This window comes from Eublepharis macularius, chromosome 1 (assembly GCF_028583425.1).
Source record: "Eublepharis macularius isolate TG4126 chromosome 1, MPM_Emac_v1.0, whole genome shotgun sequence".
NCBI classification, from domain to species: domain Eukaryota; kingdom Metazoa; phylum Chordata; class Lepidosauria; order Squamata; family Eublepharidae; genus Eublepharis; species Eublepharis macularius.
The window spans coordinates 231,596,489-231,740,126 of NC_072790.1; the positions used below are offsets into that span (position 1 = coordinate 231,596,489).

The window sequence follows — 143,638 nt, forward strand, 5'->3', positions numbered from 1 at the left end:
ATATAGCAAAAAAACCCACCACCCCAATCTTCTAATAAAATCACAAAACATACAGAACATCCACAACAGATAAACAGCACCCTCAACCAGAGTCAGTGAAAATCTCTGCATGTCTTCAACTAAACCTCAAGGCAGCAACCACAAAAAGCCTGCTTAAAAAGAATTTCCCCAGGTCAGTTTGGCTAGGGATCCTGACAGTGTTTTGTTATCTCCTGGGCATGGAGTGGGGGTCACCGGGTGTGTGTGTGGAGGGGGATAGTTGTGAATTTTGTGCACTGTGCAAGGGGTTGGACTAGATGACCTTGGAGATACCATCGAACCCTATGATTCTATGATTCCTTGCACACCTTCCTAAAAATGGCCAGTGTCAGTAGTAGAGATGGGCATGAACCGCATTACAAACTTCAAAAACCCACGAAATTGGCGATCGCGCGATTGCGATCCAATGGTTCGTGATTGTCCCCGGCAAATGAACCAGCGTTCGGGAGACGCCTGGTTTGGTGCATTCGGCTGCGGTTCGGGAAGCCAGACAGGTGCCAGCAATCAATTCCCCTGGCATCGGAGCCGGGGGAATGCCTGAACTCTGTCTGCGCTCCTTCTGTCGCCCTGGAAACCCAAATGGAAGCCCAGCTTACCTTGATTGACAGGTCTTCCTTCCAACCACGGAGCTGCAAAGTGGTTACAAGTTGGGAGAAGACACCCAGAGGAGGGAGGGGGAAGAGGGTGTTCTGTAGCCATGGGCACTCCAATCTCATCCCTGCAAACCCTGATAGGCAGCTCTGTCGTCCAAACACAGACCTCCTGCGTTGCTCAATGGGACCTGTGCTTATAAATAGCCGTGGGCTCCCAGGCTGGGTTTCACTTTCAGCAAGCAGTGAAGTGGGACAGAGCTCTTGCTTGCCACTTGCTAGCCTTTGGGGAGAGAAACTGAGAGTATAATTGAACTTGGATTTTTGTGGGAGTTTCCTGGGGGCCTTGGATTGGAGAGGGTATAACTCCAAGATCCCTTTTGCAATCTTGTCCAAACTTGGGTGATGGCTGTAGGAGAACCAGCAAAAGACTCCCTAGGAATATGGGCTCTCTAAGTGCCACGGGGGCCATTCTGCACCCCACGAACTGCGAACCGCGAACCGGTTCGGCAACGGAAAATGTTCGTTGCAGTTCGCGATCTTGGGATTGTCATCGGCACCGAACCATGAACTGCTGGTTCATTAAATTTTTTTGGTTCGTGCCCTTGTCTAGTCAGTAGTCTCCAAATGGCTCTTGGAAGACCATTCCCAAAAATTGGTCCCCAAATCAAAAATGACCTCACCCAAGCTGAGACAAGCAAACAATCCTCCGAGAGAGAACTTTGTAGCAGGAACTGACCAGATGACCATAATTCACACACAGGTTCATTTGTTTGATTGAATGTTGTCTTTTTGTTATGCTGTGTTTTGTGTGTGTACATCAATCACTTGAAGTACTTTGTTTTAAAAACGTGCCAGAAAAACGGTAAGTAAATAAGAATATTTGATCCCCCTGCCCAAGGAAAGCAAGTGAGGGCATTAGGACCCCCCCAATATTTCATTTATGGAACTAAAGACATTCTTATTACACTCCTGTTCTTGTTCCAAGCATTATTACTCTAAGATCTCCCCCCCCCGCCCAACTTATTATTGCCTGGCTTCCATTGATCTGAAGGCAAGAGGGCAATTGTTCTTTGGGTTGAAGATATATTTGAACAAACAATGTTCTTAATACCAGCTATTGAAAATACTTTCTCAGCAGTTGCAGTGTTTTGAAATAGCAGGCTGTGCCCTGCATGGTGCCTTAGTGTTCATGTGAGCTCACTGAAACGGATGCGCATTACAGACAGAATGAATCTGTCTGTGGGTCCTAAGGGAGGGTTGGGACGTGTTCAGCCTTTGCTGTTCAACAGCAGGAAGGGGCCATGGATCAGCAGAAGAGCCTCTGTTTTGCATGCAGAAGGCCCCTGGCATCTCCAGTTTAAAAAAGGTCTAGGCAGTAGGTGATCTGAAAGACCTCCACTTGAGGCACTGCCAGTCTGCGTAGATAATACTGACCTCAACGGACCTATGGCCTGATTCAGTATAAGGCAGCTTCATGTGTGTTCAGTTGGGAAAGAGGACAACACTCACTAAAAACATCCTCCAAAGGCAAAAATCAGGTCCCCACTTTGACAAGGACCAGGAGATAAGAGTTCAATAGAAACAACAGCACCGTTTACAGTCAATCCTGCCTATTTCCTCATAAGCAGCCCTCAGCAGCCAGTTGATTGGCAGCCTGTCCGGGCCCACCTTCGTCTGACCTTACCACAAGCCCAGGTGGAGTGGGCGAGGAGCTGAGCTGCTCATGTGACACTCCCAGGTGAGCTGCAGGGGAGGGGTTGGGTTCAGCCCTTACCTGTTCAACCAGTGCGACAGCAGAAAGTAACACCCCACTGACTCAGGCACAGCTGCACCTTTAACCTGCCCTACTGGTGCTTAGTTTTTCTCTACCTTTCCTGCCACCTTGTTCCTAGAGCCTCCCCCACCCATCCATCCACCCTCATTCCAAACAATTGCTTTCCTTTGAGGAGATAAACTTTGCTCTCAGTCCAGGTTTTCAAGCTGTCTACGCACTGGTTTTAGCATTTCACATCTCTGCAAGGGGGGAAAAATACAGCCTGCTGTTTCCCTTTTTTCCTCTTCCTTCCTGGTTTGTTGGCTTGACGCTTGGTAGCTGAGGAAGAAGACTGAGGAAGGAGACCAACCAGTGGCAGCTGGCCCACCAAGGCAGGGAGCCATGGGCACCTCGGAGGAGGATTATAATTTTGTTTTTAAGGGTGAGTGTCAATTTTGGTCCTCTTACTGCAGAGGTATCCTCTGTGCTCTTTGAAAAGCTGTGCATCATAGACCTATCTGAAAGTGAAAATAATACCTAGCATGCATGCTCATGAACATCCCAAAAGATCCTTCTAGCTGTGAGAGTTGTAGTTGTTTAAGGCAGACATTTGCATAAGAATGACTGGTTCCATTGAAGGAAAAAGGCTTTCTATCTTTAGAGGATGCATGCATATGGCCACGATCTCAGAAGAGGCATTCCCATCAGTGTGAGGAGGAATGCCTCTTCTAAGATGGTGCCAGACACCTGTGATTTTCATAAATCCTTATATGAAAATAACTTAGATGTTTTTAAAAGTTCTACCCATCAGTGAGATGGCATGTTTTAGCTGTTTAAAAGGATTTTGATGGATCAATTAATTGTATGCAAGCTGCTTTCTTAATTATAAACCCACTACTGATGTCAGAACAGAAGTAAGACAACGTTTCTGTGACGGATCAGCTAGATTAATAAATATTGACTAAAAATAATCAGAGATCTTTTATCTAAAACTTAAGAGTGACAAACACTATCTTAGAAAACATACTTCCTTTTCTGTCTTACATGGGATTGAATGCCTCTTCTGCTATAACGCATTGGCATTCTCTAAGAAGAGCAATTCCCTCTCCTTTCTCATACCTCTTCTGAGATGATACCTGCCGTGCTACATATGGGCATTACCTAAGAATAGGCATTTCTCCATTTCTCCTTCACTTGGGAATACCTCTTCTATGGAAGTGCTGCTTTGACATGATTTTGGATCATCAAAATACAAAGAAAGAAGGCTCTTTTCCTCAATAGCCTTTATTTTAATTCATATGGACATGCAGATTTAATTGATTTTTTTATTATACTGATACAAATTATATAAATCATACTGATTACTTCCTTAAATCTGGTCCTGAGGGCCATCACCTGTCTTCCTCCCTGTTTTTCAAGTATTTTTTTCCCTTGCCTGCTTCATCTTGGTTGCCTTAATGCATATATTAAAAAGTTAAATGTTGCTAGAACCGAGTGGCTGAACTGGAGCAGAGCTTCTTGCAACAACCTGGCACCTCTGCAGCTTCAGGTAGAATCCTCGCCACAACCCATCTGCTAAATGAGACCAGATCAACTTCACAGAGCTCTTCTGCACATTTAATATAAACAAGCTGAACACTGCAAGAGATCATCTGCTCAGCATTTTAAAATCATTTTAAAATGGTGACTGAGGATGCCATCATGGTTAGTTGATTTCACTAAGCTTGCTTTTTGCACACACATATTCCTGATGTTGATCTTCCTAATGTATATGAACAGGAATTCCAGAATGGCTGACATCCAGTTTGGTGATGTCTAGCATGCCAAACTGGTGTGTCAGTCTCTTACCAAAATGCTGGAAAAAAGAATACATCTGGAAGCTAAACAGCTACCGAGGACCAATCAGCTAGAGGTGTTCAGGTGAAAAGGACATCCATCTTCTTCCCCCTGGGGAAGTTCCCTATACTGTTACTCACCATGTTCCTTAGCAGGGTATGCTTAAAAGGGTTAGGAAAGGCCTTATGTGGTTCTTGGCAAGCAAGAACTTGAGGTGAGGCTGTACAAAGAGATGGAACAGATGAGGAAAGGGCAAAGTGTTAGTTTGGCTGGGAGGGAGAAATGTAGGTAAGTAAACAAGCTGTTAACTGGCAGATGGTTAAGCCAGGCCTCCTCCTACTTGTTTCTAGCAACATGCAACATTTCTGCATCAGTTGTGTTTGGATTAGAGGCAGAATGATTCAACTGCCATAGAAAGCTGTCTAGTGTGTCTCTGTGTGACTCCTTGTTCTGGTATTACCTCTTTCCAAATCTGGCTGCATGTCAGGAGTAATTATTCTTAGAGAGACGATAGGGCTGGGTATATACCTCCAAGGACAGCTAATTCTTATGGAGTCTGAAAAGGGTGGCCACAGAGGGTGCCTGTGTTTCTTCATGTGGAGAACGATTTTTCTGAACCCTGCAGGAGACCAAATATCCCTTGAAATCCTGCTCTTGGGGGGGGGGGCAGTGTCCAGGCCAACCCTTTTTTTGCTCAGTGGTGCTGGTGATTCTGTACTTGCTGTACGCTGCATTCATTTAATCAGCAACGGACTCTTAAGCATTGACTTCGAAACGAGGGGCGTGTTACGTACACTCACTGTAATTATTTTTAATATATTTATCCTCAGCATGTTTACTCAGAAGTATTCATTTATTTATTAAAATCTTTATATCCCGCCTTCCCTCTTGGCTCAAAGAAGTTTATGAGTCATAGTTAAAACACTACCATTTCTGAACAATAGCATAAAACTCCAGATACCCTCTTGCCTCTCAAATTTCTGCCGTTTATACCCCATGAAAAGCCTTGAAATAAAATGGCCTTGCAGCACCTCCTGAAATTTTCTAAAGACATCACCTCCCTCACTTCCTGAAGAAGCCCGTTCCCCAAAGTGTGAGCGACAGTGGGAAAAACATGGGCAGGCCACCTTAAATGGGGGAACAGCCAGTATGAAAAGAAGGATGGCGCAGTAGCCAGGAGCACCGTCCATCCATTGCATCTGTTTCACCAATTTTCTTAGACTAGGGCAATTTGGCCACACTGATTCATGCTTTTGTAATCCCATGGCTGGATTACTGTAATTCAGTCTACGTTAGGCTGCTCGAGGACAACCCAGAAACTGCTTCTGGTTCAGAATGTGGCAACCCATTTACAGTCGTGTGTAGGGTTGCCAGCCTCCAGGTGGTGGCTGGAGATCTCCCGGAATTACAACTGGTCTCCAGGCCACAGAGATCATTTCACCTGGAGAAAATGGCTACTTTGGGGGTGGACTCTATGCAATTATGCCATGCCCAGGTCCTTTCCCTCCCCAAACACCACTTTCTCCAGGTTTTTCCAGGTTTCACCCCCCAGATCCCCAGGAATTTCCCAACTTGGAGCTGGCAACCCTAGTCGTGTGGCTAGCCAATGGGAACCTAGAAGTTAAACTTACCAACAGGGGTGCTAAATTGGAGCAGAGCTGCTTGCACAACTTAGCACCTCTGCATTTTCAGGTGAAGTCTTGCCACAGCCCATCTGCTAATGAGACCAGAGCGACTTGAAAAGGTTCTTCCGTGCATTCAATATAAGCAAGCTAAACTCCGCAAGAGATCATCTGCTCATTTGTTAGAATTAGAATTTGCAAACACAACAGAACAATAAGGTCATGTCCACGTGACAGCCATTTCCTCCAAATTCCTCCTCCTATCACTGGGGATGCTTTTACAAATCAGCAACAGAATATCATTATATTGATGTAGCTTAATAACAAAACATGTAACAGATTTCCTGAAATCCAAGCTTCATTTTTTAAAAGTAAATCTCTAGCCCCTTTTATTGTGTAGATATAAGGGGAAAGGTATATCTCCACAACAAAAGCAGCTAGAGACTTTTTTTTTTAAAGACAGCTGGAAATTCAGAGATTCATTATGGGGATGTTCATTACATTGATATAATGATATTAAATTGCCAGTTTTTAAAAAATCTTGGGGTAGTGCCACAGGGGTAGTGGTGGAATGGCCACTCCTGGGGAACTAGAGCAGGGAAACTATTGGGAAACTGCCATGTGAAACCTCCATTGCCTCTGAGCTGTATTGGCAGCTTCAATGGAGAAACTACACATGCCAAGGGGTGTGGCAAATGCTAATGAGTTATGCTAATGAGTTCCTCCAGCTCTTTTTCTATGAAATGACCCCTGCCCCTAACCATGTGGAAAACACTGTGAAATGGCTCCATGGAGCCAGTATTATCCCTAGTGGGGAAGCTTTCACGTAAAATAAAAGAGAGTTGGCCCTCGGTCCCACTGAACTGGGTGGACTTGTTTCTTCTTGAAAGGCAAATTACAGAGAGTGTTTTCTCAGGACCAGGGACATAAAACTGGAAACAGAAACCGTTGGAGTGCATGATGCCCCTTATCTGCAATATATGGGTGATGATAATACTATTCTCCCTTGCAGGACAGATATAAGGGTTACCAAGAGAATGTGTTTACTTATTCATGATACAATTACTGCAAAACTCGTCCCCAAAGAAGCGCATAGGAATAAAGTACCCAACAAAAATGACATTAACGTTCAGTACAAATGATCCTTGGAGAGAAGATCTGTAGCCAAGCAGAATTCGGGTGTAACAGAAGCTGCTTCCAGCCCTCTCCTTAAAACATATAATAATAACATTCGATTTATATACTGCCCTTCAGGACAACTTAATGCCCACTCAGAGCAGTTTACAAAGTGTTATTATTACCCCACAACAATCACCCTGTGAGGTGGGTGGGGCTAAGAGAGCTCCAGAGAACTGTGACTCGCCCAAGGTCACCCAGCTGGCTTCAAGTGGAGGAGTGGGGAATCAAACCCGGCTCTCCAGATTAGAGTCCCGTGCTCTTAACCACTACACCAAACTGGCTCTCTCTATGTGAAATGCTCTGTACATAGGGCTTTTTTTCAGTGGGAACACGGTGGAACGGAGTTCCGGCACCTCTTGGAAATGGTCACATGGCCGGTGGCCCCGCCCCCTGATCTCCAGACATAGGGGAGTTTAGATTGCCCTCCGCGCCGCATCTAAACTCCACTCTGTCTGGAGATCAGGGGGCGGGGCCACTGGCCATGTGACCATTTCCCCCAAGGGCGATTTAAACTTTAAAAAACTCCCCCCTTGTTCCAGCTGACCCAAAGTGATGTCATTGTGCAGTCCCAAGTTCCACCACTGAGTTCCACCACCTCTTTTCCCAGAAAAAAAGCCGTCTGTACATAAATGCTGTTTACAGCTAGTAGCATAGTGCATTCGTTGAAGCTTATCTTGACAGTCTTCAAGGGCAGCCCAACATACCCAGTCAGGATTTTCTTTTAACCTGCTTGCCAGAGGATTTCCTTTTTGTGAATGATGGCTTGTTGTGTTTTTCCTTCCCATAGCAATAAAAAAAGCGTGCCGTGTTAATTGTTGTGAAGTCTTTGGGGCGTGAAATCACTGTTATAAATAAATGGATTAGGAGAACTTGGCAGTTGGCATAGGAAAGAAAGAGCTGGCACTCAGATGTGAGGAAAATGCAAGGCCAAGAAGGCAGGAGAAGAGTACAAGGAACTAAGAGAGGGTTAACTATTAATTTTTATTTATTTTTTATTTTGTTATTTATAGCCTGCCTTTCTCACTGAGACTTGAGGCTGCTTAGTTTAGTTTTGGCATAGTGGTTAAGAACAGCAGGACTCTAATCTGGAGAACCGGGTTTGATTCCCTGCTCCTCTACTTGAAGCCAGCTGGGTGACCTTGGGTCAGTCACAGCTCTCTTAGAGCTCTCTCAGTCCCATCCACAGGGTGATTGTTGAGGGGGATAATAATGACATACTTTGTAAACCTCTCTGAGTGAGCATTAAGTTGTCCTGAAAGGCGCTATGTAAATCAAATGTTGTTATTATTATAGTTTAAGTCAAAATGATCACTGGCTGGGACATTCAATAAACAATACAATAGGGTATGGATTGCAGAAATTTGAAAACAGGCAGAAATCCTATCGTTGCCCTCCTCCTCCATCATCCATCTTTTCCACAGTCCCCCAGATGTTTGGGCTGGAAGTTTTGGTCCCTCACTGACTCGGAATTTTGGTGTCAGTGAGATATCGCCTTAGTATCTGGCATGTTCCAAGTTGCGTAGCTATGTGCAACTGGCCAGTTGTTCTTAATGTCTGTTCTTGTCCAGCTAATGTAAGTCTTTCTGTCCCTTTTTTCAATATCCCCTACGTTCGCCATTGCGACTCTCATCAACTTTACCATTAGTATTCCTCGTATAGTATATTGGCCATGCAGTGGTTTACTTTGTGTTGTTGTTGTTAACTGCCTGTACTCTGCTTTAGGAGAGCAAGATTCAAGCCCAGTAGCGCCTGAAAGACCGACAAGATTTCCAGATATAAGCTTTTTGAGAGTTAAAGCTTCCTTTGTCAAATGCCCTGGAAACAGGGGCGGCACCAGGGTTTCTGGCGCCCGCAACTGTTCCTACATGCACGCGCGTGCTCCCAGACTGCGTGATGACGTCACTGCGTGTGATGTCATCACGCAGCAAGCCGGCCCCATTGGCTGGCGGGTTGCTGGGACGGTGCGCAGAGGCTGGGGAGGTTCTGCACGCCACCCCGGACGCCTGCCATTCCTGGCCCACGGCTGCTGTGCCCAGCCAGGGGTGTGTGTTGGCAGCGGCAGCGGCACGGGGCTGGCCCGCTGCAGCAGCTGCGGGCCAGGCATGCCAGCTCCATGGTACGTGCCCCCGCCCCCAGCGCCCCCTTCAGTACCCCAACGCTCAAGGCAGGGGCCGTACCTGCCTCAATGGGCACACCAGCTCTGCGTGGAAATCTTGTTTATCTGCTGGACTCGAATCTTACACTTCTACTGCAGACCAATATGACTACACACCTAAAACTATCCACTTTAGAAGTATCTTTTTATAAAACAATGGGGTTAAAAATTAATAAGTAAAAATAACTTACATAAACTTGCAGCAAAGATAATCTAATAACTATACCAGAGAGAGAGAGAAAGAGGGCCGTTTTCACACTTCTTACCAGTTGCGGAACATTACACAAAGCTCTCGGAACAACAGTGTTTTCCTGGCACGATTTCACGCAAGAACCAGAGTTATGATGGGAAATCGCGCCAGGAAGATGCTGTCGTTCCAGGAGCTTTGCGTGATGCTCCGTGGCTGGTAAGAAGTGTGAAAACTGCCAGAGAGAGAAGGCTGATAGAGTTTGTATATAGATGTATATGCATGGACTGCTTGTAGATTCTGCCCCTGTGGGTTTTTTTTACGTCTTAATATTTAATTCTGTCCATTCTCTTTATGATTGTTTTACTGATGTGGGCTGTTAGTTTGTTGTTCACTCTTTTAAATGTGTGTGTGTATGTGCCATCAAGTCACACTTGCCATTGACTTACGTGACCCTAGCAAGGGGCTTTCAAGGTAAGCGGGAAGCAGAGGTGGTTTGTCATTGCCTTCCTCTGCCAAGCGTTCCCTGGTGGTCCCCCCATCCAAGTACTGACCCTGTTTAGCTTCCGAGATCTGACAAGATCAGGCTATACCATGCTGCCTTCCCTCCCACTCTTTTAAATAAATGTTTTAAAAAGCAATGTTTTGTTGATTATTCACCATGGTTGAAATTAATATGGAAAACCTGTCTCTGTGGAAAGTCTTACAATGAACAGGTTGAATAGAACAGCCTTGTTTTTTTCCTTTTCCTTAGTGGTCTTGATTGGAGAGTCTGGAGTAGGGAAGACAAACCTCCTTTCCCGTTTCACCCGCAATGAATTCAACCATGACAGTCGCACCACCATCGGGGTTGAGTTTTCCACCCGCACTATTATGGTGGGAGATGCCCTAGTGAAAGCGCAGATCTGGGACACAGCCGGGCTGGAGCGTTACCGTGCCATCACCTCTGCGTAAGCATAAACACGGTCTAATGGAATGGGGACTGCAGGCAGACATGCAGCTGTAATCCAAGGAAGGTGCCGTGTTCAAATGTTGCCTTTGCCACAGAGTTACTAGGTGACCTTAGGCAAGTCACTGTTTCTCATCCTCATGCTGGAATACAGGGAGAAATCTATTGACTTAATTACCGGGGCTGTTAATGAGAACATGTAAAGCACTTTGTTCTCTCTATATGTGTGTTTGTTTAATGCTAAAGTGTGTTGGTCTGCATGTTTGTGAGTGAATAAAAATCAGGGATTCTCCCCACATCAGGTTAGAGAACTAGGGTCTTGGTTTCGCAGCGCGACTGAGGCTATGCTTATTTATTTATTTTTTATTTATATTTAATTTATATTCCACCCTCCCCACATCAGCAGGCTCAGGGCAGATCACAACCAAGCTTAAAAACATATTTCATCATATAGACAATTTAAAATCATAAAACATCCTAATACATAGATTAAAATACATGTAAACATATTCACACACATACATACACACATATATATGTGTGTGTATGTATATAAACACAGCAGCACATAATCCAGACGACCCCCTATTTAGCCATCTCCAGAATATTTTGCCAGGGATGTATGAGAGATGGAGATGTCACTAGTAGGGAGGGCATATACTGTGCTCCCCCGGCTAGGGGGCACCACCCGGCATCAACCATATGTCTGGCGGAACAGCTCTGTCTTACAGGCCCAGCGAAATGCTAATAAATCTCACCAGGCCCTGGTCTCATTGGACAAAGCGTTCCACCAGGCTGGGGCCAGGACTGAAAAGGCCCTGGCCCTGGTCGATGCCAGGCGGGCCTCCCTAGGGTCAGGAATCTTTAATAGATGCTTATCACTAGAGCAAAAAGTCCTTTGGGGTTCATATGGGGAGAGGCAGTCCCGCAGATATGCCGGTCCCAGTCCGTATAGGGCTTTATAGGTTAGTACCAAAACCTTGAACCTCATTTGGTACTCCACCGGCAACCAGTGCAGCTGACGCAATTCTGGCATTATATGCGCACACATTTGCGTTCCGGGGATTACATGCGCTGCTGCATTCTGCACCAGCTGTAACCGCCAAATCAGGTTCAGGGGAAGCCCAGTGTAGAGTGCGTTACAGTAGTCCAGCCTAGAGGTGACCATTGTTTGGACCGCTGTAGTCAAGTCGCGGGACGAGAGATAAGGGGCCAGCTGCCTGGTCTGTCGAAGATAACAGAAGCAAGACCTGGCAGTTGCTGTGACCTGATCCTCCATTGTCTAGGCCCCATGATCTCACAGTTGACTAAAGAGGTGTACTTTCCTTTCCAAATAGTTAGGGCCGGTGCCAGGGTTTCTGGCGCCTGAGGCGAGATACCTATTTGTGCCCCTCGCCCTGTGCGCACAAAGCGCGTGCACGCTCTGGCCCTGCACGATGACGTGACATGAAGTGGGCAGCAGCAGTGAAGGGGCAGGGAGGTGGCCTGCTTCCCCGCTTGCTGCTGCACCGCCTGGGCACCCGGCGAGCTGGGAGCCAAGCCGAGGCAGGCGGCAGCAGCGAAGCGGCAGAGAGGCGAGCGGGGACGCAGGTCGGGGGCGGGGGTCGTTGGGGGCCGTCACAGCGCCTCCTTAAGAGTCCAGCGCTCAAGGTCGCTGCCGGCACCGCCTCCATGGACGCATCGGGCCTGCAAATAGTAATCGATGGCTGAAACTTAATCTGGGAAGAACAGATCTAAAGATGTTCGCAGGCCAAACTAGATGTGGCAGCCACAAGGATGTCATCACATCTAGTTTGGGCCTGAGGTAGTTCCATGAAAGATAGGAGTTGTACGTTCGACCAGTGTTTGGTGGGAGACTATCCAGGAGTCTCATAGAAGCCACTCTATGATTTTTAGAGGAATGGAACAACAGAGATTTAATCACAACCCAGAAGTCAAAACATTTCAATGGAGGAGTCACAGATGAAACTCACGGCATGCTGTGTTCATTATATGGGGGCAGTGAGTCGCTACCTAATAATAATTTTCAGAGTCTTTTATTTATATAATTTTCCCCACCTACCTTAATGTAATGCTTACTGGCATGCTTTACAGAAAGATACATTAAAGTCTTTCATTATGCCCAGTGGCTGGAACAAGAAAAATACTGAATGAAATATTAAAATCTATTTTGTACTCTTAATAAAAGAGGTAGGAAAAGAAAATGTTATACTTTGTCAATTATATGTTTGTCTAATCCTTTTGCTATGGAGGCCTGGGCAATATGCCAACTCCTGCCCCTGTTTTATCTTTAGCCCTAAGGTTGCCAACCGTGGATTTGGGGCAATACCTGGCGGGAGAGATGGAGTGCAGGGGAGCTCACAGTGGATGTGATGCTATGAAGCCCACCCTCCAAAGCTGCCATTTCCTTGAGGGGAACTGATCTCCATAGTTTGGAGATCAGAAGTAATCCAGTATCCAGCTGGAGGTTGGCAACCCTACTCACAACAACCCTGAGAGGTAGGTTTGGCTGAGACTCAAGAATTAGACCAAGGCCATCCAGAGAGGGTGAAATGAGGACTGTCCTGTCCTGCTCTATTTGTTAACACCCTGGCTCTCTAAATATGCTTCAGATGGGCAGCTGTGTTAGTCTGTAGCAGCAAAACAAAGCAGGAGCAAATTTTGTTAGTCTCTAAGGTGCCACTGGTCTCTGTGTGTGTGTTATATATGCCATCAAGTCACTCCTGGCTTATGGCAACAGTATGAATTATTGATCTCTAAACATTCTATCATTAACTGTTACTAATTTTAATAGATTTCAGATCAGAGATGATTTTCAAACTTTCGATGAGCAATGCTTAGCAGGCACCATTTATTTGCTGCTCTTGGAAGACACAAATCTTGAAAGGGGTAGGACCCAGAGGTGTCAAGGGATGAAGCTGATGGGGAAAAGGATGGAGGCAACAGAACGTTCATTTAAGGTGCACAGCTATTCCATGTGCTTACAAGTCGTCTCAAACAAGATACCCATGCATGATAAAAGGCCAACACAGATAAACCAGATTTTTATTCTGCCATGAGCATGAAGCAAGAACTACAGGGACATATATAACTCAAGCAGATAACAGCACTGTAGTTTACCTCTTTTGTCACCCTGCTATATAAAAGACGAGCTGTACTGGCGACGACTCACTTTTTATCCTTGCGCAGGCGCATTGTCGACGACTCTGGTCTTGAGGCTGCTGCAAAGCGCCCACGCCACCGGGAGGGGGCCTGCTGAATAGAGTGTGTGCGCACACATGGGGCATGTTCTTAAGAAATTAAGCACTGAGAACACATTCTGGAAAACAATGTATCCATTTTACGGATGGAGAATACTGAGGGCAAATTCAGGTTAGAAAGTCCTTGTTTTCTCTCATTTGACTGCCACCTGTCCTGTCATCTAGATGGGCTCTGAGAATTCCATAGTTGGAACTTGATTCCCAGGTGTGCAGTGATCCCATTCAGATTGGGATTCCAGAGTTCAGGAGAAGTGGTTTAAGCCTCCCTCTGACATACACTCTATTCTTCCAACCTGAAATCACCCTGGGGAACTATTTGCCCTACTGGGAAAACCGTGAGGGCAATTTAGGAAGGAGGCAGCCGAACCTCATTCCCATCATGCCCTCGAAAAGGAACCAGGCTAGAAAAGGTTTATAGCTAAAAACTTCATAATTATAAAAATTCCCCTAACAGAAACATGCATTGCTGGGACCAATTAGGGTGCCCAACGACTTTGTAATGTAACCTTAATCACAACAACCCTGTAAGGTAGGTTTGGCTGAAAGTCTCTAGTTCAAAAGAGAATTCGTGAATCCATAGCAAAGCTAACTCAACCCCCCCCCCCCCAATGCGCACACAGCTCCTGAATGTAAGACGCTAACAGCCTGGCAAAAAAACGTTCTGCCCCTTTAACAGACGGCTTAATCAGTGTTATTTAATAGGTGATGTTATTGACCTTCCTGCCATGAAAAGTTCCAGCTGCCCTATTTCCATACATTAAACTTCTATTAAAAGGACGGGACATTTTTAAAACTCCAGACGGTTGGCAGCTCCAGCTGATAGACTTGCTCTGCTGGCTACTTTTGGTGGGTGTCTGCTTCTTCCCACCTTGCAGACATCTGGCCAGTCAGAGCCAAGCTACAAGTGACAAATGACACTTGCCTGGCAAGTGAACAGACTTACGTGTATTCCTCCCTGTTCACTTGCCATTCACTTGCGCTCCAAGTGGAGAGCAAGTGAATGGCAAGTGAACAGGGAGGAATACACGTGAGTCTGTTCACTTGCCAGGCAAGTGTCATTCATCACTTGTAGCTTGGCTCTCAGGCAGAAGCCTCTTCAGTCTGCTACCCCCCTCAGGCAGAAGCCTCTTCAGTCTGCCACCCCATCCAAGAATGGGAGGGACAAATACAAGACAAATACAAGACAAAGGCAGGGGGGGAGGGAAGCTAACAAGTAGGAGAAAAAGGTTGGGGAAAGAGAAAACAAGGACCAAAAGTGTGCATACCAGGAAATGTGGACAGAGAAGAAAAGAAGGTTGGAAGGATGCTCCAAGGGGGTATATAGATGAGGCCTCTTCTCTTCTACCTCCTTTCCACTGCTGCCACCTCCACCTCCTCTGCTGCCAATCCTCCTTGCTTCCCCAGGCCTCTGGAGATCAGGGGGCGGGGCCACCAGCCATGTGACCATTTTCACCTAGGGTGATTTAAACTTTTAAAAACTCCCCCCTTGTTCCAGCTGACCCAAAGTGACATCATTGGTCCTGGGAGCGTGCGCACACTTTGTGTATGTGGTATCAGGGTCACCACCTCCTGCCAAGAGTTGCCCCCTGTGCTGGCAACCCCCTGAGTTCCACCACCTCTTTTCCCAGAAAAAAAACTCTGATTAAAAGGTGGTCCTAAATCATATGTCCTGTAATGTCTAGTGTTGGCAGAGGAAATTAGGGCTGCCGTTTCCAGGCTGGAAATTCCTGGAGATTTTGTAAGGGAGGGGAGAGTCAGCATGGGAAGGGCAGGGTTTGGAGAGGGGCAGGACCTCAGTAGGGTATAATGTCATCCAGTCCACCCTACAAAGCAGCCATTTTCTCCAGGGGAACCAATCTCTGTAGTCTGGAGATCAGTTGGAATTCTGGGAGATCTCCAGCCCCCACCTGGAAGTTGGCAAGCCTAAAGGGAATTACTGCTGAGCAGGGATACATGTCTACCATGTATTTTCATTGCCTCCAAGGAAATTCAGGGCTCTCTGGGCCACGGCCTGGCCTGCTCTTAAGGAAACAGTATGTCCTTTGGGAGAAGCTTTCAGGTTTAATTTGCTTTTAAAATTTAAAAAAGGACAGAGAGATGGAAGATCTGGAGGGAAGGAAGTGCAGATTGGGAGAAGCCAACCAAAACAAAGACCTTCTGAGATGTGAGGAGGGAGCCTCCAAAGGGGCTGGAGCATGCAAAGAACATCATCTCTGTTCTCCCCTGATGACTTCTAGTTCTCCTCATACTGTTCTATTAATCCTCCCGTTCCTTCTCTTCTCTATGTCTGTTATCTCAGTTATTACAGGGGAGCAGTGGGGGCCCTCTTGGTTTTTGACATCACCAAGCACCAGACGTACGATGTGGTGGAGCGCTGGCTGAAGGAGCTATACGACCATGCCGAGGCCACCATAGTCGTGATGCTGGTTGGCAACAAGACAGACCTGGCCCAAGCCCGGGAGGTTCCTGCCGAAGAGGCCAAAATGTATGCAGGTAGGGGCAGGCCTTCAGGGAGTTCTGTGGCTCTACTAAGGATCTGTTCCCCAATGTGAGCTGGGATATGAATTTCTGGCTGCTTTTACAAGCAAGCTGTCAACATTTCCTTGGTTTCCCCACTTCTCTCAGCCTCTGAAGTCCTTTTTCCTTAAGCAAAACAAACAAAACCCTGGAACTCAGGTAACCTATTAAGTTACCTCAGCGACCAAATTGCCATGGCTGCAGTGCTCACCAACAGGAGGAACAGGTGGAAGCAGAGCCCTCCCCTGCCGATCCAGGGGGAAGGAAGCAGGAGCCTAGGAGCAGGGGAATGCCATTTCCCTCATTCCTGAGCCTTATGGGTCTTCTATATATCCAGGGCTTTTTTTCAGGGGGAACGCAGGGGAACGGAGTTCCAGAACCTCTTGAAAATGGTCACATGGCTGGTGGCCCTGCCCCCTGATCTCCAGACAGAGGGGAGTTTAGAGGGCCCTCCGTGCCTGAAGGCACTCTAAACTCCCCTCTGTCTGGAAATCAGGGGGTGGGGCCACCAGCCATGTGACCATTTTCTCTGAGGGCAACCCACTGAGTTCCACCACCTCTTTTCCCAGAAAAAAAGCCCTGTATATATCTAATAGTCAAACGCTCTTCTCCACTTGGATAGGCAAATCTGCAACATGGGGCCATCCATGGCTACAATATAGGGTTCTCCAAACCTGGGGGGACCCTTTTCACACTTGGGAGAAAGAAGCCACAGTGTCATGGTGTGCAGGGGTAGAATACAATCTGAAGTGTGAAAGTGAGGGAGGAGCTAACGATGAGGCCTGCAGAAGTGGGGGGGGGGGATGAGGGGAGAAATGGGATTTTCGCTTTTATGCCAGTCCTCACAGGTCCCCTCTTGTATATATAGGTGTTTTCCACAGAGGGGTGGGCTTGTGTGGTTCCCCCATTCTAGGGTTCAGGTTGGCAAATTTCTGGAGATTTGGGGGGTGGAGCTTGGAGAGGGTGGGGTGTGAGGAGGGTAAGGCCTCAGCAGGGTATAATGCCATAGAGTCCACCCTCCAAAGCAGCCATTTTCTCCAGGGGAACTGCTCCGTGATTTTGGGAGATCTGCAGGCCCCACCTGGAAGTTGGCCACCATACCTCATTCCCTTTGTGGCTAACAGTACATCACAGTAGCACTGTGGCTTTCATGTGGTGGGTTTCTCCTCATTTTCCCTGCCCCACTTTCCCATGGTGGCTGTGCTACCACAGCACATTTTTTTAAAGCATTAGCAATTGATGTATAGCGTTATAACAACCTATCTGCAAGCCGAAATGGATGACCAGGTTTTGTAGTTAAAAATCATCCTCTCTGCTGCAGAGATATAAGAGGAAATGCAGCCCTCTGTAATGAAAAAGGCTAGAAACTTACTCTTTTTAGAAATCAAAAGCTAGAGAGGAACTAATGTAGATTGTTATAACATTTTACCAAATGTCAATTGTTTTTTTTTTAAATCCATGTAGTGGCAAGGCGGTGGTGTGGGTAGCTGCCACAGGGTGACAGTCTGAAGCAGGGGAAAATGGCACTAGTATGGGCAGGACGGTATGGGCAGATCCAGACTTTCCTTTTCATGTGGCTGCCACCCTGGCTTTGATGCAATTTTCCAAAAACTTCATAGCATAACAGGTTTGAGAAAGATTACAGGAAAGATGGAGAAAACCCAGAAGGGACAGGAAGCAAGGAAAAAACCTGCTTCCCAGTAGTATTCAAGCCTAGGCAAATGACCCATAAAATGAAGCGGACATTTTATAATTCCCTTGAAAGCTCCTTCAAACAGTTGTTTTGTCCCTAACGCATTTTCATGATCTCCTCCTTTCCTTAAAGTGTTTGTTTTCTCTTAAAAACTGGGTACAGATCTCCTATTGTTTCACTGTTGCTCTTGTCACAGACAACAATGGCCTGCTCTTTGTGGAAACTTCAGCACTGGACTCGACAAACGTCGAATTGGCTTTTGAAACTGTTTTGAGAGGTACGTTGGCTGTTGGTGGTACTGAACTGAGATGGTTGGGCTCGTGTTCTTGTTCTGAGGAGAATGCACAAAGCTTCTCCCTCAGGGAATGCCTCTGTTGATGAGGTGGCTTTTCTCGGTCCCCGTTATTCCTTGATTTTTGTTTGTCTGGGAGATTTCATTTCTGAGGGATGTGAATTCAGAACCATGTCTGTTACATAACACCTTCTGAGGGTCACAGAATTTCCTCAGGAAATTCCCACAGGAATGTGTGGGAAGAAGAGAAGGCCTAATAAGAGACAGTGTGGTGTAGTGGTTAGAGTGTCCTACTAGGATCTGGGAGGCCCAGGTTCAAAACCCTACTCTGCCATGGAAGCTTGCTGGGTAACCTTGGGTCAGTCACACACTCTCAATCTAATCTACTTCATAAGATTGTTGTGGGAATAAAATGGAGGAGGATAGAATATGTAAGCCACTTTGGGACCATATGGAGAAGTGGAGTACAAATGAAATAAACAGGACACATACACTGTTTCCTCTACAACTGCACACAACAGAGGAAAATCAGTAGCAATAGGCAAGCTTGTTTTCCATTTCTGACCCTTACGCTGAGGAAGTCCTGGAAAAAAGCTTCAGAGGAACAGCAGGCTTGCCAACTATGTTTGCCAGCCTCCAGGTGGAGTCTGGGGATCTCCTAGAATTACAACCAATCTCCAGAGATCAGTTCTCCTGGAGAAAATGGCTGCTTTGGAGGGTGAGCCCTATGACATTATATCCTACTGAGGTCCCCACTTTCAGGCTTCACCCCCAAATTTCTAGCAGTCTCCCCACCCTGAATTAGCAAGCCTACTTCCAACTAAGAGCCAAGCTACAAGTGACGAATGACACTTGAATGGCAAGTGAACAGACTCACATGTATTCCTCCCTGTTCACTTGCGCTCCATTTGATCAGTACGTGATCACTATGTGATCAAGTGGAGAGCAAGTGAAGCCCAAGTGAACAGGGAGGAATACACGTGAGTCTGTTCACTTGCTGTTCAAGTGTCATTCGTCACTTGTAGCTTGGCCCTGAGGCTGCCTTATTTCCAGTGCCCCCTAAACTGGGCTGCATACTAAAATTAAGCACATTAATTGCTGTATCTACTTGCTTTAGAAGAGCAAGATTCAAATCCAGTAACACCTTAAAAACTAGATTTCCAGGGTATGAGCTTTTGAGAGTCAAAGCTCCCTTCCTCAGACAGGTATATCCGAAGAAGGAAACTTTTGACTCTCAAAAGCTCATACCCTGGAAATCTAGTTGGTTTTTATTAGGTACTACCGGTCTTGAATCTTGCTCTTCTGCTGCAGAACAATATGGCTAACCACCTGAAACTACCATTTGCTTTGTGTCTCCTACTAGCAGTTGTCACCAGAAGTTGGGGAAGGATCAAAGGAAGTAGTCTCCAACCCCCAACCCCCCCCCCTTCATTTGCTTATGCCATGATTTGCTCATTCTATACATCAAAGCTTATTGGAGAGAAATATCAGAGCTGCGTGACTTCCCTCATTGGCTGGAACAAAGGGAGGCGGGAGCATCTTTGTTTTTCACTAAATGAGCAGGATGCTGCCTGCAAATTTTGCCTCCTATCTCTGGATCTACGGGGATTAGAGGCTTAGCTTTTTAAATAAATTTGGGAAGGCAGTATGGTTGCTAACAATCTGGATAAAAAATGCCTGTCCCCTTTACTAGAGGCTTAATTTATGGAAATATGCAGTTGAAGCTTTTCGTGGCATGGAGGTAAATAACATCACCTGGTAAATAACATTTGATTAAGCCTCAATTAAAGGGGCAGGGCATTTGGGGTTGGATCCAGACAGCTTTTTTGGTGCAATCTCACCCAATTCCCTTCCTTATTACAGCTTCTGCCCACATTGATTTTGTCCGTGATTCCCAACATAGCCTTTTTGAGGGGTCAAAAGGGATTTATCTTTCCTTTTTCATCAGCAAAAAAGCTGAGTTGATCCAATCCTTTTTCTCCGGGCTATTCGCAACCCTAGAAGCCAGGCTAGCTAATATCTCCCCGCCCCCTTTTTTATTGTACTGATGTATGCATTAATATTGCCTCCACATACAATCTATACTTCATGTACATATACATATAGAATAAATTTAGCTATCCATACATCCAATACAAGCTTGTTTTCCCCCTTCCCCCCCCCCCAAGAGAAACGACCATAAGAATCATCTGCTTTATATCTTTAACCATGAGCACACTCTTTGGAGTTTCGTTAATATAATTTGGTTGGTCTCGCCTCCTCTTACCCATCTTATATATCTTATAAGATATATAAGGCTAGCTAATGTCTTAGAAGGACACGGGTGACATGTCTACAATCTAAACAAGAACCAGATAATTTGCTCATATGGCAAGTTTACCTGGAAAAGAATTTTAAAACTGCTGGTCTACGGAATTGGGGTTTATAACAATGCAACTGATTCTAATCTCTTGGGTGGACTTTGGAGTGAAAAAAATAATAATAATTTTTTCCATTCTTCCTAGACATTTTCAACAAAGTGCAGAAGCAGAAGCAGAAGAGCCCACTAGACAACACAGTCGTGCTCTCTGCTGAAAACCCCAATGCTGAGTCCACTTCTCAGCACGTGGAAGGGAAACGTGCATGCTGCCTGAACCTCTGAATGGGGAGGGGGCATGCAGAGAGCATCAGTCAGGTTGTGGAGGCTATGGGAAGCGCGTGTGTGTTCCCCACTCAAATGCTGTTGTTGAGAGATGCTGTCCAGTCTCTGCAGTTGGTAGTGTATGAAATTTGGCTCTGGCCACCCCTACCAAAATAGAGAGACTGCATGGTGTCTTGGAGGAACAAAGCAATTTACGCCACCAAGGTCCATGGAAAAATTCTCTCTGTAGCGCTATACACTTTGATCTCTTCATCTCTCAGGCTAGTCTTCCATCCTATCAAGCCATAGCTTTCTATGGGAGGTGCAATTTGGCAAAAATTAGTTTGCAACTAAGTTCCATCAGGACAGGACCTGGCAATGACCAGCGAAAGCCCCAGCAATTAATCCTAACCAGGCTGACTTGAAGTAAGATGCACTATGTTCAGTGGATCTTTTCTGTTAGTAACTTAAACATAAAATGAAACCCTGACATCTGTTATTTTATAGCAAGGTCAGATTTGGGAAGGGAAGAGGCCTTTTTAAATTTTCTACCTGCATGATCCCTAACTTGGATTGCTCAAGTAAGCCTGATTTTGCCACATCTTTGTTGTTTGTTGTTGACATCTTAGAAGCTAAGCAGGGTCAGCCTTGGATACGAATTGGATGGGAGTCCACCTCTATACAGATAGGCAATGGCAAATCACTTTCGTTAGTGTCTTGCTTTGAAAACCCCAGCAGGGGTTGCCATAAGTTAGCTATGACTTGAGGGCACTCTCCACCATATATCTGTAGGGATTTTCTTTTACTGGAACAGTCATTCAGAGTTGAAATTTGGCACCTGCGGTTGTAAGTGGTGTGGTTCATCCTTCCCCATCAGGGTTTTTGCCTCCTCATTCTCCTGTATGTGTGAATTGGGCTTCCATTCTCAAATCTCTGTAACCAAAACTTTGTGTAATAAAAACACTTCCTCTGAATACCACGCCATCCAAAAGACACAGACACAACCTTGTGGAAATGGAAATCCGCCAGTATGTGTACATTTATATATTTATAAATATACATAGAACGTATTTTGTAAATAAATTGTGCCGGAGTCTATTCTTTTTTTATGTATGGTTTTTAAAAATTAATATGATCTCATTTGAAATGACAGCGCTGGAGGGGGAGGTGATTGGTTAGGGGGCTCTCCCCCAAATAAGGGCTTATTTTGAGGATATTTATGGTTCCTATCACACATTTCAAGAGTTCATAGCATTGCACATTCATTTTTTCAGGAAACACAACAGCTCAACAACACAGACTGCTATTATTAGCTGGAGGGGAGTTTAAGAATGAGAGAAGAGCAGTTTGCCTGATAGACTATTGCCAGAATCCATGGCTCGTATAACAAAGCAAATAGGTAACAAAATAGTAAAGAGTCCAGTAGCACCTTTAAGACTAACCAACTTTATTGTAGCCAGGGCTTTTTTCCAGCAGGAACGGAGTTCCGGAACCTCTTGAAAACGGTCACATGGCTGGTGGCCCCGCCCCCTGTTCTCCAGACAGAGGGGAGTTTAGATTGCCTTCTGCGCCGCTGAGCAGCACGGAGGGCAATCTAAACTCCCCTCTGTCTGGAGATCAGGGGGCGGGGCCACCAGCCATGTGACCGTTTTCTCCAAGGGCAACCCACTGAGTTCCACCACCTCTTTTCCCAGAAAAAAAAGCCCTGATTGTAGCAAAAGCTTTCAAGAACCACAGTTCTCTTTGTCAGATGAGATGACAAAGAGAACTGTGGTTCTCAAAAGCTTATGCTACAATAAAGTTGGTTAGTCTTAAAGGTGCTACTGAACTTTACTATTTTGCAACTACAGGCCTAACACAGCTAATTTCTCTGAGTCTATGACAAACAGGTAATGATTCTCCATGGTGGTAGACAGTGTCTTCTCCCACCCAGGAACCACCTATATGCAAATTTAATTTTCTGGCTCAGTATTGTTTGCATTGGTTGGCTGCAAGTTCTTGGGCAGAGAAAGGTCTTTTTCCACACCTGCTGCGTAAGATCCTTAAGCAGAGATGATGGGCACCTTCTGCCTGCAAAACAGCTGCTCTACCATTGAGTCATGGCCCCTCCATTCAGCATCATCTAGGCTTCTTCACAGAGCGACGGAGGGAAAAAATGAACTTCCTTGAGGTCAGCGTGAGTGCCGACACCAGCCACCCCAGGTTAAAAATTAAATGTCACTCCTGCCAGATGCTGGCACTCATTAAAGCTTGAATGAATGGGAAGATCTCATGCAATTTCTTTGCACTTAAATTGGCTTTGCAAACTGTCGTCTTTATTTTATCATCATTTGATTTTTTTTATACCACTCTTAATTATGGCTGGATACTTGGATATGCGCATACAAATTTGCAGTGATGTGAAATCAAACAGAATGTGCTGGAGTGACTGCAGAATGGAAGTAATAGGCATGGTCCACCTAGCTCCTGATAATCACAGCTGTGGCTTTCTGCACCAACTGAAGTCTCTTAGTTGACTTCAAGGGGGAGACCTATGTAGAGAGTGCATTACAGTAGTCTAGTCTTTATGTTACTGTTGCATGGACCCAGATGGCCAGACTAGCTGTATCATGGTAGAGGGCTAACCTCTGGGCTAGACTGAGTTGGCAGAAGGTTTGCCAACTTTGGAGATTTAGGGGCGGAGCCTGGCAAAGGTGGAGTTTTAGGAGGGGAGGGAGTTGAATAGGGTTATGATGCAATACAGCCCACCCTCCAAAGCTGCCGTTTTCTCCAAGGGAACTGCTCTGAATCACCTGGAGATTAGTTTTTATTCTAGAAGAAAATTCTCCCCCACCTGGAGATTGGCAACCCTAGCAACATGGGAGGGGCCTATCCAACCAAGGGTGGAAACATACGTTACGAAGTACCTAGGGATGCTCAAGTGAACCTCATTTCACATGTCTCCCTTCCAACTTCCCATCTACTTGCTTGCACAATTACACTTCAATTTGCTCTGCGTAAGTACATTCACATGTTCAGTATCATTTCCTCCCCAACTGCTAAAAGAATTCCAGTTTCCCCCACCTCACACATCCATTCATTGAAATGCAGAACTTGACGCTTTCTCACACATTAAAGAAATGCAGGTTGTTAGACAAAGGAGTCTACAGTACTTGTTCTTGCAGCGAAAATAGAGCTGAATTGGCACTCTGCCCTCCAGACTCACTTGAAGATGGAAATCACACAAAGGGAGCTCCCGTGAAAGCGGCATGCACGTGCGCTTAGCAAGAACAGTCTGCAGGGGAATTGATGGTAGGGATCCCAGACCCCTGGTGGGGGTGGGGGATCTCCTGCCCCCGCTCCCCACACCCCACCTCCACTTACCTGAGCAGCGGGGGGGGGTGCGCACCTTCCTTGTGCGCTCCCCCGCCGCGCGGCGCGCTCCTGTGCACCACAGCCACCGGGATCGGGCCCGTTTTGGCCTGGCTTGGGGCCGCTGCGGAGTGCAGGAGCGCTCCTGTGCTCTGCAGTGCTCAAAACGGGCCTGCTCTGTGGCAAATCGGGTCCGTTTTCAGCAGCTGTGGAGCGCAGGAGTGCTCCTGCGCTCCGCAGCGCTCAAAACAGGCCCAATCTGCGGCAGAACAGGCCCATTTCAGGCCCCTTCTGCAGCATCCGGCCGTGCAATGACGTCACCCCCCGAAGTGATGTCATCGCACCTATGAGGGCATGCGTGCTCCGCATGCGCGCACCCTCCTCTCCCAAAAGGTAAGTGCCAGGCCCGTCTCCCCGCCAGGAGATTGAGGGGCCTGGCAACCCTAATTGAGGACCACACATAAAACCCTGCACTTGAGCATCCCTACGCAATTTGCAATGTGTATTTCCACTCTTTTAGGTTGTATATGAAGCATATACTCTAAACAACCTCTCAGGGTATCCTGGAAACTACCCCAAATCCAGAAAAACCAGCAAGCTCAGCTCGTGTCTCTGTGGATGGAAACTTGCCCAACAACTTTTAAGTAACCCAGCTATTGAATGTAAGGTAGACCTAAGGTCAGGATGTTGTTGCTATGTTGATCAGCTATAATGAGAGGCTGTGTACACTAACAGGATAAGATCTTCAAAACAGACCAATTTTGTGGGCCTTGCAAAAGGGCTGAAGAAGCACTTAATTTATGGGAGGTTCTTTGTGAGACACACACACACACACACACACACACACACACGTATCCCAATCCCTTCTTCGCTTCCCAGATTATTAGGTTGGTGTTAATAATATCCAGTGCTATCTGCAACATTTTAAATCAGAGATTAGGCGGCACGAATGCTGCATTAGTATTGAGCATGGAATGCACATATACATACACGTCAAATTGCTTAATACTGAATCAGATTTATTTAGGTCAGCCTGGTCTCCTCTGACCAGCAGCAGATCTCCAGGGTCTCAGGCAGTTCACATTACCTGCTGCCTGATCCTTAAATAGAGATGCTGGGATTGAACCTGGGACCTTCTACGTGCAAAGCAGATGCTCATCCACTGAGCCACAGCCTCACTCTTTGGTGATGGATCGGCAGCTAGCTTAGGCCCAAATTAAACGTGATGCTAGTGAACATGAAGAACTGACCCTGTGTGGCATTCTATGTGCCAGACCTCTAATTTAAACCAGGCCTTTGGTTTCCATGTGTGCACTGTTAGCTTGCTACAGATCCACAGTCCGGGCGGCAGGTACGGTTGCCATTCTCGCTGGAGGTCTCCTGGAATTACAATGGCTATCTAGACAACAGAGATCAGTTTCCCTGAAGAAAATGTTTGCTATGGAGGGTGGATTCTATGGCACTGTGCCCCACTGAGGTCACTTCCTTCCCCAAACTCTGCCCCTCTACTCCAAAATGTCTAGGAATTTCCAGCCCACAGCTGTCAAACTACTAGCTGCCATCAAGAGTTGTTCATCTAATTGTATATTTTTATTTATTTATGGTTTTAAATGTGATTTTATTCAAGGTTATCTGCTCTGAGCCCACGTAAGTGGGGAGAGCGGAATATAATAATAATAATAATAATAATAATAATAATAATAATAATAATAATAATATGGAAAACTGCAGCTTTCTGACATAACACCTACAGAACTGCAAAAGACAGCGCTACTTGGAACAGCGTCCATATTACGCCAATATCTGGTTGATACTTGAATCAGCTTAGCAAGGCCAATCAATAATGACGTGATCTCTGCTTATTGTTGATTGTTGAAAAGAGTCCAGTAGCACCTTTAAGACTAACCAACTTTACTATAGCATAAGCTTTCGAGACTCACAGTTCTCTTCGTCAGATGCATCCTGAACTGTAGATCCAGAGGAGTTAGCCATGTTAGTCTGTAGTAGCAAAACCAGAAAAGAGTCCAGTAGCACCTTTAAAACTAACCAACTTTACTGTAGCATAAGCTTTCAAGAAACACAGTTTTCTTCTTCTGATGCATCTGAAGAAGAGAACTGTGATTCTCGAAAGCTTATGCTACAGTAAAGTTGGCTAGTCTTAAAGGTGCTACTGGACTCTTCGATTTTGCTATTACAGACTAACACGGCTAACACCTCTGGATCTATTGTTGATTGTGTTTTTAATAATAATAATAATAATAATAATAATAATAATAATAATAATAATAATAATATAGGGCATTAGTCAGCATTTCATGCTAGAGGGGTTTCTGGGCCCCCAAGTGGAACTCTGAAGAAATCTGCGCTTTCCTAACTGACAGAAATCTCTTTAATCTTTCTGCCTTGCCTTAGTATCTTTGTGCGGATTTCAGCTATCTCTGAATAGTTACTATCGGAAATGTATGAATTGACTGGATTTAAAAAACAAATTCTTAAAAGTTCAAAAGCGTTTATCTACTTACAAAAATACCTTCTGAGATAAAGAGGACCTTTCATAAGCTAACCCCAACACCATGCCATACTCATAATCTAAGGTTGCCAGCTCCAGGTTGGGAATTTCCTGGAGATTTGGGGAGTGGAGAATAGAGAGGGTGGAGTCTGGGGGAAGGAGGGACTATAATAGGGTATATTTCGATAGAGTCCACCCTACAAAACAGCCATTTTCTCCAGGGGAACTGATCTCTGTGGCCTGGAGATCAGTTGTAAGTCCAGGAGATTTCCTGCAACCACCTGGAGGTTGGAAACCCTATCATAACCATTATGATTTGAGTCCAGTGGTACCTTAGAGATCAATAAGATACCAAAGTATCATAACCATAGTAACTCAGGGCACATTATTTCAGATGGGTAGCTGTTAGGGTCGCCAGCCTCCAGGTAGTGGCTGGAGATCGCCCAGAATTACAACTGGTCTCCATTCCACAGAGATCAGTTCACCTAGAGAAAATAGCTACTTTAGAGGGTGGACTCTATGGAATTATGCCATGCCAAAGTCCTTTCCCTACCCAAGCCCCACTTTCTCCAGGTTTCACCCCCCAGATCTCCAGGAATTTCGCAACTTGGAGCTAGCAACCCTAGTAGCCATGTTGGTCTACAGTAGTACAGCAAGATTTGAGTCTGGTATCACCTTAGAGACCAACAACATTTCCAGAGTATAAGCTTCAAGAGACAAAGCTCTCTTCACTGGTATGTGTGTGATTGTGTTTTCATGATAATGAAAATTTAGCATGGTAATGGGCTGGATCCATGGGTTGATTCCACAAGTGGGGATTCCTTCTCCAGCAAAAGGATCTTCCCAAAAGATAGCTGATGACAGCATTCTTTAAAAATCCAGTTTGAGCCAGGGAGATTCTTGGGCAGAACCGGGAAGATCAAGAGAGCAGAGTTTGGAGCACAACCACTTTTTTAAAAAGCCAGTACTTTTCCTCTTCTAAACACAAGCTCTCATTCTGCCACGAACTAAATATACCCCCCCAAAATGTAGGCGGGGCAAGCCGGTGCTTCAAGTGAGGAACATTGGCTTGCCCCACCTTGTGGCCTCACCCTGGCTATAGCCTTGCTGGGCAGGCCCTGTTCTGGCAAGCTGACACAACACTCCATGTGTAGTGACTGAGGAGGACCCAGGTTAATTTCAATGGCGGGCATCTGCAAGGCTGCACTTCTTGCCAGGTGGCATCTCGTGTAAATCAGTCTTAGAGATTTATGAGTTTGTTTTTTTTCTTTTATTAAGCAAATGCATGGTGGATTGAACTATCCATAACTATTAGATGTGCTAGTTGTGTAGAACCTCCATGTCCAGGGAAGTCTATCTTTGTTTACCAAATGGGTTTTAATTTATAAATTTCAATGTTTGTGTTTCATTATGTTATTTTTCTATGCTGCCTGGAGTTGGTTCCCCAGGAGAGGAGATGTCAAAATCCCCCAAATTAGTAATTAAATGAATACTGGGGTTAAACAACAGAAGAAAGTTAGTGCCATTAAGGCTTGCTTGTGAGCTTCCCAGGAACATTTGGTAGGCCCATACTGTGGGCAAAAAGAATGCTAGGATAGGAGGATCTTTGGTATAATACAGCAATGCAGTTCCATAAAGTTTCTGCTCCTTGAGGCTGCAGAGTTCAGCTTGACAGTAACTACTAGGACTGCCAACCCCAGCTTTGAAGATTTTTTGAGATTTCGGGACAGTGCTTTGGGAGGACCGAGTTTTGGGAAGGAAGGTAGCTCAGCAGAAATGTGATGTCCTCTGAAAGTTAAATTTTCTGCAGAGGAATTGATCTTTGTAGTCAAGAGCCGGGCTTTTTTTCTGGTGAAAGAGGTGGTGGAACCCAGTGGGTTGCCCTCGGAGAAAATGGTCACATGGCTGGTGGAGGGCTATCTAAGCTCCCCTCTGTTTGGAGATCAGGGGGCGGGGCCACTGGCCATGTGACCATTTTCAAGAGGTTCCGGAACTCCATTCCCCCGCGTTCCCCCTGAAAAAAAGCCCTGGTCAGGAGATAGGTTATAATTCTGGGAGAACTCCAGGCACCACCTGGAGGTTGGCAATCATAGTAGTAACACTGAAATCTAAGAAGGGGGCAGAGCAGAACTTTAATATTCAGGGGTGCTTTAGTGTTCTGAAGGTGTCCTCCATGCTGTCCCCCCAGCTAATATTAACATATACAATATTCATACTTTGCCTATTCCAGACAGGAAATTTGGCTTTTGTGGCTGTATGATGTAGATTTTTAAAAAAATAATATTTTTGCCATGCCAGTGAAATACCTTCAAAGGGATCTGAAATTTCTTTTATATTAAAAACAACCACACACCTGATTTGAGTAGACACCAACCAGGATCTGCCTGTATCCAAACTGGCAGAAAGGAACAATTTCCTCTTCACCCTGTTCGGCGTTCTCCCCACCCTTCTTTTCAGAAACAAAATTCTGGCCCTTTAAGAACAGGAAAAAGATGCATGTCCCACCTCCCTACCTGAGCCAGGTGAGCTCCTTGCCACAGAGCCTGTAAAATTCCAGACCCAAAACAAGAGCCAATCAGAGCCGAAGGAGAGGGCAGCAACCTAACCCATTGGCTGAGAGAGGAAGGCTTCCCAAGGCCTCTGTCTGTTCCACCTGAAGCTGGTCTAAACCCAGGAAATCCCAGAGTAGTGAGGTCATCCTCTTTTATTTTTTGGGACTTGGGATACAGGCACAGGTGTGCTTTCATACATTTTATAGGGAAGGCCGTAGCAGTCCCCAGGAATCAGCTGACGTCACCATGCGGGGCAAGGACGATGAATATGATTACCTGTTCAAAAGTAAGTTTTTTAAAAAAGACTCCCATTCTCTGCTTTTTCTGAGACTTGCAAATTACTGTTTTCTTCCTGGTGTTATCAGGCAGCTTTCTACTTATCACGACTTCCTTCTAGTCAATAATTACTTGTAACTTTAAATAATAAAGAGTCCAGTAGCACCTTTAAGACTAACCAACTTTTTTGTAGTATAAGTTTTCGAGAACCACAGCTCTCTTTGTCAGATACAAAAAACTTGGTTAGTCTTAAAGGTGCTACTGGGCTCTTTACTGTTTTGCAACTACAGACTAACATGGCTAACTCCTCTGGATTTGTAACTATAAAATTGCAACCCCTTCCCTCCCATCTGTCTCTAGAAACTTAGAGCTGTTGTCCATAGCTCATCATGTAACTTCCCTAGGAAACACCCCCTAAATTGCCCGTCCTGCTCATATTGTTGCCATCTTCCCGTTGTGGACAACTCCATATTCTTATAGCTTCTCTCCCAGCCATCTTTTGAAATAACCCACCCTATAGAACCATTCTTATACACAGCTCCATAGAACATGGGTCCTTTTCTCTCAACACTGTTCTTTAACTAGCCTGTGGAGTCTTCCTTGCCACCCACCTCCATTTTCGACCTTCACACAACCACAGGCCGTTCTTTTTTCCCCTCCACCCCATCATAGTTCTCCATTCTGCTTCCTGATTTTAAAGCTATTTTTTAGAGTAGCTAGAAACCTAGCAATTCAGAATGTTGTGGCTGGGTGTTGTTGTAGTAGCCCAGCAGGATGGAAAACCCTCATATTGGGCAGGTTTTGTCTGAAAAATGCTGACCTCTGCTTTAAACTTGTTCCTCTTATGGAGCCGGCTTCGGTGAACTCTTGATGGCAGGAAGGGGGCTGTTCGAATCGAGACTGGCTTCCCCCACTCTTGCTGTCCTTTCTGCCTCTTCTAATCCATTTAAATCTTGGCATATGGCTTTTTAAAAAAGGGTGGCCCCTGTGGAAACAAGTGGTAAGAAAAATATGGCAGGATATTGTGAAATTACATAGGTGGCGGCAAGGATTCAAATCATGAGAGACACATTCAATAAAAAATCATGAGATCTCTATTCCCTAGATTTAAAAAGAAATCTTGAATTTGCTCTTGTAAAGAGAGGCCTGCTTACTAAAAAAATGTTTAAAGCATTTCTTTATTTGGCAAGTCTCATTATGTTCAAAACCAGCAGCTGCCTGGTTTTCTGAATAGCAATTTTGCTAAAGACTCGAGCTTTGAAAACTAGCCTATCCTATTTTCTTGGCTGTAATCCTCTCTTCTCCTTCAGTGACACAGAAATAACAATTGTGCCCTCCCTTAAAGGGCTGTTGTGAGGACTGCAGCATCCATGGTGAAGTCTCACAGATGGAAATGAGTTTGTAATAAACCCCATTTTTCTACCAAAAGCCTTTTAATTCCCCACATCCAGGGCTTTTTTTCTGGGAAAAGAGGTGGTGGAACTCAGTGGGTCACCCTCGGAGAAAATGGTCACATGGCTGGTGGCCCCGTCCCCTGATCTCCAGACAGAGGAGAGTTTAGATTGTCCTCCGTGCAATGGCGCGGAGGGCAATCTAAACTCCCCTCTGTCTGGAGATCAGGGGACGGGGCCACCGACCATGTGACCATTGTCAAGAGGTTCCGGAACTCCGTTCCACCGCTTTCCTGCTGAAAAAAAGCCCTGCCCACATCTATACATTACTGAAGGCTATTCTTTCCGCTGTATTTTGAATACGCTCTTCTCTGCTGAGCCAGCAAAGTCTAGAGGCTGGATAACAGGAGATCCAGGTTCAAATCCCCACTTTGCCACGGAACCTTACAGGGTGTCCTTGGATTAGGGGGCTGCCAGCCTCGAGGTGGTGGCTGGAGATCTCCTGGAATTACAACTGATCTCCAGGCCAAAGAGATCAGTTCCCCTGGAAAAAATGGCTGCTTTGGAGGGTATACTCTATGGTATTATTCCATTCTGAGGCCCCTCCCCTCTCCAAACCCCACCCTCTCCAGGCTCCACTCCCAAAATCTCCAGGAATTTCCCATCCTGGACCTGGCAACCCTATCTTGGACCAGGCATACATTATCAACCTATCCTACCTCACAGGGAGGTTCTTGTGAGGAGAAATTGGAAGAGTGTGAAAAGATATTATAAGAAACTTTCAGCCCCGATTGGGGAGAAACGCAAGGTATACACAGTTACATTAATTAATTTATTGAAAGCCAAGAAGGTATTTGCTCAAGACTGGCACACCGTAACAGTCCTGAGACAATATTATCGACAACTGAAAATACAGTGTTGGTATTATGGGCAGTTTTGCTAACACCAGTTTTAAAACTGCAAGTCATATTTTTTTAAGCTACTGTCAAATGTTCTCATAGCAAGAAGTATGGCAACATTGGCAAGCACCCATTGTAGCCTGTGGTTTCCTTGCTGGGAAGGGTGCAGGCCTTCTTAGAAATGAATAAAAATCATCAAATTTTCTCAGTCAGGCAATACTGTGTGATAGTTTCACTTTGGAAACATGCAAGCTGAATAAGAACAATATTTTTTAAATGCACTTACAACATACATAAGCACTTAATAAATTCCTTTAATTAATTTTTGTCCTCATTAAATATCCTGCAGTGTTTTATATAGATTAAGGAGGTGATTTTTTGCAAGAACTCTTAAGATAAGAGTGATGGGGATCGAGGAGACTCTTCTTTGAGCCCTTGGGTGGGTAGAGCTTGGAATAGGAGGACCCTAGGGTGGAGTTGGTGTGATCTGCCATGATCCTTTTAGAAATCTTCTAATGCTAAAATTGTTCTGATTTTGTTTAAGGGTGAGAGCTGTTGTATCACAACTTAAAGCTTTTTTAAAAAAAAAATTCTTAGGTGGGCAGAATCAGTGCAACAGGTGCGTGTGTGTCTGTGTTACGTGCCGTCAAGTCGCCTCCAACCTATGGCGACCCTATGAATGAAAGACCTCCAAAACGCCCTATCATTAACAGACTTGCTCAGATCTTGCAAACTGGAGGATGTGGCTTTCTTTATTGAGTCAAGCCATCTCATTTTAGGTCTTCCTCTTTTCCTACTGCCTTCCGCTTTTCCTAGCATTATTGCCTTTCCCAGGGAATCTTGTCTTCTCATGATGTAACCAAAGTACGACAGCCTCAGTTTTGTCATTTTAACTTCTATGGACAATTCAGGCTTAATTTGATCTAGAATCCACTTACTTGTCTTTGTGGCCATCCATGCTATTAGCAAAACTCTCCTCCAGCACCACATTTCAAATGAATCAATTTTCTTCCTGTTGGCTTTCTTCATTGTCCATCCATACATAGTAATGGGGAATGGATCTTCTTGATCTTGGTCCCCAGAGAGACATCTTTATATTTAAGGATGGGGTGGTGCATTTAGAGTTGCCAGCTTTGGGATGAGAAATTCCTGTAGATTTTGGGGGTGGAGCCTGGGGAGGGTGGGGTTTGGGTGGCGAGGGACCTCAGTGGGTATAATACCATAGAATCCACCTTCCAAAACAGCCATTTTCTCCAGGGGAAGTGACCTCTATCACCTGGAGATCAGTTGTAATTCTGGGAGATCTCCAGCCGCCATCTGGAAGTTGGCAATCGTGGGTGCATTCCCCTGTTCCTGTGCTGATTTATGTATGGCTCTGTGTGGGTGTCTTTGTTCTGGTCTGAGAACTCATATTGGTACAGTGGTTACTGTGTCAGATGAGGAACTTGGAGACCTGGGTTCAAATCCCTACTTGGCCACGGAGCTCATCTCAGGCCAGTTAGTCTCTCGGGGCCTAAATTAACCACAAGGTTGTGTTGCAAAGATAAAATGATGTATTTCCCCCCCAAGCTCTTTCAGGGGAGAGGTAGTAAAAATGTGACGGTTGTGTTTTTAGAAGCTACTTTTCTTATGCAATATATTTTTTGCAATGCTGGGAGTTTAAAAGTATTATTTTAAAAGATTCATGGAGCTCCGCAAAGCTTTAGGGGCAGGTGGGGATTGCTGACTAGACTTTAATTGCCCCCAAACTTTCTATGGAAACCTTTCAGCATTGTAAACCTTACCTTTGGAGATTCATCTCTGTTGGACTTTAGACTTAACCAGAAGGGCTTGATGTCCTGCTTGCATGGAAAGAGAAAATGGATTATTCTGGAAAACGTTTGCATAGCTTCTGATTTTGTAAAAAAAAAAAATTTTTTTAAAGGATAATGTCGAAGGGAAAGGGAAGCCTTATACTGTCCATTTAGGAACTGTCATACTTTGTAAACCGCTCTGATTGGGAGTTAAGTTGTCCTGAAGGGCAATATATAAATCAAATGTTTTTATTATTGTTATTGTGCTGTCATTCACTGCTGCATGGGGAGAAACATGCCACCCTAGATGGAACATGCACCCTGCCTGATGCTTGCATGCAGTGTGTTTCTTTGCAGTGCCAGTTCACACATCCTAGCCCCAGATTCATGGAGTGTAACTTTGGCCTCCTCCTGCCCCGAGATCCAAGGCAGGCAAAATGGCTGAGTCGTTGTTGGTTTAAAAACTGCCAATTGCCTTGAGACGTCCTTGGTTTCTCCATGACGCGGGGAGTGCGGAACGGGCCTGCATTGGAATGAAGTCATCACAGCTTTCGGTTCCCGATGACTCGCCTCTGCTTTCTTTGCTGAGACTGGAATGGCAACTTTGGTGGCTGCACCTTGGAGAAGGAGGTGTTTTTTTTTCCACGTTCATCACCCACGCCCAGATCTTGGTGCAGGCCCTCTTTGTTTTAAGTCGATCAGACATGCACTGAATGGGACAGTATGATGGGAGGGGTTTCCCGATTCATGTCTGTGAAAGAAGGTATTGAGCGTGCGAGTTCTCTTTTGGCTGACTCAATTTGTAGTGGGGGAAAATAACCAGCTGTTCAAGCTCGGTAACTTTTTGCCTTCTGATGAAGTTGCAAGTTGGTAGGTATAAGGTGAAGAAGGACAGCAATTTGGGTGTAAGCAGGTCTACACCCCATTTGGCTAGGGTTGGTCTACCACCTCGATCACCTTTTTATCCTTCACTTCCTCTGAGAAGTGCAGATGAGAATACATAGGTCCCCCTTCCTTTTATACCCCTAACAACCCTGTGAGGTAGGCTCAGCAGAGAGTGCCATCCAATTAATTCAGGGTGGAATGAGGAACTTGAGGCATCCTAACCAGGGCTTTTTTTCTGGGAAAAGAGGTGGTGGAACTCAGTGGTGGAACTCAAGACCGCCCAATGACGTCACTTTGGGTCAGCTGGAACAAGAGGGGAGTTTTTTAAAGTTTAAATTGCCCTCTGGGGGAGGGGAATGGTCACATGGTCAGTGGCCCCACCCCCTGATCTCTAGACAGAGGGGAGTTTAAATTGCCCTCCACGCTGCTTGGCGCGGAGGGCAATCTAATCTCCCCTCTGTCTGGAGATCAGGGGGCGGGGTCACCAACTAGGTGACCATTTTTAAGAGGTGCCGGAACTCCGTTCCATCGTGTTCCTGCTGAAGAAAAGCCCTGATCCTAACACTCTGGCCCAGAGGTCTTCACTCAAGTTGACCCTTGGACACTTTTGAAATTTTTGGTACCATCACAAAATGGCTGCCATGAGAAGCAGAACTAGTCACGTATGATGGGGGGAGGGGCGGCAATTACAAAAAGATGTCCCAACCCAAGCCTCTCTTATAATGGGCTAGTTCCAAACAAGCAATACTGTCAAACCCAAAGGTTATGCATGCTGGGGTCTTTTGAAGCACCTCCTTTTCCAGTAAGGTCAAGATTGGCTCTTTGCTTTGCATAGTAGGCACTAGAAAATGCGTTGGTGGGCACCATGGTGCTCATACAATAGCACATAACTTTTAAAATAACATTTGATTTATATACCACCCTTCAGGACAACTTAACTTTCACTCAGAGTGTTGTAATTAGCCTCACAACAATCACCCTGTGAGGTGGGTGGGGCTGAGAGAGCTCCGAGAGAGCTGTGCCTGACCCAAGGTCAACCAGCTGGCTTCAAGCAGAGGCATGGGGAATGAAACCTGGCTCTCCGAATTAGAGTCCTGCTGCTCTTAACCAGTACACTAAACTGGCTCATGGGCACACTAGTGGGAATCAGTGCTCTACCTACCACAATGGTTCTCAATGCAGAAAATTCCTAACCCTCTATACCAAAGACAATCCTTATTTTCTGCTTTCTGTCCTCGGTGAATCCCTATGTTACAGCCGCGTGTTACTGAGCAACAGGGGCTATTACTTGCAATGCCGCAGATACATACAATCACCATATTATGAGAACAGGGCCTGTGTGTGCATGCTTTGGATGTATGTACAGTTTTGGTCCACACATATTCCAAAACCCTGAAAAATCCAGTGGACAGTTCACATGTACTGAAGCTGTATATGTATTTAAAATATGTGCATTGCCTCTGTTCAGACCTGACTGGTTGTATTTCTGGAAGATCACCAGGTTCCGTGGGAAGGCTGGTAACGCTATCACTGGTAACATGCACACCCAATGGGAGTGGCTGCCGGTGATCTGGTATGCAAGGGTAAAACATCTGAAAAGGACTACGGTCTGTTTTTTTGCCTCTGGTGATGCCCTGTTAAAATGTCAGGAGTGTCTAGAAGTCATTCTTCAAGGTTCAGCTCTCTCCAGGGCAGGGGGAGGTCTGAAGAAGTTAAATCTCCGAGTGGCTGCCTGCTCCTCTTCTCAAGTGCACATCCACGGAAAAGCACAAGCAATAAGGTACCACACCGTGAACAGCTTGCTGCTTCACATACCACAGCTGCTGAGGTATATTTGGAACCAAGGAGAACATATTGTAGGGCGATTATATTTTCCTAATATCGCTTTAACCAAAAGAACAATCACTCTCTTGGCTTTTTAAATCAATGGAGAATAGGGTACTTTGGAGTAAATGAATATGTGTAGAGCTAGGGTTGCCAGCCTCCTCAGTTCACCTGGAGAAAATGGCTACTTTGGGGGGCGGACTGTATGGAATTATGCCATGCCAAGGTCCTTTTCCTCCCCAAACCCCACGTTCTCCAGGTTTCTCCAGGTTTCCCCCTCCAGATCTCCAGGAATTTCCCAACTTGGAGCTGGCAACCCTATGTAGAGCCCAGGAGTAGAGAAGAGCCTTCGATAATGTATGACAGGGGAGGGGGCAGGGCTCGCAAAGAGATCCCTGGTATGAGGCAATACAAACATGTCCTTGTTTTTGTCTTAGAACTGTTGGGAGAGTTTGCTGCTGTTCCTGTATCCAGACTTGGATATGTGTCCTTCCTTCTGCCCCTCCCCTTCTGCCATGGCTTTTTTTTGGCGGGCTTTTTGTCCGCTTAAAACTGTTGCCTTACTGCAATTTTCAGCAGTTTGCTTGATGACTGCGTATGCTTGGCAGCAATTTCTGCAGGACTGTGGTTCTGCGCTCTGCAAGTTGTTTTCCGGCTGTAGCCAGTTGCTGTTTGTGTCTGAAGGACGCAGGAGGTGCCAAGTCCAAAAGACAAGCTGAAATGGAAATGTGTTGAATTTCACGCACATGCGCGTGCGCGTGCACACACACACAATTTGTAAACAAATCATTCCTGAAACAAAGAAATCGAGTCCTTTGGCATCTGAAGGTCTAAGAAGCCCCTGGCAGGCTTCTTAGGATTAAGCACCCCTTTCCCCTGTGCTGCTCCATCAGTCACATTTCAAGCCCGCTGGGATTGCATTAAGTGGAATAAAAAACTGTTGAGAGATGCTTTGCAGGTCTCCCATGTTATGTTGTGTCTTGCCCGGCTCCCAGTACTTATGCCATATCGAGTCGGTCCAGAGGCTTTGTCCTTCTTTGCCAAGCACACGCAGGTTGCCAGTGCAGTTTAAAGACCATGTTTGTTTTAAGGAGGATTTTAAGAGTATTTGTTATGGGACATAAAAACATAAGTGCTGTTATTATCAATATTGTTGGCGCAAGTCAGTTTCCCCCTCTTTTTATAGTATTCTCTTAGAGAAAGGATGTGTGCCTTTGATATGCGTACCTAGGAAATACACTGATTTCTTTGTTGAACAATGGTCTGAATAACAGATCGTAGCCCTGTCCACATGTTACAGTGAAAGCACTTACATCCTGCCTGTACATGCATACATCTGTTTGTCAGGAAGAGCCCACATTCTTTACTAACAAAACTGAGGAGCAGTACAGCTGTCTATGTGTTGACTGTAACATGAGAATTACTCAAGGCACGTACAAAGAACAATCAAGTATACACTGTACATGGATTGTACATGCATTTACTATAATTTGTGATCAGGGCCCGTGTTACTGATGATCCAAGGCATGGATCTTGTTCACAAGTTACATCAAACACACATACAGTCCACACACAGTGTGTGCTTTATTATTCTTTAGATGTGAGTTGAATTATTCTTAGGTTTTCTTCAATGCACGAACAGATCAGCATATGATTTCAGCCTCCTGTTTATGCAGGTACTGGTCCCTGGCTTCATTGGTGAAGTGAACACGTTGGTGTTGCATTCAACACACGTACAGCTGAACATGTGATTGGCTGATTCCACACACGTTGGATAATGCACTTCCAATCCTCTTTAGAGATCATTTGGAACTGAATTTTTCGAGTGCGAAACAAAAAATCTACTTCCAAACGATAAAGTGCATTATCCAACATGTGCAGAATCAGCCATTGAAAACCTACATTTATCCAAGTACTGGCCCCTTGGTTTCATTTGTAAAGTGAAGGTGTGTTGGCTTTCTGACAAACAGGTGTATACGAGTACACTGGCAGGTTGCATGTACGTGAACAGAGCTTGTGAGTTTCTGGCAGGTATAGATGTTCCTGAGAAATAATCGTAGTTGCAGTTGTCCTCTTAACTCCGCCTTCCATAATTGGTAACCCTGATGGTGACCTTGCTCCGACTCAGGTTGGACTTTGAGTCTACTGCATGCCATCTTCCCCAATTCTTCAAGAAAGGGCTATTTCATAGGTGGGTGTGCAACACTGGATTACTGGCTGTTTTCACACATGCGCGTAACCTTCTGGAAATTCGTGCAAAACTCACGGCATGAAGCATCTTCCTAGCGTGATTTCCCAGTACGATCCCCTTTAACGGCATGATGACATCAGAAAGCGCGCCATTAAATGGGATCTTCATGACGTGAGTTTTGCTCGATTTTCTGGAGGGTTAGGGCATGTGAAAACAGCCACTGTGCTCTTGTGTCTGAATGTATGAACTGATTCAAAGTGTAGCGTCACAAGTGATGTATGGCAATGTGAAAACACTGTCTGTGTGGGATCCATACAAAACAAACAAACCTGCCTATAGAAAGATAGTGTATCAAGGTGAAGGCTTCTAAGATAGCTACCTCCCTGACATACTAGTTTTCTGTGTAAAGGGATTTTTTTTTTAGTGGAAGAACATTCAACCATGCAAACCTTCTGTTTTCCAAAGTGGTTCAGCCCAGACATAAGCTGACTACTTCAGTGAGGGTAAGCAGAACTCCAGTGACAAATTCTGGATAAGTTTTTATTCTAGCATAAGGTTTAGAGAACTAAATCATACCCAAGTCCCAAAACCTTATGCTAGAATAGACTGTTCATTTTTAAGGTGCCTCTTCTTTTTTTGCTGCAATGGACTAACACAGCTCCTCATCTCAAATTCTTTCCAGTATGTTTTAATGGTTAGAGTGTCAGGCTAGGGTCTAAGAGACCCAGATTCAAATCCTCCCTGCAATGGAAGCAAGGTGCCAACCTTCAGGTGGGACCTGGAGATCTCCCAGAATTCCAACTGATCTCCGGATGACAGCGATCAGTTCCCCTGGAGGAAATGGCTCCACTGGAGGGTGGAATCGATGACATCCTACCCCTGCTAAAGACCCCCCTTTCACAAACCCTGCTGTCCCCAGGCTTCACTCCCAAATCTCCAGGAATTTCCCAACATGGAAAGGGCAACCTTAAGATCGTGCCTGGAGTCTTCCTAGAATTGTAACCAATCTATAGACTGGAGAGATTTCCCTGAAAATTTCCCTGGAAATGGCTGACCTCCCTCCCATATGGTCTTCAAATCTCCAAGAATTTCTCAAGCAGGAGCTAGCAACCCTAAGAAGCTGACGTTGGCTGATCTTGGGCAACTAAACCTACCTCACAGGGTGGTTCCTAGGGGGATAAAGTAGAGAAGGGCTGTAAGCTGCTTTGGGCCCCCGTTTAGGATGGCCAGCTCCAAGTTGGGAAAGTCCTGGAGATCTGGGGGGTGAAACCTGGAGAAAGTGGGGCTTGGGGAGGGAAAGGATCTTGGCATGGCATAATTCCTTAGAGTCCACCCTCCAAAGTAGCCATTTTCTCCAGGTGAACTGATCTCTGTGGCCTGGAGACCAGTTGTAATTCTGGGAGATCTCCAGCCACTACCTGGAGGCTGGCAACCCTACCCCCATTAGGGAGAAAAACAGGATGTAAATGTCTGACCTGGATAGCCCAGGTGGGCTTGATCTTGTCAGATATCAAAAGTAAAGCAGGGTTCCTTGGCCATTTCCACACTATTCACCTTCATCCGGAACGCTGCGGAACGTCACGAAAAAAACGCGGAAGATAGCGTCTTCTTGCGCGAGTTTTGCGCAATGTTGCGCCAAACTCGCGCGAGAAGACACTATCTTCCACGTTTTTTCACGACGTTCCACAGCGTTCCGAATGAAGGTGAGTAGTGTGGAAACGGCCCTTGTTAAGTAATTGGATGGGAGACCTCCAACGAAGACCAGCATTGCAGAGGCAGGCAATGGCAAACCATCTCTGTTAGGCTTTTGCCTTGCAAACCCCTCTAGGGGTCGCCATAAGTCAGCTATGACTTGAGGGCAGTCCCCACCACCAAATGTCTAAATAAACAAGTTTCAGTAAGGAGAGGGCCTTTGAATTGATGGAGCTGTAGATGGCTTCCACTTGATGCAATGCAGCCCACCTTGCAGGTGGCATTTTATCACAGTTAACCTGTAGGTGACGAAAGCAATCCAAGGTTTTAAACTGATACCTTTAACACGGACAGTCAAAAGCCACACTGATGCTTTGTGCCCGTTTTGCTCAACCAACCCGTTAAGCTGGTGAGAACTGGTGATTAGGGGGAAGAATTGTGGTTGGCTGAGGTTGAGTATAACCATTTCCTGTTTGCCAGAAATAATTCCTAGAGAGCCGTACAAATTGCTTGGGGATGGATGGAGGGCTCATTACTTCATAATGGATGGTATGATGTACATACTAATAAGGTGCTGTAGAATGGTATAAACAAAGAGGGCTGGGCTCCTGCCCTGAAGTGCTTAGTAGGGAGAAACTCAGTTAACAAGAGACAACCGAGAGGAAAATCTTCATTTCAGTGGGAAGGAGGATTAAGGGATCCAGCAGAAGGTTTGACAGGAAAGGGAGGTTTTTAACAGGTGGGAGACCCAGGTTCGAATTCTGACTCTGCCATGAAATCTTGCTTTGTTATCTTGGGCCAGGCCCACATTCTTGGCCTAACCTACCTGGCTGGCTGTGGTGTGAAACACTATGCGCTGGACCACTGGTCCGATCCAGCAGGCTCCATTTAACGTACCCAGGGCTCATTTCGAGGGGGAACGCGCAGGAACGCAGTCCTGGCAGTTCCCCAAAGAGGTCACATGTCAGGAGGCCCCGCTTACCTGACTCTCAGCCATTTTGGGCTCGTTTCAGCTTGGATTGGGGCCGAAACGGCCCGGATCGGGCCTCTGATGGGTGGTAGATCACTCTCACACTCAGCAGCAGCCCGATCCTGACCATTTTGGGCCCCTTTTCGGCCATTTTCAGCTCCTTTTTGCCCTTTTGGGCCCAATTTCGGCCCTGAATGGCCAGGATTGGGTCCAAAACAGCCAGGATAGGTGATGTCAGGGGGTGTGGCATATGCAGATCAATTATGCTAATAAATCACTTCTGGCGATGTAAATGGGGGTGTCATATGCTAATGAGTTGTGCTAATGAATTATGCTAATGAGTTCCTCCAGCTCTTTTTCTACGAAATGACCCCTGAACGTACCTAACAGGGTAGTTGTGAGGATAAAATGGAGGAGCGGAGAATGAAGTAGGCGGCTTTGGATGTAAATGAAGTATCTTGGCAGGGAGGAAGCTCCAATCCTATGGGGCACCAAGGGGGAGAGAGGCTAGAGCAGCTATCGGACTGCAGGGGCTACAGCGCATGAAGGATTCTGAAGGTGCAGCTAGCGCACTGGCCACTGCTCTTTCCTACCACGAAGAGTTCCTGCCACCTCTGTTTTCAGAGCGTAAAATTACTATTGGCTCTGAACTTCTCTGTCACACTTGAGGTGAAAACTGGGATATGCTTGTAACCAGGGCTTTTTTTCTGGGAAAAGAGGTGGTGGAACTCAGTGGATTGCCCTCGGAGAAAATGGTCACATGGCTGGTGGCCCCACTCCCTGATCTCCAGACAATCTAAACTCCCCTCTGTCTGGAGATCAGGGGGCGGGGCCACCAGCCACGTGACCATTTTCAAGAGGTTCCAGAACTCCGTTCCACCATGTTCCAGCTGAAAAAAAGCCCTGCTTGTAACACCCCAGTCCTATTTCACTTTGCCAAAGGCTCCCGGTTTACTATGCAATGGCTGGTTGATTTAAATCCAAGAGAATGGCTTTGGTAAAAATGTAACTGTGATGTTCCCTTTCGCTTGTCTGACTCTGGTTCCTGCTCTCAGGCTCACATAGCAGAGATGGGTGTGTTCTAAACATCATCCATTTATTAGCAAGAAAATATGGGGATGGGAAGAACTGGTTCAGGACAAGGGAGCTCTCGCTGTCTATGGTTCGGACCAATAAACAGAATTAAGGAGCAGGGACTCCACCCTGCTCTGCCATGAGACTAAACCAACACACACAAATATCAAAGTGAGGAACAGACTGTTCCATTATAATATATACCATAAATACACCATGATAATAGAACAGTAAGGTGGTGCCTGTAGCTGCCGTGGCACCTGCCAGTTGGTTTCCTGGTGCCTACTTCCTTTTTCACCAGAGCAGAGCCAGTCTTGGTTCTCCACCTCCTCAATGGGACAGGAAAGTCTTCAGGGAAAACCCAGGAGGTGTCATTTTTACATCTTCAGGAAACACCTGGGCTGGATCCATCATAAGAGGACACTTGGCTGGGAACTTCATGAAATTTTGTGACTGGACAACCATTTTGCAGTGTTTTGCAGTGCCATGCAAAATGGTTTTCTTGGCAACCATTTTGCAGTGTTCTTAATTTTTCAAAAGGGCCCCACAGGTTCAAGAAGGCTGGGGGCCTCATAGCAGAAACACATCATTGCCATGCAAAATCAGTATGTGCTCAAAACAGCCGCAGTGTGACAAATAAATGATGCCTTTGTGTTCCTGGGCTGGAGGTTACATGTGTATGCGCTTGAGACAAAACATTGGCCATGCTGAGATTTAACCTAGATACCCCGGGGAGTGAGCTGACCCCTAAGGATGGTAATGCTTGCAATTAGCACTAGAAAAATTTTAACAAGACATTCCTGAAAAGGTGAAACTGGGAATATAATGAGCGAAGTGAACTGTTAGCGATGGGTAATAAAAAAGAGTATTATGCCCTCTTCCCCCATACCATTCTAAGGTTTAACTGTTCTTGATTTTTTTTTCTTGTGGCTTTGCAGTTGTCCTTATCGGGGACTCTGGAGTAGGGAAGAGCAACCTGCTCTCACGGTTCACCCGGAACGAGTTCAACCTGGAGAGTAAAAGCACCATCGGGGTTGAGTTTGCCACACGCAGCATCCAGGTGGATAACAAGACCGTGAAAGCCCAGATCTGGGACACAGCCGGACAAGAACGCTACCGTGCCATTACTTCTGCGTGAGTTCTGCTGAATCCCCCTTGATTTTTTTAGATCGCCGAGGTTTTTTGAATACTCATTTGTGCCCATATGTCCAACAAGGTATGTGCTTTAGGGGTTCCCCTCATGTCTCACTGACCAGACCCTGTCCCGTGGGCACAGAACACCCAAAACGTTCCTGCTGCATCGTAGCTCAAAAGCAAACCAAAACTGAAAGTCTGGGGAAGTCTCAGTGCTGACTGGTTTGACGATCACCAAATGAGAGGTAGCTTCGATATTCCTGGCAGGTTTTAACTTTGGAAATCCATCACTCTCCGCCTGCTTGAGTTTTCCCTGTTTCCAGCAGTGCAAAGAGAAAAAAAAAGGCATATGAGAGTTTGCTTGGAGTGGAAATAAGCATTGCAAATTACCTGGGAATGCTCAAGTGCAGGATTTTATGTGTGGTCCTCAATTCACATGCAGGCTGTTCTTGCTCAGCGCACTTGCACGGGAGCTCCCTTTGTTTAATTGTATCTCAGCTCTGTTTTTGCTGCTAGAACAAGTACTGTAGGCTCCTTTGACGTGCCAATTTGTATTTCTTTAAGGTGCGAGAAACTGTTAAGATCTGCATTTCAATGAATGGATGTGGGAGGTGGGGGAAACTGGGATAGTTTTAGAAGTTGAAGTAGAACTGATATAGAATATGTGAATATATTCGAGCAGCGCAAATTGAAATGGGACTGTGTGAGCGAGTGCATGGAATTGGAGGGGGAACACGTGAAATGAAGTTCACTCGAGTGTCTGTAGGTACTTTGCAATGTGTATTTCCACCTTCAGGCTAATGGTCCATCCATTCCAGTATCCCATTTCCAACAGCATCCAGTAAGGTGCTACAGGGAAACCACAAGCAGGAGCCACTGGCGATTGCTCTCACCTGCTGTGTAGGACCATCAGGGCCGCAGTGCCTCTGAACCTGGAGGCCTTGTTTGGATTTCATGACTAATAGGCAGTAGCAGGTCTCTCTCCCGTAAATCTGTCCTGTCCCCTTTTAAAATCCATTGAAGCTAGTGGCCATCCTCACATCTTGTAGCACCAAGTTGCACAAGCTCGTGATCTCTTGTGTGAAGCGGTGCTTCCTTTTGTCCATCTTGAAACAGCAGGAAAGGCAATGGCTCACTGGTAGAGCATCTGCTTGGCATGCAGAAGTTCCCAGCTTCAATTCCTGGCCTCTTTAGTTGAAAGGATCAGGTAGGAGGAGATGTGTGGGTACCTTGGTCTGAGACCCTGGAGTGTGGACAGGTATAAGGCAGTGTTTCCCAACCTGTGGGTCAGGAGGACCCGTAAGGGGATAGCTGGCCAGCCATCTCTAATGGTGCTCCTGTCCTTTGCACCCTTTTCTTTCTCTCCTCTCCTTCCTTTCTAGCTTCTTGCATTCTCTCCTTGCCCTCCTCCTTTGCGACAATAATGCAATGGGGTGGGGGGGGGGGCTGAGTGGCAACTAGTAACTTTACAATAGTACCTGGAAGTGGAGGAAAGGCTGGAGAGTGGACAGGAGAGAAGGTAGTGTGTGTGAGTCTCGGCACTGCTCCTTAGCAGACCAGCCCCTGCAGTGCCTCATTCCCCTCTAGCTTCTGTGGAAGATGAGCCACTGAGCCACTTGCCACCCACCTCTGCCATCTTCCTGTATCTCTTCAGCTCCCCCCACCCCCAGCGCCTTCTTAGAGCCAAGCTACAAGTGACGAATTCGTCACTTGTAGCTTGGCTCTTAGTCTCTTAGACCCGCCTTGGATGGGTCATTGTATGAAGCAAATTTGGACTTTTGGGTCACCGTATCAAAAAGGTTGGGAACCACTGGTATAAGGCATATGTGTAAGGCATATGTTCGGTCTACTGCCTGTTGGTTTCTTAGGTTGCTCCTGAATTCTAGTATAATGGCAGAGGGAGAAAAATGTCTCTCTCCGCTTCCTCCCCCACATGGAAGGGGGACCGGCTATGCCTGGCGGTGCACGCTTCTTTTTCAGAATTGTCAGGTGAAGTGGTAGTTCCTGGAGGTAGCAGTGGGCTGGATAAGGGCTAATAAACTGAAGCTTAACCCAGACAAGACGGATGTCTGTTCATCGATTCATACCGAACCAGGGATTTGCTACCGGGAAGTAGTTCTTAACATAATCATAATCATTATGCAACAGCTTCTAATAATTATGTTGATTAGGTTCTTTGACAAGAATTGTATATTAGTTGTGCCTTAACGGCACTCTGACTTTGCTGCATCAGTGGACCTCAAGGGGAAAAATGCAAAACTGACATTCATCTACTTCTGCCTTAAAGGGCTTCTTTAAAAAGCTAGTAAACGTCCTAGAGGAAGATGGATCCATCCGTAAACATTAGCTCTGTCATTCCTAATGAAACCACCAAGCTCAGGAGCAGTATATCACTGAATTCAGGAATGTTCAGAGCAAATGGTAAGGCTATTGCCTCCGCCCTTTTTTCTGACCTTCCTAAAGGAGGTCGGGTGACAACACTTGGGACAGAAGGAGCTTTGGCCTCATCTAGAAAGGTGATTGTGTTTTTTAATTCTGTAAGGAGTAGAAATGTTTTTTGTTTTTTTTTAAGAGCCAAAGAATAGTACACGTGCGCATCACAGGTGCAATTTGTGTATGCGCGTGTGAAATAATGCCACCTGTAATAAAATCAATTGCCGATTATGCATTTATGTGGGTTAAAAAAATTGCGTATTAAAATATTAACTATTTTAAGGGGGTATGTTATAGAGTAAGTCCGGCTGTAACTGATCTGCTTTCTCTCCCCGCCCTGGCAGTTACTACCGAGGGGCAGTTGGGGCACTTCTTGTTTACGACATTGCCAAGTACCTCACCTATGAGAATGCAGAGCGTTGGCTGAAAGAACTGCAAGACCACGCGGATACCAATATCGTCATTATGTTGGTGGGGAACAAGAGTGATCTGAGACATCTACGGGCCGTGCCCACCGACGAGGCCAAAAGCTTTGCAGGTATGATCCTTCGCCTATCTTCACTCCTAGGAGCTCAGAGCGGTGTACAGAAGGGTTCTGCGACCCATTTTGTCTTCTCAACCACCCTGTGAGATTGCTTAGGATGAGAGATAATTACCAGCCCAATAATCTTCACGGCTGAGGAGATATTTAAACCCAGATATCCAACATCTTTAGCTGCCACATACCACATCGCACTCATTCTTTGCTCTGATGAGGGAGAAATTTCAGGGTTACCTTGTAGATGCCACACAAAGCTATATACACTTTTTATTCATCACGAGAAGCCAAATTTCTGTGGCCTGTACAATTTAATGCCAATTGTAGTAAATGAGTATATTTTTACTTTGCCACTTGGGGGGGGTGCAGGGCAATTGAGGGCATTTCTGGCTTGCGTTCACACCCCGTTTAGTTACCTGCACCTCTCAGGCCCAGCTGTATTGTGGAGATGATAATAACACTGATTTTGTTAACGGGCACTACTCTGTCCAGAAGAGTGGTATATAAGTACACAGTTATTATTAATATTTTATTATAACTGCAAAATGAGGACTAAAAACTAATTTTCTTAAATAAAATTTAGATTCTCCAGATGCAACAGCAGGAATGTTCAATAAACTGTGAACTAGGGTATGCAAATGCAAATTTGCAAAGATTTGAGAACAAGCCGAAATCCAATACAGAGCTGAAGCAATGCTGAAACAGAGCATAAGCAATTCTAAGCCTGACATATTAAACTACCCAGTAGGATCGTACTTAACACTAGCAGACAGTACGTGGTAGTAGTGTCCGCAGTCCCTATCCCTTTACCAATGCATCTCTTTAAAACCATTTCCTTACAGTACAGCCTTCCTGAATAATTCAGTTTTGAATAGTACTAGCGGAGTGCATCACAGACAGATAAATGTGGGGTGTAAGAGCTTGTGTTGCTAGTGTGCGAGGGAAAGAGAAACAAACTTACACTCAGAGCCTTTGTTTGTTTGTTTGTTTGTTTGTTTGTTTATATATTTGATTTTTAGTCTGCCCTCCCCACAAGGTGGGCTCAGGGCGGAGTACAACATTTCCATAAACAATAAAATATTACATGGATTTCCGGTTTGGGCTTCATGGAGGTCTGACGCAGCTCCATTTGCGGAGCTGACCGGACTGCCGTTTTAAGTGGCCGGCGGGGGAAAAATAGCCCGCGGCCGACTGCTCTCAGGCGGAGAGCAGGCAAAGAACACTCAAGACCCTAGGGTGTGCTAGATCTCGGACGAGGGGGGGCTCTACACAACGGGTCCCCTCCCGATCCTTGAGGTCCCACCCTGCGACGGGTCGGCTACAATCTCTGCGGCAGTTCTGGGGCCAATTCGGCTGGCATAAGACCTACATACCCAAGCTTCGATTGAGGGAAGAAACGGAGAGGAGAAGTTAAAATCAAAACAGCGATTACAACCTGAGAAAAGTGAATGAGAAGGTAAAGATCACTATCTTCTGTTACGGGACAGATTGATTAAAGCAGAGAGGAATAAAAGTAGATTTTCAAACTGCAACAGGCTAACGATAAAGAGGGGAAGACTCGGCAAGAGTTGTATTTGAAAAGAGACTCAGTTTAAAGAAGTTATTAAAGGAATTGGACTATTGTTTTGAATACTTGCGGTTATGGAGCTGTGAGAAAAAGACACCATCGCGAGACCTACTGTGGGAAGTCGGGAGACAGGAAGTGCGTAACAACAATAGAGTTGCTGGAGAGAAGCGGCCCTTGCTGGAGGGCAGGAAGAAGGGAATCGCCATCTTTGAAAGGGGAAGGGTCGCGGCCTCAGCGGAAAAGGAAGTAGGCCATCTTGGATTGCAAAATCATAGAGAAACCATAGAGAAAAGACGCCCAACATTTTGGACTCTTTAAAATTTAATTTTTGTAAGAAGACCGGGACATTTGAAATAAAAGGACATTAAATTTTACGCCACGGAGTTAAGGAAGAGAGCGGACTCGTGGGAGCGAGCCAAAGCAAGCCCCACGATGTCAAAAAAAGAGTGGCAATCGGCAATAGAAAACCTGGATAAAAAACTTTTAGATGTGATTAAAGAACTTAAGGACACGAAATTGGAGTTGATTAAAGAGGTTAAAGAGGTTACACAGACAGTAAAATCGGAGCTGTCAGAAGTGAAAAAAGGTATGGAAACAATACAAAGTGAACTACAAGGAACGCAGCAGAGAGTTAAAACAGTAGAAGACGCGATGGAGAACTTAGCAGACACGCAACAAACAGAGATGAGACTGATGAGGGGGAGAATGTCAGTTGCAGAAACTAAACACATGGAGAAGCAGTTACGTTTTCGTGGCTTGCCAGAAGTGGAAGGAAAATCAGCGCAAGAACAGATGACTGAGGTGTTAGCTGAATACCTGGGGAAGGAGGAGGAGGAAGTTGTGGCTATCCTAGATGTGGCATATCGTGTGAACTCGAGAATTGCAACCCAGAGGAAATTACCAAGAGACGTGATTGTGCAGTTTACGACACGAAATATGAAAGAGAAGATTGTGACAAAACAGTTTCAAGATCCATTGGAGATTGATGGCAAGACGATTATCATAATGAAGGAATTACCCAGGTCAGTGTTATCAGATCGGAAAAAATACAAAGTGCTAATTCAGATCTTGAAGGACATGAAAATCAGGTACAGATGGGAGTTACCAGAAGGTGTGTCCTTTGAGTTTGGAGGGGCCAAAAAGCGCATCAGATCTGAGCGAGAGATGGAGCGATTTATAAGGGACAATGAAAAAGACTTACCAACAAGACTATGAGTATGGAGTGTAAAGTTTTATCTTGGAATGTAAATGGACTAAACTCACCGAATAAGAGAAAAAATATTTTCCACTGGCTATTAAAACAAAAATGTGACATTGTTTGTTTGCAAGAGACCCATATCAGAAAGCAGGATGTAAAATATTTAAAATCAGGAAAATTGGGCAAAGAATTTGTAGCGGCCTCCAATAAAAAAAAAGGGGGAGTGGTGTTGTACATAAAAGAGGAGCTACAGCCAAAATTTGTAATGAAAGATGTGGAAGCCAGATTTATTGCAGTGGAATGTACTTGGGACTTAAAGAGAGTGTTGGTAGTCGGAGTTTATGCACCTAACGGTGCAAAGGAAAGCTTCTTTGAGGATTTGAGGAAGCAACTAGATGATCTTTCATACGACCAGATAATTCTTGCCGGAGACTTCAATGGAGTGACGAACTTGGAATTAGATAAAAAGACAACAACTGCACAAAAGAAAAGAGGACTATTACCAAAGCTTTTTTTTGACTTGATACAACAGGAGACTTTAGAAGATGTATGGAGAAGAGAATATCCTAAAAGTAGACAATTTACTTTTTATTCTGCAAGGCACTGTACACTATCAAGAATTGATATGATCTGGGCCTCAAAAGACTTAGCGTTATGGACTAAGGAGGTAGAAATAATGCCGATGGTAGGCTCAGATCATAATCCAATCATGTGGAAATTAGGGAAAAGGAGAAAAAGGAAAGCATGGAGAATAAATGAGGACTTGCTACAGGAAGGAGAGAGTATGGAGATGTTGAGAAGAGAGACAAAGTTCTTCATACAATACAATGTAAATAAAGAAGTACCAACTGACAAAGTTTGGGACGCTTATAAGGCGGTTATAAGGGGCATACTAATGGACTTAAATGGTAGAGCAAGAAAAAAGAAAGAGGAGAAAAGACAAGAGATTGAGGAGAAAATAAAAGCCAAAGAAATACAGTTAAAAAAGAGACCAGGGAAAAAGAAATTATATCAGGAAATTAAAATACTTCAAGAACAGTTAACAGCAATGAATAATAAGGAATTGGAGTGGAATCTTAAAAGATTGAATCAGAAAGCGTTTGAAGGTGCAAATAAACCTGGGAAGTATTTGGCATGGCAACTGAAGAAGAGAAGGGAAAAGAAAATAATAAATAGAATTTGCGAAGATAATAAAACGTATTTGGAACAGACTACCATTAGTAGAGCCTTTTACAAATTCTACGCTAAGTTGTATAATAAGAAAGAGGTAAATAAAGAGTCAATAGCGTTATATTTGGAGAAAATGAAACTTCCAGTAATTTCAGAAGCTTGGAGAAATAAACTGAACAGTGAAGTAACAGATGAGGAACTAAACAAGGCAATACAATCTGCAAATCTAGGAAAGGCGCCAGGGCCAGATGGACTTACAGCGAAATTTTATAAGGTAATGGCCAATGAACTGGCACCATTCCTAAAAGAGGTGATCAATGGAGTTTTAAAGGACCAGCGGATTCCAGATACCTGGAATGAAGCGAATATATCATTGATCCCCAAAGAAGGCCAAGACTTGACTAATGTGAAAAACTACAGACCTATATCGCTACTTAACAATGATTATAAAATCTTTGCGAAGATACTGGCGGAGAGACTGAAGGGGTGGCTTATGGAAGTCATTGAGGAGGAACAAGCAGGCTTTTTGCCAGACAGACAAATCAGAGACAATTTAAGGACAGTGATTAATGCTATTGAATATTATGACAAGCGTTGTGACAAAGAGGTTGGTTTCTTCTTTGTTGATGCTGAAAAGGCGTTTGATAATTTAAACTGGGACTTTATGTTTGCCACTATGGAAAAGCTACAATTGGGAGAAAGATTCATTAGAGCAATTAAGGAAATTTACAGAGACCAGACTGCAGCAATTGTGGTGAATGATGAAGCGACTAAGAAATTGATTATAAGTAAAGGAACAAGACAAGGTTGCCCGTTGTCTCCACTGCTGTTCATTTTGGTATTGGAGATCCTGATGATACAAATACGACAAGATGAAAAAATTCGAGGAATTAAAATAAAGGACTATTCATATAAGGTCAGAGCATTTGCGGATGACATAATGTTAATTGTAGAAGACCCATTGGAGAACATGCCAAAAGTGATAGATAAGATTAAGGAGTTCGGAGATTTGGCAGGTTTCTATATTAATAAAAAGAAGTCAAAGATACTATGCAAAAATATGACTAAGCAGAAACAACAATTGTTAATGGAAATAACGGATTGTGAAGTAACAAGTAAGGTGAAATATTTGGGAATCGAACTGACTGCTAAGAATATAGACTTATTTAAAAACAACTATGAAAAACTATGGACTCAGATAGAGAGAGATTTGATTAAATGGAACAGACTAAATTTGTCATGGTTGGGAAGGATTGCAGCAGTTAAGATGAATGTGCTACCAAGAGTAATGTTTTTGCTACAGACAATACCAATCATCAGTGACTCTAAGCAATTTGAGAAATGGCAGAGGAAAATATCAGACTTTGTATGGGCAGGCAAGAAGCCTCGAGTGAAAATGAAAGTTTTACAAGATGCAAAGGAAAGAGGCGGAATGCAACTGCCCAATCTAAGACTTTACCATGACGCAATTTGCTTGGTGTGGTTGAAGGAGTGGATGACACTAAAGAATAAGAAATTACTAGCCCTAGAGGGATATAAAAAAATATTTGGATGGCACGCATACTTATGGCATGATAAAGTAAAGGCGAACTCGATGTTCCTGCATCACTATATACGGAGAAGTTTATATATAATCTGGAAGAAGTATAGAATCTATCTGGAAGAAGGAACCCCTTTGTGGGTAGTTCCATATGAGGTGATAGATCCGAGAGCTGTTGATAATGAGCAACAATGTCTAACTTATAAAGAAATAACTAGAACTGAAGAATCTAAACTCAGAATAAAGACTCAGGAGGAACTATCACCTTATTATGATTGGTTCCAGTATAGACAGATTAGAGATTTATATAACTCGGACTCTGTAAAGGGAGGTATACGAACAGAAAACTCGGAACTAGAGCAGACCCTTCTTAAAGAGGACAAGAAAAGAATATCTAAGGTATACCAAGCACTGCTGAAATGGTATACTGAGGATGAAATAGTTAAAGGACAAATGGTGAAATGGGCCATAAATTTCAACAAAGAAATAACAATGGAGGCATGGGAATACTTGTGGAAGACTACAATGAAGACAACGACATGCACTAGTATTAAAGAGAACATTTACAAAATGATTTACCGTTGGTACATGACACCAAAGAAGATTGCGCTAGGGAATTTGAACACTTCTAATAAATGCTGGAAATGCAGGCAGCATGAGGGCTCCCTCTACCACATGTGGTGGACGTGTGAGGTAGCTAGGCAGTACTGGGGGGAAATAATAAGAGAAATGAGTGAGATATTACAATTTCAAATTAATAAGAACCCAGAACTCCTGCTACTAAACTTGGGAATGGAGGGAATTCCAGCCCATCATAGGACGTTGATATTTTACATGACGGCAGCAGCTAGACTTTTGTATGCGCAAAAATGGAAAATACAAGAAGTGCCAACTATTGAAGATTGGATCCACAAATTGCTGTATATGGCAGAAATGGACAAAATGACAAGAAAATTGAGAAACCTGGACTCAGGACAGTTTAACACAGACTGGGAGAAGCTGAAACAATATTTGGAGAAGAAATGGGAGGTGGGAGGAGAACTGTGGCAGTTTGAGAACTACTGAAGTACAATAAAATGTAGAGGGGGTGACTTTACCGGGGAGGAGAAGAGGTAAAAGAGAATTTCTAAGCAGTTATGATATTAGATTGATATATATAGAATAATAAATAGAATATTGATAGAAAATAATTAATCATAAGGGTTAACTATAAGGATTGATTAACTAATAATATTTTCTTTTTGATTCCGTACAGTGTACCAAACTGAATATGTTTATTTGAAGTTGTATATGAGTCAAATTGATTGATATCATATATAGACTTATGACTGAAGGGGAATAGAAATACTAATGTAAACAAATATAACTAAAATAGAAAGAAGAAGATAGAATGAATAACATATAGAGTATAAGTTAAACTGGTTGATTTATATGAATGTATGGTTTACATAGTTTATGATATATAGAAATATTTGAAAGTGAAATAATGAAAAATGGGATAAATTGTTTATCCATTATGGAAAATGGGACTCATAGTCAGGGTACAGAGTATTAAAAATAGTTAAAGAAGTATTGCTTAGAATAAAGGGAGAATATATATTTGTTAGATAGAGGAGATTAAAAGGAGTAAGGGAAAAGGGACAAAGGGTTGGAAAACTGTTGGAAGTCAACAAAAAGGGGGAGGAAAGGGAGGGGGTTAGAAATTGGGAAATGGGAATATTGACTGTAATGTGTAAACATTTGATCCTAACCCAATAAAAAATTTTTCAAAAAAAAAAACAATAAAATATTACATTTAAACATTATATAAATAGGCATCAAAACATATCATACAATAAAACATCCTCCTCAGATGGCGACAATAGTATAATATCCATAAAGTTCTGCGTTTCAGTCTGGCCTGTAGGCTCACATACAGGGTGGTGGGCTGGTGTTTTATATTTTGTTTTATTTTATATTTTATGTTTTATGTGGCCAGCGGGGTCCAGCCTAGCCTTCACCATATGCCTGGCAGAACATCTCTGTCTCACAGGCCCGGCGGAAAGATAACAAATCCTGCCGGGCCCTAGTGTCATCAGACAGAGAGTTACACCAGGTCGGTGCCAGGAACAAAAAGGCCCTGGCTCTAGTCACGGCCAGGCAGGCCTCCCTTGAGCCAAGGACCACTAAAAGTTGCTTATTTGTTGAACGAAGCATCCTCTGGGACACATACAGGGAGAGGTGGTCCCGTAGATATGCTGGGCCCAGCATATCTATGGACTCCGCACTCAACTGGTAACTAATGCAGCTGGCGAAGTATAGATGTTATGTGTTCCCCAATCAGGACCCTTGCAATTACTCGCACAGCCGTATTTTGGACCAACTGTAGTTTCCGGATCAGGTCCAGGGGAAGCCCTGCGTAGAGCGAGTTACAGTAGTCTAATCTGGAGGTGACTGTTGCTTGGATCACTGCAGTTAGGTTGTGGGTCGACAGGTAGGGGACAAGCTGCCAGGCCTGTCTTAGATAGAAAAATGAGGTCTGGGCAACCACTGTGACCTGTGCCTCCATAGACAGGGAGGCATCCAGGATCACCCCCAGGCTCCTCACTCTCGAAACTGGCGCAAGTGGCGCCCCATCAAGAGCAAGGAGTCGGAGTCCCGTACCCATGGGCCCACATGCAGGACTTCGGCTTCGTAGGATTTAATGTCAATCGATTCTGCTTCAACCACCCAGTCACAGCCTCAAAGGCACGCTCCAAGACATCTGGGGTCAAGTCGGGCCAGCCGTCCATCATCAGATACAGTTGGGTGTCATCAGCATATTGATGACACCCAAGACCGAAACTCCGCAGCAGCTGGGTGAGAGGGCGCATATAGAAGTTAAACAGTAGTGGGGAGAGTGTTGCCCCCTGGGGGACGCCGCACACCAACAGGTGGTGGGATGACAATTTCTCCCCAAGCGCCACCCTCTGTCCCTGACCGTGGAGAAAAGAGACAAGCCACTGTCAAGCAGTCCCTCGTATCCCCACATTGGCGAAGTTTAAGCTTTAGAAGAGGAAATAAGAGTTCCTTATTGTGTGAACTCCATCCATGATAGGAGAGATGAGAGAGAGATCCCTAGCTAGCTAGCTAGTCTAACGGCCAAGCTACAAGCGATGAATGACACTTGAACAGCAAGTGAACAGACTCACGTGTATTCCTCCCTGTTCACTTGTGCTCCACTTGTGATCGAGTGGAGTGCAAGTGGAGTGCAAGTGAACAGGGAGGAATACATGTGAGTCTGTTCACTTGCCGTTCAAGTGTCATTTGTCACTTGTAGCTTGGCCCTAAGTTTGCCAGTGGATGGTGGGATGGGAGATCCTGCATCCATGGTGCAAGATGGAAAGTTGAGTGTGTTAGACGTTACTGATCTTGATAGTCCAGTAGTTTAACTTACTAGAAGGCAGGTTCATGTGTATGTGTCTGAGCATGTACAGAGTGCCTTTTTTCTCGCCATTCAGTAAAACCCGGTAGGTCCTTGTGGGTCACCTGATATAGGAGAGCTTACAGAGGATAGTGTCGTTTTAGTACAGCTTTGATGTAATTGCTTCTTGAGACTTAAGTGCGGAAGTGTCAGGAAATAAGTCATGCCCAAGTAGAGACGTGCGGATAAGCTCTGACCGAATTTCTCTCTGCTCCTGGCACAGAAAAGAATGGCTTGTCCTTCATAGAAACATCGGCTCTAGATTCCACCAATGTGGAGACTGCCTTTCATAACATCCTCACAGGTAAGTTCCCCCACATGCGCATGTCCTTTTCTGCATTACTGGGTAAACTCTAGTTATGCTCAAAAAAGGGGGTGGGAGGTTAGGGCATGGCCTGCCTGTGATGGGCCACCTACTACTTACTTGGGTTCTTAAACATAACCAGGGCTTTTTTTCATCTGGAACGTGGTGGAGCAGAGTTCCGGAACCTCTTGAAAATGGTCACATGGCTGGTGGCCACGCCCCCTGATCTCCAGACCGAGGGGAGTTGAGATTGCCCTCCGTGCCGCGGAGCAGCGCAGAGGGCAATCTCAACTCCCCTCTGTCTGGAGATCAGGGGGCGGGGCCACCAGCCATGTGACCATTTTCTCCGAGGGCAACCCACTGAGTTCCACCGCCTCTTTTCGCAGAAAAAAAGCCCTGAACATAACTGTAGATGTTACTTAACACTAGTTATGGGCATAGCCCTTTATAGTAACACAATCGAGGCTAGGCCGCTGCCCTGAGAATTTACAATCTAAAATTCAATATGGGGGAGGTGACAGAGGGAAAAGAAGATGGGGAGGAGACATATGCCTTCAACTTTAGTTATACGTACTGAAGCTTAATTTCTGTGGAATTTGAGAAGAGTCCTCAGGTGGCAACTTTCTGGCCTATTTTAGCTTGATGACTGGGCTTTTCTGCCGGCTCAGCTTATTCCTGGTTTCCTTAGCAGTATTATTCCTTAGCAGATACCCAAGTACTGAAATCGGTTTGGGTATCATTCTTCATGCCTGCCCTCCCTTTGCATTTTGACAGTTGCTTTCTTCCTCACGTGCCTTTAAATAATCAGGCGTTTCAAGAGAGCGTGCTGTCATCGTTAGTGACATCACAGCTCACCCACATCCTTTTAATTGTTCGTGTATGCTTATGTTGCTATGTTGATATAAGGGCTGTTTGTTTTTTAAAAAGCTAGAAAATGAACATACTGCCCATCTTTACATGGGGAAGTTTAAAAGGGAAGCCGCTCCACTACTCATACCTAATCCCCCTGCCTTGGTCCAAACCGGACAGCCACACCTGGTCTGGCCCAGAGCCAGGAGGCAGAGGCTGACACTGGCAGGGCAAACCAAACTCTGTTAGAATGGAGTCCAGAACAGCAGAAGCTATGTGCTTTTCAAACTGCACTGCTTTTTCTGGCACCAGAAGTGGTCTTCCTAGGGTTGCCAGCTCCAAGTTGGGAAATTCCTGGAGATCTGGAGGATGAAACCTGGAGAAACCTTGAGAAAGTGTGGTTTGGGGAGGGAAAAGACCTCAGCATGGCATAATTCCATAGAGTCCACCCCCAAAGTAGCCATTTTCTCCAGGTGAACGGATCTCTGTGGCCTGGAGACAAGTTGTAATTCCGGGAGATCTCCAGCCACAACCGGGAGGCTAAAACCAAAATTAGGGCACACCGGATAAAGATAGAAACCACAAACAGACCAATTACCGGTGTAAAAGAACTACAAGGTTCTACACTAGGGCTGCCAGACCCCCGGTGGGGGCGGGGGATCCCCTGCCCCCGCCATCCCACCCCGCCCCCACTTACCTGGCCAGCAGGGGGGCGCGCACCTTCCATACGCGCCCCCCTGCGGTGCTGCATGCCCCCGCGCACAGCAGCCCCAGGATCAGGCCTGTTTTGGCCTGGATCGGGGCCCCTGTGGAGCGCAGGAGCGTTCCTGCGCTCCGCAGGGGCCCCTAACGGGCCCAATCCGCGCCAAAACAGGCCCAATCCGCGCCCGTTTTGGCACGGATCTGGTCTGTTTTGGTGCTGATTGGGCCCATTGTGGGCCCCTGTGGAGCGCAGGAATGCTCCCACGCTCCACAGGGGTCCAAAATGGGCCCGATCCATGCCAAAATGGGCGCGGATTGGGCCCGTTTTGGCACGGATTGGGCCCGTTGTGGGCCCCTGTGGGGTGTGGGAGCATTCCTGTGATCCGCAGGGGCCCACAACGGGCCCGATCAGCGCCCAAACGGGGGCTGCGTGATGATGTCACTCCCAGAAGTGACATCATCACACTTGCAGGAGTGCGCGCGCGCTCTGCACGTGCGCACACGAGCTCCTCCAAGGTAAGAGTCAGGCCCCAGTCTCCCGCTGGGAGATCGAGGGGGCCTGGCAACCCTATTCTATACTCTACTTATGGAAATTATCTATTTGTACTCTTATAAAGTGCAAAGTGCTCTTAGTGTACAACCAATAAATAACAATCAATTTCACAAATATAGTACAAACATATATAACTGAGTCCAACTTGTAAGGTACAGCAGTTCATGAGTATAGGGAAGAATTGCAGTATATGTAGCACAATTGCCAATTGGCCTAGGAGGTTACCAGATCCCCTTACCTTCTCAGCGGGAGAGGGGGGGCAGCACTCACATTGTCTTCACTTCTTGTGTGCACGCTCCCACGCCTGTGCAATGACGGCACTTCGAGATGTGACATCATCATGCAGGCGCAGGAGCACCTGCACGATGCAGGCTTTGCAGCAGGCGGATTTGGGCCCTAAACGGCCCTGACTCAGCCCTTTTGGGGCCCAAATCAGCCTGCTGCGAAGTGCAGGAGTTCTCTTGGGGCAGTGCAATGATGGGTGGTGGGGGTGGAGATTCCTCACCCCCACCAGGTGGACCTAGGATCCCTAATTCACAGCAGAGCTGGCCTGACCTAGGCAGCCGGAGGCAGAGATAGGCTGACCAGATCTCACACTATAGCAGGAGACCTCCAGCTTTTACAGAGTTCATACTCAGCTCTTCTAATGGGAGCAAAATGGGATTAAATCATACAGTGTGGGTGAATCCTAGAGCAGTGCCCCTGACATCATGGCATCACTGGCTGGCATGACACCAGTGCACTTGCTCCCATCCCCCAATTCCTGCTGGGGGTTGCCGGAGATGCAGCTGGCAACCCTAGGCATACAGCTGCCCGTGCCCCAGTGCGCAATCCCCTGTCCCAACCTCTTGTTTCCCACCACTGCTTGGAGTGGTGGCAAGAGAAACATCTTTTAAAACAGCCAATGGGCCCTAAGGTGTGATGCAGCTTCTAGAAAAACCCTGGAAGTGATGTCATACCTCTTGAGGAATAATCAGAAACTCTATGGTTTTACTATTGAGCTTCTGGAGGCTCCTAGAGAGGTGTGATGTCACTTCTGGCTTTTCCCAGGTACTGACATCATGCCATTGTTCACGGCCATCTCCCCATGCCATCGTTCCTAGACCTGGCAACCCTACCTTGGCAGGAGGGTGCCAAATATCCCCTGTTGCTGTTTTGTCCAACTACAGTACTCCTGGGCCCAGTGTATCTTGCATGTAGCCTGCTCCTTCCCTAGAGTTGCCAGCTCCAAGTTGAGAAATTCCTGGAGATCTAGGGGGTGAAACCTGGAGAAAGTGGGGTTTGGGGAGGGAAAGGACCTTGGCATGGCATAGTTCCATAGAGTCCACCCCCAAAAGTAGCCATTTTCTCCAGGTGATCTCTATGGCCTGGAGACCAGTTTGCAATTCCAGGAGATCTCCAGCCACTACCTGGAGGCTGGCAACCTGACCCTTCCCCTTTCCTTTATCATGAGGGCGAGCCCTCTTCCTTGTTCTCCTTCTCTCTCCTGCCTCTCCATGGTGCAGTGGTGGATGAAGAGAGCAGGTGGTGGCCTGCAGCACTGGGTGAGACAGGTGGGTGGTGGCCTTGATTCATAGGGTCCCCTCCCAATATCTCACACTAGGCTTTCTCTAATGAGTCCTTGCAAGTCCAGCCGGAATGACTCAGAGCTACAGCAGAAGGCCGGGCATCCCTAATTAATCCCAATGTAAAATTAAGCAGAAACAGCCCAGCATGCAACTTCCAAAGGAGCAGCATGGTGGCCAATGTGGTTTGGCCTCCTGGCTTTTGCTTCATGCCAGTATCTTAATTACAACCACATCTGGGCTTGGGTCCACCAGAATACTTCTGCGCATGGAACAATTTCTGCCTCTGTCTCCCCTCCCCCTCCCAGCTGTAGCCCCAAATACTCCCCAGATGCTGTTCCTGGGAGTTCTCAGATTTTGGACAGGCATTTTTAGCTGCAACAGGAGCAGGAAGGCAAGAATGTCCACACTCCACAGGTGGAAATTGTTCCATGCATGGGAACACTCCAGTGGGAAGTCCCTGTCTCCACAATGGGCTGACTCTTCCCCCATCAGTAGCTTTATATATGTTAGGTGCCATCCAGTTGCTTTTGACCTAGAGCTATCCTCAGAATTAATAACCTCCAAAATGTCCTGTCATTAACAGCTTTGCTCAGGTCTTGCAAACTGAAGGCCGTGGCTTCCTTTGAGTTTGTTCATCTCATGTTGGTTCTTCCTCTTTTCCTACGGCTTTCAGCTTTCCCTAGCGTTATCATCTTTTCCAGTGACAGTTACCTAAAGAAGTGAACTGACCCTACCACAAATTTTGTTACTCTTATAGGTGCTACTAGACTACTGTCTTTTCAAGTGAGTCCTGTCTTCTCATGATGTGATCAAAGTACAATAACCTCAATTTAGTCATTTTAGCTTCTGGGGCTTAATTTGATCTAGAATTCACTTACGTGTCATTTGGCGGTTCATGGTCTCCATAAAACTCTCCTCCAACACTGCATTACAATAGAGAGGGTGGGATCCCCCGCTCTAGGGTTGCCAGCTCTAAGTTGGGAAATTCCTGGAGATCTGGGGGTGAAACCTGGAGAAAGTGGGGTTTAGGGAGGGAAAGGACCTTGGCGTGGTATAATTCCCTAGAGTCCACCCCCCAAAAGTAGCCATTTTCTCCAGGTACGCTGATCTCTGTAGCCTGGAGACCAGCTGTAATTCTGGAAGATCTCCAGCTACTACCTGGAGGCTGGCAACCCTACCCCGCTCCCACCCTCCACCCACCTGCCACCACTCACATGACCGGCAGGGGAGAAAGGTGGGGGAACGGGCCTCCTGGGTGCACTCTCAAAGCAGCACAATGATGTCACTCCCACGAGTGATGTCATCGTGCCACACCAAGAGCATTCCCACACTTTGCAATGGGCCGATTTGGGCCCCAAATGGGCCAAATCAAGCCTATATGATGATATCACTTCCTGGAAGGAGCACACAAGGAGCAAAGAGGTGAGCGCCGGGAGGGCAAGGGGACCTGGCAACCCTACATTTTGAATGAATAAATTTTCTTCCCATCAGCTTTCTTCATGGTCCAACTTTCACATCCATATATAGTAATTAGGGTTGCCAGCCTCCAGGTAGTGGCTGGAGATCTCCCGGAATTACAACTGGTCTCCAGGCCACAGAGATCAGTTCACCTGGAGAAAATGGCTACTTTGGGGGGTGGAATCTATGGAATTATGCCATGCCAAGGTCCTTTCCCTCCCCAAACCCTGTTTTCTCCAGGTTTCACCCCCCAGATCTCCAGGAATTTCCCAACTTGGAGCTGGCAACCCTAATAGTAATGGAGAATATTATGCATGACATTAATGAAAATGGGAAGAGCCAGGATCACGCCTTCCAGCACTGTCCCATACCCATGCACATGATCAAAGGCAGGGCCTGTGAGCATATAGAACTGCAAACGTGCAGGTACCTTCATTGCAGTTCAAAACTTTTGAAAAACGGTTTCCCCCACTGTACGGAATGTTCCACTTAAACATGCACAGCCTGCTGGCCTGGTTTAAGTTAACGTTTGGAGGCTTCTCATAGTCCGAGACCCTAAATTGCACCTTAGCTTGGACTTATATCTGGACTGGCTCTGGTAGGCTATATACCAGATTTGGGTTGAATGCTCAGGACTGGCATTAGCAAGCACAGTCCTTCTTTTCCTATGGACTGTATGTGGTTGCATTGTGTGCATGTGACTACTATATTGACTTTACCCATCAGTTCAGCCTCCTCTTTTCTTTTCCTTGTATTTCGTTGTCCTTCAGAAATCTACCGGATTGTATCCCAAAGGCAAATCGCCAGTGGGCAGCCAGAGACCGAATTCAGCCCCAGCAGCACCATTGAACCCATTAAAGTCCTGCCTACTCACCAGGATGTGAGACAAGCACCTTGCTGCCAGAATATATAATCTGCCAGGGTGGTGAGAGGAAGAGCACATTGGGACAGCGCTGAGCCTTCCTCCTCCTCCTGGAATCCATCCCCACTGTGTTACTCTACTTCATATATGTCCTACAGAAACGCACATTGGATCGTGTCCTTCCTCCGTGTTTAACCATTTAGCCTTAGGATGTAGGGCATAGTGATTTGCCTTCTGAGGTAGCAGTTATTTGAAGCTACTCTTTATACCCCTGCAAATATCCAGAGGTTGGCAACTAGAGGCCCTTAGGCTTAATCCTAGCCAAGGAGGATGCCAGTTGGCCCAGCAGAAAATCCCTCTCCCTATACCCTTCTTTCCTTATGGGGCTGTTGGTGTCATGGCCTCAGTCATGATGACCAGTCCTACTGGCCTAAGGCCTGTTCCAGGAAGTCTGACACAATGGAAGATGATAGTGGTTGCTATGCAACCATAAAAATGGCACCTTGTGTTTCCTGATGCAATCTAGAAGCTGTAAGGGGAAAGCAAGTGGTTTTCTGGAGCAGATACCCCCACCTCCCTGCAGAGGTCAGGCACCTTTTTCATGCTGTAGCCTATACACTATCTGCTTTATGTAGGGCCTCCTCTAGCCGTGTTGTGTGCAGACAAATAAGTGGCTGTAGTCCCCCCCCACACACACACACTTTCAAAAAACACGTCCAGGATAAAAGTTTTTGGTGTTTCTTCCACATATCCCAAATACAGAACAATTTAGTTAACTGATGCTCATCTGCCTTCCACGTTGGTCTATAATTCTAAACCCAAACCACTCTGAAACTAAATTCACATTTTCTCATGACTATCCCTGAAGAACCCTAGAAATGGTAGTTTTTGTAAGGGACGCTTAAGTTCAGCTAGCCTTTTTATAGAAACTACAACTCCCAGAGTTCCTTTGAGGGAAGCCAGGGTAAATTGGACCTGTATATACATATATATTTTTAAAAACCCTCTTAACTTTGTAACTTAGTTGTGACCTGTAGTAGCTTGACTCTATTTCTACATAGTAGCCAGTCCATTGGGTATGCTGTAAAGAGGCCAATGTGAGGCGTGTCCAAGGCTTGTCTCCCTAGCAGGCCACAAATCTTGGCTGCCACGAATCTCGGCTGCCCCTACACTCGGGAGTCAAAATGCCTTGAAGTGACAAGGCCAGTTGAAATTGTCCAGCTTGTTTCAAAGCATTTAATCTTCTGGGTGTGCCTGCTTTCTAAAAACTCAACTTGCTAATCAGGTCTGGCTGGGTGCACACATTTTAGTGGCTCACAGGTGACTTAGTAGCCAGTTCTCCCCTTTCATAATTCAGCCAAACCTCTACAGCACACTCTTCCTTACTTCATATTGGTGGATTCAATGTGGATTCAAATGGCTTTTATTAAGTTCTGGCAAATAAGTTTGTCTCCCCCATGCCCTCCACTCCTTTGTTGAAGATAAATTTGGAGATTCTCACTATGTCATATACAAGTTGGCACACGATAAAGACACAGGCCTTTTTCTGGAAAGGAGAAGCCAGAAGCCACAAAAAGAAAACCCCCTTTAAGCACCTTACCCTCCCTGCTGTTTGGTTTATGGCTTTGCTTCACCGACATCCTTGGGCAATCCTTGGAGGGTAGAGAAAGAATGAATAGGCCTCAGCATTCTCCAGTGGGCTTTGTCGCCTTGCTAGAGTCACCAGCCGGTAAAGAAGGGCAGTTGTTGAGGGACAAAGAATAAAGCATCATGTTTAATGGCGTTGTCACACTTTTGTTCCAACAGCAGCCTTCCTGTAAATAATAATTTTAATGTCTAGAATGGCCTTCCCTCATTGTTATAATGGAATTGTGCATGTTGTGTGTTTGGCAGACATTAAAGTGTTTAAATTAAAAAAAAAAACTATATATTGACTTTGGAAAGTTCTGGTATTGATGTGGGGGAGAATCCTAAGCTTCAAAGCATAAACTTTCTGGGCATTACAACACTGGGCCTCCCTAGAGAAGCACAGACCACCTGGTTGTGATGAGACATTGTTCCTTGCCCCCAAGACCAGCATGATGCAGTGGGGCGTGGTGCAGTCGGACATTATAGGACACACAGAAGCAGCATGGACACACAGTGGAGTATCTGACGATCCCAATTAGACATCTTGATGGCTCAGGATGATACTTGGATTCACAGGTGTGCCTGTTCCACTGGTGGCAGGGAAATATGAGTGAGGGCAGGTAAACCCTGCCTCTTCCATTTCTTGCTGTACTCCATCTCAGTATTTTTCTCCCTGTTTGCTCACTGATACATCCTCTGTTTTAAGAACCAAAAACATGCAGGTTCTTTTCATTACAGCTAGGCTAAAAAAAAAGTAATTGCTACTAAAATGTTTCTCACCAGTATGTGCAACGGCAAGCGATGTGCCTTGCATACTTTTAACGTGTGTGCATTTATCCGCATATGTCCCGAGAGGCATCCATCCACCCACACAAAAGGACGAAGCTAAACTGTGCAGGATAACAACGCTAGCAACTAGCTCTAAAAATTTCCAGCAAGGCATGTCTGGCTCCCCCACCCCATTAGGAAAATTGTTTTGTCAGGGACGTTTGGAATGTATAATGCCAGCAAGGCAGCTAAGGTTTTCTGTTTGTATTTACTTAGTTCAAAAACTTTTATGCTGTCTCTCCAGGAATCTTCTCAAGATAGCTTGCAAATTAAAAAATAATAGCAAAGCATTAAAAGATGTTAATTAAAGTCCAGCATTAAAAACCCAGCCCAGTATAAAGACATGCATTATAAAAACAGACCTCTGTGCTTCAAATCAGTTTCCAGACAAAAATAGTGGTAAAAGATCAATCCTTTAATTAAAAGCCTGGGTGAACAGAAATGCTTTGGTCTGGTGCCTAAAAGAGAGCCATATAGGTGCCAAGTGAGCCTCAAGGGGAAGGACATTCCATAAGCAAGGTGTCACTAATGAATTAGCCCTGTCTCTGGTTGCCACTTTGCCTAGTAGGGGTGCCTAGGGGTGCTGACATCATTCCCCATACACCCAGAAGTGATGCCTGTGTGTCACTGGGGACACTAGCATTTGGGCAAAACTCTATGGTTTAACCATAGAGTTTTGTGTAAATACTAGAGCATCCCCAGCAATGCGTTGATGTCAGTTCCAGGAGCACAAGGAGTGATGTCAGTGAGAAGGGATGCTGCCTTCCCCCATTTTCCTCCCATTGGCCAACTGAGCATCAGCAGGAAGGGCCCACTGGTGGCGGGGGATCCTCTGCTGCTAGCAGGAATCAACAGCCCTACACTCACCTCACCTCTGAAGACAAGGACACAGAAAGCAGGGCTTGTGAGGGAGATCTTAAGTGGTGGGCTGGACAATATGGGGTCCCCCAGTTATTCAGTCTGGGTTGTTAATGGGATTGTGTAAAAAAAATCTCCTTGTATAGATTCTTTCTAGTTCACTTCAGCAGATGAGTTGCTGATGGCTTGAGTGAGCCAGTCTGTCAGATATGTCTTTTACCTGTCAAAGCCCCTTCACCTGCTTGGCCTCTTGGAAGCACCACAATGGCATCAAAAGTACTTCAGAAGCAGGGAAGTGCCCGTCTTGTTACTATGTCCTGAAAAAAGAATTGCTGTTCAAGAGTCAAACCACAAGGTGGAGGTATTTTGCAACTTTTCTGAGAGGACTAGGGAAGGAGCACCTTAATCTTAAAGGAGTGACCTGTCAAGGGAAGTTCTTGTGTCCCAGGTTTTCCTCTAATATTCCAGCTTTCTCACCCACCCCTTTTTATAGTTTCACCCACTACCCATTTTCAGATCTCCAAAGATGCCTGCAGGCTTGAAAAGGTTGGGGACTCCTCTTAATAACATTCGATTTATATACTACCCTTCAGTCAACTTTATGCCCACTCAGAATGGTTTACAAAGTGGGTTATAATTATCTCATGACAATCACCTTGTGAAATGGGTGGGGCTGAGAGAGCTCCAAGAAACTGTGATCGACCCAAGGTCACCCAGCTGGCTTCAAGTGGAGGAGTGAGGAATCAAACCTGGTTCTCTAGATTAGAGTCCTGCTGCTCTTAACCACTACACCATGAACCTTACTTAGGTGGATAGCCATGTTGGTTAGTAGTAGAACAGCAGGATTTTCATCCAGTGGCATTGTAGCATGGAGCCAGGATTCTGTTGGTGAAAAGCTGCCCAAAGCTTCATAGTTACAAACCCCAGCAGAAGGCTAGGAATTTCCTTTAAAAGATAATATTAACTGGGTATGTCCCTTTATCGTCTGCAGCTGTCCCTCTCTCCATGTGCAGTGTGTGATTTTTCTCTTCGTACATTAAAAAGGCCCTGACCTGGACAGCCCAGGTAAACCTGATCTTGTCAGATCTCAGAAGCTAAGCAAGGTTGGTCTTGGTTAGTAATTGGATGGGAGACCTCCAACGAAGACTAGGGTTGCAGAGGCAGGCAACGGCAAACCACCTCTGTTAGTCTCTTGCCATGAAAACCCCACCAGGAGTCAACATAAGTCAGCTATGACTTGATGGCAATCTCCACCACCACACCAAGTAGCCATGATGAGTCTCAAGGGAGGAAATGTTAGAAGGCAGGACTTCCAGGCAATTTGGGGTCCTAAATGTTTCTGGGTTCTATAAAAGAACTCCTGACACCAGTGGTTGGTGGAAAGGCTAATGAAAAGAGATCAGTTTACCTCTGTTCTGCAAGGCTTTTCTGGCTGTCTCTTGGTTGGCTGTTTATTTTTATGAACGAGCAGCATTTCCAGGTAAACCGCCAACCCTCCGGCTTCGACTGTGACTTTAATGCTTCTTCCTGCCTTTTACATTCCTGGAACTGCCCTGTTTTTCAGTCATTATTTGTCAGATCTTCTGAGCTGTGTTACCAGCATCACCCATCTATATTTACAAGGTGAGATCAGCCTGAAAAAGATTGGGATGAGGGAGGAAAGGGGGGGGCGGTGGTAGGCTGGTATTTCCACAAGCTGTGGTTATGACATTTCTGAGGAAGACTAATGGATGGGGGCTGGTTGGGGGAGGAGACGGAGGCTGCTTCCACACGAGGGTGATGCTCGTTTTGGGATGCAAAGGCATTCACAGCGGTAACAGGGCTGCTGCGATCCCACCTCACACCTGCCACCCCTCCCATTAGGCTTTTTGCTCTTTCTTTTGTAACGAGTATACCACTATTGTATATTAACGCTACAGTGGTATACCTACTAATAATTTTTGAAAGCTTGGCCAAAAAAAAAATGCTGGTGGAGACATCTGCACCTTCCCTGTTCCTGCTTTGAGTGTGATCTTTTAGGTGATCTTTTAGGGAAGATTATACCAAAGTAGATCTGGGAGAGGGAAAACCCAGAAAAGGAGGGGCATCTAGAGGACGGGAGCACAGAGGAAGCCACCAAAGAAGAGGAGATTGTGGTTATGAAAGCCTTTATGTTGAAAGCCTTTATGTTGTCTTTCACCACATCAGACCACTGGTCCACTAAATTCAATAGGGTCTCCTCTGTCTCAGACAGAGTATTGTTTTGTAGATCCTTTTAACTAGAAACTAGAACACCAATCCGAGCACACATTCATCCTGTGCTGTGCCAGCTGCACTGGCTCCCAGTGGAGTTCTGGATCCGGTTCAAGGTGTTAACCCTGGTGTTTAAACCCTTCATGGACTGGGACCTGCATACCTGTGGGACCGCCTCTTCCATTACATCTCCTGCAGGGTGTTGCGCTCTGCAGACAAGCAACTCCTAGTGGTCCCCGGCTCGAAGGACATCCGTCTGGCCTCAACCAGGGCCAGGGCTTTTTCTGCCCTCGCCCCGACCTAGTGGAACACTCTTCCGCTGGAGATCCGGGCCCTGTGGGACCTGTTAGTTTCACAGGGCCTGTAAAACGGAGATGTTCCACCAGGCCTTCGGCTGAGTGCCAGCAGGTGTCCTCCTTCCATCTAAGACCACCACTTCTTCTGGGGCTGCCCTCGCCATCTGCTATGCCCATATACAGACTTGCAATATTTGTCTAAATAGCCTGCTCCTGGACTATTTTAATGATTTAAAAAAAATATTGTTGATTTTTTTGTGTGATTTTAATGTATTTTTTAATGTTGTTAGCTACCCTGAGCCCATTTGTGGGGAGGGCGGGGTATAAAACAAATAAAATAAATAATAATAAATAAATAATAAATAATAAATGCCAAGGACTGAATCTGGGACATTCTGCAGCCAAGGAGAAGCTCTATCACTGGGCTACATTTCTTACATCAAGCCAGACCATAGCATGTATTTTAGTGCTTGGCCATTGGCCCTCCACTAGTTCCAGATATGAGGTCCTCCGATACAGGGTAAGGTCCTGTCCTGACAGTGGCTGAATCCACATGTCCTGGCGTTGTGGTAAATGTTCGCGAAACTTCTGGAAGTATAGCGTCTTTCTAGTGTGATTTCTGACTCATCAAGCAATGAGTCAGAAATCATGCTAGAAAGAAGCTATACTTCCGGAAGTTTAGCGAATGTTTACCGCGGCGCCGGAACGTGTGGATTTGCCCAATCCATGTGATACAAAAGCAGCATGCGCTCTCTGTTGGGGAGACCCAAAGTTAGGAAATGCATAAGAAATGCTCTCTAATGTGTTATTCCTCACAGGCTATCTGGGCTATTGTGTTCCTTGGAACTGAGCTTCCTCCCTGCTGGAACGTATGAAGGTGCCATCTACTGAGACAGACCCCCTTGGTCCACTGAGCTCAGTATTTTCTTATCTGTCTGGGACTCTCCAGGATCATGGCCTGAGAACGATCTTTCCCAGTCAACTTGTTGTATGAAAAGCAGGTGCTCTACCATTGAGCAGTTCCGCGTTCAAGTTAAGGTTTCAGAGACGCTTCCTGGGATCTTCTTGGAATTCCCTTGATAAGAAACAGAGCGAGAATAGATGAGCATCTCTGAAAGTCTCTCACCCACCCCTCCTCATCTTCTGCACCAATGGTCAGGTGCAAGGAAGTTTTGGGAGCATTCTAGGCCATGCTTCTTACTCCCATGTGTCGAAGGGGCAACCCAACAGCCTTAGTATGAGCTGACTCTGTACCCTAGAACACTTCCTAGACTCCTCCGAAATGCGCAGGAGTTCCACGGTAGGAAGCGTGGAAAGGCTGGTCATGGTGTGGTTAGGGTGGTGGGTACAGATCTAGCGAGGGGTGGCACCCACCCACCAGGCAGCGGAACCAGTGAGATCAACCATCACAGCCCATGTAACCAGAGACAGAGCTGAGCAAAGGGCAGAATCAACAGAGAATATTAATTAATCTAAGGTACTAAAGTCTCTTTCTCTCTTTCTCTCTCTGGATAAGGCAGTATCAAGAGGAAAAAGGAAGCAGAAAGGGCAACTAGTGACAGCCCCCGTGTTCTCCGAAGTGGCTTCTGGGGCTCAGAAGCACTTGGGCTGAAAATTAAAGGTAAAATTCACCACGAGCCTAGAGCTTAAATGTGTAGCACAGCAAGTTACTTGGACTTAAAAGGCACTAGACAGTTTAAAAAACTGACTTCTCATTGCACCCTTATATGAAACAAACACACACACAAAATCATCTGGCAACTGGCCAGAAGGGAGAAAAACTAGTTGTGCCAGTAGAAAAACTGGCCAGCTGGCAACTCTATTGTGCTGGAACTTAGGAAGCTGAAATTTCATGGATTTCACCTCCTTCTCAAGGTTTCCAAGGGAAAGAATAGAGGTGAGGGGACAACACAATGGCACAAGCTGTTTTATGGTTGATTTGAGGGCTTTGAAATCAGCTGCCTCCACCAGAGGCAACACTCCCTCACCTGAGGCCTTGACCTGCTGGCTGCCAGGTCTGATACCTCCATTTTGCTCTCAGGCCTCACCCACTGTCTCTCAGATTATGAGCATCAGTTTTAGGAACATGGCAGGCTAAGTAAGGCTAGTGAAAAGGTCTCAGTCTCTGTGAAGACTGCACAGAAGGTGGGGTTGCCCACTCCAGGGCCGTTTCCACACGGCTTACATTTGTTCGTAAGGACCCAGAACATGGGAAAAATCCCGCAGAAGATCGCGTTTTCTCGTGAGAGATTTGTGCGAAGTTGCGCAACGTCGTGCAAATCTTGTGCAAGAAAACGCGATCTTCCGCATTTTTTGCGCGATGTTCCGGGTCCTTACGAACAAAGGTAAGCCGTGTGGAAACGGCCCAGATTAGGAAAGTTTTGGAGATTTAGGGGTGGAGCCTGGGTAGAGTAGAATTTGAAGAGAGGGACCTCCACAAGTTAAAATGGCACAAGGTTTGCTCTCCAGACATTTTCCCCAGGGAAACTGATCTCTGTTGTCTGGAGATCAACTGTAATTCTGGGAGATCTCCAGGCATAACAGAAGGTAATTGAGGGGCAGAATAGGAAGATTCGGGCCCAGTGGCACCTTAGAGACCAACTAGATTTCCAGAGTAGGAGCTTTCAAGTGTCAAAGCTCCTTTCGTCAGGGGCAGAATGAGATTGTACCTGGGACCCTCGGCTAAGCAGATTTGCGATAGCTGGGGCTGCAGCCAACTGGCATAGTGCAGCACAGGGAAGTGTAAATTGTGCGTGCTCTGCCCGTCTGCCCTCTGTGTGCCTTTCTGCCAAATGATGATGTCATTTTACCCAGCAACTGCTTAGCAGCAGGCACTGAAAAGGGGGTGGTGGGATGAGAAGATGAACTAATATTTTAATCTTTCAAGACTGTAGTGACTCATTTCTGCACAGCAGTGAAGACAGCAGGGCAGGGACTCAGCCCCCCTCCCCCTCCCTGAGGTTGCCTTTTGGATCATCTTGTCATATAACTGGGAAGTTTCCCCCAAAGCTAAATAGTCCACCATAAACCTTAGCCTGGAGGACGCAGATGGGATTGGGGAGGAGGATGGATGGGATGTCTGGATGCAACTAAGAGCCTCGAAAGCTTGGGAATCTTTCAATAAGTATTTCCCCCCCAAATATTGTGGGTGAAAAATGAGATGTTAGCATGCTCAGAGGCTTAGTGGGGGCAGCCAGCCAGGCAAAGAAGCATCCATTTGCAATTTCTGCTTAGCTATGTCCACAAAAAGACACAGTAAGTGCATTCAACAACCATGTACTGATGGTGGAGGAGGAGAAAGTCAGAGAGGCATTTGACATTGGACAGGAGCAGCCAAAGAGCTTCTAGGAAGAAGCAGTCTGTTTGAGCAGCAAAATTTTGGAATTTCAGCAGTGATGTGTTTACAGCTCTGACAGTTTTGTGGAGGGAGTTGTATACTTAGAGAATCTGTTGTGGATGATGAAACGACTGGCAGTATTTTATCACTATAAGAAAACAGGGTCATGAGTACGACGGACTGCTTATTTGTGCGTAGGGGTTGAAGCATGTTCTTTTCATGCTGACCCCATCATGAATGTGGGCTTAGTCCCCGAGAACCAATCAACACAAGACACTGCTGTTTCTTAAGTAATAATACTTTAATAAAATTAAGTTCTTAATGTAATTTAGCACATTTAATACAATAACCCTTTCCCTTCTTGGTTTTCCTACAAGTTGTGCAACATCATTATTCTTTTTTTCAACGTTTAACTTTTTAAAAATCTTCTCTTTTCTATATGCCTCCGAAACTCAGACACTGAGTCTAACTAGTAATCTTTTTTCCTTTTATTTTTATATGTATGGGTTAATATTTCTCAGCTTCTGTCTGTCTCTCTCTCTCATTGACTTCTGTAGACAGAGAAAAAGAGAAAAGAAAAAAAATTAAGCCAAAAAGAAAAAAGAAGAACCCTCCAAACCCTGGTCGGAATATATGGTCAACTTCCAAGGACTGACTACAGATTTACTATAACGAAAAAGAAGAAGTAATTTTAGAAAATGAGGAATCGGCTGAAAGTGTCCATAGCATTAAGAGTATGAAACTGCTGGAGAATTTAACAGCTGACTGGCTTATGTAATGGATATCTATTTCTTTTTTATTAAATCAGAATAAAAAATTCAGCACCATCTTAAAAAAAAGAAAACTTGTCCATGACACCCTTCAGATACATGACCCTAAAACGTAATGGAGCCAACTGCTGAATCCAGCTGAAGTAAAGAGATCCCAAAAACTATCTTTGAGGAGACTATTTAAGCCATGATCAGAATTCAAAGCAACAGTCGGACTTCCTTCTTTGAAGAAAAGTCACCACATACACATGCAACCTTCCCATTGCTGAGACTATGTCTATACTACAAACTTATAGTAATTGTGATGGCTTCCTCTTCTCCCGGAGAATATTGGGAGTTAGAGAGCCAAGCTACAAGTGACGCCTGACACAGGTTGGGCACTTGTCAGCTTCCCTCAAGTTTTGATGGGAAATGTAGGCATCCTGGTCTTGCAGCTGTAATGGAGAGCCAAGTTATAAAACCAGGACGCCTACATTTCCCATCAAAACTTGAGGGAAGCTGACAAGTGTCCAACCAGTGTAAGGCGTCACTTGTAGCTTGGCTCGTAGTTAAGCAAGGGTGCTGAGAGTTCTTGATTAGAGATCCTTGGCCCCTCACGTGAAACTACATTTCCCAGGTTTCCCTCATGAGCAAGAATGACCGATTAATGCCCTTTCTTTAGGAAAACCTGGGAAGTGTACTAAAATGAAAAAACTTGTTTAAGTTCATAGTGTAGAGAGACACATCCGAAATGTTCCTCTTCTTGTAAAAGGACTGTGACTGCATGCATAAAACGCAGTGCATGACTTATGGAGTCAAAATGGCTGAATGAAATGGAAGCAAATCCTATAATTCAAGAGAAAAAGATGCAACTGCTATTTCTTTCATTTATGAGCACACAGAAAAGGTCACTATAGCACCAAGGCAATTAAAAAAATTGCTTAAAAAGTGCAATTCCATTTTGACAGAAAATTAAGTATCAATGCAGTCACCAGACCTTCCTTTGTAAGGTAGCTGCAGACATAGCAAATGCCTCACTGTTGTCTTGAGGTATTTTCCTGTCTCTCCCCATATTGTTTTAAAAGGATCAATGGAAGAACTAGAGATAGGTAAAATACATTCTTTCAATTATAAACAATATATCTATTTCCGCTTGTGTAATCCTAGAATGTGCCCCAATATAGCAAATGGATTAAAATTAAGGAATGTGCTTCAATTATGTATTTCTGCTATTCGAGTGGATGTGTATGCAGAGCATTGCCTGCAGTGGTGTGACTCCAGGATATTCTGTTTTTGTTTTTACTGTAGGGATTTGATTCAGATTATTTTCCTTGATGAAAAAATTTCTAGCTTTTATTCAACCAAATACAATGATTTCACTCTAATTTAAAAAGGCATCAGCAGTTTCTCCCAAAAAATCTTATTTAGTTTTAGTTTATACTAAACAGAATGACTCCAGATTGTGCTACAACAATCCTTTAACTCCAGGGGCAAAATACTGGTTGTCAAATTCTATCCTGTTCTGTAAAAGATTTTCCCCTGGCTTCAGCAGATTCTATGTTCTATCCTCATCCTAGATACATTCCATTAATACACCAAACTGATTTTCACAGGCAACCGATCCGCATATTCCCATGGGACACAAAAGACACCTGAATTCCTCTTTACTTCAATATACACTTAAATGATATCCGATTTTACATATCAGAAGTTAGTGTCACTGATTTCAAGAAAAGTACCTTTAATATTTACACATGTACTAACAAAAGCTGACCATGGTGTTTAATGCCATCATTCCCAAGAAATAAGAAATATTTCTTGAAAAGCTAAACATCCCCTAAATCTGTTTCTCCTCGGTTCCAAAATCTATGAGCAAATATCTATGCCATTGACTTTGATCAAAGCAAGCCTAGAATCTGCTGATTAGTACTAGTATTAGAAAACATCTGCTCTACAAACTTAAATCAGTGTAGTTATTATATTAACTCCCTCCACAAGGAATCCTGGGAACTGTAGTTCTGTGGAGGCCTGAATTCAAACAGCATTCTCACTCTTGCAAAAATTCCCAGAGTTCTTTGAAGAATGTCACAGCAGTTAGATTTGCTTTGAAATAGTTTAAATTTGTAGTGTAGATGTAATCTATAAAGTGCATCTGAGTTTCAGTCCAGGGCATTACTGTGTTCAAGTATCAAACAAATTCTTTAAAAACCCAAAATGAGGTAAAGAAAATAAGCAAGCAAAAACAAAACAACGAAATAGCAAAATGCCTGATCTCTTTTACTGTTTTCTAGACCAGCAACACTGTTCGTCTGAACAAATCAATTCTGTTTTTAATTCAGTTTGAAACTGGTCTCTGATTCCAGGAAGTGGATTCTAATCTTGTATACAAAGGCTAGAAATTCCAAAGGATCCAATAGAGCTTGAAAAATTTTCGCCTACAGAGAGGCAATTCTTTTAAAAGAGACCTGGAGGTATTCAAGATGTACATATGTTTGACATCATCGCAAGGACTTCAGTGGATTTAATCAAGATTAGTGTCAGTGGAAATAGGTCAGTATGGCATGACTCTGTATCTGCAACAGTGTAAGAGTCAACAGAATTTGGTACACTCCATATTTGTATCAGCCTATTTAGAGATTAGAATTGGGATGAAAAAGGACTTGCTCAGATTTGCAACATGGGAAAAAGACAGTTGAGAATGAGGTCAATGAGAGACTTTCTAGATTTGTGTCAAATGTAGGGTTGCCAGCCTCCAGGTAGTGGCTAGAGATGTCCTGGAATTACAACTGGGCCGTTTCCACATGGCTTACCGCTGCTCGTAACAACCCGGAAGATCACGCAAAAAACGCGGAAGGTCGCGTTTTCTCACGTGAGATTTGCGTGACGTCACGTGACATCGCGCAAATCTCGCGCGAGAAAACATGATCTTCCGCGTTTTTTGCGCGATCTTCTGGGTTGTTACGAGAAGCGGTAAGCCGTGTGGAAACGGCCCTGGTGTCCAGGCCACAGAGATCAGTTCACCTGGAGAAAATGGCTACTTTTGGGGGTGGACTCTATGGAATTATGCCATGCCAAGGTCCTTTCCCTCTCCAAACCCCACTTTCACCAGGTTTCTCCCCCCTGATCTCCAGGAATTTCCCAACTTGGAGCTGGCAATCCTAGTCAAATGTACATGGAATCTGAACTGAGCGCACCCTGATCCATGCTGCTATATAAGAACTTTCTGCACTCTAAAATGGAGCTGCCGTCTAGAAGGAGCCGCATCTCCACACGTGGAGCACAGTGCCTGTAGGCTGTATGCTGGATCCACCAGGTGTGTCTGCCAATATTCAAGGCAATTGAATTGTTTTACAGCTTTGTGGTGGAATAAGAAAATAACCCAACTGGGCAAGGGAGGGGGAGTCAACTCGATACGTTTCAGAGGCTTACTTCAAAACTAATAATATCCTATAAACTTTACACTATGTTATCATTTGATTTTATAATAATGTCTTATCATATTGAAAGAGTTTGGTGCAGCACAAGCTGCCGACCCCGGATATCCTGGGATATGATACTCAGCACAACAAGTTCCTCAGGTAATAAGGCTCACTTTGCAGAGGCATATACAATATTCAACCAGAGGCACTCTCGCCCCTTGAAAACTGTAATCTTCATATTCTTCAAGACTTTAATCTACACGCCCTTTAAGACTGTGTGAATACTGAATACTGCCCAGTCTGATTTATGTATTCTAAGGATGAGTTATCTCTATATCCTCCCCTCCACACACACACCAAAATCACAATTCCATACTTGCCTATCCTCGAATTATGTATATTTGGTTTGTTTACCAGGCATAAATTGTCTACCTCCAATAATTTTGAATTGTCAAACTATGGAATATTTTAACGGGGAAAAGAATCGGGTTCAGGGCTAGAGGGGAATATTTTGAGTTAGGTGAGAATATTCAGATTTTTGAACATACCATGAACACGCAAAGTAAATATTAGAGATGCCAGGTTTATACTGAAAAAATATTATACTGAAAAAATATTTCAAGACTTCAGACATTGTTATATTATTTTTGCAGTCTTGGATAGGCTCGTTAAGAGTATCTTACAAATTGAGGGAAGGGGTACAAAGCTATTGGAAACTTGTCTTTTAAATGATTGGACAGGGGCAATAAAGTCCTGCCCCTTTTTGCTTATGGGTCAAAACTGTTTTTCTCACAATTCTAACTTCTTGATAGTCTTACAGAGTACACGCGTGAGACAATTCTATTCCTGATAAAATTCCAGGAGGATTATAAAAAAATGTATCATTCATCAGTCATGGAAATAGACAGAACAGACAAGTAAAGAATTCCAGCAAAATTGTTTCTTCCACATTGATCACCTATTTTCAAAGTATAAGTGGAATGTAATTACGTCTATCAGCTTGTTGGTAAGAACCTTTCAAAATCCTTTCTCGAGCAGTTTTTTGTTCTTTTTTTCTCTAAAGGAGAACAGTAATGTCTTTTTAAAACAAACAACAAACCTCATTTTCTTAAGCTTTCCATTTTCTGTTCAAAACTCAACCACTTCCTTACCTAGGGCAGGAAGTTGGAATTAAACATACCGAGTCTAATTTTTTCTCTCTCTCTTAGTGTGTTTGATTAATATTCTTTAAAAGATCAACATAAAACCCCAAACCTATTCTTTTTTTAAAAAATACACATTAGATCCCATAATTTCCCCCGTCTATAAAAAAATAACATTGCAGCTTTGATTGACAGGAAGTCTACTAAACTGTGGTTCAGATTTCAGCTAAGCAATGTAGTAATAACCAAAAAAACCTGCATAGGATTAGAAGGGAAATTAATCATAATAAACAACCCTGACCTTGGTTATGAAATTATTTTACATTCTGTTCTGTCTGGGATCATCAATTTTCCTATACTTTATATGGATAGCATCTATTATTAATTTTTATTCTTTTTTATAGAATTATAGGAAATACATTAGAAAGTTTTATACTTTTAAAAAGTTTTTTTAATATACTCATCATGGACTCCCTTTTTTGCTTTAATTTTTGGTTAAAAACTACAAAAATGCTTCTTTGAGCAAAGGCCAACAGAGCAGGGATGCTACCTTTCTGATTCTGAAAGATGTTTTTGTTTAAAAGTAGAAGACCCAGCTTTGCAGAAATGTTAAAAAGAGACCAGAGTTGTCACTGTCCATTAAGAAAGAGGGATTATATCAAGCGTTTCTTTAAAAAAGAATCGGGTCTGAGCTGAGATACCACCCAACTCTAATGGTATACATCTGTACTACAAACTGCTATGTGCGTTTTTAACTAATTGTCATGGGTTCCCCCACAGAATCCTGGGAATTGTAGTATGGTGAAGGTGTGCCTAACTCTGTTAGAGCTTTCTAGCAGCAAATCCCAGTATTACAGTTCCCTGGGTAGAGAGTAGATTACTGAACTCAGTTTCGGCATATCATGTAGGTTTGCCCTCAGAAATCTGTTCTGAATAGGGCAACCTATCTGACAATGTACCAAAAGTAAGTACTGAATATGTAGTACACTGAGGCTGTGTCCAGTGTTTGTCAAGATTAAGCTCCCAATTAGATCCTTAGTCCCATGCTTGTAGGAATTTTAAACACATGTTTAAGTATTTTATTTTAGTACTATAGAAATCAGCTGATTTCCTTAAATCTTTCTTATGAGGGTTATTGTTAAAACCCTGAACCATTAGGGCCACAGGAAGGTATTCTCAAGATGTCCAGAAATCCTCATTTCTAAAGATGGGTGAGGACGGAGCCATATATTCAGTGGCCATATACTCAGTGGTGATTCGTGGCAGTGGAATTTTATTACTCTCCTGCTGTCCGGGGATTTCTGACTGGGTGCACAAATACATTAACAATTTCTTCAGGCATTCAGTGGGGCATGACAATCACCATACTAAGGAGTTACAAGCAGACCGTGGTTTAGTTGCCTTTTTGTTAAGCCAGGGGTCCCCAACATGTTGCTTGCCAAATGTTTTTAGAAAGTGAGCAGTTCCAGGCAGAACTTTTGCCCAGCAAGGCTTCTGATTGGTTGTTGGGAGATTTGATGGGCTGTGCAGATTTTTTCAAATGTTGCTCTGGCAGCAATTGCCGCCACAGCACAAGGATCTTCACTATGTGACTGAAGGTAAGCTGTGGCAGCCATTTTGTGGTTGCGCCTACCATGCTGTGTCGGAATTCCAAAGGCGCCCACAGGCTTGAAATAGTTAGGGATCCCCTGGGTTAAGCAACTGCCTAGATTACACAGAATTTTGATTGTATTCTGCTCACTGTTTCTCAGACACTTTTCTCATCCTATACATCCTGTATTTCTGAGCATATGGGAGTGGTGGTCAACAGCTGTAGATCCATGACCCAAAAGAAGCTTGATGAAGTCCACCCACAGGTTTCCCGCCAAGAAGATACAGCCGCAAGGAGGCTAGTTGGAAGCTTGAGCAAACCAGCTGCAGTCTTGGAGAAAAGCAAACGATACTGCTCTGTGGGCCAAAAAAAGGACCAAAAGTCAGTCCTTTCTATTTATATTTGGGCATGGCCAATACAGAGGCTTTTTACTGTCAACTATCTGTCCATCAAGAAGACTGACAATGGGAATTCTCCGCTGGATCTGAAGAGAGGTCTGAGACAACACAGAACCGGCTTGCAATGTCCCCAACTCTCCCTACCGACATCCCTTACGTCATGGGAACAGAAGAAACTATCTAAGCAGATTCGTTCAATGAAACCAACCCTGCTCAACCCAGTTCTTTGTTTATGAATCTGCAACATGATTTACAGCGTAGTCCTAAACAGAGTTACACCCTTCCAAACCCATTAACTTCAAAGGACTTAGAAGGGTGAAGCTATGCCGTTGACGGCGCTGCCCGTTCTTGCCAGTTAAATTCTTAAAAACGTATGTTTAGTTTCTAAATCAAACTTAAACAGTTTGGATTCTTTACTAGAGAAGTCTTCGCCCAATCAGGATTTTAAAACCATTTTGGATTTTAAAGTGGCATTTCTTCAGTCCAATTCATAATGTTTGGTATTTTTAATCCGTTTTTCATTACAACTGTGTGATAACATTGTTTTTTTTGGGAAGGGCTATTCGTACCATAACTACCCACTTATACATACACGCACGCACACACAAGAGGAAGGAAAAAAAAGAAAAACATATATTAAAAACACTTTTTAAGCAATACTCTGGATACAAATGTATTTTAACCTACATATATTCTAAACATTCTAATCTTTTTAAGGATCACTTTATCATAAAATAAAATATCCTTTTTTCCTTATAATAAATTACCTAATAAAAAGTATTTTTATTTAGCCCAGTTCCTTACTACATTTACATGTAATAAATGCATTTATTAAAATAGAATATTAAATTATAAAGAAATGTTCTAATTTTTTTTAATCTTTCCCCCCTCTCCATTAAAAAAAACACCAAAACAACCAAGCTTGTAAATGTACCTTATCAAGGCAAAAATCAAAGATTGAAATGTTCGTTGCTGTTGATTTGATTCAAGAGGGGTTTTAGATTAACAGTCGCAGCCTTTGCATCGCTGGAGATTTTTAAAAGTGTGTGTGTGAGAGAGAGAGAAAAGAGGAAAAAAAAGATATCCCAGCAGCTAAAAATATTTCTGCAAACTACAGTTTGGCTAGGATATTGATAATGTCTCCTCATTTAAATATAAATCCAAATTCATTTCTTAGTTTTAATGCATTATAATAATACTATTCTCTATATAATTTATGTCAATGAGGCTGTTATCACAGTATGATAATTGGGAATTCCCTCCCTCAATATATTTGTTCCCACCCCTTTATATAAACACGCCAATACCTCTAAACAATGGCTTCTGATATCATATGACTGGCGTTTGCCTGTCTTCCCAGCCAATGCGGATGTTAATGACTGACTCCAGTTGGGTAGAGCTGCCAAGAGTTGGCATTCCAATTTGAAATGTCAGAAAAATGGCCAAAGATCATATTCCAGTAAGGCAAATATTATAAGCGTCGTGAGAAGCTGACGTATTCTGACAGTATCAACTTCATGTCTCAAATTCAGTTGAAAAGTCCTTGACCCCCGCCCCCCAAATCTTAGTCTGAATTCCAAAATCCCAGTTTTGAAATATACTTTTCAGAGTTAATGAATGAATTATTTTATTATGGTTGAAGACCAGTTCTAAACTTTTAATAGTTTTAGTTCAATATTTGATTCTAGAGTTTTCAAATTGTCTATCTAAAATTTTTGAAGGAATTCCAGATCATCAAACCTCTGGCGCAAGAATTCCATACTCCATCTTGGAAATGTTATTATTCCCAAACATAAAGACTTCGTTTTGCTTGGAATTCTGCCTTTTCAGATTCTGTATATATGAAATTTGAATTTTAACCATTATGGATTCAGATCTCAAATTTGCAATTAATTGTCCAATGTCTTTCAGCTCTACCCTCCTCTCCTGTTTCTCTCGTAAGGTCTGAAGACATTAAGTTATCCAGTAGGGTCCCCCATTCTTCACCAACTTGGCACTTGCTAGTGTTTGGACAGTTCCCACAGGTGCCAGCATCATTTGAATGAATTTCACTCTAATATACAAAAGATCTTAGGCTTTAATTCAGCAACTTATCTCCAACTCCAGCAATGCTGCTGACTGGTATTTGGTACGATATCTCACCCTCACAGAATCAGATTTAGTACTAGCAAAGGGCAATCCTGCATTGAATTATCTTGGTTAAAACAAAGTTTCCTTCACTGCTTTTGAAAAACTACACCAGCTTGTACCTCTCAGCATCAGGCAGTACTTCTGCACAGCTTGCTTATACCCTGCGTTTCACAAACACAACTCAGCAAACAGTAGAAGGGGGCTCTTTTGCCAAAAGGCAAAGCAAACCAACTTTACAAACTCAACTGACACTCTGAGGCAGCAGTCATTGGGTAGGGATAGCATGCCATTGGCCAAAGCTTAGAATGGCCGGGCAAAGGTGAACTTTGGTTGCACAAAAGCAGAGTTGGGGGCTGGCATAACTTTATCCAACGCTGCACACCTCTCACAATGAGTGTAACTTAAGCAGTATGTCCAAGGCTTTTTTTCTGGAAAAAAGGTGGTGGAACTCAGTGGGTTGCCCTCGGAGAAAATGGTCACATGACTGGTGGCCCCACCCCCGATCTCCAGACAGAGGGGAATTTAGATTGCTCTTTGTGCCGCATGGCGCGGAAGGCAATCTAAACTCCTGTCTGGAGATCAGGGGGTGGGGCCACCAGCCATGTGACCATTTTCAAGAGGTTCCGGAACTCCATTCTACCGCGTTCCAGCTGAAAAAAAGCCCTGAGTATGTCTACTCTACTTTGACCCAAGTCCATATGCTCAGGGAAACATATATTGGTTTAATATCCATTTAACAGTCATGGCTTCCCTCCAAAAAATCCTGGGAACTATAGCTTGGTGAAGGGGTTGTTCTATAATATGGCTTGACCCCAGGTCTAAGAAATGGCAGGGACAAGCTTCTTTATTCCCAAATACTCTATGCCCAGTTCTTCTTTATCTGAAAAGGGGCCAAAGAGACATCACTGCTCCATTTTTTCCCATTTGGTATGAGCAGAGTGGGAAGGGTGGAGATCCCCATCAACTGAGCAGCCCAGCCTGTGAAAGATCAAGGTTTTAAGACACGAGTTCTTCCCTGTGCCAAAGGTAATGGTGAAGACCGGGTTGGTAGGCCTAGGAAAAATTTACAGCTGCATACGGCAGGCATCATTTCCCTGGGGAGGGAGGGGGAGTCTAACGTTACCTCAGTGAAAAACTGGAGATTGGCACAGATTGGAATTTTAAAACTCCCAGATCGTCAAGAGCCCATCTGATCATGCTAGAGGGGTTGCTTTTATTATTATTATTATTAATAATAATAATAACAACAACAATAATATTTGTCCTCTTTATTGCTGGTGAATCAGACCAACAAGCCATCTCTACATACCTATCAAGGAAGATACAAGTCAGAGCAAAAAATTAAGGTCGTGGGCATTTTTTCTTTTTTTTTCTTTTAAGATTTATATATATACATATATTAAAAACAAGGTAATTACGCAAAATTTATTCCCATCCCCTGCCTGTAAGAGACCCTTGGGAATTTCAATCTGTGGATGCCTCTTACAGGACCTTTCCTTCTCCCCCCAATCAAGAGTATGCAGCCCCCCTCTTAGACCAGAGGTAGCTCTTGGTTTTCCAACTGAGGTTCTGCAGACTTCGGTTTTATTTTTTTATTTTTCTTGCTACATTAAAAAATAACAGGGAGGGAGGGTGGAAATATATATATATATATGTATATTTATATATATTTTTAAAAGATGGGAGTTAAAATACTGCTATTAAACTAGAGTTGCTACATCAGGCTTTCTTTTAATATATATGTATATGTATATATAGATTAGATAGATAGATAAAAGGTTATTGGAATTAAAAAAACGTTTTCTTTATTCAAAAAAATTAACTTGGAAGCAGGAAGGCCTGGTTCGCAAATTTGATCTGTTCTGAGAACAGGAAACAGACCCCCCCCTTCCATTTCTGATTAGCAAGTTTGGATATCGGTTTGGGTTTTATATTGTTATTTGTGTTTTGTTTTTAAGGGAAAGATTCTAATAGTTTCACCACGCGTGCATGTAAAGGAAGAGGCTGTTTCAATTTCTCACCTTAGTAAGGAGACAACGGTGGGGGGGGGGGGCGCAGAGGAAAGGAACGGATTCCCCCCTCTGTCCAAACTTTTTCCTACTCAGCCCCACAGGACCAGTGCTAAAATTTCCCACCCATGCACATTTCCCCACGAAGGGAGGCCTCTCCTCCACCGTTCTCCTCTCTCCATCGCCTGGCATAAAACAATAAAACATTGACCGAAAACTCTCTCACATTAACTACAAAACAGACTTCACTCCGCCAAGAACGACTAAATCCAAAGAATATATCCGGCCCTGCGCAGGGCACCACGTTGCCAGAGGGAGCATCGCCATTCACGTCCCATCTTTCCCGAAAATTTCAGTACACCCTCTGGCTCCTCCTCCACCCCACCCCATTTTATCTACATTGGCTGGAGAAGTTAAGATAACCTCCCACCAGCACTACATCATCACCACCTCTACTACCACCAGGAACAAATGGAATTGGACTGGTATCAATTAGTTTCCTCTTGCCTGCTTTCTCCAAAAAAAGAAAATGTAACTCTCTCCTTCCCTCCCTCCTGCCTTCTTTCCTTTCCCCCCCCCATTTCTCCTACTGGGATTAATACGATCCTATTTAATAAAACAAGTATTATAACATCTTTGTCACCAAAAGAAAAAAGGGAGACTGTCAGAATTAATTATATTCACAAGGGTTTGCTTTTCAAAAAAGCCGATGAGGCCAGTTACCAAGATTCTTAAAGTCTTTGCAGGTTTTTAAAAGGAATGCATAGAAAGTTGTTTTGCTGGCATGCCAGACGACTAGCCAAGAACAGAGAGGGTGCAATGAAACCCCTTACTTTCATGGTGCACGGTTCTTTGAAGGCAAGTGCAGATAAATTTTGGTAGCAAAGCCCCTTTGCTGGCTCTAAAAATTGACAGAACGGAAGGGGGGAGGATGCGGCCACCCAGTTCAGCCCCTGCAAGGTCCACCTTGCATCTGTCAGCATCGGCTCTGAGCAAGTTGGGTAGTGTTGAGAACATTTGTTTGGGTCTGCCTCACTCTACAGAGCTGGTTTCATGTCTCCCATAGCGGCTGGCTCAATCCAGTCCGGTAATCGTCGCTGCTGCATCGTTAAGACTTAGCGACACATCGGGATTTTGACATGAGAGCGGCTTTGTATTCAGTGCCAGGTTCATCTGATTTTTTAAAAAGAAAGACCCCCCCCCCATTTGTTTTGATTAGGTGATACCCAAATGATTTGCAGTATTAGACCACATAAGCTTCTGGAGGTCAGGGTGGGAAGGCAAGCCCCGCAGTAGGCTGACAGTGTCCCCTTTAGCAGAGTATAGTCTTCTCAGTGTATAGTGCAGAATTTAGGATGTGAGCATCCTTCATCTCAGCCTCCCCCTCCACAATTTTTTCAGTTCCTGGATAATACATATTTTGTCATTGCTGAAAAACACCTGTGTCCCGTTTCTTCCCTTAGATCACAATCAATTGCCAAGTTTGACAGAACACCAGTCATTTCTTCCCACCCCCCAAAATAAATTTCTCAGACAGGGCTGCATGTACTCCATGGTTTTTTTTATCATGTTGTGCGAACGCGGACTTGTGATGCATCTGAGGACCCCCCCTTTCATATTTTTTTTTAAAAAAGGTAAGTCCATTTGGCTGCAAAGATGGATCTGAATATTGTGATCGTTACCTGCTGGAAGCCATATGTGAGCATGTACAGTTGCAGTAGGGCCTCCTGGGATGAAGAGAGACACGGAGACTTGTGAGGCTCCCACACCTGAAGGAAGTCGGTTAAGCCATGCAAAATAAACATACTTAATTTGCATAATTTGCACAATTTGGCTTTTCTTGGTGAAGATTGTAGGATTTTTTTTTAAAAAAGCACAAAGTATATACAACCCTGTCATAGATGACTAAAGGCCATCTAGAACAAATTAGCAGAGGTCAAGGGATGGTATTTAGGTGAGACAAAACGGTAGAGAAATAGGATGTATTCCCAAGAGGCATGCGATGATGACATGAAAGTCTCTTGTATAGCATTAAAAAAAACACAACCCTACAAATCCCAGAAACTCTTGGGCTTTTTAATCCTTTTTCTTTGCTTGCTTGCTTTTTTGCAGAAACCATCTCTAACAAATTGCTCAGGTTCTTGGTTCAAGAGTTCCTTCCTAAATCAGGGTCCGAGAATTGTAAGCAAAAGTAAAGATAGGAAAATGGGAAGGAAATGAAAACATTCATATATATGCATTTATAGTGGTACTGGGTTGTTTTAATCCACCCCCTTTTAATATATAACCATCTTGGCAATTTGGCATCCAGGTAGCAAGTTCAAGAAACCTGACTGTGTTAGGTTGCTGGGCTGCAAACTGACAGGGAGAGATGACTGACTCGTCTCTCCTGTTCCTAACACTTCAAAAAGTATCTGATGTAACAAAACCAGGAGTCAAATGACTTTTGTCTTGAAATGATTAAGGATGTTCAACAAGGCAATTCAAAATTATTTTTTCTATTTTTTTTGTTTTTTGAGTATGTGTCTGTTTGCTTCGTTCTGAAAAAAATATAATATATAAAAGTTAGCAACCTCTGGAAGATCCAGACGAGGACAGCAAAAGAGGTTTTGGTCCATAAGTAAATACTCTTTTTTTTCTCTTTACTTGGTTTTGAGTAACAAAAGTTTTGGTCCAGTTTAAAAAGACGAGAAAATTATATATAAACATGTTATTTCATATTTATTTATTAATTATTATTTTTTTGCTTTCCGTTGGGACGCATGTTGGTTGTAAGTGGGCTTGTTGCCAGTATTGCATGGACATCTTTCTTAGGTTTTGGTGAGAAATTGTTGTTCCTAAAATCAAAAGAGAGAAAAAAGGAAGAAAAATGTTTTCTCTTTTTGCATGTGTACATTTGTGGTTGCATCACTTGGCAAGCATCAAGGGTGAGATGTAGAAACATGGCGGTCAACCCTCTCCATCCCGTTAACTGGGAATCTGGAAGCGTTGTTAGCTTGGTTTTGTTTTTGGAAATACCCTGTTAGTGACTCCTGATTTCTTATTTGATGAACAAATCCCTGCTCAAATAGGAAAAGCAAACTCAAAGTTCAAAAAACTTTTGCAGTGGCTCAGAAGACTCGAAACTAAAATTTAAAAGCGGCCAGGAAGATTCTCCTTGGGGTTCTTCCAAACCCGTTCGATTTTCTCCCATTTCACTGGCTTTAATGTTATTTATTCATTTTAACTTCTTTTTCTTAGGAAAAAAATAGAGGAAAAAGAATATAAAGCTCTTTAGCTGCTTCTTTTTCTTTTAAATGTTTGAGGTAATACAGTTGTGCCCTCGTTTGATCAGGTTCCCAGAGGTTGATGGTTTTTCTCTTTTTCCTTTCCGGCTTCCCTTCCTAACAGCTTTTAGTTACTTTCCACGTTTTTGGCCCACCAGGCAAGTTGAAGGCCCAGCAACATCAGACCAAGATCAGAGCTGGGTTTCCTAGATGAGAAAATGCCCCCTTCCCCTTCCAGTTATGGTGCCAGCAGGGGCCACGCAGGCCCTATCCTACTTCCTCCGCATCACTTCCCGCATTGCTTGCAAATCGCTCATGTGTGTTGAGAGTTCTCCATTTCAAAACGACACCACAGGCTGTTGTGTAGCAATTGCTATTCCCAGTATTTCTGGCTTCTCCATCTTAGTTGTATCATCATCACCTTTATTATTATTCTTATTATTCTTATTATTCTTATTCTTAAAAAATAACATAGATTGCTCCTAAAATAATTTTCTTCTTCTTTAAATTAACTTTCTTTTTCTAATTTGTTTGTTCATTCTTCGGATGTATTTTATTCTGTTTCTCTCTCTCTCGCTCTTGCTCTCTGCTGTACCCTCCCTCCTTTCCCATCACCCACTCCAATTCCCCTAAGGATGTCTCTTTTTAAGAAAATATTCTAATGGCCTGAGTGGCTGTTGCGTGGCACACCGGGCATTCCGGGTCAGTTCTCTCACAGATCCGCACGGCACACTCCATGCAGAAGAGATTATGGCCACATGGAACTAGGGCTGCCGTTACCTCGCTTTCAAAACACACCATACACTCCCGGCTGCTTGAGATGGACGTCCGGGTGGTGGCGGAAGCACCCAGTTTGGAAAACCCTTGTAAGGGCTCCCCCTGAGACCTTCTAGGAAGCCCAGATAGAGTAGGCTCTTGTATAGAAGAGGACGGGGAACGGTGCGAGTTTGGATGGATGGCGCCACTATTGCTAGATCGTTGCTGCTTAGAGAAGAGGACTGAAACAGGGTTGGTATTTTCCTGCCCAGCCCACAAGGGAGCACCGGATTCTGGAACCCCGTAGTAAAGATCTTGTTTGTTGACACCATAGTTGGGAAAGAGGTAACTGTAATTGAAATCGTTTTGGTCATTCAGCCGGGGAGTCTCATAAGCTGGGTCCACAGAGCAGTCGCCGATGCACCCAAGGCTGTTTTGACGGAAGGTGGAGAGAGGCTTGCAGCCAGGAGCTGGAGTGTGGACCCGCCAGGCCTCAGAATAACGGTTCTCCATGCCTGAATCAGGACTGCTGGACAGGAAGTCGTTTTCATTGTTGTATTCTAGGATCTTGCCCGTCCGGACTGCAATGTGTGTTTCGATTTCCTCTCGGGCTCGCTCCACATTTCCTGGCGCTCCTGTGATCTCAAAGACAGGGTCCCGGTCTCGGCTAGGTGTGATGATGTAGGTGTTGGTCTGCTGCTGGATCCGCTTGATGGTGGCTCCTTTGGGCCCCACCACCAAGCCTACTACACGGTATGGGACCCGGACCCGGATGGTGACTTGTCCCGGCAGGGTTGGGGCACTACCAAAAGTAGTACCAGCCTTGTTACGAGAGGCTCGGATCATGGAGAAGTGCTCGGCAGCTGAGATGATCTCTCTCCTCGCCATAGCGACGTCCTCCCGCCGTCCAGTCACCATGAACACAGGCTCTTCCCCGCGTACGGGAGTCTTGATGTAGGTGTTGGTCTTTGCCCTCAAAGCTTTGATTTTGCAACCTTTAAAGACAGTAAAGGATAAAGAGGAAAAGGATTAGTGGCCTTCTTGGCTTCCTTTGCTTTCCCTGCTCCCACCCCCAAATCTCAGAGATAATCAAAGGAGAAGTGATTTCCCTCACTTCCCTAGGCCCAGGTCAAATACACTGAGCATGCTGGAGGCATTTAATGATTATGCTTTATCCATATCAGGGCATGGAACTTCAAATTCACTGGAGCTATGTAGAGGCTGGAAGGGAGTCTTTTTCTCTTTTGGTTTTTCATTAATTGCAAAATGAATTATTCCTCCCCCAGCAAAAAACACAAAGACAATCTTCCCCAACCCCATCCTAACAAGGGTACTTCCTCTGTTGAGGATCTGGCCCTAGGAAGTTGCCTTCTTCTAAGTCAGACCTTTGATCTAGCTGAGCACCGTTAGGTATAATGGACTGCAGCTCTGCAGCATCCCAAGCAGAGAAATGCCTCTCCCAGTTACATGAGATACTGGAAATGCCAGGGATTGAGTCTGGGACTTTCTGCATGAAAAACATGCGCTCTTCCATTGAACCACAGAAGAAAACTTCTCAAGTGCTTACTTCAAGCACTACCCATGCATGTTGTGCTTGTCAGAACTTTCAGGCATGACGGGGCAGGAAAAATTCACTATGTATCTTCTGTCCTTAACAGCCAGGCAGATCCAGTCCTCTGCCAACGACTGCTGACGAGATCCAAGGCCAGCTGCCCCACTCTCTTAGACTAAGGGGAGTGACTAGGCTGCCCCTCTCGGTTCCTAAAACTGCTATAGCTTTAACCCAAATAATAATCACTTCCTTGACTTTTAAATCGCCGGAGGACAGGAAACCATGGAGTGAACTAATACAGTAAGTGTGGTAGAGGCCTCAGCAATTTATAATGGTAAAAGGAGTGTCTCTCGTGATGTGATCCTTGCTTGAAGACACTAACTAGGTGAGTCACTGGGAGAGAGATCCCATGATCAGATTTTCCTGGTGTATTTAGAAAGTCACCAGCAGCTATATCAGAGACCAGTTTGGCTTGATGGCACAACATGGAGGGGGAAAGGATTAACTGTCCTGCCCCTGACCAGATCTCTCGGCTTCATCCCATAGAATACCAGTGTTTGAAGCGTGTCCACGTTTTTTCTTCTTTGAGATATTAGAAGGTACGTGTTTGCACTTACTGAACTTGCAACCGCAGAAACTGAGCACTACCAAGAACCACTATGGACCCCTCCCACAAGCCCCTCTGGACGCTACCAGGCCCCAAACACAGGGTTTTTTTTCAGGGGGAACGCGGGGGAACGGAGTTCCGGAACCTCTTGAAAATGGTCACATGGCTGGTGGCCCCGCCCCCTGATCTCCAGACAGAGGGGAGTTGAGATTGCCCTCCGTGCCCCTCTGTCTGGAGATCAGGGGGGCGGGGCCACCAGCCATGTGACCATTTTCTCTGAGGGCAACCCACTGAGTTCCACCACCTCTTTCCCCAGAAAAAAAGCCCTGCCCAAACATAATAGGAAAACAGATTGTCCAGTTCCACTTCCTTCCCAATGGGCCCTAGGGTGACCAGGGCCCCGTGAACATTGCCCCCCCTCCCAATTCTCTCCTTTGGTCTGAACTGCAGCTTCCTACCTTGACTATAACTTCTGTCCTTCTCCTTCTCCTCCTGCCTATGTCTTCTCCACCATGGCCATTATGTACTGTTTTTAACATTGGCTTTTAATTTCTTTTCATTGTTCGCCGCTTTGAGGTCCCTTATTGGGTGTAAAGGTGGCACACAAATGTTTTAAAATAAATTAAGTAAATTTCTCCAGTTCCTTTGGCTGCCTCACTTTCCCAGTAGTGGGTCATCTAATGCATGTTAAAATGCTGCTTTCGTATTTTAAATGCACCTTGATGCTGGATCAACCCATAATAGCTACAGTTCTATTGGAGCAATGCTTTAATGGGTGCTCAGAAGGCTGTGAGGCGTGGATTTTTTGGAACAGGTGTCACATGATGGCTAAGAAACTGAGCTGTGATTGAAGAGGTCCTGCTTTAAATTATGTTTGGAGAAGTTTGGGCTAGCTGTGCATGGGAGTTTGGGGTTCACCCTTGCCTTGCCAAGGTCCATGATGGAGAAAGATAACACTGCTCTCATGTACGTCTACCTTAGTTAAGAGCAGAGATGGGCACGAACAGAAAAACAAACAAACATGATGTTCGTTGTTTGTTGCCACCCACGAACAGGGACTCACGAACACTTATGAGCATGACCTGTTCAAGAACATGTTCATGGTTGGATGTTTGTGCGGGCCAGCAGGCTCTCCTCCAGCCATCATCCAAGTTTGGTCAAGATCCCTACTGCACCACTCCCAGAAACCTGACCTGAGCAGGCAGCAGGAAAGGTACCAATAATAAATAATAGCTTGGCCCCAGAGCCTGGCAGCAGCCCTGGAAATTGAAGGGGTAGATCCCTATCGCACCACTCCCAGAAACCTTACCTGAGCAGGCAGCAGGAAAGGTACCAATAATAAAGAATAGCTTGGCCCAGAGTCTAGCAGCAGACCTGGAACCTGAAGGGGTAGATCCCTATCACCACAGACAAAGAAAATTCAAGCTCCAATGCACTCTCTCTATCAAAATGCCAACAGCAGCTGTCTCTCCCTTTCCACTGTCTGCAAAACCAGAGCTGGGAAACCCCCTCCCCCCTGATCTTTGCTCCCTTGTAACAAATTTGGAGTTCCACACTTGAAAGGAAGACCTGCCTATCAAGCTAAATTGGGCTTAGATTGGGGTTTCCAGGGCAACAGCAGACAGAGTTCAGACAGAGTTCAGACAATCCCTGCCTAAATTGCCAAGGGAATTGATTGCAGGTGCCAGATTGTCTGGCTTGACGAACAGCAACAAATGAGGCTTGCAACGACCACCTGTTCGTTTAGACTGGGGCCTCACAAACAGCTTGTTCGCAAACAGCAGTGCCATTTTCACACTACTTATCTTCATCCGGAACGCCGTGGAACGTCGCGAAAAACCCGCGGAAGATAGTGTCTTTTCGTGCGAGTTTTGTACGACATTGCGCAAAACTTGCGCAAGAAGATGCTATCTTCCATGGTTTTTGCGTGACATTCCGCAGTGTTCCGGATGAAGGTAAGTAGTGTGGAAACAGCCCAGATTGGGCTATTTGTGGCTTTTTTTGTTCGTATTGCCGTTCGTGCCCATCTCTAGTTAAGAGTTTCTGGACAGTCCTTACTCCGTGCATCCCCACTTTTAGAAGTTTCTGGATTCCTCCTTGAAGATGGAGGACCAGATCACTGCAGTTGCCAGGTCTTCCTTTTATTATCTTCGGCAGGCCAGGCAGCTTGCCCCTTATTTGTCTCCCCGTGACATGACTACAGTGGTCCAAGCAATGGTCACCTCTAGGTTGGATTACTGTAACGCGCTCTACGCTGGGCTTCCCATGGGCCTGATCCGGCGGTTACAGCTGGTACAGAATGCAGCAGCGCGGGTCATTGCTGGAGCACCAGTGTGGGAGCATATTACACCGGTGCTACGCCAGCTGCATTGGCTGCCAGTGGAGTACCGAATCAGGTTCAAGGTTTTGGTGTTAACCTACAAAGCCCTACGCGGACTGGGACCGACGTATCTGAGGGACCGTCTCTCACCATATGAGCCCCGGAGGACTCTCCGCTCTGGCGGAAAACATCTTTTAAGTGTCCCTGGCCCTAGGGAGGCCCGCCTGGCGTCGACCAGGGCCAGGGCCTTTTCAGTCCTGGCCCCGACCTGGTGGAATGCTCTGTCTTGCGAGACAAGGGCCCGGCAAGATTTGCTTGCATTTCGCCGGGCCTGTAAGACAGAGCTATTCCGCCAGGCATATGGCTAACGCCGGGCAGTGCCCGCCCCCCCCCCGTGAAGGGGGGGTTAAGCCATCACCCCTATGCAAACACAGAGGCATGTATGAACCACTGGGCAGCATGAATTGTTATATTTAATGTTTTTAAATGTTTTTAAATGTATTATTTAATGTTTTTAAATGTTTTTAAACATGTTTGTATTTGTTATCCGCCCTGAGCCTGCGAAAGCAGGGAGGGCGGAATATAAATATAATAAATTAAATTAAATTAAAATTAAGACAGGTGGGTTGTGGCCAAATAGGGCCTTCTCTGTAGTGGCGCCTCCCTTTTGGAATCATCTCCCCAAAAATATTTGCAAGGTGGATTAGTAGGCAAGGGGCCTCTGGAAATAGGCCTCTCTCCCTGGACAGCCCCTGCCCTCCAATGGAGAGCGGAAGGAGAAAGAGCAGGACACCCGGTTAACTAAGGGTGAGAGCTGCTGGCTCACATTCACCTGCCTCACGTGTGGCAAGGGCCACCAGCTTGTGCTTGCTGTGTGCATGGCATAGGTGACCAGCTCCTGTCGACAGCAACTCCTGCCTGTCTCATCGGAGGTGGTAGCCCACAGCTTGTGATAGCAGCAGAAGCAGCACTTGCCTGCCTCACATGAGGTGGGGGCTGCAAGGCTGCAGTAGCAGCTTGTGCCTATGACTCAGAGGCAGAGCATCTATTTGGCACGCCGAAGGTCCCAGGTTCGATCCTCAGCATCTCCGGTTTAAATTATGAGGTAGTTGGTGATGTGAAAGACCTCTGCCTGAGACCCTTCGATGGGCCAATGGTCTGTTTCAGTATAAGGCAGACTCATGTGTCCATGTGCCAGCTCCCACCAACCTCATGCAGAGCTGCCCTGCATAAAATGAGTTGCTCAGAACCAGAGGGTCCCAGCAGTACCTCGCTTTGGCCTTAGTCAAGCAGTCTCAGCTTTCTATCTGTAGTACTAGCCTACCACACAGGACCATTGTAAGCATTATAAGAAAATGTATGTGAAGGATCGCAAGTGCTATGTAAATGCTAAAGTATTATTATTATGATACTATCATTGCTGTGCTGGTTTTATTATCTTTTAGATCACTGACTGTTGTTTTTAAGCTCCTTTTTTATTAGCAGCTGGGTTTATGGAGGTTCTATTATTAACTTATTGATGGTTTTATTGTGTTTTAACAGTGTGTTTTTATATATGCTAGAAGCTGCCATGGGAGTCTTTTCGGGCTGAAAGCTGCGGGATAAACATGTTTAGCTAAGTAATGAAATAAATAAATAAAATAAGGAGACTGGGAGAAGCAGCAGGCCTGCTGTTGATCGGGTCACTCGATCTGGCCTATGAAAGTCCTGGAGTGGGGGGGGGCTGTGAAGGGGGGAGTTTCATTTCACCTAGAATCTATGATATAAGAGACGGGATATTTTTCTCCAGGCCTGTTAGTAAGCCTAGTTGAAATCAGTGCTCTAGAGGGGAAGTGGGCACAAGGTACTTGCTTTGTTCACACCCACACCACACACACACTCCCACACACTGCGCAATCACCAATTCATGAGCATGATTTTTCAGTCATTATGTTTACCGCATGTATAGGGTGACCGTATACCACATGCCATCCGCCTGATATGCACAGCTGCCATTTGTCTGAAAGGGGCAAAGGCTGTCCTTTTAGTTTTAGTACAGAACCAATGTTGCCAATCTTCAGGCAGGGCCTGGAGATTTCCCAGAATTACAAATACTATCCAGATTACAGTTCCCCTGGAAGAAATGGCAGTTTGGGAGGGTGGACTCTATTGCCTTACATCCTCTGCTGGGGTCCCTCCATCCACCCCCCAGGCTCCACCCCCAAATCTCCAAGAATTTCTCAAGCTGAAGTTGGAAGCCCTAACAGAACTCTAAATGTGAAAAGGGCTAGAGTTTACAAGCATAGAAAAGCATGCACAGTCTTCTCATGATCAGGATTTTTTTTAAAAACGAACATTTCTGATCACTGGGACAGAGCCTACATGTAAGCCTAGGCACTCTATGCTCATCATGACCACAGGCGATCTCACTTATGCCCACTTTCTCTGTCTCCACATTAGGGTTGCCAGCCTCCAGGTAGTGGCTGGAGATGTCCTGGAATTACAACTAGTCTCCAGGCCACAGAGATCAGTTCACTTGGAGAAAATGGCTGCTTTGAAGGGTGGACTTTATGGAATTATGCTATGCCAAGGTCCTTCCCGCCCCCCCCCCCCACACCCCACTTTCTCCAGGTTTCTCCAGGTTTCACCCTCCAGATCTCCAGGAATTTCCCAACTTGGAGCTGGCAACCCAAATCCACATTGATTTCAATAGGTGTAATATTGTGCACAAAGGACTATCATTTTGGAAATAAGTCCATAAGTATTATACTGCCTGTTTTTTATTTTTTTCTGTGATCCGCTCTGAGCCTGGTTCTCAGGGAGAGAGGAATATGAATGTAATAAATAAATAAAGTTACTAGCCTCTGCTCTCCTAAAACTGTTACTTGTCCTCCTGCCCTGCGTACCTATGTCAGTCATTTGTAGCCTGCACAAACCAACTTTTTAAAAGTCTCTCTACTAGCTTGTCAGCTAGGTGTGATTCTTAATTCAGGCAAGGAGCTATTTACAAGCTTAACGTATACATTAAAAGTTTGATGAACATCAGTGGAGCAGATAAAATAGATGTAAATCACAGAGTACCAAAGCAGCCTGATCCTGGTGATAGATTTTTAAAAGAGTGTCTGTGTGTAAGAGACGGGATGACTTAGGAACAAAACCAGTTGTTTGCTCCCCCCCCTCCACTACACCACACACAATGAATTCATGGAGACAGGAGAAATGATTCACCCAAGAGAGACTTCAGGCAATTCTTGGAAATTCCAGTCTACATGGCAAGAATGGGCAGGAGGCCAGCAGGCCAAGCTCATTGCTGGCTCGTGCTTTGGAGGATACAACCGCAGTGTAGCTTAAAAAAAAATCCAGCCCCTAATGGACTGCACTCTCTCTCCTTCTCTCTCAGGAAACCCTGCGCTGAAAGGATCAATTGCACTGGGGCCAGGCCGGGAATCTGCTCTATGAAAATCTGCCGTTGTCCAGGACGGTCCATTTACGAGACAAAAGAACTCTGTTTCTCCCCCCACGCTACCATCTGATTCTTCTTCCCAGATCATTTGATTAAGGCTCTCCATTTCAATGTATAGAGTAGATAGGGCTAGGGCTTAGGACCTGGGGTGGTGGTGATGGAAGGAGAGAAACTGAGCCTAACGTAGTAGGAGAGGTGAAACAAAGGGGTCATGTAGACGGAAGAGACAAAGGAAGGGGAAATCCATGCTGAGCGCAAAGGGAAAGAAAGCGAGGCAAGTCAGAGATGTAACTGGGGACAAATGTTGTTCTACAGGACTATCTGGGGGGAGAGAGAAAATGATCAGAGATGGGGGAGGAAAGGATGCAGGATGAAAGTGAAAATGGGGCGGAGAAGAGAGAGACGGAAAGGCAAAAGGGACCCTGACAAGGAAACAGCAGAGGAGGAAAGGGGGCGGGGAGGACAAAGGATGGACAAAAGGAGGCAGGGTGTAGCCACCAGAAGGATGTACAGGACGGTCTAGGCTTGCCCATCAACAGGACAGAGTGCCCCACAGATTGACAGATGAAGGGATCCCTTGCCTTAAACAGAGCAAAGGGAGTGGAAAATGATGCACTCATAGGCACAGAACAGAAGGTGTGCATCTATGCAGAATCCAACCCATTCTCTCCATTTAGACGAACATATTTTTACGCTGCAGTGAACTGACGGTAGATTCATATCACCCGTTTTGCATGTGGTGACACCTTGGGACAGACTTAACTTTTGCATTTTGGATTGGTTGGCTGATCTTGCAAATATGCCCGATGTGTCATGATCGCATCTTGCCGCGTCCTGGGAAACTCTCTCCAAGTGGGCTGAATTAAGGGTACAGGGAGCTGCAATGGTGATCATATGGTGGAGCACGCACTCTATTACACACGATGCTTGAGAGCCCCACACACACACATGCAATTCAGCTGCACAAAGCAGGCAACAAGAGTTCAATACAGATCAAGGCTGCGGCATTGTGGAAGGATGAGTTTATGACCACCCCCCCTTCTGTCACTCAGCTGATCAAAAGTGGCAGCTCGGGGCTGCTTTAAGCTCTGGAAGGGAAAAGTAATGTGTTGTTTTCCCCCACTAGGGCTTAAAGCAGCAGAGGGGCCCATTTTCATTTGGGGAAATGACATGGAGTTAACCCCTTTCTCCAGCCCCCTAGGAAGTGGTGGAAGATCAGGAGGGCAGAGACATGGCAGGATGCTGTCATGGTGATGGTATGAAGTCATTTCCAAGGCAAACCTGGAAGTGATGTCACACCATTCCAGGATTCAATGAAAACTCTATGGTTTTACTAGTGTTTCTCCTGACTCTGAGAGGAGCAAGACATCACTCCCAGAAATGATGTCAATGCAATACAAATTTCTGCATCATTTCCCGCCCCCCACCCCCATCCTCTGGTGCCTCTTTTGCAGAAGATTTTATTGTAGCCTTCCAATATAGGGTTGCCAACCTCAAGATGGCAGCCCGAGATCTCCCAGTATAATGATCTCCTGACAACAGAGAGCAGTTCCCCTGGAGAAAATGGTTCATTTAAAGGTAGACTCAATGGCATTATACTCTGCTGATGTCCCTCCCCTCCTAAGCCCCACCCGCCTCAGGCTCCGCCTTCAAAATCTGTAGCAATTTCACAAGCCGGAACTGGCGGCCCTATTCCAATGTCCCGTTTAGTCTGGGCCTCCTTTCCAAGAGAACCGAAGAAACACTTCTGACTTGTTTTTCTTCACTGTGTATTTTTGGAGGAGGGTGAAAGAAATACATTGCTGGCCTTCTCCTTATATTCCCTGATCATATCAAATACACAGTTAAAGGAGTTTGAAAAAGTTTGAGTTTTTAAAAACTATTTCTAAGCCTGCCTTTCTCCTAAGAAGTAATTTCCACAAGAAACTATAGTTCTGAGGATGAGACCCAGGACCCAGCCACATACACAATCTCATCCTGCACAGACAATCTTATGAATCACGAAAGAAAAACGGTATGTTTTATTTATTTCTTTTGACAGGTACCCATTTCCTCTCCACCATATAATCTCTAGCAGAGAGTTCCCTCACCAAACTGCAGTTCCCGGGGGAGGGAGGGGTTGGCGGGGGGGGGGACTGGGAGACATGATTACTGGTATAAAACCAGTTACATTTTTTGTATAGATAGAAACTCAACTTTGATATTAGAGTTTTCAGCTGTTGGCTGGCAAGTGACAGAAGATTGGGAGAGCGGAAACATGGGGAGATACTGTCACAGTGATGGTATGAAGTCATTTCCGGGGCAAACCTGGAAGTGATGTTACGCCATTCTAGGATTCAATAGAAACTCTATGGTTTTACCAGAGTTTCTCCTTAATCCAAGAGGAGCAAGATGTCACTCCCTTATTCACCCCAGAAATGATGTCAATGCAATGCCAATTTTTGCGTCATCCCCACCCACCCCCCGCCACTAGCCTACTGCTACCACCGGAGACCTAACATTCCTACTCAACATTCACCCACTGGCTGCTTCCACACACGTTGGATAATCCACTTTCAATACTCTTTAGTGAACATTTGAAACTGATTTTCCATGTGTGGAACAAAAAATTCCTCTTCCAAAGGATTGTGAAAGTGTAGTGAAAGTACATTACTCAACGTGTGTGGAAATGGCCAGTATCTTCCCTCTTTCAACTAAGAGAACCCAATAATTAAAAAGGTCTCCTCTCTGGCTACAATTAAGTAAAACTGCACATAAAACAAAGACATTTGATTTGAAGAGTGTCAGAAAAGCAGGAGCAGAAGAATGAGGGCAAGCAAGGGGCCACAGGACTTGTAATATTTAGACCTGGTTCTCAGGGCCAGTCTAGACATGATGGTCACAGTTCTTGAGGTCAAAACCTGAAACTGCTCAAATCATGTAGCAAGTAGAGTGTGGGGACTTTCTTTAAGCAAAAGGGTGTCTGAATGATAGTAACTGAATATTCTTCTCTCCAGCTTATCTCCTCATAGACCATCTCTCTAGGCACTTTCTTTCAACCGGGGCTCCTATTCCAGATCTAAATCTGCATGAATGAAAAGTGTTTGGGGAAAGAGTCTGCAAAGTTTTACGCCACAGGATGGCGGTGGGGGTGGGGGGGAGAGTACATCCCCTTTCCCTTGTGCACCTCTTTTGTTTGGCTGCCATGTGATTCAGGCATCTCAGAGTTCAAATACATGGAATTGTCGCCATATATTAAAACTAGATGATGGGGGATACCTATGACACATTCCCCAATACGACAGATTTCTGTACAGAGAATCATTTCCTGTATTGCAGAGCATTCAGTCATATGAGTTAAATATTTGCAGCCTGAAATACAGCCCACGCATGCTGGGAGGGTTGCTAGATCCCCTTACTCTTCCGGCAGGAAGGGCGGGGGACCTGGTATTCATCTTTTTTGTCTCCTTGTGTGGCAAAATGATGTCACTTCCAGGTGTGACATCATCATGCCAGCTTGGTATGGTGGTTAAGAGCATGGGACTCTAATCTGGAGAACCGGGTTTGATTCCCCACTCCTCTGCTTGAAGCTAGCTGGGTGATCTTGGGTAAGTCACAGCTTCTAGGAGCTCTCTCAGCCCCACCCACCTCACAGGGTGTTGGTAGTTGTGGGGATAATAATGATACACTTTGTAAACTGCTCTGAGTGGGTGTTAAGTCATCCTGAAGGGTGGTATATAAATCGAATGTTATTATTATTATGCAGGCCCCAGGAGCATGCCTGGGAAGCCTGTTCCCCCACCTTTCCCACCCACCGGCCAGATGAGTGGGGGCAGAGGGTGGGAGTGGTGAATCCTTCGCCCTCATCGGGGTACGTGGCAGCCCTACACATTGGCCTAACCAACCCACTGAGAACTAGGCCTCTGTCAGATGGCGAAGGGGTGGCTTGAACAATTTGCTCACCACAGTGAACATTTAGGGGGCCAAGTCTCCCACTATAGCAGGAGACTTCTTGACCCAGTCCCTGCTGGTTTTGCCGCTGCTTGGTAGAGAAGCAGAAAATATGGGCGGCGGGGTGGGTGGGGGTGTCGTCACGCTGACGCTGAAATGTCACTTCTGATGCAAACCCGGAAGTGATGTCACAGCGTCAGGCCAATGCTTTAGCATTTGCCCTGTACACTAGTTTCAAGGGAACCCTGGTGTGTATCAGCCCAATGTGGTGACATCATTTCTGGGTTTGTGCTGGAAGTGAGGTCACAGTGTCAACACCACTTTAGTTTTTTCTGCCCGTCAGCAAACACCACACACCCCAGATGCCTGCACTGTACTGGCAGCCTTATGCACATTTGTCTTCCCTCTGGTAAGTGTGAGAAGTCCCACATTGAATGAAACTACCTGCCAGTGGTAGCTCAAGATTGGCTCACTGCCATTATCCACTACCCTGCCTCATTGCTACTGCCTGCTGCCTCGCTGATGCAATAGTAGCAGCAGGGCTTTTTTTCAGCGGGAACACAGTGGAACGGAGTTCCGGAACCTCTTGAAAATGGTCACATGGCTGGTGGCCCCGCCCCCAATCTAAACTCCCCTCTGTCTGGAGATCAGGGGGCGGGGCCACCAGCCACGTGACTATTTTCTCCGAGGGCAACCCACTGAGTTCCGTCACCTCTTTTCCCAGAAAAAAAGCCCTGAGTAGCAGTAACCACGGCCACTACCTGCCCGCTTTCCTGACTGCTGCAAAGAGAGAACACTTTTATCTCATTTGCCCCAGCTTTCTTTTATAATAGCACACCAAATCACACTTGCCCTATAGGCCTTTCTGTTTGGACTCTTGCAAGGACACTTCCTGTCACAAGGGCTTGGCCACCAGTTTGGTTGCCAACTCTCATGAGCAGAAGGAGTCTTTCATAAGAATCTGGGAACTGGTACGTGTGGCCTAGTGCTAGGCTTGCCTGGTGTTCACCAATGGTGGGCAAACTCCCAACGATTCATGCCTCTGCCCATGATCACCAGCTAATATGAGGGATAAGGCCTGAGCACCTGCAGGAGGCAGCAAGCTGGTGAAATTGAGTGTGTGCATGCGGCCATGGTTGATGTCATCAGTTCTGGAGCGACCTGGAAGTGATGGCATCAATCTGGGGCTGATTCTTAAAGAAACTGAAAATTCTTAAAGAATCAGCCCTGGCTTAACACTGTTGCTTCCAGGCAGGGCTTTTTTTCAGCTGGAACGCAGTGGAATGGAGTTCCGGCACCTCTTGAAAATGGTCACATGGCCGGTGGCCCCGCCCCCTGATCTCCAGACAGAGAAACGTTTAGATTGGCCACTGCACCAGTGCGCGGAGGGCAATCTAAACTCCCCTCTGTCTGGAGATCAGGGAGCGGGGCCACCGGCCATGTGACCATTTTTGCCAAGGACGATTTAAACTTTAAAAAACTCCCCCCTTGTTCCAGCTGACCCAAAGTGATGTCATTGTGCGGTCCTGAGTTCCACTACTGAGTTCCACCACCTCTTTACCCAGAAAAAAGCCCTGCTTCCAGGTTGCACTAGAGGTGATGTGATTGCCCAGGGCCACAGATGAAAGAGAATACAGGTAAGTGACTGCTGCCCCCATCCTGCAACTCTCAGGAGGACCTGGCAATGCTACTTACACACTATTTGAAGAAGAACGAGGACAACTATCTCTTCCAAGGTTAGTGGCAGGCATAGACTGACAGCTGGTGGATGGGTTGGTGTACCACTTAGGTTTCCCAGGGCGAGCTTGGCAACTGGCAGGATGGTTGGGGCAGGAAAATGGGGAAGAGGTGATCAACACTGGGTACACAGCTATGTACTCCCTGGAGAAACCTGAAAGAGACATGGGGTGGTTCTAACAGCACTGGAAAAAGAGTTCTTTGAGATTCCTAGAGCTATCCTGTGTCACTTCTTGGTTTTCAGGGGAAGTGATGTCACAACATAACCGATATCACTGAGTTTTTAAAAAAAATTCTCCCGCCACTGCTTGGCAAACAAGGCAGACGGCAGGAGGCCTCCTGCCATAGTGGGAGGCCTGGCTCAGTTTGCCTCATTACAGGGCATCCCAAGCATACCACAGTCATGCTGCCTTTGGTTCACTGTGCTTTGTGCCTCTGAACTGCAACACAACATAACTGAGATCAAGGCTTCTTCACGAGGTTGAAGACAGGAGTAACAGTTCTGGTGCCCTGGAAACTCAATGTGAAGTCAGCAACAAGAGCCTGTCCTTTCCTCAAGAGTGAAGGACAGTGTCCTTATGACCACAAATATATGGAACACATGCATATCCTGCTGCAGCCATCAGATAAATCTGTAATTCTCTACCACATCCCCGCTAACTTTCTTTAATGGGGAATGTGCTTGCTTGGAGTTCTTCCTTGCTCAGGATTCTGAAGACTTAGGTGTGTTGCCAATGGGGAAGACTTGCTACTTATTTTCACTTGAAATTGGAGAACAGAAGAGCTAAACAATCAGAGCCAAGCTACAAGTGACGCCTGAGACAGGTTGGACACTTGTCAGCTTCCCTCAAGTTTTGATGGGAAATGTAGGTATCCTGGTCTTGCAGCTGTAATGGAGAGCCAAGCTGTAAAACCAGGACGCCTACATTTCCCATCAAAACTTGAGGGAAGCTGACAAGTGTCCGACCTGTGTAAGGCATCACTTGTAGCTTGGCTCTCAGTGATTCTTCCAGCTCCCAGCCCCAAAGTCAACACCATATGTGTACTGGTTCTCCACAGATCAATACCCACCATTCATACCACAGCCACAAGGGGCTCCAAATGACTCAAGGAAGTGAGCCAAGCTTTATAAACTCATCAGTTGCTTTTCAACTCTCAAAATAGCATACCTAAGAAATGCTGCTTTAAATGGGTCTTTAAATATATATTTATTATTAAAAACACATTCATGTAAAACTAAGAACTCCATAGCTTGGTGGCTGAGCATGCATTGTGCATGCAGAAGGGCATCACCAGAATCTCAACAGTTCTGGAAAAGTCTCTCTGCCTGAAATCATGAAGAGCCATTGCTGATCAGGAGATATTGGGGTGGATCCAACCATCCTTCCTTCAACATAAGAGGATATTCCATTGCAGGAAGAGCTACTTAAGCTGGAGAAAGGTTTCAGAGAGGTAGGTCCACCCCCTTGCTGGTAAGCAAGAAGACGGGATGTGAGTGACTCAGTGACAGACTCCTGCCTTGCATGTAGAAAGTCTAACTTCAGCTCTTGGGATCTCCTGTTAAAACAAATTCAAGTAGCAGGTACTAGAAAAGGTGTTTCTGTGACTGAGGTCCTGGAGTTCAAGTCATAGTGATCTAGATGGACCAATGGTCGTATAAGCTTTGTTAATGACTCCATGGTAGAGCCTGAGATATGTATCCAAAAGGGGGGTGCCAGGTTTAATCCTTGGCATCTCTGTTTAAAAGACCTTGAAAAGAACTCCTGTTTGGAACTATAGTAAAGCCATTGTCTGTTAACTTTGACCAATGGTCTGCATTAGATGCCCTGACCTGGGGAGTCTAGGTGAACCTGATCTCATTGGATCTCAAAAGCTAAGCAGGGCTGGTCTTGGTTAGTAATTGGATGAGAAATCTCCATTGAAGACAAGGGTTGCAGAGGAAGGCAATGTCAAACCACCTCTGTGAGTCTCTTGCCATGAAACCCCACTGGGGTTCGCTGTAAGTCAGCTATGACCTGGGGGCACTCTCCACCACCACCACTATATTAGATAGCTTCATATATTCAGATATATATATAGTAAAAATAATGGAGCAGGCCTTTTCTTTTGGGTAGCTTTGGATTGAGTCATAGGTATTTTTAAACTGGTTGTGGCTAATTGCTTTAAAATCTCTGCAACATTCATTTGTCAGGATGTCTTCCACAAAGGATTTTTTGGGGCATGTACCAATGACTGATTCATGCATTAATAGTGTCATCCTAAACACAGCTACACCCTTCTAAGGCCTTTGACTTTAATGGGCAAGAAGCAACTCTGCTTAGGATGGCTCATTAACACAGATTTGATAAGATGTGTCTACTGAAACACAGAACGGCAGCCAATCTCTTAGGAACGCAGCTGCACGATACATGGGTTTTCAAACACCCCTTTGTCATATTTATATTTCTAACCCCCACAAAAAACTAATCTAGTTTTAAAAGCATAATAAGACGCCTTAATTCTAGTCTGCAACAAATATTGAATAACCATCACCATAAGGTATGTCTGTAAAATTACGAACCAGATACCTGTGCATGGAAAAAAAGCCTGATAATGAATGCCATCAGAGACATTAAAATAAAATGGATAGAGGACAAAACCAGCTACTGACTATCTGGAGAACAAGATTATACACTTCTGTGCTATTCTCAGGTTTTATTTAAAAAGGCTTTTTTAAAAAAAAAGCAAGCTCACACTACCAAGGGCCAGCCAACCGTTTGTTATCTGTGGCTCGCTGCATTGCCAATGTAAACTGTTGTTGAATTGGAAACAGCACTGCCGGCCGTAGCGGCAGCAATGAGGCGCGGATCTTGAATGGCAGCAGATCGCAGTAACAGCACAGGGTGGGTGTGTCATGGTCTGTCCTGCGAGGCGCACGCCCAGTTGTCGGCTGGGACATGTGTTTTCGTGGAGGAGGAGGGAAGAAAATGGAGAAGGAAGCTTTGGCAGGTGCAAATTGTGGGTGGGTGAGAGGGGGAGGCCAAGACAAGAGCTGATGGTAAAGGGAGAGGGATGGAAGAAGAGCATAGAGGAAGTTAAGTAGAGTACCGCGACACAATTTCCTACTGCCCTAGATTTCCAGCCGACTGATCTGTAACAGCAAGGTTCATTTGGACAGGGACAGCATTGAGCTGGTGAATTTCCTAGTAATATCCCATTCTCTCTTGGTGTCTTCCCTCCTCCACCAGCCTTTTCTCCATTCTCGCTTGACATACAGTTTGGGTCATAATCACTAAGATCTACAGTCGGCAATCCTGTTTTAGCTCTAAACCTTGACGCATTAGAAGACTGACAGCCTGCAGTGCCTTAGTGGAGAAGTTTTCCCCAGGCTCTTTCCAAAGGGAGCACTAGAGCACATTTTAAAATTCCACAAAAAGCGTGATCATCCGGGAGTAGTAACTATTGCCACAGGACTTTTGATTGCTTTCACATATGCTGAATACTGCACTTTCAATCCACTTCCAATGCACTTTAACAATCATTTGTAAGAGGGTTTTCCCACTTCATCCAAGTTGCAAAGTGCAACAGAAAGTGGCCGAAAGTGCACAGGGCTGGGACAGGCGCTGCAAAAATAAGTATAAAATCTTCCCAAGATTTTGAGTTATCTTAAAAAAAATTAACCTAGTTTCTGGCTTTTATGGTCATATGCTTGAAAATCTGTGAGGAGCAAAAGCAATGCTAGAGAAACATTTTCAGTCGTTGGTGGGTGGGACTTCATTGTGCTGTACAGTTCGGTTGCCCTTTCCCATGACTAGCAACAGTATAAATAATTCAAAATGGCTCATGATTTGTGTAATTTACACACTTTGAGGAATTCAGACTAGCAGTTACTGTGGTGCAGAATTCTTATGTGTCTTCCCAACCTCTGGAACAGATAACACCACCAAGATTTCACCTGAAGCTTTCCAGGAAAGCAAATCTCAGTGACTTGTTGATTTGTGGAACGTTAAGGCCGTTAGACACACAACACTGCAACAGAACTGGGTTTCCAATCAAGTCTATGTTTGAACAGGAAAAGCGGTTCATCTCAGCAGTGACTAGTATACCTATGTGGTACCTCTGCTTTGCAGTGTGGGTTTGTTGCATACGCAATTTAACCTAGATGTATCAGTCTTCAAATGACTGAGAGGCCAAACTCTGCATCTTGCGGCCACACCTGTTATTTTCTCCCAAAACATCAACAGTTCCATCAATACTAAACCACCAAGCTCACCTCCATTTGCCAATTTACCAGATTAAAATGGTCCAGATTTTTATTTATTTTTAGAGGGGTAGATTTGCTGTTGGGTTGGTGGCCAGAAGATCAAGGGTTATGGCCACTACCACACCCAATTATTTTTCACTGCCATTTCCATTTCAATGGCAGTGTGGAACCGCCAACCCATTAACACCTGGAGGTCTAAGACAGGTGAGCAAGCAGGTGGCAGCTGCCCTTTTTGGTCCTCTTACTCTGGGCAAGAGAGAGCAGATGACAGCAAGTGTGATGTAGGGATCAGAGTGTGAGACTAAGACCTGAGGGGACTTAAGTTCAAACCCCTACTCTGCCAATGCGTGATCTTGGGCCATTCACCTTCTCTCAGCCTAACCTACTTCACAGAGCAGTTGCTGTGAGAATGAAATGGAGGAGGAGAGAACAGTGTTGTAAGTTGCTTTGGATCTGCATTGGAGACAAAAGCAGGGTATAAATAAATACATTGTGTTAAGTGGGACAGTAAAGATATCTTTCTGAGCAGCTCCCTCTTGAAACCTAGAGCCAGCCTGTTCTATTCTGGTCACGCACAAGGCCTGCAACTGCTATTGTCTAAGAGAACGAAGAGGCTAATACTGTGGCATGGAATAGCCACTGCTGGTGAGTCAGTGGTTACTAAGGACATTAACCCCAATGCTACTTTAATCATTTGTATAAAGGGCTCCACAAGCCTGCATTTGGGGATCCCTTCAAAACAGTCTAATAAGTCTTTTGTGAGACAACATTTGTTGCGTACATTTTTAAAAGGTGTATACTTTAAAAATATCTGTACAGGTTAGGTGAACAACCAGATTTTTTAAAGTGTACCCTTAGACATAAAGTGACATGGGTGCTTAACTCTCTGATACGGACTGGCTTGAGAAGCAAAAGGAATCTCTAACGCTCCGCCACCATGTTCTAAGGACAGCTCTGGGGGAATCCTGAGGAAAGACAAGTTTGGCCCTTTGGAACCTTCCAGAAGGCGTCACCCACAATGTTCCTGACAGAAGTTGTGAGCTGACTTCAGGAACAGCGGCACCTCCACCTGACACCCTCCTGGAACTTGTGAGGTAAAACTGTGTAAATGAAAGAGTCACAGCCAGGATTCTTGTGTATAGAGAAGAGGAAGATCCTTTAATGGGGCAACTGGGTAAACTGAGGAAATGAGGGTGGGGGGGGGGTTCAAAAGAGGAAATTTAAAGTTCCATGCTGTAGCGGATGTGCTGAATAACAGGGAAGCCCCAATCGGTCTTCCCTCAGAATTTTCTCTTGCCATATTACCTTTCTTTTTAGGGATACATTGAAGAGTATCATGACTTTGTATTTCTAGGTATACCCTTAAGAAAATCTTAGGTCCAATTGACCACTGCTGTTTTCCATAGGTTGTACCCAGGGTTCCCAGGTTCCCTCCAACCTAAAAGTGCGGGAAATAGGGTATGGGGGTTGAGGTGATTGTGTGTGTGCATACTTCCCGGTCAGAGGATGTCATTTCCAGTGCAACCCCAAAGCAATGGGTCATGTAGGGTTGCCAGCCTCCAGGTGGTGGCTGGAGATCTCTCGGAATTACAACTGATCTCCAGGTGACAGAAACCAGTCCCCCTGGAGAAAATGGCTGCTTTGGAGGGTGGACTTTATGGTATTATATATTTCTAAGGCCCCTTCCCTCCCCAAACCCTGCCCCCTCTAGGATCCACACTCAAAATCTCCTGGAATTTCCCAACCTGGACCTGGCAACCCTAAGGTCATGGCAGCCGGGGCCAATTCAGTAAAAATCACCCCTGAAACACTATGTGTGGGGCTGATTTTTATTGAATCAACTCTGATGTGATGCGCTGCTTGCAAGTTGCACCAGAAATGACATCATTGGCTGGGGAACGCAAGCACAGCTGTGACGCCAGCCTGCCTCCCCCTCCATTTCGCCTCCCAGCCAGGTGAACAGCAGTGGGAGGCAGCAACTGGGACTGGGGGAATCCCCTGACCTCAGCAGGAGGTGGGGCTGGCAACCCTGGTTGTATCTGGGTCCCCAACAACTTGACTTTCAGTCAGTCTGTCACGTCAGCTGTGCATTGCCAGCAGAGAACTTAAGCACATGGGGGCCCAGTTCAGATTGGGACCACAACATGGTGATTTCCTGACCCAGAACAGCCCTGAAGGGCATTATTTGTCCCTTCAGGGGGCTGAACATGTAGCCCATTGGTGCACATTCAGCCCCCACCGGGGCAAATAGTGCCCCCCTGGCCATGTTGGGTCTGGAAAAATGACCCATGAAAAGACTGAAGCCACTTCTTCACACATGCCAGAGCACTGATTCAAAACTGGAAACCTGCACTCCTGGGAATTACATTTCAAGCAGGGAATTTGCTGTTGATGCATGACTGGTTGACCAAAAATCAGGATGGGTGAGAATTGCATTTGTATAATAACATAATATGTAGTTTGACCCTCAGGTGTACACTTAAAACAAATGTAATGTGTGACCCAGACCACAGTTCGTAAGACTTTCAGCTGGCCATCTGCTCATCTCTTCTATCCAACCTTTTTCTCACAAGGAAGGTTTAATTTCCAGGAAAAAAAAACATGTTGGAGCTCAGGTCTTCCTAGAATCATCACCATCTGGTTTGGGCAAGCCATCCCTCCTTGATCCCTGATATATAGGGACTCTCTGTAGTAACACCGTGGTCAACATTCACCAGTTCGGCAACAACACTTTCCTCTCTTTTAACTGTGTATGTTCCAAGGTTGGGCCTCAGCATTGGAAACAGATGCTGCGGCTGAACTTGGATGCAAAATTAAGCCCTGTTTGCAATCAAGGGGACTCTACAGCTTCTCTGTGTGGTTTCCTCCTGAGCTGAAATATTTGGAAGTTTTTCTAGAACTTTTTCTCTCTCCCTTTCTCCAGAATCTTAAAGGATGCCCTGAGTGGTTGTGTCGGTGGCAGGCAAGAAGCGGGTGCTGGAGCAGATAGGGGAAGGTCTCACACAAAACAACTAGGTTGACCCTAAGAACATGAACCAGGAAGCTCTGGTCTAATCTCCCCCCTGCCATCATTTCACTGGGCGGCCTTAATCCAGCCATTCTCTCTCCCCCAGTCACTCTTCTAGAAGAAGATAGTTCAAACACTGACTAACTCTAGGGTTGCCCTTCCAGCAGGACAGGGGGAAACTGGCACTTTGTGTGTGCGCGCCCTGGCACTTGTGCGATGACATCACTTCCAGAAGTGATGAAATCATGCTGGCTGTGGGACCACCCTACACTCTGTGCAGGGCCGATTTAGCCCATTTAGGGGCCCTAGTCAGCCCCAAACAAAATGCGGCCAGCACAATGACATCGCTTCCGGAAGGGCTGCTGCTGCCCACCCACCCCCACCCCCCCGGAGCGAGTGCACCATGCGTGTTCCCAGGGTGCCTGCTGGTGGCAACCTCAGGGGGGCTTGCCACCTCCCACTGATCACTGGCGGATCGGTGGGCAAGTGGGCAAATCCCCGGGAATTTGCGCACCACTGGCGGGCATCTGGTAACCCTAGCCTACTCTACAGGGCTGTGGTAAGGCTTTTCAAGAAAACATGTGAAGTACTTTGGAACACTTCAAAGTAAATGCTAAGTATTATGAAAGGAAAAGCAGTCCCCATGGTCAAAGTTTTTACAGTCACTCTAAGCTCTATAAACTTGGCCTTAGGTGGAAAACCCTGCTATTGGCCCAGGATGACTCTGTTCATATTTCCTCAGAAGTGAGTTCTATATAATCAGGGTGGCTTCTTCTCGGGAAGTCTGCAGGTTTTGTGCTAGAAAGAGCCATATTCTGTGACTTGTGGTGCAACCGCAGCTGTGGGATTTATACATCTGCTGAAAATGTGGCTCTTTCCCTCTTCGGAAGAGGCGCATAAGCCACATGCTCGGGTTTGTGGCTAGTCACTCTGGCTATGGCCCTGCTCGCAATACAATGTGATGCAACCATATTGTGCATTCTAAGGTTAGAACTTCCAGAGTACAGGTGGGGCTGCGCTCGAGTATGCAGCACTATTCACTTTGGGCAAAAACCTCTAGCGGTGTTGCTAAAGGACACAAGGACACAAGACAGGGCTGTACAAGACATGAAGGTGGCATGTGTCTGCTCCATTCACACAGAAGGCAGGAATGGGAGGGGGGCTTATTTTGAACAGTGGGGAATCATGTAGGAGAGGGATACTGAACTTTCCCACTCCCATACCTTGGGGAGTTCCTCCAGCTTAAGTGGCTCTTTTATTGAAGAAAGAGTCACAAGTTGGAGGAAGGCTCCACAGACCAGCAGAATGGAAAGATACATGTCCTACTTCCTCACAGCAGGATTTGAGTCGAGTGGCACCTTAAGAGACCAACAAGCTCCCTTCAGGGCGCTCTGACTTTTGAAAGCTTAAAGACTTGTTGGTCTCTAAGATGCCGCTGGACTCAAATCCTGCTGTTCTGCTGCAAACCCACACAGCTACTCACCTAAAACTTTACTTCCTCACAATCTGCTTTTCCAGGCACTTTTCTTCCATCCCAGCTCAGAGCCAGGAAAGGAGAAAAGTGCTTGGAGCTCCTGGGCTTTGGGTGCAAACATGCAGTTCCTCCAATGGAATGGCATTTCCATTTGTGGAAGAGGGGGGTGGCAATTTTCACTGTTTCCCCCTGCATACTATATACCCTGCTTGGCCCTTTATACTGTATCTGAGGGCAGTGCCGGATCTAGTGTTCCCAGCACCCGGGACAAGCAATGTTTGGCTGCCCTCCCGGCGCTGTGTGAGTGGTGGCAGCGCGGCGGCTGAGAGGCTGCCCGTGCCACTTGCCTGCCTGGCTGAGGGGGCAGCCAGCTTGCCGCACGCTCCCTGTCCTGCGGGGCAGGCGAATGGTGCAGGTGGCCTCCCAGCCCACCATGTCACTCGCTTGCCCAGCAGGACACAGGGTGCACATGGCAAGCTGGCCACCCCTCAGCCGGGCAGGTGAATGGCACGGAGGGCTGGGAGGCCACCCGCACCATTCGCTTGCCCAGCAGGAGACAGGAAGTGCGCGGCAAGCTGGTCGCCCCCTCAGCGGGGCAGGCGAGTGGCATGGGCGGCCTCCCAGCTCTCTATGCCATACGCCTGCCTGGCTGAGGGGGTGGCCAACTTGCCGCGCGCTCCCTGTGTCCAGCTGGGCAAGCAAATGGCATGGGCAGCCACTCAGCTGCCCGTGCTGCTGCCGGCATGCTCCTGGCGGCTGGCAGCTGCACCCAGCACCCCCTCTTTGGCGGCGCTGGGGGCAGACTACCCCCCTGCCCCCTCGATCCGGTCCTGTCTGAGGGTCTACTGACTCCAAGGAACAAAGTGGGCTGAGCAAGAGGGGGAAGCAGGGAAGTCCCATTAGTTGAAGTTCATGGATGGTTGGATACCTGCCAAGGCATGGGGCTTTACCCCTCTCCAGCACACCCTTTTTACTGTTGAACTATGACCTCCACTCCACCCCAGGTTTCTGTGTGATTAAGGCAGGCACATGACTGATAGCCCGTCATGTCTAACTGGGTATTCAGAGCAGATGGGAGCTTGTGCCATTGATGGGTGTATCTATGGCTTCTAACTCCCCCTACTTTGTACAAAGTCTCACTTACCTTTAATATACCTACTTTAAATGGAGACACAGACAACTTCACTATGGTGTGACCTTGGCTCTAGTTCTCTCTGGAGTCCCTTGATCCTGACCAGGTCTCCTTGCCCCCCAGATCCTAATCATGATGGCTCCAAAGGACAGTGAAGTCTTCCTTTGGAGATCATTGAGGCATCTAATCTCACAGAATCAGAAAGATGATTTATGCATTCAGAAAAACCATATGGTACAGCCCTCCTGTGTTCCACTTCACAATACTGGAGGGCAATGAATGAATCTCAGGACTTGAATGTTTGCTTATGGGCTCCCTGCATGAAGAAAACTAGCAAGTCAAGGATACGACAAAGCAAGAACCTTTCTCTATTCTATCCTAGCTTTCAACACGCGGTGAATTTTTAATGAGGTGGCATTCAAACATGCAATTCCCCCATCTGCATTCTGAAGTGCTACAGCCTCACCAGTGCTATTCTACATCATTCACTTAAACATGGAATGCAGTCCTAGACACTGTCTGCTTCATTACATTCCTTCATGAACTTTAAGCTAGCCCCAGGGTATCCACTGTCTATGCATCAAGTTCAAACAGCAAACATGTGGGTCTGCAAACCTAGCAAGGACTTAACCCGGTACGTTTTCTACAAATGCTGTAAAACCACCTTCTTCAAGCTACCTCATCGTAAGCAAGTGTTGGGTCAATTGAATGTTTTTTTTCTGTTTTTTGAATGTATTGTCTATGTTGAACTGTCTATCTCATTGCTTTTCATGTGTTGCACTTTTTGTTATGGATTGCTGCCTGCCTCTGAGCCCTTGGGACAGCAGGCTGGAGGTCAAGATGTACGGAAAATCAAATAATAATGAAATGAAGAAACCCGGTAAGATCCCTTTAACACCAAGTCCACAGGAAGTGAACTTAACCTTGCATGTTTTTTTAAACCTCCCTAATATGGATAGCCAGGTTGTTTTGCTCTGCAACAGTAAGTCCGAAATCTCTTTTTAAAACACAGTTCCTGCAGAGCATGTATCCACTCGGAGTGCAACTTTAGTTTCTTACTGCTTTTTTCAAACAAACTGGATCCATTCTTACATACGTCCCCCCTCCCCACTTTGCAAAATAATCCAGGAAAAACAGAACAGTTTTTGTATGCCACATTGCAACTCCGATATGAACCTGATTTTAATTTTTATACTAGGGAAAGAGCTATGACTTTATTCCTGCAGCCCAATGGTAAGCAGGCATGGGGGTGGGAGTCAGATACATGGATAATGTATTTCAAAAGGATGTGGGAATGCGGGGGAGGAACTTGGAGGAGGTGAATCAGTGGGCATTCAGACTGGTGCATTGGACCCCCATTGACTGCAAAGCCCCTTGGCAACACTGAATTTCCCTCTTTAATATGGCAAGCCATTTCAGTACTGTATCTTTTAGCAATATTTAGGTATTGTTAAAACATTTAAATCAGAGGGAAAACACCACTGTATTTAAAACCCGAGAGATAATTAAATAAAGGCCAAACATGCATTTAGAATAAGCCTGAGTGTTTACATTTTTATTCTTCCCCAAGGTTTTTTTTTTAATGGCCTCCATTCTCTCTGTCATATCAGCCGTGTCTCCTCTGCCCCCTACTTGCTTTTTTTTAAAGAACTTTTTTTTAAAAAATTTAAAAATATATTCTAACTCTAATACTCCAAACCAGTGGTTGTTCTGGAAATTTTCTGTACTGTGGACAAACTAGCCATCCACTGGGCAAAATGAATTGGCTGGATTTCCAAAGACACCCAACAGCAGGCCCCACGAAGAACAATGGGGCTCAGAACTCTTTCTTTGTTGAGACGAAGGGCTATGGGATATGGTGGCGTCTGTTTCAGAGCCAGCCAGCCCTCAAGAACCTAACCTTTCCCAGCTGCCGCAGACACCACCACGTTCATTCTGGGCCTTGAAAATGGGTCTCTCTTGGGTTCTGGGTCTTTGGGCAGTGCAAGGGTGGTTCTACTCCATGAGAAATTGAAAAGAGAGCGCGAGAGAGAGCAGTGCCGACTTCAAAGGCTCCAGTAGGGTTTAGCAGGACATTTGCCTCCCATCTTGAAGCAAAGCAATTTTAACCCTGCTCGTGCTTTCTAGGAGCCTGGCTGTACTCTATACAGACACAACACACCCCCTTTTGCTGATCAAATATGGGTCAGCAGGGTTACCCTGGAGAACACAATAGCATCTTGCTTCATAAACCACAGAACACTTCCATTTTGGACGTGGCTTAAAAATAGCACTTTCTTTAAAAACAAAACAAGCCTTCCGTCTCCTCCCTCCCCCTTCCAAGATTTCAGTATAATTAAACAAAGAGAGGCCCCGTCTTTCGCTGCAATGCACCTTGAATTCTTTGCCTGCACTAGTGCGGAGTGCCTGGGCAAAACAAGACTTGCGTTTGTGCGCCGATGTGGACAATGGAGAACAAGGTGGAAGGGAGGTGTGTGCCTTCTGTGGTAGCGCGCACACCCCCTCCATGCGCCACCGTTGCTTCGCTGAAGCTGTGAATGAACTCTAAGTGACTTTGGGAGCAGAGGAAGAGGGTCTTGCTAGAGGAGGGGGTATACTCCCCAGGCATGATGCCCACTCGTTGAAAGGTGTTCCCCTCTGTATGGGAAGGGTCATATCTATGCAGCAGGAGCACAGCTGGTGGGCCCCAAAGCCTACAACCATTCGTTCCGGGAGGAAGCCCTGCCAGATCCATTGTTCTTAAAACATGCTGGTGGGTTTAATGGGTGAATCATTCTCATTTTCACTCCTTTCCTCTGATACTCCCACGTCCGCACCCCCCCAGTCCACAATTCAACAGCCTTAGGACTTGAACCCTTTCTGACCTCATCCCTGTAAGAGGCACTATAAAATACCATCTTAACATGGCCCACATGAAATGAGAGATTCAACCTCATCTCCAAGAGTGTTGAACATGGGGAATAATGATCATGACAATAACGGCAACTCTACCTAGCAACACAGTCCCTTTAAAACAAGGCAACTTTTGCCATTTCTAGCATCCTTGTGTGGATTGGGGGGGGGGATTTCCTGGCCACCTGTCTCCAGCCCACCCAACCTCCCCTCCCACAAAACATTTAATCTTGGGAGATGCATCTACATTTTTAAAGACCTTCAACCGTTGTCTATCATGCAGCAATGACACAAAAGCATTACACTAAAAAAAAACAGGAATAAAAAATGTGTAAATAAATACCAGAAGCTAGTATTTAAAAATCCGACCTCTTCTAAGGATCATGTCTCCCCCCACCCACCCCCAAGTCACATGATTGAGTTCAACTTTCATTAATCTGTGCCTGAACCGTTTATAAGCTCCAAGCGTTTGCTCCCCCCCACTAGCCACTACTACAGTCCATAGTAGAACCACACCCCCTTTCTCTTCCAGCAATGAACCCAAGAAATGGGGGGAATTTTCCCTTTCTACCACGATCTAACCCCGACCCACAGAAACAAATGAACCCCATGAACCCTCAAGTCCTTAGAAAAATACGTAATGTTTGCACCACTGTAGGTATGCGGTGAATGTCTGGACACAATTAAAAGTAACAGGCCTGGCTCCAAACAGCTCTAGGCTCTCCGATTTTGTTTCCATTTTTGAACAACAAAAAAACTAGCCTGCAACTTTCTACCATTTCCCCCTCCCCTCCTCTACAATAATTTATTTTAAAAATCCAGATAGAGGATGGGGACCTAACTCATTTTTGTATTCCTGCCCTGCATTGGTGTGGCTAGTCAGATGCTTGGATTTCTGACCCCTTCTTCAAATGTATTCAATACTCAGAAAGGATGCTTGGTGGAGAAGGACCCCACCCCCATTTCCACCCCCTGCAGAGGCCATTATTCATCTTAACTGTGGGACAGGGAATTTAGCAAGTGGCCCTAGGAATGATTTGTACAAAGCAGAGAGAGCGACCAAGTGGCGCATGTGGACACTGCTTAACTTTGGCAGCCCAGTTCATTCATGGGGCCCTTCCTCTATCGTCCCCACTGCAGACATTGTAAGAAGGGGGGTGGGTTTAAAATGTTTCACAAGGAACAGGAGTTGTGGGCTTCCTGGTGCCAGCTGAGAGAGCAGGTTTAACTGGGGGTGGCGCGGGGGGGGGGGGAGGATACAAGGCAAGGATGGGGGAAAGACTGTGTATGGAAAAGGAGTGATGTAAGGGATGTAATGAAAGATATTGAAGGGTGGGGAGGGGCGAGGGGGGGGTCCAGCAGGCAGATCAGCTGAAATTCTGGGAGATGTCTAGAGAAAAGAAAGAATGAAACAGGAAAAGAAGGGTGGGATAGGGGAAGATGGTGGGATGGGAGAACAGTGGGATAGAGGGATGGGGACAGGGAATGTCAAGAAAGGAAGAAGTCGGAGGAGGGGGTAAAAAGCTAGAGAACAGGGCTGGAAGGAAGGAAAGAAGATGGGAGAGGTGTGGGGGGGGCAGACAAACAAGTCGAGGAGGAGAAGGAGGAGGACTTCTGTGAGGCACAAAGAAAGAAAGGAGGGAGGGAGAGGAGCCGAACAGCCGAGGGGGAGAAAGGTGGGACTTGGGACAAAAGAAAGAAAGAAAATAAAAATTGAGAAAGAAAGAAAGAAAGAAAGAAAGAAAGAAAGAAAGAAAGAAAGAAAGAAAGAAAGAAAGAAAGAAAGAAAGAAAGAAAGAAAGAGCGACCGGAGCGGTGCTTGGCGAAGGGTGGCAAGCCGGGGCAAAAGCGCCCGCGCAGCGCCGGGGCAGAAAGGAAGCGTTGGCTGCGCGGAGCCGCGCGCCCTGCTGGCTTCCTCGCTGCGCGCCGCGGTGCAGACAATGGGCAGAGAGCGCGGCCAGCCCCCTGCCCCGGCGCGGCACTGCGCGTCCCGTCCCGTCCCGTCCCGGCGGCGGCTCACCTTGCCTGCCGACGATCTCGGCCACGTGCTCGGAGCTGGGCACCGGGACGCACTCGGTGGTGTTGGAGCTGCTCTTGAGGCGCAGCTCGGCTTCTTTGTAGAGGACGGACAGCTTGCCGGCCTCGGCGCCCGTCGGAGGCAGCGGCGGGGCGGGAGGAGGGATCGCCGCCACGGCCGCCGCCGCCGCCGCCGCCGCGGAGCCTTTGGGGGCTGCCTGGGCCGGGGGCTGCTGCTGCTGGGCTGAGGCGGGCGGCGGCGGCGGAGGAGGCGGCGGCGGCGGCGGCGGCGCTTGCTGCTGGGCTTGTTGCTGCTGCTGCTGCGGCGTCGGGGGCTGCGCCGGCGGGTTGTTGTTGTTGTTGTTGCTGTCCTCCGCCGCCCCCCCGACCCCCAAGGCCGAGGCGGAGGAGGGGGCGGCCGAGGCGGCGGCGGACGAAGGCTCCCCCAAGCCCAGCAGGCAGAGCTGGTCCAAGGCCAGCTGCAGCGCCCGGTCATCCTCCAGCAGCGCCCTGTCCTTGCTGCTCCCCGGGAAGCAGCCCAGATCCCCGAAGCCCCCGTTCCTTTCCATTATCCCTGACACTACCAAGCTAGGCATGGCTAACAAAGGCTGGGGAGAGAGGGGGGTGGGGGGGCGCGGCGGCGGCGGTGGGATGGTGATGGTGCTGCTACTGCTGCCGCTGCTGGGGTGGGGAGGGGGCTGGGGGTGGTGGGTGGGGGGGAGGGGAGGGGAGGGGGAGAAACAAAGAGCCTGGCGGAGAGGAGGGGGCGAGGCACAAAGGGGTGGGGGGGATCGAGGCAAGAGAAAGAGAGGGAGACCCCCGCCCACCTCCCCTCTTCCCCCTGCTGGCCAAGCCCCTCTCCCCTCTCTCCCTCTGTCTTCTGGTCGATCTCTCTCTTTCTCTCTCGGTTCCTTTTCTGTAACCTGATCCTTCTGTCCAATGTGGATCTAGGCGCACACAGATCCCCCCTTCTCTCTCTCTCTCTCGCTCTTTTTTTTAATGCTTTTGCTGCTCTCGCAGACCCCGCCTGGCTGCCGAAGGGGGTGTGGAGATGAAGAGAAAGAAAGAGAGACAGACCAAAAAAAAAAAAACCAGCAGCAGGAGGAGGGGGGAAAAGGAAGAATTAAAAGGCAACCAAGTCGCCGCCGCGCACGCAAAAGCCAAAGCAGCCGAGCCCCAGAAAAGACGACTCGAGCCGCGGCCAAGAGGAGAAAGAAAGAAAGAAGATCGCGGCAGCCCCGGCAGCAGGAGGGGGAAAAGTCTCTTTTGTTTTAAATTCCCTGGCTGCAGCGTGAAACTGACACTCAGGAAGAGGCCCGGAGGCTGATGGGGGATGTAGTTTTCCAGGAGGCTCACACACCCCCTTTTTGCTTCTGCCGCTGACTGACTGAGCTCTGGAGGTGGGGGGGGGGAGCCACAAAAACCCGGGAAAACAAGAGCAACGGAGAAGGAAAGAAAGAAGACATGGAACAAAGGAAAAGAGAAGAACGCTGGCAGGAGAAACTGGGAAAGAAAAGAAGGAAGCGGAAGCGACAGAAGGGCATTTGGAGGGAAACTGAGGCAGGGGAAAAGGAATTGCCGAGGGAGGGGGGAAAAGAAGGAAAACACAGGTGCCTGGAGGGAAAGTGATGCAGAGGAGATAAGAAAGAGGAAGGTGTCTGAGTGGATACCAAGGTAGCGAGGGGAGGGAAAGAAAGAGAAAAAGAAAGAAAAGAAAGAAAGAAAGACTCTTACTTAACATCTGGCAAAGAGACAAGGAGCACCAATGGATGGAGAAAAGAAAAGGAACACAATACTAGACGAGGGCCGTGGAAAGAAGAAAGAGAAAGCAAACAAAAGAGACACGAGGTAGAAATTACAGTAATCCAAAAAGCAAAAATGAGAGAAATACGGCATGTGGGATTCAGTGTGGAAAGAGCAGTAGGTCAAAGTGAGGGGTAAGCCATCCCTTAGGGAGCCCAGTCTGGGTGCTGTTCCTCAGAGGAACTCCTCTGAGTCCTTTGGAAGATGTGGCCACAGGCAAAGGAATGAAGACGAGGTGAAGAAACACAGGCCTGTAAGCCCAGGAGCTGTAATGGAGAAAGCTAGACACACTCTTGTTGCTTTGAGAAGAGAAGCTGTCTTTCACTGAACAAAGGGTGGAGGCCATTTCTAAGCGACCAAGTTGCATGCCTATCTTAAGAACTGTTTACTTCTTATTAACTTTTTTTTAAAAAAAACTTTCTTACAAGTCCGATACACTTTTTTTTCCTTTCAGCAAAGCACCAGGCTAATATATATCATATTTGTGTTCTTGTAAGGATGTAGCCAGCTCACACAGCAAAGGTGGGGTGGGTGGGATGAAAGAGTTTATTGTGGCTAATCTTGTGAACGTTTTAGAATTATGGTGCTCATGCTTTAAAACATGGACATTAGTGTCATGGAGTTTGCAGGAGTGGTGTCCACATTTAACGTCACATGTACAACCCCCAAAATGGGATTCCCGTTAAGAGCCTGTTCAGTTAGATGTGGGACTCTGTACAGGAACTCATTCTGCATAGTGGTGTCCCTTAGGTGACCCACTCAGAAAAAAGGAACAATATTGTCCACCTGGGTCTCAGAAAGGAAGCCATTGTTACTCCTAGCCTAGCTACAAATCCTTTCAGGTCCAGCCTGGATAACAGCCTTATTTATTTATTTACTTCACTGATAGTCTGCCTTTCTCACTGAGACTTAGGGCACAATTAAAAACCAGAGCAATCAACCATACAATAATGGTGCAGAGTGGTAAGCGGCAGTACTGCAGCCCAAGCTCTGTGCACGAGTTCGATTCTGGAGGAAGCCGGGTTCACGTAGCTGGCTCAAAGTTGACTCAGCCTTCCATCCTTCCGAGATCAGTAAAATGAGCACCCAGTTTCCTGTGTAGGTGACTGGGGAAGGCAATGGCAAACCACCCCATAAAAAGTCTGCCAAGAAAAAGTCGTGAGGCGACGTTCCCCCGTGGGTCAGTAATGACTCGGTACTTTACCTTTAATGCATACAACCAACAGTGGAATAAAACTGGATTACAGAAATCACAGGGCAACTAAACAGAGCAATACCCCTTCTAAATCCACTGAAGTCCATGGATTTAGAAGGGTACAATTCTGCTTAGAGTTTCAGGTGGGTAGCCATGTTGTTCTGCAGTAGAAGAGCAAGATTCAGGTCTAGTAGCACCTTAGAGACCAATTAGATTTCCAGAGTCCAGTAGCACCTATAAGACTAACAAAAACTCTGGTAAGGTATGAGCTTTGGTGAGTCACAGCTCACTTCTTCATATACCACAAAATATCATACCCTACCACAATTTTTGTTAGTCTTATAGGCAGGGCTCATTTCGAGGGGGAACGTGCAAGAGCGCAGTTCTGGCAGTTCCCCAAAGAGGTCACATGTCAGGTGGCCCCGCCCACTTGACTCTTGGCCATTTGGGGCCCATTTCAGCCTGGATTGGGGCCGAAATGGCCCGGATCGGGCCTCTGATGGGTGGTGGATCATTCTCCCACTCAGCAGCGGTCCGATCCTGACCATTTTGGGCCCCTTATTGGCCATTTTCAGCCCCTTTTTGCCATTTTGGGCCCAATTTCGGCCCTGAATGGCCAAGATCGGGTCCAAAACAGCCAGGATAGGTGATGTTAGGGGGTGTGGCATATGCAAATCAGTTATGCTAATGAAACACTTATGGTGATATCAAGGGGTGTGGCATATGCTAATGAGTTATGCTAATGAGTTCCTCTAGCTCTTTTTCTACAAAATGACCTCTGCTTATAGGTGCTACTGGACTCGGCTCTTTTCTACTGCTACAAACAGACTAACACGGCTACCCATCTTGATTTCCAGGGTGTGACTTTTGGGAGTCAAAGCTCCCTGACTTGAAATAGCTAATGCTCTGGAAATCTAGCTGGTCTCTAAGGTGCTGCTGGACCTGAATCTTGCTCCTTTGCTTAGAGTTACACAGTTAGAGAGCAAATCACTAAAAACAGTATAATATGCACAACAAATAGTGTAACAAAGCTGGATTGCAAATTTAGAGAACAATGCTAAAGAACAATATAATATGAGAACTGTGGTTCTTGAAATCTTATGCTACAATAAAGTTGGTTGGTCTTAAAGGTGTTACTGGACTCTTCACCGTGATCTTGTGGCTCTCTGCTTCAAACTCTGTCTGCCTGCCTATCTGCTCCCTGCCCAATACTCTCATTGAAAGATGCTCTGGGGCTCCAACCCCTATTCCTGTGTGTTGAGATCTGTCTTCTCGCTAGTTCTTCTTGGATGCCTACTTTCTGGGATCGGGGAAAGGAACTATTGATAATCCAAGCTGGGACAAAGTTCTTCTGGTCTGGTATAGCACGTAATATCGAAAGGCAGTTAGTAAGCATAAAGGCTCAGGCCTTCTGTCTTTTCCAATCGAAGCTATTTGTTGCTGGTGGAGGTTATTGGGTTCTCACCGGGCTACAAGCCACCCGCCTGCTTTCCAGATACTACCTGTCCTTGGGCATAAGCACCTGATATTCATTCCAGTGCCCACTTCAGAAAGACTCCTTGGCCAGATCCTGGCCTACAATTGGCTTTGCCTCTGTATTGGACCCCCCCCCCGCCCCCGTGGATCTCCCCCAGCATCTCCCCTAACAATTGCTAGTCCTGCCGGGACTTCCTTTTATGTCTAGCTACCTAGGGCCCAGTATTGACTGTTGACAATCGGGGAAATGATCTACCATTCCACCTAATCCATGATATTGCAAAAAAAAGGGGGGGGGGAAGACCCAAGCCTATCCCATAACCAAGTACCTACAGTGAGAAGAGGTTATAGCTCAGTGGTGGTAGGGTTGCCGACTTCAGGTTGGGAGATTCCTGGACGATTTGGGAGTGGAAGTCAATGGGCTTAGACTGGAGTAAGTCTGCATAGGATTGCACTGTGCATGTGTTACTCTTTTTCAATTGAATTGTGTCAAGGCTCACTCCGTGATTGTGCATGTGCTTTGCTTGCAGGTCTTAGGTTCAAGCTGAGGCAGCTCCCTCTACAATGATCTCATGGTGCTGGGAAAGACCTTTGAGATTTCGGAAAGCCAAGTAAAACAGACAGCACCGGGCTAGATGGGTCTGTAGCCCTGCTCTGTAGAAGGCAGCTTCACTCATTCTTCACTTCTAAGAAGGATGGAACAATATTTTAAAGGTCTGTCATCTCCCCTCCATCCTCTTCTTTTTACTGAGAAGCAGCCCCGCCACAAAGTATTGTGATACAGTAAATTTGTGACTTGTGATGGGCAGCACAGTGGGAGAAAGATTAGTCCTATGTGGCACAATCCACCCAAAAGTTATTTTGGTGCCAGTTGAATACAATTAATGGGAATGAAGCTTGGGCAGAATTTCCTGGTGGACTGCACGCAACATTTTGCAGGGAGCTCTGATTCTCGAATGCTTACACCCTGCAAATCTTGTTGGTCTCTAAGGTGCCACTGGATTCAAATCCTACTATTCACTGATAAAGAGTCGCTCGCTTACAAAAGATTGTTAACTTGCACTTGCCATTGAAAATGCTGAGGTTCTACTCTTCTTCTACTCTGCAGTTGCTCATCCTGCACTGTTTTAAAAGCCAAGAGAGCAATGACTGTTTAGATTAAAGATGTGCTTGAAAAAAAATCACAATTGTCTTGCATTCTCAAATATTAATGCACCCCAGTAATATGGCAGACTGTGCCCTAGGAGTAGCACCGTCATGTTCATACATGAACACGTATGTACATTAGAGACAAAATGCATCCCCCTACCACTCGAAGATTTAACTTCTGGAGACCACAGGGTGGGAGCTGAATGCTGAGGAATGACAATGCTAGCAAATCATGCTAATAACATTTCAACCAATTTTTTTTAAAGCAATAACAAGAACAATGATTTCCTGGATGGAAATCAGAAGACTGGAACAGTATTTTCCAAGGAGGGACTGTTGGAGCTCATGGGATTGTGCTCCAGGTTAATTAGAAGGCAGGGGATTAGAGGGAATTTTTCTGCCCCGGGCACCATCTCTGCCTCAGAATGCTTATTCTAACCCACTAGGGCCTGCCTTCTCTGAACACCTTTGGCATGTCTACACTAAATTATTTCCAAACACTTCCCAAGATACAATGAAGAAGACAGGGGGAACAAGATAAAAAGGACGACAGGTAGAATTATTAATTATATATTGGGCCAGCAATTTAAGGTTGAAAGTGGTGGACATTGATACAGATTTGGATTGTACACAATAAGGGCACACAATAAGGGAACACTTCTAAGAGAGAGCCGTTCTAGGAGATGACAATATTCACTTGTCTTTCCCCTGTATGAACTTGTCTGTTTGCTGAGATTATTTTCAGCTGAGGCCTGGTTCTGGGTGCCCCCACCTGAGATAAGGCAAGCGGCTGTCAAGGACAGGGCCTTGTTTATCATGGTTACCTAATTATTCAGGGGCAATGAGATAAAGTGATTTTACATACTTAAGGTTTTGGTGGGATTTAACAACGGGTCCGTGCTTATTCTTCTGATGAAAGGTTTTTTTTAAAAGAAAAAAAGTGAATTATTTTATATACAACTAGATTAAAAAAATTTTTTTTTTAAAATATAAGCTGCCTTGGCTATTATTCGATAGAATCATAGAACAGGAAACTTTTAAATTGATGGAACAGCAACAAAGTGGTGTGTTCTGATTTCCGTAGCGACCAGCCACCAGTATGTCAGCCAATGGGCCTCTTCGATCCAGTCTGCAGCCATTCCCTGTAATACCGTAGGGTCAAGCTAGCATTACTCACAGAAAGCTTTGATCCAGAGGAGTTAGCCTTGTTAGTCTGTAGTAGCAAAATCAAAAAGAGTCCAATAGCACCTTTAAGACTAACCAATTTTATTGTAGCATAAGCTTTCGAGAATCACGTTCTCTTCGTCAGATGCCCTCCATGCATCTGACGAAGAGAACGTGATTCTCGAAAGCTTATGCTACAATAAAATTGGTTAGTCTTAAAGGTGCTACTGGACTCTTTTTGAGAAAGCTTTGAGGGACCCTCTGGAAAAAAATTGTGCCCCTTTCTTGTTGGGCAAATTGTCGAGAGGGACAACGCCCAGAAATTGAGGGGGGAGGCGACGACACATGTCTTCCACATGATGTACAACAATGCCTCCCGATACAGGCCTAGCTTTCCCCCTCTCCACCGACAGCTTTCTTAATAGGAGCAAGAAAGACTGTCGAGTGGGGGATGGAGGGGAATGGAGGTCTGCGCTGCTGCTGCTGCCGTCGCCCTTGTTCCCAACCCAGAAAGGGGCAGAGGGAAGAAAGCCCTTGTGCTTTTTTTCATATTGAAATTAAGGGGGTGACTCAGGGTGGGAAGGGCTTTTTTTGTCGCTGCTGGAAGGCTCCCCCCCCCCATCCTTTTTGAGCTGAAACAGATGTCTCTCCCATGAAATGAGATTGCATGAGCTCATGGAGGAGTGAGAGAGAGAGAGTAACCGACAGAGCTGAGAGGTAAGACCCCCATTGAGACTGATTGGAGTAACTCAGTCCTGATTCTCTTTGGATGGGGACGGAAAAAGAGTTCTTGCTGAATATGAAGAACGGACAAACCCAGCAACGTGAGATTCACTCACTTTCCCCTTCCTTGTCCTTCAACAGATCTCCTCTTGCTTTCTCTTTGCTGGTTCTGTATTCGAAGATCTTTTGCTCGGCACTCTTTTTGTTCAGCAAGGTAAGGCAAGGCACAGCTCTTTCTCACGCCGTGTCTCTTCCTCCCTCTCTCTTGCTCTCTCTGCAACTTTTTTGCCTGGATAGCTTAGGAAAGGGGACCGACGTCCCCGCCAGCCTCAGTAGGGATCTTTGTAGAAAAGCCAGCAAGTTGCTAGAGCTTAAAGAAGAATTGAGTTATAAAGAGATACCGGAAGATGCCGCAAGTCTCTTTGTTGCTTTTGCACCAAACAAATTTCTAGAGAAAGAAGCTCAGATCCTGAAGGATGGAGGAACGCTTTTCAAATGTCGAAGATGGCTTGGCCCGACACAAATGTAGGACAGAACGCTCTGGAAAATGTCAATAATGATCTGACCTGTACTGGGAAGGAATGGCGTTCTTGTTTACAAAAACTCTAATTCTGACTTCGGATGCTACCATTTTTAGAGGCATTATTATTAATGTTACTATGATTGAAACAGAGTCATCAAAATGCATTACACTTTGCAGGGGAACATAAGCAGAAAGTCTGAATCCTAATATGAAGGAGTTTACATTTGTAACTGTTGACAGGGAGACAACAGCAGGAGGGGAGGAGGGCATAGGATATTTCCATGTGGCTGTAAAACTGTAGTTTATGCACATGCCACGTCCATGTTTCCAGTTGCACGTGTAATTCCTTATCACCGGAGATGTCAGGAATCGAACCTGGGACCTTCTGCATGCAAAGCACATGCGATATCACTGAGCCCTTCCCCAGTAAATGTTTAGGGCTAGGTAATGGGTTTTCTGGGGCTTCTTTTATCAAAGGTGTAAGGGCACAGCTAGGTTAGACATGGAAGATCTATGAAGAGATCTCCGTCCTGATATGTTAAACGTTATTTAAAATTAAAGAGCAAGGGTTAGAGACGGGGCCTAAAAACTGGGAGTCTTGGGTTCAAATCCCCCACTCTGCCATGGAGCTTGCTGTGTTACTCTGTTGAAGTGTGGCCCACCTCACAAGGAGAAACTAGAAGAAGGCAGAATTATATGTGCAGGCCTGAGTCCCTTGTAGGAACTATGAGATACAGATGACTTAACAGCCTGTATCCAGACATGCAGTCCTGAATACTTGAAGGCACTTCTGAGTTCAGTAGAGTGGGTGGCAATTTCCATTTATTTCTCCCTCTCAGAACTCCATTTTGCCCCGTATGCTGACCCCCACAAACAAAATTTTGAGTTCAGTGGGCTGCAGGGGAAACAGGCAAGCCCTGCAGTGTAGGTGGATCTAATTGGATGCAAGACAACAGCATCTGGAGTGGGGGGCACCAAACTGAATTGGAGTTGGAAAAAAAGAGGGAGTTGACCTTTTCCCCATGTAACATTTATCTGATCTAAAGGATGCATCCCCTGAACTGTGATATAGCCCCAGCATCATGGCTCCTGCTCCATTCAGGCCCCGTAGAATTACAGTCCTAAGCAGAATCACATGCTTCGAAGGGCATTGAGTCAAACTCAGTTTAGGATTGCCCCAGAGGACTTGTTTTGGGTGGGGCTGCATTCCCTCTGAAAGAATAGGTCCCCATAGCCTTGATGTTGCAGATGAGGAGATATTAGATCCAGACCAATTGAAAGGAAGACGGTGTCCCCTGTGTTACATAGCAACCTGTTCCAACTTCAGTGGTTCCTTGGTTTGCAAGGTTCCATCGCACTTATTTATGCTTTGTGACATTCAGATCAAGCCAATGCAACGTGCTGTGTGTGGGGCTGCCTTTGGAGACTGTTTTAGAAGTTTAATCTGGTTGAAAATTCTTCAGTCGGTTTGCTGATAAGTGAACAGGATTCGCTATTCCCAGTCATGGAAGATCTAAATTGTTGGTTGCTTTGTTTTTGTTTGTTTGTTTCTGAGCACAATTTGTCAATATAGATTCTCTGTTGGGATCCATCTCTGCACCTTCTGGGGGAAACTGTGCGGCTACCAGAGAGTACCTTTTCTGTGATGGCCCTCCAATGCTTTTGAGTGTTTGGAGCTTGATCTTTTCAATTTCAGGTGCTGAGATAAATCACAGCCACTTTCCCCAACTATTTGATCCCACCACCACCACCAATCTTTTAATTTGTTTTTTAATGACTTTTTAACAGAGGTTTTTTTAGTGCTTCCATATTTGTATGGTGTTTATTGCTGTTTTTATACTGTTGTACATTGTTGTAGGCTCTTGTTTCATACTCCATGAACCTCTGGCTGAAGAGTGGCAGATAAACCTTTTAAATAGGAGAGAGAAGGGGTGGAGGAAGGGCTCGTGGTATAGCATCTGCTTTGTATGCAGAATGTCTAGAGTTGCCAACCTCCAGGTAGTGGCTGGAGATCTCCCGGAATTACTACTGGTCTCCAGGCCACAGACATCAGTTCACCTGGAGAAAATGGCTACTTTGGGGTGTGTGTGGATTCTATGGAAGTATGCCGTGCCAAGGTCCTTCCCCTCCCCAAACCTCACGTTCTCCAGGTTTCTCCAGGTTTCACCCCCTAGATCTCCAGGAATTTCCCAACTTGGAGCTGGCAACCCTAAGAAGGTCCCAGGTTCAATCCCGGACGTCTCCATTGAAAAGGACCAGGTAGTAGGTGATATGAAAGACCTCTGCCTGAGAATGCGGAGAGCCACTGCCAGTCAGAGTAGACAAGATGGACCTTGATGGTCTGATGCTCTGATTCATGTGTTTGTGGGACAAAAATCACAATCCCTACAATTCTTCGGTTGAGTAAATGAAGAGCATTAGAAGATGCACGTAATTCTCAATCGCCTCTCTTGATAAAGCTTGGGAAAATAGGATGATCTTCACTGGGCACCTAAAACTCAAAAGAACAGATGCCAGTCAACAGAAGGTGCCATGATAGAAAAGGTTGCATTGCTCGTTCCAACTCATCTTACCCCTAAAGGTAAGGTGGGAGCACTTTCAGATGGAAGTGGCAGGTCCTTCTGTTTATGGCAGCGGGGAATGCTCCTTCTCAGAGGACCCCTGCACTTGTGTGAAAATGGAGAGCAACCTGCTAAGCCAGTCATGAAGCTACTATGGCAAGAACGTTCATACAGACTGAGGCTTGGATCCAGCAATGCAATTCCACTTGCATAGTGTCTTGTGCAGCACTAAGCATTTTCCTCCCTCTATATTATGGAGAGCCGGGTTTGATTCCCTGCTCCTCCTCTCGAAGCCAGCTTGGTGACCTTGGGCTAGTCACAGCTCTGTCAGAGCTCTCTCAGCCCCACCCACCTCACAGGATGTTTTGTTGTGGGGATAATAATGACATACTTTGTAAACTGCTCTGAGTGGGCATTAAGTTGTCCTGAAGGGTGGTATATCAATAAATGTTTGTTATTGTTGTTGTTGTTGTTGTTGTTGTTGTTGTTGTTGTTGTTATAATAATAGAGCCCCCAAATTGGTGCACAACAGCTTGCGCAAGCAGAAATGCAAACAGGGATACAATACGCTTGACTTAGCGCAAGTGGTGACTGTGTTATTTTTGTGTGTGTATCCGCTTGCACGATAGCACGAGCACATGTGAAAAGTTTGCACTGGATCCAGACCTATGCCTTGTAACCATTTTTTAAATCAAGTCCCCCATCCCTTCATGCAAGGAGCTCACAACATCCTCCTCCTTTATCCTTGCAATAAATCTGTCTGGCTGAGAGTTGGTAAGTGGTCCAAAAGCATCCAGTAAGCTTTGTGGCCAAATAGGAGATTTGAACCTGGATCCTGAGGTGGTAGAGTGTACCAGCTTCTGGCAGAAGAGAGACCACTGGTTCCTCATGTAAAAATCTTCCAGCACATTACAGAGAACAGTGCAGGGAGTTTTGGGCACATAGGAGCATTAAAAAAATGTGATTTCCTCACCTACAGTCTCATTCTGCCATAGACCACGTTTAAGTTCAGTATTCTAGTTGTTGTGCCAAAGTGGCTTTCGTTTTAATCTTTGCAATACTTTAAAAAAACTTTTCCCCTAAACTTAATATACAGGTGGAAAATGTACACTTTTGAAAAACCCTTGTCTTGTCTAACCAGGCTGGAACTGGATGCACAATCCGTCTTGAGAGTTTTGTTGTGCTTGAGATGGGCAGCGCTGAACAAGAACCCGACTGGGGCAGAGGAAAGGAGGGAAGAGAAAGAAAATCACAAAACAACCGTCAGGCCAGGCAGCCAGCTGCAATTTCCTCGCAGTTCCCAGATGACTTGTGCACCTTTTGCCTTTGTTGAGATGGCACTCCACAGGCCAGCCAGACTCCCAGAAGCTGCTCAGACCACAAGAGAGAGGAGCCTGCATCGAAATAACAAAGTCAGCGGGCAAGCCAGTGCCAACTTGGTAATCCCAGCGGATGCCATCCTCTTTGTCTTGCAGGTAAGCTCGTGTTTCAAGGCTCGGAAAGGCCTGGGGGGGGGTGCACCTTCAGTAGGAGGTATGAGCGGCTGTTGGCAAAGACACACCTGTGTATGCAGGAGAGTTTGGATATCCTGTGTATGTTCTTCGAAGGAGACCACACGTGCAGAGAGCTGCGTCGGTCCATTGAAGAAATCCAAAAGCAACAGTAGAGGGGAATATGTTTTATTAGGATTGGCTCAAACATCACAAATTGGCAAGGAAATTTTGGAGTTCTCCAGAACTCTTCTTCAAGATGGAGTTTAAACAAAAGAAAAGGGGAGGGGAAAAGATGTTTCTATGCTTAGGACAACCTGAATCTGCGAGTTCTAGATCTTAAAGTAGGTCAGAGGGGGTATGATGCAGGCTTAGAGTGCAGTCCTAAAAACACTTTCCTGGGAGTAAGCCTCACTGAATAAACTTGAGTAGAATTCTGAGCAGTGCTTAGGACTGCTCCCTTAATTAGGTTAGACTGTGTGGCATGCAAAAAAAAAAGAAGAAAAGAAGGTCCTCAGGTTTCACCAAAGGATACCGAGACAAAGACACAACAGCAGCGCTTTCCTTTACAAATATAAATGCCAGCAGTTGTTCAGATCTGCCTCTAGCACTAATTGGAACCCACAGCTCCATTGTAAGGCAGAAATAAAGAAAAACATGGCAGATTTTATATTATCAATGTAGAGATTAATTTGAGGTGGCACACTAGATAAAGCCCTGACCCTGGATAGCCCAGGTGAGCCCGATCTCTTCAAATCTCAAACGCTAAGTAGGGTTAGCCTTGGTTAGTAATTGGATGGGAGACCTCCAACGAAGACCAGGGTTGCAGAGGCAGGCAAGGCAAACCACCTCCGTTAGTCTCTTGCCATGAAAACCCCAGCAGGGGTTGCCATAAGTCAGCTATGACTTGACGGCACTTTCCACCACCACCACGCTAGATAAAGGATGAGATTAAAGCCAAACTGGGAAGTGTTATCTAGTGGATGGAGAGCACAGGTCTCCCCTTCCAGCACTGGGTGGAAGAAGGTCATATTGTGTATTGGAGAGGGGCTGTGGCTCCCTGGGAAAAGCCTCTGTTTTGCATGCAGAAAATCCTAAGTTCATTCCCCAGCATCTCTAGTTAAAAAGGACCAGACAGCAGGTGATGTGAAAGACCCTCTTTCTGAGACCCTGGAGAGCTGCTGCCAGTCTTAGTAGATAATACTGACTGATGGACAGATGGTCTGATTCAGTATAAGGCAGATTCATGTGTGTTCCTTTGTCCCAGTAGCCTTTGGTGTACTCAGCATATTCTAACCTAAAGGTGGGCAACCTTTTTGGCTGGAAAAAAAGACCAGCTCACCCATGATGATGTTGGTGTGACAGCCAATGAAAGGGAAGGGAGAGGAGGGGAGAGAGAGAGAGATGGGTTGCACTTGGCTTGACACAGTGGTTTTGCATGGCAGTAGGGGAACAAACTGAGGCCGCTTCAGAAATGTCGATAGGCAACTTCAGTGGTTTTGCTTTCAGTGCACATAACTAAGGCTGTGATTGCAGTGGATGAAAATAATACCTGTATAACATCTGATCCTAAAGCTGCTTTGTGTGCAGGGTCTTAGTGGAGCTTGGGAAACAGGTAGCCTGAAGTCTTTAAGGCAGCACAGTGTACAGAGCACAACACTGAAGGTTCCAAGTCCGAGCCCCGAAAGCTCTTGACACGATGCGAGTGGCTCATCAAACAAGGACGCAGAACACAGATCCAAAGTTTCCCGTGCCTAACCCTGGCCGCTGCTAATATGCCCAGAGGAATGAGGGCAAGAGGGTACTCTGAAGAATAAAATCAGGCAAAAAGAGGAGAGATGCAGGCAGTCAAGAGGCACGAAAGGCTGACATTCACATATCTAATTGTTGCTTCTGCTTAAGGATTCCCCCCACTGCCTGGAGAGCAGTAAGCGCCCTCATTTAAAAAGAATATCCATACCACATTGTGCTGATTCTGAGCATGAGCAGTAGCCTTCCTGGCACTTGGCCTTTTAAATCGGATCAAAGAGAAATCTCCTGTGATCCCGTTCAAAGGCAGAACAGCGGGGTGGCTGCAGGTATAGCATCCGTGTGGATGCTCTGCTTGCAGCTGAAAGAAGGGGGTGGAGTTAAGCACCCCTTTCAAAATGGCACGGGGCAGATTCCTGCTCTGTGTGTCACCTCTCCCCCATTCTAGCCCTTGAAAGGGCACTTTCCTAGAGAGCTGTGTTGTATCTTTAAGGTGTGGCAGGGTTGAAAAAGGGAAAGTGAAGGGAAAAGGGGGAGGAGTCCAGGTAGTGGGGGTGTTCTGTGCAACTGAAGGATGGGGAGGAGCTGGGGCACAACAGCAGCAGTGGGTAGAGTGAGAATGGACCAACACCATTCTTACCTACCGCTACCTTTCCACTTGCTGCTACCGCCAAACTGGTGTGCGATTTCTTGCTCCTGCGGAGATGCAGCCTTAGAATCAACAGTGACATCCTTGACTATGGGCCCTCTATGTAATATTCTTCTTCATATAAGAATAAGTTATTATGTGTCATAATTACTTATAGTATGCAGAACACTTTACACCGTTTCCAGATCGGCCTCAGAAGGCCAGAGGTTCTCAGGAGCATCTTGGCGTACACACAGACAGAGTTTGCCCCTCTGGGAGTCTGGATTAGAGACAGCTTATTAAGAAAGTGACACCAGAGGAGCCCTGGAGGGTTGGATGGTGCCAGGGGTGGAATCGGAACAGAGAAAACAAACGGCAGGCACCAGCTTTCTGGAAGCAAAGGGGCTCAGGTCTTACTTATAACACGCAGCCTGTTCACATCTCAGTGGTATTGTTAAGTAGGCCTCAATAGTGCATATGTTATTGCTCTCTGCTAAACCCAAAACTTTGCAAACTGGGTGGGGAGGAGATAGAAGTGGGTGCACACAATATGCACGGGCTTCTAAGAGCCAAGTGACAAGAAACGAATTACACGAGGAGGAGCACGTGAAGGGAGTCGCAATGTTAGCTGGGAAGCTGAGTTTTAAAAGAGATTGGAAGGCTTTATCAATTTCCCTCTCTACAGAGTCAGGGAGATGGCTGCTCGGAAGGTTTATTAATTTCCCTTGCCTCCCACAGGCTCTGTCAGTTTTACCTCCCCTTCTAAGAGGGGAAAAGGAAATAAACAAACCCTCTGAGCAGTGATCTCCCTGGCTCTGTAGAGAGGGGAAATTGACAAAGCCTTCCGATCTCTTTTAAAACACAGCTTCCTGGCTGCTCCTCCTCCTCGTGTAATTCGTCTCTTGTAGCTTAGCTCTAAGAGTGTTTATGTAGTTCTTTGCTCAGGTTCTACCAAATCTTAGATTCCAATCCAACTATAGATAGGTATGGTAGAATTGGAATTAGTGACAACGGGTGTGTTCCATTGATTTCAGTGGGATTTCTATCTTCCACAGGACTGTGGCTACTGTCCTTGTAAAAGTAGATTTGCTTGAGAAAGCCTGCAAGCTCTCAACTCCTTCTGTACCACCGTCTATATATTCCTGTCTGTGTACCTGTTTTTTTTTCCTGATACATGCCTATTTCCCCTGCTACTCCCAAGAGAAAAGAAATACACAACAACTTCTAAATTCTCATAGGGAAAGAAAAGGATGTTCAAAAGAGGTTGTGCAAAATGTGCACTCATTTTCCAAAGGCGGGATTTTAGGAAGTATAAAAAGCTGGGGGGCAGGGGGAGGTGCAGCATAGAATTCCGAACTACTACTTTCCTGGCAGGATCCATATGACAATCTGTGACCCACCAACTTGAAGAACTCAGTTCACAGGGTCCCCTTGAGGAACAGCTGTGGCTCAGTGGTAGAACATCCATAATGCACGCAGAAGGCTCGTATGAGTAGAGGCAGCTCCTCAGTCATTTAAGGCTTGAAAACACCACCACCCCATATTTTGAATGGGTCCTGGAAGGAAACTGGAAGCTAGAGAGGATGTAATACCGCTCTCTACCACATTTTGTACCATTGCAGTTCCTGGGTACTTTTCTGATGCAGACTGTGTATTAGGTCCGTGATTCCAGTTGCTGGAGATAATCCCATAAAAGATGACCTTTTGGAGGGCAATGCAAATATATTCAAGCATTTTGAAAAGATAGATTTTAGTAATATGGCAGACATTACTGGTTGCTGTCTTCCATCTGAGCCACTTCTATAATGTTAAGGACATTGTGAAAAGAGCAGGAGTTTACAGCAAGTTTTCTAGCAGGCTAAGATCTTAGAGCCACATGAGAAACATATGGGGCAAAGGGACTCCACTTGCCCTTCCAAATCCATTCTGTAAAGCAGAAGATGCAGAGCGTTATTTATTTATTTATTTTACTGCAAATGGAGCCCATGGGTGAGGGATTGTGAAACCCAAATCTTCCATCACTTTAAGCATTTTTCTGAAAGGCCAGTTGCTCTTGAGCAGGGCTTTTTTTCTGGGAAAAGAGGTGGTGGAACTCAATGGGTTGCCCTTGGAGAAAATCATCACATGGCTGGTGGCCCCGTCCCCTGATCTCCAGACAGAGGGGAGTTGAGATGGCCCTCTGTGCCACTGAGCGGCACGGAGGGCCATCTAAGCTCCCCTCTGTCTGGAGATCAGGGGGCGCGGCCACCAGCCATGTGACCATTTTCAAGAGGTTCCGGAACTCCGTTCCACCGCGTTCCTGCTGAAAAAAAGCCCTGCTCTTGAGACATACTGGAAGAAAAAGGAGGACACACACATAAATACACTTGATTCCTCCCATCACATCTAGGCTGCTTCCACGGGGCAAGGACTCTCCACATTGATTTCATAGGACTTGTGAATGCAGAGAAGCAACGGTGGTGACCGAGCTTCTGTATGTGGGAGTCTTCCGCACACTTTCGCTCCATCTTTTTTTCTGATTTTTCCTTTCCCTGCTTGGTCTGCAGTGACTCCATATTGGCTCTTGAGGGCATGGCCATCACAGCTGCTGTGGCAATTCCCCACTCCTTTTAAAAAACCTGTTCTTCATGTGTGCACTACAGCACTATAATGGTTCTAGTAAAATTTTAAATAAATGTATGGCTATATATTGTTATAGTGCTATAGTGCTGCAGCACAATATTGTCATACAAATAATATCTGCAAGTTTCCCCTCCCCATTCCTTTCCAGGTAATTGGGACAAAAACTGCCTGCAATTCCCCTTAGATCTCTGAATGGAAGAAAAAACCCCAAAACGAGGTAACTTCATGTTGTTCTTTACTACATGGCAACATGATTCCTTTGGTGTAGTGGTTAAGAGCAGCAGCACTCTGACCTGGAGAACAGGGTTTGATTCCCCTACTCCTCCATTCGAAGGCAACTGGGTGACCTTGGGTCAGTCACAGCTCTCTCAGAGCTCTCTCAGCCCCACCCACCTCCCAGGGTGATTGTCATGAGGAGAATAACAACACACTTTGTAAACCGCTCTGAGTGGGCATTAAGTTGTCCTGAAGGGCGGTATATAAATCGAATGTTGTTGTTGTTGTTGTTATTATCAGGGGTCATTTCATAGAAAAAGAGCTGGAGGAACTCATTAGCATAACTTATTAGCATAACTCATTAGCATATGCCACACCCCTTGCCATCACCAGAAATGTGTCATTAGCATAACTGATTTGCATATGCCACACACCCCTGACATCACCTATCCTGGTTGTTTTGGACCCAATCCTGGCCATTCAGGGTTGAAATTGGGCCCAAAATGGCAAAAAGGGGCTGAAAAAGGCTGAAAAGGGGCACAAAATGGTCAGGATCAAGCCACTGATGAGCGGGAGAGTGATCCACCACCCATCAGAGGCCTAATCCAGGCCGTTTTGTCCCCAATCCAGGCCGAAACGGGCCCAAAATGGCCGAGTCAGGTGGGCGGGGCCACCTGTCATGTGACCACTTTGGGGCACTGCCGGAACTGCGTTCCTGTGCATTCCCCCTCGAAATGAGCCCTGATTATTATAAGTTTGGTTAAGAGACTTGCTTTTTCCGCAGCACCATGGCAGCTGCAGAGAACTCCCCCCAACCAAGTGCTACAGGACCCGATTCAGATATGGAGCACAATACCAGGACCCTGTGGCCCCTCCCCATAATTTCCTCAGCTGAAATGGTCTTTGTGGGGGGGGCGTATTATTCGACAACCCGTCTTGTTAAAAAACATATTGTGTAGTTTGGCCCTAACTAACAAAATGCTGAGCCCATCCCAGGCAGGTGTATTGTGAGCATGCGCCTCCGCTTGGCCAGAGTCATAGACGTTCTTTCTTTGGCCTCGGCAATCTCTCCCTGTGGCCACACAGAGAGCAAAGTAAACCTTCCCCTTTCTTTGGAAACTGAAAGCAAATCCATTCCTATTTGTATCTGACAAAAGGAGCTTTGACTCTTGAAAGCGTACACCCTGGAAATCTTGTAGGCCAACCCAGCCACGCACCTGAAACTAAAAGCAAATTGCGACTTTTCCTCACAGGAAGATCTGATCCCGGCTTGCCCTTGCCTTCTTGGTGTGGAAGGCCTTTTAGAAGAGCCCAGAGACAGCACACTTGCATCTGTAGTGGGCGCCCCATTTAAAACCACCTGTCTCCCCCACACGAAGATGCTTGGCTTGTTATCTTATGACTGGCCCTGCCCCACAACAGCCATTTTGTGGTGACCAACCCATTATTCTCTCTCAAAAACGCTTACAGACTCAATAAGGTTGGAGACTCGGAATCACCTGCGCTGGGCTTCAAATGAGGGCTGGTGCTAGAGATTTCGAAACTTTGTCTGTGCCCATTTCTCCTCATTTGCGTGTAGGATCCCTGTTGGAAGAGAGGGCAGGAGGGCTCTTACTGGCAGGCCTTTGGGGCGAAGTGGGACCAGGGGGAATACCCACTTGCAGGGTAGATGCGCCTGCTCTGTTTGGCCCCATTCAAGTCTAGCCATCACAGCTGTAAATGCTGGTTGAGGTTTTTTTTTAATATGGTGCACAATTGGGAAGGGGTCTTGCAAGGCTTGGGAAAGAGGTCAACAATGCAAGATACATGGTTCCTTCCCGGCTGAACTGAGGGGGGATTATTAAACCCTTGATAACCCCTCCCTCCTTAGTTTAAATCTGACCCACCCCCAGCCTTTCAGGCCCAACCTCTACAAGGGTCAATATGTTACAGACAGGTGATTGGAAGGAGCTACGCAACAAAGGCATACACACCCCACGCCCACACCCTGGCTTGGCCCCCTCCCTGGCCCACGTGCCCCTCCCTGCCATTCTCTTAGCAGGAAAGGTGCATGCAATTATTGTCTAGACGTGGGCTCACGGGGAACTCAGTGGTGTAATGTGTAATGTTCCCACGAGGGACACCCGCCCGCCTCTTTGCAGCAACAAAGGGAGCCCTCCAGTCTCTCTCACATGCCAAGAAGCAAGGAGCACAAAGGAAGAGATGGCGGAGGGGTGGGGGCTTGATTTGGAGTGGGGGGGAGGGAACAGTGAGGGGAGAGAGAGAGAGAGAGAGAAGACCCTCCCTTTCCCCCATCCTGGGCTTGTCCATCAACTAATCCAGACTCCATTAGAGGGGTGTGCAGGAGAGAAATCAGAGTCGCAAACACTTGTCCAGCTGGATTTGATTTGGGTGAATCATAGAGGTGGGGTTGCTCTGGTTTTTTTCAAAGCATTTTGAGCAAAGAACCAAGCCTAGGGGCAACGAGGGGGGGTATACTCTGTAGACCCCCGGTCTTTGGATGATGGGAGTGGGATGGCACCGTGCCCCATTGTGGCTACGCAAGGGACTCTGGGGAGTTCTTCCCCGTGGCAGGAGCGGCCTACTGACCTTGCAAGCATTATGCTAATCTTCAGAGTCCGGAACTGTTTCCAGGCAGAGGCTTTACTGGGTGTCGGGCAGGCTGGCCCTTCCAAAAGACCTACAAGAGCCCTGGAGCGATTCCATTCTCCTGCTGTGCAGCTGAGTTTCTTTTTGTGCAGAGCATCGGGCCTGCCTTGCTGCATCAGACCAAGCCGCCCTCTCACCTCGCTTTCTGTCTCCGTGGGCAGCCAGGATGGTCTCCCATCCAAGTACTAATATTTATTTATTTATTTATTTATTTATTTATTTATTTATTTATTTTTATTGATTGATTGATTGATTGATTGATTGATTGATTGATTGATTGATTGATTGATTGATTGATTGATTGATTGATTGATTGATTGATTGATTGATAGCCCGCCTTTCTCACTCAAAGTTTCTCTACACGAGACATCTTGCATGAGAATGCTCAAGTGTAGAGAGAAGCAATGTTAGCTAGGAAGAGTAGTTTAAAGAAGGCTCTGTCAATTTCACCTCTCTGCAGAGCAGCCAAAGATCCCTCCTCAGAGGATTTGTTAATTTCCTCTTTGCCTGACAGAGCCTTTGGGAGGGGAAGAGGAAATTAACAAACCCTCTGAGGAGGGATTTTTGGCTCTGCAGAGAGATGAAATTGGCAGAGCCTTCTTTAAACTACTTTTCCTAGCTAACATCGCTTCTCTCTACACTTGAGCATTCTTGTATAAGATGTCTCGTGTAGAGAAACTCCGAGACTCAAGGCGGATTACAGAGTGTGAGATTAGTACAGCCAACATCAAGGACATTTCCGTAAACAATGCTTATACAAAGACATAACTTTAGCAAGAATCCAATACAGAGTTGAAGAAATGCTGAAACAGAGCATAAGCAATTCTCGGGCTACCTAGTAGGTTCATACTTGAAGCACAGGTGCCACATAGGAGCACATACTTAAGGCAACAGATAGTATGTAAGGCAACATGGTGGTGAAGTCTGTGTTCCCTAACTCATTAGCAAAGCATCTGAGAGCCAAGCTACAAGTGACGAGTTACACTTGAATGGCAAGTGAACAGACTTGCGTGTATTCCTCCCTGTTCACTTGCCATTCACTTGCGCTCTACTTGATCAAGTTGAGCGCAAGTGAATGGCAAGTGAACACGGAGGAATACACTTGAGTCTGTTCACTTGCCATTCAAGTGTAACTCGTCACTTGTAGCTTGACTCTGAGACCTTCTCCCTACAAGGAGCTCAGGCTGTCCTGGGCTGTCCAGGGTACGAAGAAGAAGAGGGCGACCCTTTCCATAGGGCATTCCAGGTACAAGAGGAGCAGAGGCGGCTTGCCATTGCCCATCCAAGTACTGTCCGTGGCCAACTTTGCTTAGCTCCCAAGCTCTGACAAGCTCAGGCCAAACTAGACCCATCAGACTGCTGTGTCAGTCTGCCTTATTCAAAGGTATAATGTCTCTGAATAGGGAAGATCCATTTAGCAACCCTATAATTAATAATAGACCTCTAATCCTTTTTAAAAACCTATCTAATCGAGTAGCCCTCTCCCCACCTCAGAGCCCTGCAGACTAGTTATTATTAAATTTTTATCCTATCCTTTCTTTAAAGAACTTGGGGCAAACTACATAGATTCTCTCCCACTGTATCATCGCAATACCCCACCGAAGAGGGCTAGAAAGAGAGACAGTAAGTAAGCAGTGCCACACATTGTCTTATAGATGTATGGATCTGAACCTGGTTTTTCCCACTCATTCTGTCCACTATACAATACCGTCTCTTTTTCAGCAAGTGTATAATCCGACCCTCCCCAACCTAGTTCTGTGCAACCGTACTATTTTAAAACCTATTTATTGTTTATAAAAGACCTAAGATCGCTAGGCGCTAGACACAGTTTAACAGTAAAACCAGACTGCTCCTGAAGGCTTATAGTCTTAAGTGTAAAAACACCGTGCTTTATAGAGGAAAAGAAGGGAAATCAAAGGGCAGGTGGGTCAGTCAGGGAATGCCAGGGGAAAGAGACTGTTAGACAGGCGGTGGGTGAAGCTGGACAGGAAATCTGGGGTTTAACGGAGTCTTCATTTGCATACAGGTTCAGCTTTATTCGAGTCCTGTAGCACCTTAAAGACCAACAGGATTTGCAGGGTATGAGCTTTGAAGAGTCAAAGCTCCCTTCATCTGATACCACGTTTAGAACTGGAGCGCATGGGTTCAGTCCAATGCGCAAGCTCGTTTCCCGTGCCCGAGCGTCGCTTTGGAGTAGATGGAGTAAAGCTAGAGTGCTTCTGGGTCCGTTTTCTATCATCGCAGTCAGTCCCAACATATGCTGGACTCCTGGATGGAGCCCCAAGACTTCTCTTGCGAGAAATGAATTGTTCGATTTAAATGAGGCCAAATCGCTGCTTGTGTGAGTTCATTGACAATGTGGGCGGGAGGTATGTAAGATTTCAGAAGGATCGTGCCCAGCCCTTGGGAGGAAGCAGAGAGAGGGAAAGAGAGAGAAAGAGAGAGCTCTCTTCTGCAGACCTTGTGCACTTGCTATAAATCACACCCACTTGGCCTTATTGATTTACAAATGGTGGGTAAAAATTGCTCTGTCATCTTGCACTTTCCCTTTTGTCCCTGTGTATCAGTTGTGGGGGGGATAGGCGGCTCTCTTCAGGCTGGTGGCTTTTATGGAAGGGTTATGGACTTGGGTGGCTGAGCCCTCCAGTTCTTTTAGCAGCTGTGCAACAGAAATTCAACAGATCCTGCCTTTGCTTGGAAATGGGGTGGTGGTGGTAGCTTTATTCACTGAATTTCAGCCTATAGCGCTATCGCTGCTGTAAATGGCTAGCTGGCTACTTGCCATTGACATTAATTTAGGCTAAACATTGGTGAGGGTGGGGCGCACAGAGGTTTCCCTTCCAAACCTAAAGGAAGTCCACCTCCTGAAGTCAGAGAAGAGCTTGCAAAACATGAGCTATTAGTTCAGACTAGAGCTCTCTGCAAAAACATTCTCTGCAAATTAATTAATAGGCGCAACTTAGGCTTAAAGAATTTCAGCTGCGAGTCAGTTATTAGTCCACTGCTGTGTATGTCTGCATTTGTGCAAGTGTATTTTACACAGACACACACACTTGTGTGTGATATATTATTACACACGCGCACACACGTGTGTGTGTGTAATAATATATCACACACAAGTGTGATATATAATATATCACAGTATATAATATAGATCACAAAGATTGAAAAAAGAGTCCTTATATAGAGGCATACATACGGCTTGTTTTGAAAGTGGAAAAATTTTCATTAGCTAAAATCTGCAATCACTTACTTAATCTGGTGGGTGGGTGGGGGTACAATTCAGCCACTTCCCCCCCCCCCCATGACCATATGGACTTGAAACTTGCTTTTAAGTTTTTTGAGGGGGGGGTGGATATCTGCCAAAGCCACCCTTAGATATCATGATTCCATGTGGTGAGATTAATGCCAGCCCTCGGGGCCTGCACGGGCGATGTTGCCTGGCGCTTTGCATTTAACGGGCATTTTCCCCTTTCAAAATAAAAAGCCATCTGGCAGCCTAGGGTGAGCTCAGCTGGCCCAAGGGAAGGCGTCAATTGAAACGTTTTCTCCTCCGACAGCTTGAGGGTGACTCAGCCCCACTAACTGCATTAGGAGGAGGTCACATTAATGACATTCAAAACCAGGCCCCAGGCGGCTGCTCTCCCGCTCCCTTGGCAAAGAGCCTCTTTGGCTGCAACCTGGGCCTATTGTGGCGATTACGCCACCTGCCAGTTGGTGGCCCAGCTGACAGCCCCCCCCGCGCCACCCCCCCCCCCCCCCGCGATCCCATTTCATTCATCAGGTTGAAACCGGAGAGGAAAGGCCCGCAGGCTCCCCTGCCCCCTATGCACATCCAGAGTAGGGAAGGGTAGGGTTGCCAACCTCCAGTTGATGGCTGGAAATCTCCCAGAATTACAACTGAACTCCAGGTGACAGAAAAAAGGACTGCTTTGGAGAGTGAACTCTATAGCATTATACCCTGCCAAGACCCCTCCCCTCCACACCCCAGACCTCGCCCTCTCCAGACCCCACCCTCCAAATCTCCAGGAATTTCACAACCTGGAGCTAGCAATCGTAAAGATGTGGCATGCATATTACTCCCGTTCTGCAGGCACTCCACTGTTGGTTTCAGCATAACCTGGGTGGAATCCTACCGTGTTGCAAAAATGTCACTTCTGGGTTCATGCCGGAAGTGACGACATGGCATCGCCCACACCTATTCCTCCATCCCACCCACCCCCACTCTCCTGAATAGACAGGGTAGCTGGAAATCTCCCAGAATTACAGCTGATCTCCAGGCCACAGAGACCAGTTCCCCTGGAGAAAATGGCTGTCTTGGAAGGTGGACTCTATGGCATTATACCATGCTGAGGCCCCTCACCTCCCCAAACCCCACCCAGCCCAGGCTGCGCCCCCCCAAATCTCCAGGAATTTACCCATTGGGAGCTGACTACCCTAGTTGGGAGCACAGTCTCTCTTTGAAATAGGGTGGCCAGCTCCGGGATGGGAAATTCCTGGAGATTTTGGAGTTGGAACCTGGGGAAGGTGGGGTATGGGGTGGTGAGGGGCCTCAGTGGGATATAATGCCATAGATTCCCCCCTCCAAAGCAGCCATTTTCTCCAGAGGGAGTGATCCCTATTCCCTGGAGATCAGTTGTAATTTTGGGAGATCACCAGTTACCACCTGGAGGTTGGCTACCCTACTCTGAAGTAGATATTAACACCTGGTAGACCTGAGGTCAAATGCCCTCCCTGCAAAGGAGGGAATCCCTGGAAAAGGACCCTAGGAGTGCCTTATTAAATTTTTGTTAGTGATAGCCACTAGAGTTATTACCCTTTTGAATCTGGCTCTCCCCAGGCACTCTAAAAGTTAGTAGGGAATGGATGCTCCTGGTCTCTAGTGCTCTTCCCTCCCGATGCAAGCGCATAAGCACTCAGGCACCACAGTGCACAGCCTGCCTTTTTACATACCCGCTTTTGAGCGATGTTCAGAACAGGTTGGCAGCTTTGTCTTTCAAGCATAACAAAAGAAACATCCCCCTCTTGGCCTTTAAATCCACGCGGACAACTTTGTACAGTTTTCCAGCCAACAGCAAGCTGAAAAGAGCCTCGTGGTGTGTGGAGCGATCCTTGGTATGGGAATAGGAAGTGTGAAGACGCAGGAATCTACCTTTATCGGTGAAATGTTGGAGGGGATGGCGTTGCTATGGCGGTAGGGTTGCTGGCTTTGAGTTGGGAAATTCCTGGAGATTTGGGGGTGGAGCCTGGGGAGGGCAGAGTTTGAGGTGGAGAGGGAGTGCGGTGAGGAGGAGATGCCATAGACTCCACCCTCCAAAGCAGCCATTTTCTTCAGGAGAACTGATCTTTGTCATCTGGAAATCAGTTGTAATTCCAGGTCATTTCCAGGATGGCAAACCTAGGTCATGGGCAGGGCTTGTTTTGGGGGGGAACGCGCAGGAACGCAGTCCGGTAGTTTTGGGTCTGTTTCGGCCTGGATTGGGACTGAAACGGCCCGGATCGGGCCTCTGACGGGTGGTAGATCACTCTCCCACTCAGCAGCGGCCTGATCCTGACCATTTTAGGCCCCTTTCCAGCCATTTTCAGCCTCTTTTTGCCATTTTGGGCCCAATTTTGGCCCTGAATGGCCAGGATTGGGTCCAAAACAACCAGGATAGGTGATGTCAGGGGTGTATGGCATATGCAAATCAGTTATGCTAATGACACATTTCTGGTGATGGCAAGGGGTGTGGCATATGCTAATGAGTTATCCTAATGAGTTCCTCCAGTTCTTTTTCTACAAAACGACCCCTGGTCACAGGGACTTGCTGACGTATCTTCAGATGGGTAAAAGTTGGGGAGTTGCCCTCATGCCACCATACTCAACACAGGACTGCCACCTACAGCTTGGGAAATTCCTGAAGACTGGCTGATGGTGCCTATGGAGGGCAGAATTTGAGGTGGGTGAAGCTCAATGGGGATGTGAAGCCATAGGCTGTCTCTGAGGTTGCCTTTTCCACTGGGGGGAAATGATCTCCGTAGTCTGGAAATCAGTTCTCATTCTGGGAGAACAACTTGAATTTGGTAACCTTACCTAGATATTGGCAAGGTTTACTAACCATTGTCTGGGCTGTGCCCCTTCATACTGCAGGTGAGGCTCACATGATTGAATACTCCTCCATACAGAAAGTCATCCCCCAGATATAGAAAACTAGCAAGTCAAGGAGAAGGCAAGGTTTATGGCCCGTCGTCTTGAGATGCTAGCTTTCCATGTGCAGAGAATTTATTGTTGTAGAGAAGTATTTGCTCATGTGAGTCTGCCCCAGTATTCTGAAATGATACAACCCAGATGAAGGTTTGCCACTTTGGCTTCCTGCAAACTTAAGTTACTGCCCGAGACTCTGGATGAATTAACGTACCTGTGTTTGCTAAAAGGTGAGGTCCTCAGAGGAGCTGAATCTGTGTTGCATTTTTTTTAAGTCGTCAGATTTGTGACATCTGAGTAACCAGATATCCAGCCACAGTAGCAATGCCCTCTCAGTCTCCATGTGTGCGTTGCTTAGTTTGGATTGCAACGGATTCATGCATGGAGAAGGGCTTCGGACCCCCTCCCCACTTTCCTGGCCTAGAACCATCTGGGGAGGGCAGTATTTGAGGAGCCACATATCCAGGGGTCATTTCGTAGAAAAAGACCTGCAGGAACTCATTAGCATAACTCATTAGCACAACTCATTTGCATGTGCCATGCGGCTTGCCACCACTGGAAGTGTGTCATTGGTATAACTGATTTGCATATGCCCCACCCCCTGACATCACCTATCCTGGCTGTTTTGGACCCAATCCTGGCCATTCAGGGCCGAAATTGGGCCCAAAAAGGCAAAAAGGGGCTGAAAATGGCCAAAAAGGAGCCTAACATGGTCAGGATTGGGCTGCTGCTGAGCAGGAGAGTGATCCACCACCCGTTAGAGGCCCAATCCTGGCTGTTTTGGGCCTGATCCTGCCTGTTTTGGGCCCAAATTGGGCGAAATGGGCCCAAAATGGCCAAAAATCAGGTGGGCGGGGCCACCTGACGTGACCTTTTTGGAGAACTACCAGAACTGCATTCCTGCACATTCCCCCTCAAAATAAGCCCTGCACATAGCACACTCCTATTACTGTCACAGGCCAGGAAAACAGCATGGGAGGATCGCTAAAGAGCTTTCTCCATGTCTGCCCCAGTCACAAAGAGATGCTAAATTTCCTTCATGTAGAAAATACTGTTGTTTAAGTGCTTGGTGTCATATCTAATGTATAAACTTCTTAAAAAGAACCTAGTTTAATTGTTACTTCCTTCCTCTAATGGAATTGTACTTCTATGAGCAGGGAATTCTCAGTACCTCCACCAAACTATAATTCCCAGAATTTTGGTGGGGGGGGGGAAGCTGTGACAGTCCACCTGGTATCAAGCTATCCCAAGTTTGTTGTGCTGATATGGGTAATGTGATATATCCACAACAGAATTCCAGCTTGGCAGCAGGGAGTAGATTAGGAGCAACATGGAAGAAGCAAGTATGCAGTTTTCGTTTGCAGCAAGCTGATTGCTTAATGCAGTTCTTCATATTCTAGTGTGCAGGGGAGAACACATTGCAGAAAGGAACTGACCGTAACAGAGCAACTGTGGAATCTTGCTGCACAATTTCTCCAAGCCCCCCTCTCCAATGATCCAATTTCCTCAGCCTCAGACAAAGTCTCTCCGGCAGCAGACGGAGGAATAAAACAGCTGGCTTCTTTAAATGTCCAGAACTGTGTCCCTAGAAAGTGCGTGTTGAGGATTAATGGGGGCCTTTGAGAAGAAATCAGGTTTTATAGGAAAATTCGGGGTTCAGCCCAGGGACACCTCCCTCCTCTTTCAGAGCTCCCTGCTGCTCCACATTTAATAGCCTGCAAGACGTCATTCCGCCCAAACGACAATTTAGTTTCTCTAATGAGGAGAATTTTTTTATAGTGCTCGTTAAAAGGGAGGTTATTGCTAGCGAAGGTTTTCCAAAAGTCAGTGGATCTGTAGTGAGGCAAGACCCTGAAACTGGTAAGAAAGATAGCCCAGGCTTGGCTGGAGCAGTGTTGCTCAGTTTAAAGGAAGATTTTGCATCCTGCAGGATACACACATATTTCATTTGTTCCGCCATCATCTCAGGTCAAACAGGATCAGCAGGTTTGGAAAACTGCACCACAACCTACACAACCTGTTTGACCAGACCTCAAACAGCAATGCCTCTTTCCAACCAGTTTTGACTTACTTTAAAAAAATGATTATCTGTCTCCAGCTTAAAATGCCTAGACAAGAGACTATCCAGGGAGCAAAAGTAAAACACTCTGAGATCTTTGGAGGGTAGAAATAAATAAATAAATCCCAAATGTCCATAGGTGCGTTGCTGCCTTTATATTGGTTGATGTCACCTGCTTTCCCAGGCTTTACTTTCTTCTCCAAACATCTTTCCCTCCCCTTTTTAGAGGGTTTTGTTTTTACCAGCCAGCACAAAGTGTGTAACTTGAAAGTTGAACTTTGCATTGTTCCAAATCAAGAGACTATTAGAGCGCACCTCCAGCACTTTCCTTCCTCTTTACTCATAATACCACCAGGTGGCAGTGTTGTTCTCTTTTCCTTTCAGCTTCAGAAAGACTTCTGGGTAGAAAATGAACTGGGGTGGTTCCCCCTTTGGTGGGCCAGTGTGACTATAACAAGTCTTTTCTGGGCTCCAGAGCACACTGTTAATACTGCAGCAGTATAGAAAAGTTGCCAGCGGACTGAGCTATGAACCAGGAAGTCCTAGGCAAATCTTACCTTGGCGGCCATGAACTCAACTTGGTGGCCACGGGCAAGCCACTCTCTCTCTCTTTCTCTCTGTGTGTTCCCCGTACCCTATCTCCAATAGGGGGGGCTAAGAATACAAGGGAAACCCTGCTAGATCCAACCAAAGGTCTCTGCAGTCCGGCCAGGGGTGATTCTAGGTGTTGAGAGGAGCCTCTTGCCACCCTTTTTCTGCAAAGCAAATGCCACTTGCAGAGAGTTTTGTGTGTGTGTGTGTGTGAATGAGTGCCTGCCTGGAGGCAGCGAGCTTCCAAGCAGTGCCAACTAGGTTTGCCCACTGGCAACAGTGGAAGCAGCATGCGGACCCTGTGTTGTACAGTTTGGTGTTGTAATGTTGGTGCTTTTCCCATGGGGGCAGACTTGTGTAGTTTCCCCATTACTTCGCCGGCTGCTGGTTCCGTGCAGTGGAAACGGGGCTTCCACGTGGCTGGTTTTCCAATGGTTCCCCTGC

At 45.8% G+C, this 143,638-nt stretch overlaps 3 protein-coding genes across 6 annotated transcripts; 2 read left to right on the forward strand and 1 right to left on the reverse strand.

Moving 5' to 3' along the window:
- The first annotated feature begins 2,470 nt into the window (after positions 1-2,470).
- RAB25 (RAB25, member RAS oncogene family) lies at positions 2,471-21,793 on the forward strand. The gene is made up of 5 exons (XM_054992189.1): positions 2,471-2,827; positions 10,119-10,314; positions 15,873-16,066; positions 17,980-18,060; positions 20,580-21,793. Exons 1-5 carry the CDS (start codon positions 2,788-2,790, stop codon positions 20,714-20,716), a joined length of 648 nt encoding a protein of 215 aa, XP_054848164.1. The 5' UTR covers positions 2,471-2,787; the 3' UTR covers positions 20,717-21,793.
- A 7,447-nt stretch (positions 21,794-29,240) lies between these two features.
- Positions 29,241-71,716, forward strand: LOC129338134 (ras-related protein Rab-11A-like). Of its 4 annotated transcripts, none has more exons than XM_054992190.1 (6): positions 29,241-29,393; positions 43,041-43,236; positions 46,014-46,207; positions 55,348-55,428; positions 68,780-68,884; positions 71,158-71,716. In XM_054992190.1, the coding sequence occupies exons 1-6, from the start codon at positions 29,354-29,356 to the stop codon at positions 71,253-71,255; spliced, it is 714 nt and encodes a 237-aa protein (XP_054848165.1). In that variant the 5' UTR covers positions 29,241-29,353; the 3' UTR covers positions 71,256-71,716. The 4 variants fall into 4 exon arrangements, with proteins under 4 accessions (XP_054848165.1, XP_054848175.1, XP_054848167.1 ...); XM_054992200.1 differs by having other exon boundaries at positions 68,784-68,884; positions 71,158-71,236; XM_054992192.1 differs by lacking the exon at positions 68,780-68,884.
- A 14,233-nt stretch (positions 71,717-85,949) lies between these two features.
- Positions 85,950-115,008, reverse strand: MEX3A (mex-3 RNA binding family member A). Its single transcript, XM_054996628.1, has 3 exons — positions 114,610-115,008; positions 114,417-114,537; positions 85,950-87,055 (listed from the first exon to the last, which is right to left on the reverse strand). The coding sequence occupies exons 1-3, from the start codon at positions 115,006-115,008 to the stop codon at positions 85,950-85,952; spliced, it is 1,626 nt and encodes a 541-aa protein (XP_054852603.1).
- Positions 115,009-143,638: the final 28,630 nt, after the last annotated feature.

What these genes read in the sequence shown, in the direction of transcription:
- RAB25 (XM_054992189.1), top strand. Translation starts at nt 2,788, where the DNA reads ATGGGCACCTCGGAGGAGGATTATAATTTTGTTTTTAAGG. An exon ending in TTATAATTTTGTTTTTAAGG is followed by an intron (nt 2,828 to 10,118) that starts GTGAGTGTCAAT and finishes CCTTTTCCTTAG; the next exon opens with TGGTCTTGATTGGAGAGTCT. An exon ending in AGAGGCCAAAATGTATGCAG is followed by an intron (nt 16,067 to 17,979) that starts GTAGGGGCAGGC and finishes CTCTTGTCACAG; the next exon opens with ACAACAATGGCCTGCTCTTT.
- LOC129338134 (XM_054992190.1), top strand. Translation starts at nt 29,354, where the DNA reads ATGCGGGGCAAGGACGATGAATATGATTACCTGTTCAAAA. An exon ending in ATATGATTACCTGTTCAAAA is followed by an intron (nt 29,394 to 43,040) that starts GTAAGTTTTTTA and finishes GTGGCTTTGCAG; the next exon opens with TTGTCCTTATCGGGGACTCT. An exon ending in CGAGGCCAAAAGCTTTGCAG is followed by an intron (nt 46,208 to 55,347) that starts GTATGATCCTTC and finishes CTCCTGGCACAG; the next exon opens with AAAAGAATGGCTTGTCCTTC.
- MEX3A (XM_054996628.1), bottom strand. Translation starts at nt 115,008, where the DNA reads ATGCCTAGCTTGGTAGTGTCAGGGATAATGGAAAGGAACGGGGGCTTC. An exon ending in CAGCCCCCAAAGGCTCCGCG is followed by an intron (nt 114,538 to 114,609) that starts GCGGCGGCGGCG and finishes ACGGGCGCCGAG; the next exon opens with GCCGGCAAGCTGTCCGTCCT. An exon ending in CGAGATCGTCGGCAGGCAAG is followed by an intron (nt 87,056 to 114,416) that starts GTGAGCCGCCGC and finishes CTGTCTTTAAAG; the next exon opens with GTTGCAAAATCAAAGCTTTG.